Below are 142,994 nucleotides of genomic sequence, written 5' to 3'. Positions count from 1 at the left end.
ATAAAGGTGTGAGCCACCACATCTGATTTATCACCCTTTCTCCTTGAGTCTGAGCCCCAGGCTTTCAGGAATTACAGTGTTTCAGTAGAAGTTTAAGAATGGAAATTTATGGGGGCTGGGTGTATTTAGTCCCAGCTGTTGAGTGGCAGAGGCAGGAGGATCTCTGTGTTTCTACAGATCGAGTTCTGAGACAGGCAGGGCTACCCAGAGAAACCAACCCCCGCCCCCAAACAAACAGGGTTTATTTGTTAATAGTTTTTGTAGGCAGAATCTTTTGACAACTGTGCTCACAGAGGGAAGAGTGAGAGGAATTCCAAGTCAGACAAAATTAACTGTCATTTTTGAGGGTCCTCTGTTTCTAGGAGTGTAAAATCTTGCAAAGAAGATGGGTTTGGGGTGGTTAGGTTAGACATAGGGTTGTTATTAGATCATTTTTTTAAAGCCAGCACGTGAGAGCGTTCCATGTTCATGGGTGTTGTGACGCATACGTGCATCCTGTCGTTAAGCCTGTCCGGCTCCTCACCTTGTCAGCTCTCTTCGGTGAGAACATGAAGTCCATGGTGCAGTGTGGTCTGTGGCTGTCATAGTCTCCTTGGCTGCCTCTCCCCAGCCTTCCCTTCCCCAATTCTCTCCCAGGCCTTGGCACCCTTAACCATCTTTTTTCTCAGTTCAGCCAGACTGCCTCCCCTCCCCCCCCCAGCCCTCCTTTTCCTACTTCCTCCCCTTTCCCCTACTCCCCCCCCCCCATCTCCACCTTCCTTTCCCCTTTCCCTCCCATTCTCAAGCCTTCAGTCTTGAGAGCTTGTAGTTACTTGTCTTTAGAGCCTGGCTTATTTAATTTAACTTGGTAATTTCTGGTTACATCTAGTCACAGCGGATGGAATTTCTTTTTTTTTTTCTTTTTTCTTTTTTTTTTTTTTTTTTTGTTGTTGTTGTTGTTGTTTTTTCCGAGACAGGGTTTCTCTGTGAAACAGTCCTGGCTGTCCTGGAACCCACTCTGTAGACCAGGCTGTGAGTTCGAGGCTGGGATTAAAGGCATGCACCACCACTGCCCCGCTGGGATTTCAGTTTTTTTTATGACTGAATAGTATTCCAGTCTGTGTGTTGGGGCCGGGTAGGGTGCCTGAGTGAGCGCCCCCTGTTGGCCGCTTTAGATCGGTGCCTTTCTTCCTTGTGAGTAGTGCAGCAGCCCACTTTTGGAAATCTTCAGGGAGCAGCCATTGCTTTGTCTGAGGTTTAAATATTCATTTCTAAATTCCTTGTGGGAAGGTGCAAGCTGTGTGTGCTGACAGATGATGCTGACAGACCTTGCCCGCCCACCGGTGAAGCGCTCCTTTCTCTGCTCTAACTCTGACTTGCCTCTCATCTTAAATGCCAGAGCACAGCGGAATTAGCTGATAGCGGTTGCCCATGCATGCTTTCAGCTGGACTCATGAGTTAGACAGACCAGGGGGCCACTCTGAGCAGCATCTGCCACTGAAACGGACAGGCTCGGTCAGGTTGACACCTGAATCTGTCCCTGGAACCCACATGATGGATGGAGAGAGCTGACTTCCTAAAGTTGTCCTCTGACCTCCACACATCACACACACACACACACACACACACACACACACACACAAAAAAAATAGTTTTTAAAAAATGAAGAGGAGCCCACAGATGTGCCCAAGGCTCTCACCAGCCGAAGTGGCCTCCAACACAGTCCTGCTCAGGAGTTGCGGGTCTGCACCACCACATCCAGCTCAACTGTCACGGTTTCTTTTCATTTTAGGCGGAGCCTTGCAGTGTGGTCCTGGCTGGCTCACACTCACCGTCAGCCCCGGCTGCCCTGGCGATCTTGGCCATCCTTATCCTCTGGGTGTGCTGGGGTTACTAGTGTGTTCTGCTGCACCCGGCTTTAAATGCCAGTTACTGGTTTATTTGAGAAAGGCTCTCCTTTAGCCCAGACTGGCTTATTTTACAGTGTAGCAAAGGTTGGTCTTGACAGTAGTAGTCCTGCCTGCCTCAGGCCTTCTGAATGCCAGAATTGTAGGTGTGCATGACCACGCTCACTTTCAAATGTCATTTTCTTTTAAAAATTTTTAAAGTTTTATTTACTTGTTTTAGTTTTCCTGAGACAGGATCACACTATGTAGCCTTGGCAGTTATCCTTCAAACACTTTTTTTTCAAGGTTTATTTATCATGTATACAGTGTTCTGTCTGCATGTGTGCCTGCAGGCCAGAAGAGGGTGCCAGGTCTCATTACAGATGGTTGTGAGCCACCATGTGGGTGCTGGGAATTGAACTCAGGACCTCTGGAAGAACAGCCAGCGCTCTTAATCTCTGAGTCATCTCTCCAGCCCAAGCTCCCTTATTTTTTAAAAATATTATTTTTACATCTTTTGTGCTTATGTGTGTGCGTGCACACTTGCCATGCCCACCTTGTGGAGGTCAGACAACAACTTGGGCGTTGGTTTTCACGTGGGGCCCAGAGATGGGATCAGGTCCTCAGCCCTGGCAGCAGGTGCCAGCTTTCTGCTGAGCCATCTGCACCAGCCCTTACTTGGTACTGCTAACTTTATGTGTGTGGGTGTTGGTCTCCACCACGTGTGTACAGTGCCCGAAGAGGCCAGATCGGATTTCCTGGAAGTAGAATTACAGAAGGTTGTAAGCCACCATGTGGGTTCTGGGTTCGAACCGGGTCCTGGGGTTCTTAGCCACTGAACCATCTCTGAGGTATATTTTGAGACAAAGCTTTCTTATATTTTTGGTTGTAAGCCTAGCCTTTAACCGCTGAGCCATCTCTCCTGCCCGACAAAGCTTTCTTTATCAGTACAGTCCTGAATTCCTGGTCTTTCTGAGACTGCAGGTGCACACCATAATGCTTGGCCTGAGGTTCTTCTGTCTGTCTCTTAATGTAATAACTCCCCATCACTGAAGTGGGTTAGTTTTAGTCCTGCTGGTGAATTCAAGGTTAGCCTTTAGCTATATAGTGAGCTGCAAGCCAGCCTGAGGTGTATTGAGTGAGACCCTGTCTCACAAAGCCAAAGGTTGAGGGTGTAGGTCAATACTAGAGTTGTATAGCATGTGCAAAGGCCCTGGGTTCAATTTCCAGTGACTCAAAATTAATTAAAAGTAAGGTGGTAACCAATAGATCCAAACTCTGGGATGGGATTGATTCTTATGACTCATAACTGGTGGCCCAGTGTGCCCCATGCCCACTCTCAAGATGTTTAGAATGCTGGAGCCTGGAATTCCTTCTCTGGAAAACGTCTTTGTGGATATCCAAGCTTACAGAATGGATTAAGGTAGTCCCAAGTCACTTGAGGCATTGAGAAAAGGAGACCCAAGCCGTTTTCTTGACAGTTACCTCTGTAAGTGTCTAATCTCACCCACCAGCTGTTGTTTTTTGCTAGTTGGCCTTTCCTAGGGTGAGTCTGCCTCCAGAGTGGAGATGTGTGTGGTGGGTGCAGGAAAACCTTCGCCAGCCTTGCTCCCTGGGTCTCTGGTGAAGGAGGGCGGTCTCCTGTGAACTGTCTTTTCCCTTGTCCTCTGAGTATATTCTAGGCTCGGTAGTCCCGTGCTCGACCTACAAACAGGCTTGAGTTTCTTGGCAGCGCTAACTCTGGTGGTCCGTTGTCTCTACAGTGAACACAGAAAGTGAAACAGCCGTGGTCAACGTCACCTACTCTAACCGGGAGCAGACCAGGCAGTGAGTACCTCAGAAGTGGGACTGGGGGTCTCCAGAGGGGTGTTGGAGATGGGTTCTACTCAGACCCCTGTGGGTAGGTCCAGGCAGGCTGGAATCCTCAGCTGCCTTCTGGTGTTGGATCCCACAAAAGGCTTTTTCAGGGGCCATGTTTCCTTGATGTTTTGTTTCAGAAGTGAGAAATTTACCCATAAAAATGAATGGGGAGGGGGGTCGACTAGGAGAGGAGATTGTCTCTCGGTACCCAGGACTGCAGAGTCCTGTATGTGTCGATGGCGCCATCTATTGGTTATGAGGGGGACCTGCCTCGTTCAAAAAAAAAAAAACTCGAAGGTGGATCAAAAGTGTTTCCCCTTTGAGACAGACCATAGTGACCTCCAGTTCACTTGCATAGCCAAGGGCTACCCCAGACTCCTGATTTTCCTGCCCCCTATTTCCTAAACGTTGGGATTGTAGGTGTGGGTTGCGGCTCCTGGATCCAGTGTGTGATGCAGGATGGTTAGGAGCCCAGCTGCTGTCCCCACCTGTGAGTCCCCACCACCATCATCACAGGTCCCAGCTCCTTAGCCCTTAGGTTCAGCATTTACAATTCTCACTCCCTGGGTGGACAGACCACATGCTGTGTACACTGATTGTTTCTAGCCCTACCTGGTTGTCACCAGGGTTTTGCCACATTTTGGTTTTTTGTTTTCTTGCTTCAACATTTTCCAGTGGTCTTAAGTGGAAAAGCATGAGGCCTTGCTGTATTGATGACTTTTCCCTTAGTTTAGACTGGAAGATTCCCTAGAGATGGGGTGGCAGACCGGTGGTCAGCTCCCCATCTGCAGTGTGGTCCCAGCTGTAGCCCAGCCGGTGCTTTGTGGAAGGAGGCACTGGATGTGATTGTCATGGTTGGAGTGACCGCTGGACTTCTCTCTGTCCCCAGAGCTATTATGAAGCTCAATGGCCACCAGCTGGAGAACCATGCCCTGAAGGTCTCCTACATACCTGATGAGCAGATAGCCCAGGGTCCCGAGAACGGGCGCCGTGGAGGCTTTGGCTCTCGGGGCCAGCCCCGGCAAGGATCCCCTGTGGCATCGGGGGCTCCGGCCAAGCAGCAGCAAGTAGACATCCCCCTCCGGCTCTTGGTTCCCACGCAGTATGTAGGCGCTATCATCGGCAAGGAGGGTGCCACCATCCGCAACATCACAAAACAGACTCAATCCAAGTGAGTACTGGGAGAGGGAGGCTGGGTACAGGAAACAGATTGGGGCCCGGAGAGGCTCCTGGGAATTGTTGTTTGGGACGTGGTCACTGTTGCCATATTACCTTTGTGTGGAGGCTGGGCAAACGGGAGACAGAATGGGTCTCTGGGCCGTACACTGTCACCTACAGTTCCCATAATTCCTTGTATTAAGTTGCTCCAGGAAACCCAGTCCTGTGATTTGAGTCCCTCACTCCTCCGGTATTCTGTGATAAGTGGCCGCTTGATAGCCACAGCGTGGCTAAAGTCAGGGCCCTTTGCCACAAGTCATAATTATATCCCACCTCACACTGTAGTGTAGTCACCCGCTTCCCTTATCTTCATAGACGATCGATCGGTCGGTGCTTATGGGAAAGAAGAGCTTGGTTGTGTCCTTATTCATAGAAAATCGTTTATTTCCTTGTAGTTGGGACAGTGTCTCCCTGGTACAGTGTTTGAAGAAGGACACTAGAAGGGGAAAACAGCTTCATAGCCACACACACCTGGCAGTGTCCCTACCCAGCAGCTGTGAGGTGTTCGGCATTGTCCTCTCCAGCCACCTCCTGACAGGCTGGCAGAGCAGCACCCGCCATGGTTCCCTGGCCCTCTCTTTACTTCCCGGTTCTACACTTGACAGGCCCCATTCCAAGGAGAGTGGGTTCTGTGCTTTGACAAGAGGTGGGGCAGTGGTGTTACTGGAGACACGCTAATGGGCCTTGTCCTTGTGGTCCTCAGGATAGACGTGCACAGGAAGGAGAACGCGGGGGCTGCCGAGAAGGCCATCAGTGTGCACTCCACTCCTGAAGGCTGCTCCTCGGCATGTAAGATGATCTTGGAAATAATGCACAAGGAGGCGAAGGACACCAAAACGTAAGATCGGCTGCACTTCTGGGGACTGCTGCCCCCCACCCCACCCCACCCCACCCTTTTTTTTTTTGCTGTGCTATGAATCAAGCCTCAGGCTTCACACTTGCTTGGCTACTTGTAATTGCTAATAGCAACGATACAGAGATTAGGAGAGAGTCGCAAACGGCACAAAAACATAGAGTCTAAGATCTTTACTTGTATAATCATCTAGAAATTTTATGTGTTCAGTGTCTCCGTTTGTGTCCATATATATGGATGTGTGTATGTTTGAGTCCACATAGATGGAGTGTGTGTAGCAGAGTGTGCATGTGTCAGCACAGGGGGTCAGGCTGAAATGCTGCTCTATACCATTATAATTTTTTTGTGTGTGTCAACACATCTATCAGTAAATCTAAAGCCCCCACAGAGACAGAAGTGACGCAGGGCTTGAACTATAGCACAGTGACGTGGGGTAGATGCTTGCATACATGAGAACCTGGGTGTGGGCCCCACTAATGCAAAGAAGTACAGGGGATTCACTTCCAGTACCTTCGGAGTTGGGGTTCTTTGGTGTGGGTGGCAGTGTTTGAGGCTGGATCTCACTATAGCCGAAGATAACCTTGAACTCTCCTGTAATCCTGCCTCCCAAGTGCTGGGATTACAGTCAGTTTCTTTTTGTTTTCTTTGATTGGCTCTGGAGTTGGAGAGACGGCTCAGCCATTAAGAGTGGATAGTGTTCTATTAGAGGACCAGAATTCGGATCCCACCATTCATGTCGGGTAGCTCACAAACTTGAAACTCAAGCTCTAAGGGATCAGTGCCCCCTTCTGACATCCATGGGCGTCTTCACACATTCCCGCTGTCTCTCTGTCTCTGTGTGTGTGTGTCTCTCTCTCACACACATACTTAAAAGAGAGAGTCTTTCACAGTCCGGGTTAGGAACTTATGGTCGTCCTCCTGCCTACCCTGATAATAGGTGTACATCATCACACTATTTCGGGTGATTTTTGTTTGTTTGGCTTTTTTATTTGTTCTGTTGCTTTTCATGATAGGGTTTCTTGTCCTAGAACTCACTCTGTAGACCATATGTGCCTGCCTCTGCCTCCCAAGTGCTGGGATTAAATGCAGGCATTTCGTTTCGTTTCGGTTTTTTTTTTTTTTTTTTTTTTTTGAGACAAGGTTCTCTGTGTAAGTTCTGGGATTCACTCTGTAGACCAGGCTAGCTAGCCTCAAACTCAGATATACTCTGCCTCCTAAGTGCTAGATTAAAGGCATTTGCCACCCCCGTCCGGCTCAGTTGTTACTTTCTTGTTACAGCTTTATTGGGATTCAATTAGCACAAAAATGTTGTTTGTAGACATGTTGCCTAGATTGGCCTAGAATTCCTGGGCTCAGTGGATCCTCAGCCTAGAGTATCTGAGACTGTAGGCACATCCCACCATTTCTGGCTTAATTGTGTATTATTTCCCTTTCCTTTCTGCTCCCTCAACCCCTTTACCTTGGGAGTGGACAGCTCAGTTAAATTCCTGAGCTAAATTCTCAGACCCTATCGCACCCGCTTTTCCGGTGTCCTGTTTGGTGATTTTTCGAGTGTGCAGTTTGAGTTTCGATTTGTATATGGTAGTACCTGTTGAAACCATGATCACCGTTGAGAGAAAGTTTTGGCTCCCAGATTTCATCCTGCTTCCCACAGGCTATCCTCATCCACCATTTCTCTGTAAACCCCTGATCTGCTGGGTTTTGTAATCTTGTGATACTCGATTTGTGGTTTGTCCTGGGATTGTTTGTTGTGAGTGACCTCATGGTTGAGTCTTCGTTGGCATTACTGACTGTCCCCCTTTTTCCCCCCAGGGCAGATGAGGTTCCCCTGAAGATCCTGGCCCATAATAACTTTGTGGGGCGACTCATCGGCAAGGAAGGAAGGAACTTGAAGAAGGTGGAGCAGGACACGGAGACAAAGATCACCATCTCCTCGTAAGGCTCTCACTGGCTCCCTTTACTGGCGTGGCGAGCATGGGGCTGGGGTACCAGGGATTTCAGCGCTCAGCCTTAGTACCTGCCTCTTAAATTGGGCACTGCTTCCGTTGGCATAAGGCAAACAGGAGAAGTGATGAGATCATTTTCTACCTCTCGATAAGGGCTGGGACACCCCACCTCTTGGCACAGTCTACCTCTGCATCTCCAGGAAAGCCTGCAGCTAGGGTGTGGGCTTTAGGAATGTCTGCCACTGTGAGAGGTGCACAAACCTTGGTCCTTTTTAGCCTGGGCATGCTGGGATGCCTCAGAAGACCCAGTGAAAGGTACAAGTTAGCTATTTGTAAGCACCCTGCCTCTCCATTTCCTTAGAGACTGACCTGTTTGCAGGGTAACTTCTGTAAAACCGCCTGTAGCAATCCTGCACGTGTGGCCACCACACCTCTCACAGTAGGTTCTGTTCCCACAGAAGGGATTCCCGTGCTTGTCCTGTGCTCCTTGCCCTGGTCACCTGAGGCTGGAGATAACTTAGCCAGCCTTTAGAAACGCTGGCCCTGTAACTCAGCTGCTCTTTGACTTTGTCCCTGGCTGGGGCCTGGTCCAGTCCTTCCTTGTCCACTGCTTGACACTGCCCTGCTCTCCTGCCAGGCTCCAGGATCTCACTCTCTATAACCCCGAGAGGACCATCACCGTAAAGGGGGCCATTGAGAACTGCTGCAGGGCTGAGCAAGAGATCATGAAGAAAGTTCGAGAGGCCTACGAGAATGATGTGGCCGCCATGAGTGTGAGTGAAAGGTGGCATCCTCCTGTGTTTGTGTAGGGAGTTGAACCCAGGCCCTGGAGATAGGCAAAAGCTGTTCCCTGAACTACATCCCTAGCCCCTCAGCACCCTTCTCTGAACTTAGGGCAGGGCTCGTCATCTGGCTCCTGAGGTGGGGTTGGGGCATAATCTTGGGTTTCATGGGTTTTTATACTTTAGCCAGCGAAACCCAGCAATCCTGTCTCTGTCCTCCAAACCCCACTGGGCTTAGGGACATGGTATTGACACTCAGGTCCTCAGTGCTCTTACCCCCTGAACCATCTTCCCTGTTTCTACCACAGATTTTGCTTGTCACCATCTGGTCTTGTTTGAGACAGGGTCTCAGCATGTAGCCCAGGTTGGCTTGGAACTTGATAAATAGTGCCATCCTCTAACTCACAGAGATTGATCTGCCTCTGTCTCCCAATAATGGGATTCTGTTCTCCCCATGCCCTGTCCCATCTTGGACTTTGAATGGAAATTGGGGATAGGATATTCAACAGAAAGGGTCAGAACTACTTGGGCCCAAGGAATCAAAGGGAAAGTGGTCCCAGTTTCTCACAGAGGGGCATCACATTCAGATTATGAGCCTGTTTTGCTTCCATCAACGTGGCAGAAACAAATAGGAAGCCTGCTGGTTGCCTTCCTGCTCGGACATACCAGTTTAGTCCAGTGAGGACATCTCCATGGCTCAAGAGAACCCACAATGCCAGGCAGGTTTTGACAGAAGCAAATAACTCTTGTGGGGAGCTGACTTGCGCTGGGGGTGCCGGCTCCTGTGGGTTCTCCAGAGCCACACACCAGGGCCCAAGACCCCTCAGCAAGCTGAGCTCACAGACCAGGCTTACCAGGGCCTGTGGGCAAGCTGAGCTTATAGACCAGCCTCACCGGGGCCTGTGGGCAAGCTGAGCTTATAGACCAGCCTCACCGGGGCCTGTGGGCAAGCTGACCTGGACCTCCTGTCTCTCCTCCAGTTACAGTCTCACCTCATCCCCGGTCTCAACCTGGCCGCTGTAGGTCTATTCCCAGCTTCGTCCAGTGCGGTCCCACCACCTCCCAGCAGCGTCACTGGGGCTGCCCCCTATAGCTCCTTCATGGTAGGTGGAAGGTCTTATTATCAGGGACCCATGGAAGTGGGGGGAGGGGACATTGGCAGGATGGAGGGAAGAGAGACCTGCAGGCAGAATGCCGGCTCCAAGGAGAGCAGCCCGCCGAGGTAGCTCCTGTGGTGGCGGCAGCGGCAGCTTTGCACTGGATTTTGCTTCCCTTTAGCTCGAGGGGGGCTAAAAGGAACCCGTGGTGTCCTTCCATGGCCCAGGGTGCAGCTGGGTACCCGCATCTGTTTCTTTTGGAGGTTGTGAGGAAATAGGGTAGAGGGGCTCCTGGGTCTTGCCTCGCCCCACTCCCTGGTCCTTTAGTAAGGAGTCTCTTGTCCTGGCAGCAGGCTCCAGAGCAAGAGATGGTCCAGGTGTTCATCCCCGCCCAGGCTGTGGGCGCCATCATCGGCAAGAAAGGGCAGCACATCAAACAGCTGTCGCGGTTTGCCAGCGCCTCCATCAAGGTGACTTGCTTTGACATCTTCCAGGTCTAGTGTGAACTCCAGCTCCCTCACACTTTGGGGAATGAAAGCCCAGTCCCTTGTGGGTGTCTTAAGTACTTCCAGGTTTCCAGGCTATAGAAGAGACAGTATTACGCATACAGCAGGCTGAGATATTGCCCAAAATAGAATGGACCCAGTCCCGGCCCCTTTCTTTTTTTGGGGGGCGGGGGTTTCGAGACAGGGTTTCTCTGTGTAGCTTCGCGCCTTTCCTGGAACTCACTCTGTAGCCCAGGCTGGCCTTGAATTCACAGAGATCTGCCTGGCTCTGCCTCCCGAGTGCTGGGATTAAAGTCGGGCGCCGCCACCACCTCCCGGCCAGTCCCCAGCCCCTTTCTAAACCAATACCCCGACCCCTTGCTAGACTCCGTCAAGTCTCAGTGTCCTGGTGTGGGATGTAGGAAGCAGGCGGGGCTTAGCAGTGAGTACCATGTACTGGTTGTCTTAGCTCCCTGGATCCAGGAGCCATCACGAAACCAGTGCTGTTAATCTTACGGGTCCAGATTCATGGGTTTCATTCTATGGCATTTAAAGCTTTGTGATTCCCTCCCCGACCCCAAGAGGTGTAGCCACTACCTTCTCTATTTCGTAATTCCCTGCCTCTCGGCAGCCCCCTGCTAAAACCCTCAGATGGGGTGGTGGCGGGGAGCAGTCCTGCTGCGGAAGCATCACTGAGGCAGGTCCTTCTAGCAGGTCTCGTGTGCAGACAGGAACTTGGGTTTGAGGCTTTTTCTTCTCTTTATCTCAGAGTGGGCGATGGGAGGGAACTAGAGGGGATGGCGATGCCTCCGTCTCCCTTGGGAAGCAGCCCCCTCTGACCACCTGTGTGCTTTGTAGATTGCTCCACCAGAAACACCTGACTCCAAAGTTCGGATGGTTATCATTACTGGACCCCCAGAGGCTCAGTTCAAGGTTTGGTCTATGTTGCTTTTCCAGGGTGGGTACAGGGGAGGGGAGGTTGGTAACCTAACGTGCAGGGAAAGGGCTGGGACAGCTTCTGTTTGTCGTCAGATTCCTGTCACGGGTCCACAGCTGCAAAGCTGCTTTCAAAGTGCCGGCAAGCTTAATTTCTGTTCATTTCCACTCACTTCCTCACAGTCCACACAGGAATGTGAGAAAGAGGGGCATCCGAGGTGTTTGCATTTGATGCCGACACCCCTTCTTTTCATGTCTGCGCCCTTCACTTGATCTGTGAGGAGAGAGACTGAGTAGCTAGTTGTTGCCATTCATGGTTGTGATGCGTTGGTACTGCCACATCCCAGAACCTGTAAGTGGGGCATCCTTTGAAGTATTTACTCATTTTTTCTTTAGGAGGGAGGTGGGAAGAGATTAAGGCAGGGTCTCAGTATGTAACTCTAGCTGGCCCAGAACTAGTTCTGCAGACCAGGTTGGCTATGAACTTGTGGTGATCCTCCTGCCTCTGTAGTGCTGGGATACTGATTCACTCGTGGGTCATAGTCTGACGGTCTCCAGCATTACAGATAACCAGGGAACCATTGCAAGTCACCCCTAGGGATTTGCGACCACTCACCTCAGCTGTTGGTCCTCGGTAGGGTTCTGGCCACTTGGATGCTCTTAAGAGCCTGGACTGGAGCCTGGAGGCCACGTACCTGCCTTCCACCTGGATCCATGGCTGCTCTAACCATGACCTCCTCTCCCTAGGCTCAGGGAAGAATCTATGGCAAACTAAAAGAAGAGAATTTCTTTGGTCCCAAGGAGGAAGTAAAGCTGGAGACCCACATACGGGTACCAGCTTCAGCGGCTGGCCGGGTCATCGGCAAAGGCGGCAAAACGGTGAGCTCCGAGGGCTGACAGCGCCAGGCCTCGCTCGCTGACCCCGCACCTCGCTCGCTGACCCCCCCCCTCGCTCGCTGACCCCCCCTTTTGTCCAGCGCTTTCACTTTTACCCTCCTTTGTCCACTGACTTGACTCTAGTTCCCTGGCCCGGCGCCATTCACCCACCCCTCACCCTCCTCCGGGCCCACGGTGTCTGTTTTGTTTTTCTTTTTGTGGTGCTAAGTCTTGAACCCAGGACCTCATGCGCTGAACAAAGCATTCCACCATGAGTTGCCCTCCTCCTCTTCCTCCTCTTCCGTCGCTCTGAGCTTCTCTCTGGCTGCCCCGCCCCTAGGTGAACGAGCTGCAGAACCTTACGGCCGCCGAGGTGGTAGTGCCAAGAGACCAGACCCCGGACGAGAACGACCAAGTCATCGTTAAGATCATCGGGCATTTCTATGCCAGCCAGGTATGGACCATCTTCCCCCACCTCCAGAGGGCTCAGGAGCCAGGAGCAGAGACCCGAGGGCTCTCAAGGTTGTGACTTGCACGGGTCCTCTGGGAGCTCCCCATACCTGCCTGCTCTGGGCTGGTTGGTCTGGCTCAGGTTGCAGGAGTGAGTGTGAGAATGTTGTCCTCTTTACACTCTTCAGTGTCTCTAGGGGTGAAAGTGCTTATCACCAAACACAAACCCGAGTGCAGTCTCCAGTACCCGTGTGTTCGCAGAGAGAACCAGCTTCTGGACATTGTCTTCTGAACGAAGTGTGCAGATGCACACAATTCATACGTTAGCGGTTTCCAAGTATATTGTGTATGACACATAATGGTTGGATCTAGTATATATTCATAGTCTCCTTGGTTGTCCTGAACCCCGTCCGCACTGGATAGGAAGTTAGTATTCAGCTTTGTCCATGGAATGATAACAGTCAAACCCCGGGATTCTCTCCTGCTCCCTGTTCACCCTCTGGCCTACCATACAGATGAGGCCGCCCTGCCACTCTGAGTAATCCTGCTTCCGCCTCCTTAAAGCTGGGGTAGCAGGTAAGTCACCACACCTGGCTTTGTGTTGTCGCAACTCTTCATCACCCCCTTTCCCACTGTCACGGGTGCCTCCAAAGCCAGAAAGCAGTGCCAATCTCAGGTTCAAATCTGGTTGACCTTGAGCAGGGGGTGGAGAAGGTTGACTCTCCTCAACCCTCGGCACGTCCCGGTGTTACACAGCTTCAGCTTACCAGTGTGCTGTGGCCCTTGGGGGCTGTTTGAGCAGGTAGGGTCAGAACTTCCAGCCCAAGCCGCAGACCCTCTCTGCTGAGTTACCTGGTATTTTAAGATCTTTGAGAAACAGCGACAGCCTCGGGAATGATACCTAAGGTTTAGGATTATGCTGGACCCAGCCCTGTCTCACAGGCTTTGTCTATATTAACTCAGTTAAGCCTCACAAGAACTGTGTTATTCTAATGAGAGAAATGAGGCTGGTAAGGACGAATTCTTCCTGCTGCTGCTACGCAAAGCATCCTCATCGGCCTCCTCCTTGCCTGTTCTCAATGCAGATGGCGCAGCGCAAGATCCGAGACATCCTGGCTCAGGTGAAGCAGCAGCACCAGAAGGGACAGTGCAACCAGGCCCAGGCACGGAGGAAGTGACCGCCCCTTCCTGTCCCGTTGGCTCCAGATCAGCAGGCAGACCGCAGAACTGGAGGGCGGAGGGCCAGTGTGCTCTTCCCAGCAGGCCTGAGAATGAGTGGGAATCAGAGGCTTTTGGGTCTGGCTGGAGATCAGGTTTGCCCACTGTCTTGAGAAAAATGTTCCAGTGAGGAACCCTGATCTCTTGCCCCCAATTCAGTCAGGTGGCCACAACGGCCCCCCCTTGGAATGTCACTGTTGCAAATGTCGCTTGGGTTGCTTTTAAACGTGGATTATTTTGAGGAAGTTCTCCAGCCTCCATCAGAAAGATGGGTAAGCTCCCAGGGGGGAAGAGAAATAAAATTTCCTTCAGGTTTTATTAAACCTCAAAGGATGGTTTGTTTCTTGACCCCAGAATCTTTCTAACCTGACTCCTTGGTTAACTTGATGAAAATTCCTCCTATTTTCAATGCCTTGACCCAACACCTTAGCGCCTCCTGTATTCATGTACACTGTTTATCCTTGTTACTGTGGGGTGATGTTGGGGCTGGAACGCAACTTTGTTTACAATATTAACTGTGGAGAATACTTGTCATTGGTGCTTTCATTCTGATCCTTCCTCAACCAGCCAGTGGGAACAGCAAGATAGAAAGAAGAAGGAGAGAGAGGATAATTAAAATATCTACTGATCCACGTTTAAAAGGAGTCCTTGCGCTGAGGATAGAGCTCAGTGGTCAGAGTACTTGCCTGGCATGTTCAAGGCCCTGGGTTCCATCCTTGGCATCACAAAAAGAAAAAAAGATAGCGTACCCTTGTGGGTGAGCTATTGCAGATCGCCATCTAGAAAAATTGGCACAACAGAAATTTCTCCTGCTCAGCTGGGACTTCCCCACCAAGATTTCCCCACTCCTTTTATGGCCATCTAACCCTGTGGGTCCTGCATGGTGCCCTGGTACACATGGGTGGTACCACATGCTCAGCAGGGTGAGGGCTGACCACTGTCCCTGATTCCTATCATTCTCAGGCGGATTTTATATTTTTTTAAAGTCTATTTTAATGATTGGATATATGAGCTCTGGGAAAGGGGGTGTGAGCTCCCTTTGATAAAGTCTCAGTTCCATGGAGGAGTCGAGTGGTCCAAAGGTGCCCTCACTCCAACCCGTGTGCTCTTAGAAGGGCTGAGGCAGGCATTGCGGTGTATTTCCCGCCACGGCACACTGTTTCCTTGTGGTGGTGGGACCTACCACCCAGCCCTGAGCTTCCGAGAAAGCTTAAAGTCCATCATCTGGCAAACTTAGTCAACTGGAGATATTGTTTCTGTTGTTATTGTAGAGGGCTATTTAACTGACTGTTGTGCCTCCATGAACTGCCATTGTCGTTAGGAAAGGCATGCCTGAAAGCAAACTTCAGAATACCAGCAGCATTATGCACAAAGGGTGGACACACTTAATTTATTAATTTACCAGGCTCCATAAGATCCTGTTGGAAGTTTAGCCCTCATGGAGGACAGTGGCCATCGGTTAAGTGAGGCTAGGCCTCCCCTCCTAATACTGTACTGATTGTAATGCATTTCAGCCAGGTGATGCACTTTAGCTCCCCTGGACAGTACTACCATGCGTGCTGGGAAGAAAGGAAGGCCTCTCTGCATGTGGAAAGGCCCATGCACAGAGCTCCCTCTTCCTGGCATTGCAAGGACACAGTGACGAGCAACCATGATGTGTGGGCGGAGTCAGGCAGTGCTGTGCTAAGTGAACTACCTCAAGGTGTGAAGTTACCTCAGCAATGATTTCCTTTTGTTCCCTGAACCCTGGTTTTTCATTTTTTTATTTTCTTTTTTTTTTTTCTGATTTTTTTTTCTTTGCGGCTTGCTGATATTTTATATAAAAAAGAAAAGCAAAAGAGAAGCTGATAGTCTTGAATATTTTATTTTTTTAATGAAAAGAAAAAATGAGAAAGTTATGTTTCATAATTTCTTACAACATGAGCCAGTAACTTTAGGAGCTCTGTGGAGAACAGGCCCTGTGGGGAAAGGTGGGGGCTGGGGGCTGGATCCAGGGGAGGAGTGGGTAACCCCAAAGGTACCCAGGCCAAGGACCTTGCTGGGTTCTGATCTCTGACCTTGAAGTAGGATTTAAGATCTGGCAGAGCTTGGACCCTTGAGCACCAAACAGCAGTGTCCACAACCAGCTGGCCTGTGGGCATCCCTCCCTCCTCCTGTGGTGAAACAGGACCTTAGCTGGGTTTTCCTACCAGTGGTGCTGTTGTTATTTTAAGATATTGCCTCCGTTTTATCGAGGAGAGAAATAATAACTAAAAAATATAACCTTTTAAGAAAACATGTATTTCTTAAAAAAATATGGGAGCCAAGATTCCATTTATGGGAGAAAGACAAGGCTACCCTCTCGCCCCGCGGGAGGCCCACCTGGTTTCTTAGTGCGGTGCTTTCCGTGTCTATTTTTTGGTTATTGTTTCGTTTCCATCCGACCTCTTCTTAGTCTGTATCATTCATAAGACTGAAAGGCAGGCAGATCGTCATTGGCTGCCCTCCCCCATCTCCCTGTCTTCTCCAGGTTGATTTGGCTGATACTAAAAGTGGACCTGTTAGGTAGGACGTTCTTGATAGAGGGTGGTGGGTAGCCAAGAGGGAAGGGGAAATGGTAAACAGGACTGGGACAGGGCCTTAACTTTGGTATGCTCCCTGTGACAGCCCCCCATCGCCTCCAGACCATCTAGTCCAAAGAGAGAATGGTAGGGGTAGTAACAGGCCTGTCCCAGACACAAGGAAAGGGTCTCCCGACTTCCCAGCTGGCTCTACGTGCTTTGTCCCTAAACAAAGCTGACAATGTTCAGACATCGGCCATTTAGTGATTGAAAGTGGATTTCTTGCAGCAAGCATGCTTTGATACATGGTTCAAGTGATCATTGGGGGGGTGGGGGGATATCCAGAGTACCTGAAATGAGATTGTTGGAGTGCTCCATTCCTTGGGGGCCTGCTCCCTTCACACCTGCAGCCCGAGCCCTCCTCCTTTGGTTGATTGAGCTCCCAGAAGAGATCAGAGAGTGGCAAGGGACCTGGAAACTTACATGGACTGGGCAAAGTTCCACTGTGGCTGGACTTACCCAGCAGGAAGATTGTGAAGTTGGCTTACTAGAAAGCAAGAATACGGATTAGGGGTCAGAGGTCAGCAGGCAGGGAGAGACTGTCCTGTCTTGGGTTGTCCTGTGAACCGAAGGCCAGATCTTAGGGCAGCTCCTTGCCCTTCTGGTCACCTCTTTTTCCCCCATCCTAGTTAAGAAAGCAAACTATTACAAAAAGCACTTGGGAGATTTGGATGGTATTGAGAAAAGCAACTTTAAAAAAAAAAAATGCTTCCTGCCCTAAGGTGTATATATATAGAAAGAGGTGTATGTGTGTGCGCCACACATGTATTTTTATGAAAGGACCATCTCTTTAAGGATCTATTTTTTTTTCAATTCTTTGAAACACATAAGAAGCCAAATGGTTTGATTCACTGACTTACCTGCCGCTCACACCGCGCGGGCGGGCTTTAACCCCCTCTGGGGTCTGGTTGCCTTTTGCTGTTTGGGCTCTGTCCTCAGTTGTTGGAGTGGGGGTCTAGGCAGAAGAGAACCATAGCTGAGGACAGGAAAGTGCTGTGGCCCTTGACTCTTCTCTAGTCCTTTCTGTTTTCATTTTCTCCCTGAGCTCTCCACTTTTGGGGAAAACTCATGCCTCACTGTTGGCCGAAGAGACCCCATGTAAAAACCCAGAGGACGCTGGGGCAGGATGCTCCAGTGGGTTCTGTGTTTCTATTTTCCTTTGTGCCAAAGACAGACAGACAGACAGACAGAGGCTGAGAGGCTGTTCTAAGACAAAAGCAGTGGCCGGCCATCTTTCTACATCTCCTAGGCCTGTCTGCAAGGGGGAGGGGCCTGGAGACTGTACACTAAAGACAAGGACCCACTCTTCTTAAGCTCCTGGGGGATTTGGGAGTGGTGCTTGCCAAGGGCTAGGGAGCAGGAAAAAAGGGGGTCCTTGGGTTCCCAGTTGCACTTTGGGGAAGGAGGGACATTTCGGGCTCCTGGTGGACTGCTCTCCTCCCCTGTCCCCACTGCAGAGATGGCACCGTGGAGTTCCCTTCAGGCCTGGCAGACTGGCAGTGAGGAGGGGCCTCAGTTAGCTCTCAAGGGTGCCTTCCCCTCCTCCCTTCCCAGACACCCTCTGCCAAACTGGGAACCATCAGTGCTCCTAACTACCTCAGCCCCAGAGGGCGCCAAGCCTCGCTGAGCCCCAGGAGGAACTGGAGCCTTCAGGCACCTCTTCTCTTGGGGCAAGGTCTCCTTTCCTTTCCCGAAGTGTTGGTGGGGGGAGACCCTGGTGGCTTTGCCGTTCAAACCACACAACTGTTTTGCCTGTTTGTTGGAAACCAATAGAAGGAAAACATTTCCGCTTGACAGGACATTGTAGGAAGATTGAAGAGAAAGCCTCATCAACGCCAGGGGATGTAAAAGCCATTTTCCTTCCAGATTCTCGATGGTTTAGGTGCAGAGTGTTTCTCTCGTATTCAGACATAGAGTGTAAACCAGCCGAAACTTCTGTTTCTTTCCTTTGGGTACATCTTGGTGAGGGTACAGGATAGGGGAGAGGTCACACGCCCAAGGGGTCTAGTGGATGGGCCAAAGCCTCAGGCCTGCATGGTCTGATGGCATCATAGCTGATGACCTCAAAAGGTTGAATTTGGACTGACAGAGGAGAGCGCTTGTTCTTCTTAACTAGCAGGAAGCTCCTGGAGCGCGTGGTTTTTGTGATCACAGATGATGAATGCTATGAGTATAAATGGATGAACTACCTCAGTCCTTACAGTAAGATTGGAAATAAGGGCAGGGACTCATGCACGAGGGCACGAGTCCCTGCCGGAAGAGTTGAGGCTTAGGCCATAAAAGGTTTGTCTTGGGGATCGGGCAGGCCTGCCAGGATCCCCATTCCTATCGGTCGGGCTGGCAGGGTTCGTCACCTCGTCCCGTCCCCCCTTTTCTGCTTCCCCCACCCGAGCTTCACCCCCGTCCCCCATCTTGTCTTTCACCTGCAGGGTAGGAAAGGGGTGGGCTCTTCCCTTAGAGAGCTGGCTGAAGGGGGGTCCTGGGGCTGGCCTGGAACCCCTCGCTCAGCTCCCACGGCCCCAAGTCCTAGAACCAGGGCCTCTTCAACAGGGTTTCTTGAAGATTCTCTACCTCCACTGAGCCCCCTTCTCCAAGAGGGGGCAGTTGGCTCTGGGAGGAGAAGAGATGGAGCAGGATCCTGCCCTGGGGCCCGGCCCAGTCTATCAGGCTCACTCAGGCCATCTTCTTCCTAGTTGGGGAATTCCACTGGGTGACCTAGCCCCTCCCCACCCTCGAAAGGAACTTCTAGAAGCCCCATTTCACTTTTGTTTTATCTACCTCTTAGCAAAACAATATAGAGAAATTAGGTAGTGGCAACTCAACTTGCTTAGGTTAGGGGGGGAAAAAGGTTTCTTTTTCCAAAGGAAAAAAAATATTAGCTTAAAAAATACTTTCCAAAAAATATTAAAAAATTAAAAACCAAAAAAAAAATTTTTTTTCTTTTAAAGGAGGGAGACAATTTCTAGTAACCAATGGATTAATTTCCTAACCGGTTTCTTTTTTCCCCCCATACATAAGTTTCACTTTCTGGCAATCTTTCTCACTTAAGACAGTGTGATAGCTATGAACAGGTACAGTGTTCCAGTGTAGCCCTTGGCTTGTCATGCCCCACCCCACGGCTGCCAGCGAGCCTGGCACCTGTGCTTCCTGTCACTCCGCAGGAAGGAACACTGGGTTGGGGTGTGTCTGTCCTGATTTGGTGTTTCCGCTTGGCAGGGGGTTGGGGGACCACTGGTAACGACAGTTTTGTGTGGATCACTGCTAGTAAGGAAGCTCATTCGAAATGAATTGAAGCGATTATAAATTAGCATAATGAGTAAACATTGCTACCATTGGAGTCTCCCTTTAGAATCTTGATTCCAGTCCCCAAAACCAGTTAAGTCAAAAGAGCCCGCTCCCCTGAGGCAGAATGGATTGATAGGCAGTCCTAAGACATGACAGCTTCCAGTGAGGAATTAATTTTTCTGGGTGGAAATCTGGGAGGGATTGGAGGATTGCTGCTTGTGACTGTTATATTCTGTAATCACGATAACTTTGAAAATTGTACTTGACCGGAACTCTGCCAGCCGTCAAAACCCTGAATTTGTGCCCGCCTCCCCTCCTTGTCTGTTCTGGAAGGGAGCTGGGGGAGGTGGGTAACTGGCTGGGACTTGGCAAGTTTGTTCTTTGAATGGATGAGCACTCGGGTTCCTTCCCGGTGAAGGTTGTTTCAGCCACAAAGCAATTTCATTCCACTGTTTCAGTCTCAAAATAAAAGGAAACGTCTATTGAAACCCGAGTGTGTTTGTGTCTGTGAAGGGGTTCTGGAGTCTGGGAGGTGAGATGCTCAGAATGAGAGAGCATCCTTGGGTGTGCCTGAGGGGGTTCCCTGGGGACTGACTAGAGAGGAAGATCCCCCATTGTTGGCCTGGCTGGAAGGAATTAAAAGCAGGAAGCTCAGAGCCCAGGTTACCTCTGCTCCCTTGAGGGGCAGCTGTGCTCAGCTCTGCCGTTGATGACCTGAAAGAGCGAGTTAAAATACTTGGTTGTTTTGTCATGTAATAGAAATAAAAGTAACTAATAAACTTAATTCATCTAATGGGGGTAACTTTCTTCAAGCCCACTTTTTTTTTTTTTTTTTTTTGCTTTGCTTTGCTTTGCTTTTTTGAGGTACAGTCATACTGTGTAGCCCAGGCTGGCCTTAAACTCTTAATCACCTGCCATAATCTTGAGTGCTGGCATGCCAGGTATATGAATAACATCCCACCTGGCCAGGCCTCAGCTTCTGGTGGCTAAGGTCTGGAGAGGAGCGAATCCACCCATCAGCCACTTTCCTTTTACTTCAAACCTGGTCTGCGTTGTTGTTTCCTGAAAGGTGTTTTTCTCTTCGTTCTCTCTTGGCTGTACTGTCCCAGTTTGTCACTGAGTCTTTGATTCCTTCCCTTTGTTCTTATTACAGTTGCCTCTTTTGGCAAACCCCAACAGGAATGTGGCCATTCACAGAGTATAGCTCCAAATGGAGTTTGTTTCTACCGCCTGGGCTAGTTCCTGGACTCATCCATCATCTACCACATCAATTCAGTGGTTGCATGCCATTCACCCATGGGAGGGACTTGAGGCCACTGGAGAAGGGGAGAGTCCGTGACCTTGACCTGGAAACCATGGATTTGCCCCGGAAGCTGTGTTAAGCTGTTTCTGGGCTCCCTCTTTAAGATCTGCCGATTTGCTTCACACTGGACGCTTCCTGGCCCGTCTGTGGACCGCCTGCCGAGGGCAGGAGACTTGTCCATTGAAGGCTACAGGAATGCAGCCTGTCCTCAGTCTTTTCTCCCTCTTTGAGACAAGAGTCCCACTGAGTAGTCCTGGAACCTATGTAGGTCAGGCTGGTCTTGAGTTGGGATAGATCCTGCCTCTGCCTCTCAAGCCCTGGGATTACAGTTGTGCCCCACCACACCTAAGCTTACGAAGTGAAAAATGGTACTCGCACTTCTGGAGGGCAGAGTTCTCTCGTCAGCAACGCAGTGGTTCTCAACCTGTGGGTTGAGACCTTTTTGGGGGTCAAGCTCCACTTCCACAGGGGTCCCCTAAAGCCATCAGAAAACATTTACATTACAATTCGTAACAGTAGCAAAATTAGAGTTGTGAGGTAGTAATGAAGGTAGTTTTGTGTTTGGGGGTCACCACAACACGAGGAGCTGTACTAAAGGGTCCCAGCACGAGGAAGGGTGAGAACCGTTGGTTTAATACACCACAGAAAAGTCCTCCACTGACCCAAAGAAACCATATGAATAAGTGTTCCAAGAAAGGTGGGGGGGGGGGTACTGGAGTTGGGTTCATAAAGAGGCATTAACAGGAGTCAGTGGAGACTTGAACCCGGAACACAGGTTCAGTAGGATTTTCAGAGGCAGGAGATGAAGGAGACCAAAGGTCGTTCCAGGTGTGGAACATGTTGAGACTTCATAGACTGGCCATCCTTCAGAAGTTTCCTGCCTCAGAAAACAAGTTTATGAACTAGGCTGCTGGGCTGAGTTTTGAACACACAGGTGGGAAGACCCATGATTAGAATTTAGATATCATTTAAACAGTAGGCACCTGGAGTTCCCATAGCTCTTGAAGTGCTATTTATCTGTGTTAGTTACTGGGTTTTTTGTTTTGTTTTGTTTTGTTTTTTCTGTAAGGAGATACCATGACCAAAGCAACTTTAAAAAGCATGTAATTTTGGTACTTGCTTACTGTTTTACAGTGTTAGTCTAGCAGACAGGCATGGTACTGGAGCAGTAGCTGAGAGCTTTACATCCTGACCTGGGTGGCGGGGGGTGTGGGTGTGGGTGTGTGTGTGTGTGTGCAAGGGAAGGAGACGGGCAGAGGGAGAAGAGAGAATGGGTCTGGGTCTGGCCCAGGCTTTTGAAAGTTCAATCCCCACCCCCAGTGACACACTTCCTCCAACAAGGCCACACCCGCTAGCCCTAATAACCCTTCTTAAAGCAGTTCTGTGCTCTGGAGACAAAGCTTTCAAATATGTGAGCCTGTGGGGGTCTGTGCTAAAACTTTCTTCCGCTGTCCAACCTCATCTGTGGAACTGGTTCATGTCAAATACCTGGTTTGTAGTGCCGAGGGCTGTGGGAGTATACAGCAGGTGACAACTAGTATTTGACAAGCCGACCCACCAGACGTATAACTCCCTGACGGGGAGCCCCACCTGGCAAAGCTGTGGGGTCACTGGCTGTGGGGCCACTGGCTGTGGAAACTGGTTGTTTTCTGTCTGTAACTTTCTCGGGTGGCACTGCTATGCCTCCCTAGTAAGAACAGCTGTGGGGTGCTTTCCACAGCCCTGTGGTAGTGTGTTTTACATCTTTGGGCACACTTACAGTTGTGGATGGTCAGGTTATGATTTCTGTTTAAGCTGTATAATTCTGATGTATAGAAATAATACCAGAATATTATTCTTTACTGACACAGGAAAGTAACAGTATTCTCAATCTCAAAGACAGCCTTTTCCACACTTTGCAAAGACCTTAGAACGAGTCCGAAACAGACTAAACTGCCCCTGCAGAAAATACACAAAGACTAATTCCCAGCTGTTGTTTATTGTTAAATCAAGGCCAGGCTGTTCACACTGAGATTGGCTCCTTGCAGTAGCTCTCTTTCTGCATGTACCCTGACCGCTCAAGGTTCAGCCAATTGTTTAATGTCTGGGACCCCTCACCAGCTTAGAGCTGCGGGCATGGGTCCATGTGACATTATTAGCCTATGAGAAGCTGTGTGACTTATCTTGTGTTGACAGAATGGGTGGGGCCCTGAAACTGTAACGTAAGTAATTAGGAGTTCAGCTGTAGGGAGCAGCGGCTGTGTGGAGAGAGATAGCCGTGTGGAGCTATGTGAGAGCTGCTGCAGATTGTGAGTGAAGTGTGTGTGTGTGTGTGTGTGCGTGTGTGTGTGTGCGTGCGCGTGTGCCGAGTGAGAGATGAAGAAGAAGCATGAGAGAAGTGTGAGGAAGTGAGTGGGTTGAAAGAATGAGGAAAGAGTGAATAATGTAGAGATATGTGTGTGTGAGTGAGTGTGAGAGAGCTGTGTGAAGGAGCTGCTGCCACGTAGAGGAACTGTGCCTAGGAACTGTGGAAAGTGCTGCATGGGGAGAGAGCCATGTAAGGAGATGTTAAGCTGCGGCCGGGTGGAGATTCATAACTGTGGAGACAAGGAAGATGGAGCTGTATGGAAAAGAGATGCAGAAGAGAAATGTATGTCAAAGAAAGCTGTGTAGCCATGTGAAAATGTATGTATGTAAAGATATGTAGCTGTGTGGAGACACAAGGGGTCAGAGATCATTCTTAAGATGAAGTAAAAGAGAAAGTTAACATCAGAAAGCAGGTGTGTTTTCTTATTTCACCAGTCAAATAGATAGAAACTTATTTCTAAATACCCTCAGATAGAACAAGTTCCCTATCCCTCGCAGCTCGGAGGCATTCCTTTTATTACCCTAAGCTGATCGCTCCCACGGTCCGAGATATTCTGGTGCCTGAACAGGAACCAGTAAAAGGATAATCAGAAAATTATCAGAGGGAGAAGAGGTCATCCTCTCAGAGGTGAAGCCCCACCCAGGTGGCATCGTCTGGGAGTGTCCGAGAGAGACACTCCAATGGTCGGCCTCAGGTAGCCCTCACTGGAGGGTGCTGCAGATCCCTCGGTGATGGTACGTACGAAGAGACCGTCCTCTAACGGTCGCCACGGAGAGACTCTCACTCCTCTGGAGCGGCGGTCCCGCTGACTAGTGATTGGCAGTGAAGGAAGGGTGAGTAATCGTAGTTGTTGTTTTTTTTTTCCATTTTCCTGAGGTCCTTTCCTTAGTGTTGGTTTTTCCCTCAGAATGAGTCAAGCAGATTTGTTTGTACTCCCTCCACATTGTGGTACACGGCTTATTTTCTTTTCCCTGTTCTGGAGTTCAAACCTAGGGCTTTGGGCATGCTAGGCACACACACGTCTATCACTGACCTCTGTTTCCCAAAAAGGATTGATCTATCTACCTATCTACCTATCTATCTATCTACCTACCTGTCTGTCTGTCTATCTATCTATCTATCTATCTATCTATCTATCTATCTATCTATCTATCTATCTATCTTTATTTTGAGGCAGGGTTGCTCTGTTATGTAGCTCTGGTGCCCTTACCTGCTGGTCCATCTAACCAGCTCCTGTCAATGTCCTTCCTAAGACAGCTTTGATTACATGCCACAGAATGTTGACACAAAATATTTTCATTCCGTATGTTCAGTCATTGTTACTAATTAGCATAGTAAAGGTGAATTCAAGAAAGGAAGCTGGATGTGGTGGCACTCACCTTTAGTCTCAGCACTCTGGAGTCAGAGACATGTAGATCTCTGAGTTCGAGGCCAGCCTGGTTTACATGGTAAGTTCCAGGATAGCAAGAGCTATACAGAGAACTCTTGGGTTGGGGTGGGAGTTAAGGGGGGAGAAAAGGAAACAGGATTGGTCTCTGGCTCTCCTGGAACCCACATAAAAGTAGAAAGGGGATGGAGAGATTGTTCAGTGGTTAAGAGGTGTACTGCTCTTGCAGAGGACTGGAGTTCAGTTCTCTCAGCCATCCAGGGGCTCTGACGCCCTCTTCTGACCTCTACAGGTATTGCATGCACATAGTACCCAGTACATAGTATACATGCAGGCAAAACATCCATACACATAAAATAAAAACAAATAAAAAAATTAATCCTTTTGTTTTTATTTAGGAGAGAACTAACTACACAAAGTTGTCCTCTGACTTTAATACATTAGTGATGGCATGTATATGTGTGTGTACCCCTCTCATGCACATACACACAATTTATGAAAAAAATTATAGTGCTCGCTTCGCCAGCACATATACTAAAATCGGAATGATACAGAGAAGATTAGCATGGCCCCTGTGCAAGGATGACATGCAAATTTGTGAAGCGTTCTGTATTTTTCAAAAATAGAAAAGAAATTATATAAAAAAATTATACTTTTTTTGTTGTTGTGGTGGTGGGGGTTTATTTATTTATTTATTTATTTATTTATTTATTTATTTTCTTCTTTGGTTTTTCAAGACAGGGTTTTTCTGTGTAATAGTTCTGGCTGTCCTGGAACTCACTCTGTAGACCAGGCTAGCCTCAAACTTAAAGAGATCCTCCTGAGTGCTGGGATTAAAGGCATGAGCCACTACAGCCAGCATAACAGAAAAAGGTACATTTGTAGGCTTAAAATGTTTCTATATTTAGAAAACATCAATAACTGAGAATTCTGATACTCAATGTAATCACTTTGAGTCAGTTGACCTGAGGACATGAATTAATTCTATAAGAAATAAAAGTTGCTCAGCAATAGAGCACTCTCCTAGCACTCATGAAGCTCACAGGGATGCACAAAGTTTCTACATCCTTGGGTCTGGAGAGATGACTCTGTAGCTAGAGTTTTCCTGCCTGGCCCATGGTCAGGACAAATCTCTCTCACCTGCCAGTCCCTCAGCTGCTCAGACCCAACCAAGTAAACACACAGAGACTTACATTACTTATAAACTGTATGGCCGTGACAGGCTTCTTGTTATCTAGTTCTTATATCTTTTTTTTTTTTTGTTTTGTTTTTTGTTTTTTGTTTTTTGAGACATGGTTTCTCTATGTAGCTTTGCGCCTCTCCTGGAACTCACTTGGTAGCCCAGGCTGGCCTCGAACTCACAGAGATCCGCCTGGCTCTGCCTCCCGAGTGCTGGGATTAAAGGCGTGCGCCACCACCGCCCAGCTAGTTCTTATATCTTAAATTGACCCATATCTATTAGTCTATAAGTTGCCCCGTGGCTCGTGGCTTACCGGTACCTTACATCTTGCTTTTCATGGCGGCGGCTGGCATCGTCTCTCTGCCTCAGCCTTCCTGTTCCCAGAATTCTCCTCTCTCCTTGTCCTGCCTATACTGCCTGCCTGGCTACTGGCCAATCAGTATTTTATTTATTAACCAATCAGAGCTGTAGCATGAGTCTTAAAAGGTCTTATTAATTAAATCAAACCTGAGCCAAGTATTGGGGTGAATGCTGGAAGATCAGAGAAGCAGAACAAGCCACAGCCTCACCTCGCCAATTCTTCAGCTGATCCCATTTCCTCAGACTGGAAACCTGTCAGTCCTCATCCAGAATGGGTCTCAGCTGAACTGTAGCTTAAAAGCCTAAAAGCTTAACCAGCCAAATGCTGCTAGTTTTTGGTCCTCATGCCTTATATACCTTTCTGCTTTCTACCATCACTCCCTGGGATTAAAGGCTCGCTTTTTGGGATTAAAGGCGTGAGTCACCATGCTTGGCTGTATCCTTGAACACATGGATTTCTGCCTCTGGAATGCTAGGATTAAAGGTGTGTGCTACCACTGCCTATCCTCTATGTTTAATATTGTGGCTGTTCTGTCTCTGACCCCAGATAAGTTTATTAGGGTGCACAATATTTCGGGGAACACAATACCACACAGAGCAACACATTTAACATACAGAACATCCCACAGCATGACTCAATGGCTCAGAGAACTTGCTTCTCTTGCAGAGGGTCCAGGTTTGGTTCCCAGCACCCACATGGCCATGTGCAAACATCTGTAACTCCACTTCCAAGGGATCTGACACCCTCTTCTGAACTCCTGGGGTACTGCACACAGGTGGCACACATACACACAAAGTAAGCAAAAACATGCATACACATATAACACATGTTATCTTAAAAATATCAGGATACTAACAAACCGTAGTTATTAACTCAAGAATCAATGCTTTCAAAAGTCACAATAGGTCTGGAGAGATGGCTCAGTGGTTAAGAGCACTGATTGTTCTTCCAGAAGTCCTGAGTTCAATTCTCAGTACCCACATGGCAGCTCACAACTGTCTGTAACGCCAAGATCCAACACCCTCACACATGCAGGCAAAACACCAGTGCACATAAAATAAAAATAAATAAACTACTTTAAAAAAAAGTCACAATAATATTAGTGAGTTCTAGAAAGCTAATCACGACCTGGGAGAAGAGTCACAACCAAATTGAAGATATAGGAGGAGATCCAGGCTGGGCGGTGGTGGCGCACACCTTTAATCACAGCACTCCGGAGGCAGAGGCAGATCTCTGAATTCAAGACAAGACCAGCCAGGGCTACACAGAGAAACCTTGTCTCAAAAAGCCACCCCCACCCCCCACCCCCACCAAAAAGAGAAGAGACACACTGGTAGTTATTAAAGAGCTAAACTTGCAAAACTAGAACAAACATGTATTATTACAGACCTCCAGGGAAGCCAGGTAGACAGAAGGCTTTTTGGATGCTGCAGCAGGTGAATGTGCTTGTCCAGCGTGCACAGCCCCCTAGGTTCCACCCCCAGTACCACAAAGCCAAAGCTAAAGAAAAACCCAAGCATGTCACTTCACTATATTTTGAAGTTTATGGTCATGGCAATTCAGTAAGACATTAAGTTGGGCGGAGGGGGTGGGGAGGGGAAGCATGTGATATAGGAACGAAACCAGAGGCTGGGAACACAGCTCAATTGATAGCATGCACAAAGCCTGGATACCGGCCCCATCACCACATAAATCTGGCATAATGGTGTCCCCCTGTAATCTCAGCACTCAGGCAGGAGGATCAGGAGTTCAAGGCCATTCCCAGTTACAAAGAGAATTTGAGGCTAGCCTGGGTTACATGAGACCTTGTTTCAAAACATACACACACACACACACACACACACACACACACACACACACACAAACAAATAGGGGGTGAGGGCTGGAGAAGAGACGGCTCAGCAGTGAAGTACTTGCTGCTCTTCCAGAGGACCTGAGTCTGGCTCTCAGCACCCAGGTTGGGCATCCCACAATTGCCTGTAACTCCAGCTCCAGGAGATCAAAGGTGGAGGTGCCTGAGCTTTGCTGGGGTCCACTGAGGCAAGGCTACTTCCTCTCAGTTAAAGGAATAGAATCTGGGGCCAGGCACACATGGGATGCACATACATACAAGAAGGCAAACACTTACATATACATATATAAAGAATAAAAATCAATAGTTAATCCAAGTGAGTCAGTCACATAGCCAGGAGTCCACCCCTTCAAGAAATCTGAGTCACCTGAATACATGTTGGACTAATTAGTCTTGCTTTGACACACAAACTAGAGTTATCTGAAGGGAGAGAGCTTTAATTGAGAAGATGCCTCCTTTAGGTCTGGCTGTAAGGCATTTTCTTCACTAGTGATCAGTGGGGGAGGGCCCTGCCCATTGTGGTGCTGCCATCCCTGGGCTGGTGTCCTGGGTTCTATAAGAAAACAGGCTGAGCAAGCCATGGCAAGCAAGCCAGTAAGCTGTCCTCCTTCATGGCTTCTGCATCAGCTCCTGCCTCCAGCCAAGCTCCTGCCCTGTTTTGAGTTCCTGTCCTGACTTCCTTCAGTGAACAATATTATGGAAGTACAAGCCAAATAAACCCTTTCTTCTCTGGCTTGCTTTTAGTCATGGTATTTCATCATAGCAATAGTAACCCTAACTTGTAGGTAGAGATTTCCTGTCCTGACCACCAGTTCCCAAAAAACCAACACAGAGTCTTAATATTAATATAAATGCTCATGCAATAGCTCAGGCTTGTTACTAGCTAACTCTTACATTTAAATTAACCCATATTTTTTTTTTTAAAGATTTATTTATTATGTATACAGTATTCTGATTGTATGTGTCCCTGCAGGCCAGAAGAGGGCACCAGATCTCATTACAGGTGATTGTGAGCCACCATGTGGTTGCTGGGAATTAAACTCAGGACCTCTGGAAGAGCAGTTAGTGCTCTTAACCACTGAGCCATCTCTCCAGCCCCATATTTCTTATCTATGCTTTGCCACATGGCTCAGTATCTTTTCTCAGTATGGCATGCCCATCTCACTTCTGGCTCTGCCCTTCTTCTTCCTAGAATTCTCCTAGTCTGGCTCTCCCACTCAATCTCTTTCTGCCCAGCTATCGGCCAATCAGCTTTTTATTAACGGTGAGAGCAATGCATTTTCTTTTAATTTTTTTATTTTTATTTTATGCACATTGGTGTTTTGCCATGGTTGTTTGGTCCCCTGGAACTGGAATTACAGACAGTTGTGAGCTGCCATATGGGTGCTGGGAATTGAACTCGGGTCCTCTGGAAGAGCAGTCAGTGCTCTTAACCCCTGAGCCATCTCTCCAGCCCCTGAGAGCAACTCATTTTCATAGTGTACGGAAGCATTTACCCCTTTTTGTCTAAATAAAAAATGAATGTTTTAACTTTATCATAGTAAAATTTCATACAACAAAAACAATTATCAGTCCATTTGTATTTGGCAAAATTAGAGAAAATACTCTATTGTCTATCTTATCTTGGTGAGTCCGAAGTTTCACATCTAATTTACCTTTTATCATAACTAAGGAAAACTATAATTATAACTATCTAGTCTTCAACTCTATCAAAGACCCCAGAAGGATATATCGAGACAGGGTTTCTCCGTGTAGTTTTGGTGCCTGTCCTGGATCTCTCTCTATAGACCAGGCTGTTTGAGTGTATGTCCTGTGTGCGCAAGTGCCCAGAAGAGGGCGTCAGTGCTCTGGAACTAGAGTTACAGTTGGAAGGTATTTCTGAGCTGCCTGGCTGTGGGTGCTGGGAACCTGGGTCCTCTGCAAGAGCAGCAAATGCTCTTAATCACCACCTCTCTAGCTTGTGTTTCTAAATCCTTATCAACAAGACTGAGAACCCCAAAGAGGGACCCTCAGATTCCCCGATCACACTGCCTCAGTCACCCAGGGCTGGGAATACAGGATGAACCACCAAGCTTGGTTCTGCTTGGTAGTTTTAGAGAACACTAAGGAATGTGTGTTCTGTGTAGCTACCAAGCTTCTTAACTTCCTTCCTGTCTGAACGAAGTCAAGAGGTGGAGATTAGATTACATCATTAGTCCCCTTTCAGACCAGGTTGGGGCACTTTGCCAAACTAACTCTCAGAACTGAGCGTGTTCTCGGAATTTGATTCCAGACCATTTGATGGGCCAAAAGCCATGCCCACAGTTCTTTCATACTTTCCCCCTAGACGTAATATCAGATATAGGGCTTAACAAAAGGCCTATCAGGCTTTTGTGGGACCACACAGTTAATCGTGCTAGGAACCCTTTTGTCTGGCTGAACAGATCTACATTCACTGCTTTAATCCTTTCAAATTTGACTTTCAAAGGGTGTGATAACCACGCCTTTGATTTAGTCTTTGCCCTAAAACCACGTGGTAGACGGCAGAAATGGCCGCTGATGCCAATGGCCCTGCCTGCATGCCTCTTTGCATTAGATTTGTGACGGTGCTCATATGAGTGGGAGTCTGTTTCTCACTTTTCAGTGAGTGTAGCCAGGTGCCTTGTTCTCCATTAGCTAAACCATAAAAGACTTGAAAGGGCTTGTGGAGCTGGGCATGTAGTATGCTTGCCTAGCATGGTGGGGAGGCCTGGGTTCAAGCCCTAGCCCCGGGGTATGGAGTGCTCACTCCTGCTGACCTCTCAAACCCTTCTGTCTTTGTGAAGACACCTGCTGGAAGATGAGGGACTAGATGGAGCAGCCATTAATGATGCCAACCGAGGCTTCCTCAGACTGCTCTGCCATGAAAAGTGTGGATGAGACTTTTAGCTCGTTCAGCCTCAGCCCCAGCTAAATTAGTCCAAACCGAAAGTGTTGTACGATCACGAGACACAAACTTGTTCCAAGTCACTAAGTTTTAGGGTAGTTTGTTATGATGCGAAAACTAATCGACACAGTGAGGTGCTGTGGTTTAGGTACCAGTTAAGGGTGTGTACCCCAGGAGGGTTAAGGGTGTGTACCCCAGGAGTTACGTTGTGAGGTAGGCATTGTGGTACAAGGTAGATTATAGAATCCCAGTACTTGGTGCCAGGGGTTGTGGTGGGTGTTATGAATTTGCACAGGGGACCCCGAGGGTATCCCAAGCATGCAGGGAAACATGCTGGGCAGATGCAATGGCAGTCTGGGCAGATGGATGTCATGCACAGGGGCTGGAGAGATGGCTCAGTGGTTAAGAGTACTGGCTGCTCTTCCAGAGGACCCTGGTTCCATTCCCAGCCCCCGCTTGACTGCTCAAAAGTGAATGGCAAAAAGAAAAAGGAAAGGACATGGCTGCTCCTAGGTATGTTGGAGGAGAAAGTTTATTGTAGATAAAAGGGAGAGCATAGCCAGAGGCAGGGATGACTGGGAGAGTCCAGAGTGGACATGACCCTGAGCCAGGTGAGGAGAGGGGGAGGGGAGAAGGAAGAGCCAGACCAAGAGGCCGAGAAGGTAAAAGCAGACCAAAGAAGGGCAGGTAACCAAAATGGCTGGGAAGAGCCTCTGGGGGAAGGGCAGCCCAGACCCTGGGCTGGAGAGCTGGGAGGTTGGTACAGGGTGGGGTATGCCAGCCATACCCTATAACAGGTAGAGACTGAGGGATGCTGGGAGAACCTGGTGGCCAGCATCTGCTTTGATATGTTCAACAGGCCCCTCAGCCATTTGTCCCAGGGTTTGAGACTTAATAAAAACCATCAGTAACTCTAGATCCAGCGGGGCCCACACCCTCTTCTGGTCTTCGTGGACACCAGGCATCCATGGGTGCACAGACACACTTACAAGCAAAACACACGTGCGCAGAAAGTTAAGTTTTGGTTAGAATCTTTTTTTTCAATCATTGCAAAGGAAAGCAGGAAGGGATTGGCCTCTTCAGGTACTTCTGTCCTAAAAATGCAGCTGGGCCTCTGCCTTTTACTTGTGGAGAGGTTGAAACATTTGCATAAAAGTCTTACTAGGTGGAGGAGATGAGAAGATTTGAATTCTTTGTGGGAAATGCGAGTTTTATAGTATTGGCTAGAAAAAACTTATACAGTGTCTTAGAGACTCCATAGAAATTCCTTAGGTGAACTTGGAGCATGCCCTTTGGAGGGATCATAGAATCCTAATCTCTGGCTTCTTGTTTTGAGACATCATCTCTTGGTCCCACGTGGATACATCCTCCATCCAGATCCAGTTCTCCCCAGAAGCTGAACAAGGCTGCCCTGTCTTGGATTTTGAACCTCCAGAGCTATGAGGAAATTAATGTTCTTTTCTTTATAAAGTTGGCTCGCCTCAGGTATCTCAGTACAGTAACAACAACAAAAGTACTAATTCATTGAGTCTTTTGTTGTTGAGATAGGGTCTAATGTGTCCCAGTTGGCTTCAAACTCGTTATGTAACTAAGGGTGACTTTGAACCCCACCCCCACCCCTCTCATCCTCCTACCCCCACCCCTCACCCCCAACCCCACCCCAGACAGGGTTTCTCCTGTAGTCCTGGCTGTCCTGGAACTTCCTCTATAGACCAGGCTGGCCTCAAATTCAGAGATCGGCCTGCTTCTGTTTACTGAGTGCTGGGATTAAAGAAGTGCCGAACTTTGTTTTTTGGTTTGTTTGTTTCTTTTGAGATAGGGTCTCACTCTATAGCTCTGACCACTGCTCCTAAAACTACCCAAACAGCGCCACCAACTGGGGAATAAGTGTTCAAACACCTGAGCCTATGGAGGACATTCTCATTCAAACCACCACATGCCTAGGACTATATGGTAATGCTAAATTTGAGTTGTCTTATGGTATTGTATTTATGGAAACTGCTGCCATTATTTAAACTTAGTCTATGCTTCCAATTCCTTACTTAAGGAAGAGAGAATTTGGCTTTTCAACCCTGAAAATCTCCAGATCATTAACTTCTGTGGATCACAGTTGCAAGCAAGACCAGGTATACTTAACAACACACTTGGAATTCTCACTATGTTGCTCAGGCTGACCTTGAACTCTGGGGCTCAAGCAATCCTCCACTTCAACCTCCTGAAGAGCTGGGACTAAAGACGTATGGGCTCCTTTTACAGCTGATTTAAACCTCATCCTGATATTGATCAAGGTGCTTTGATGAGGCTTTTCCCAGACTGTGTGAGGTAGGTAGGTGCTCTGGTACCCTGAAGCCTTCCTGCCTATTTCCGAAGTGTCTGAGTCCCAGGAATCTCCCTTGGTTTGTGTTCTAAGATGGAACAGGGGAAAAGAAAGTTTTGATCATTCCCCCATTAAAGGAACTTAGGAGAGACAGAGTGGCCATCATAGTCTGTCATGCATCAAAGGGCCTTGGTCAATTAGAAACAGCCCCGGGCTGATGAAGGACTTTCTCTCTGACCCAGCATTCGATCCCTGACTTGTTCTAGTCTCTATCCATGGCCCCCATGGCCTCTTGGCCTGGCCTGGGTAAGTATGCCTGCTTCCTGTGATCTTACTCCTCACTGCATGGGTGGTTTGCAGACTGGACCATGGTCACATCTCAGGTCCATCAAGTGTGTTCTGTGGTGAACTTGCCCTTCATCAAGGAGCCGGACACTGAGGTGCTGCAGGATGACCCAGGAGTGACAGAATTCAAAGAGTGGCAGACTCTAGTGTCTCTTTCTCCAGCTTCCAGTAAGGGAAGGGGTGGGTGCTGAGGGAATAGGAGATTCCTCTATTACCCAGTAGTTCGTGCAAGCCCTTTGCTGTCATCTACGACCCTTCACCACAGGAAAGAGCAAGGAAGGAGACATCTTTGTGATGGATAACATTCACCATCCCTAACTGACTTCCATTGGCACGTTGTGAATTGACATTGCATTTGCATCAGCTGGATGGGTGTGGTGGTGCATGCCTTTAGCCCTGGCACTCCGGGGACAGAGGCAGGAGGATCTCTGTGAGTTCAAGGCTATCCTGGTCTACATAGTGAATTCTAGGACAGGCTGGACTACATAGAGAGACTCTGCCTTAAAAAAAAAAGTTCCATGAGAGGTTGCTCACACACATGTGAAAGTGTATGTTGGAGGTCAAAGGTTGATGTTAGATGTCTTCTCCTCCTCCTCCTCCTCCTCCTCCTCCTCCTCCTCCTCCTCCTCCTTCTCTACCTAATTTTTTTGGAGATGCAGTCCTCTCACTGAACCTGGAAGTCATTGATTTGGCAAGATGTGCTGTCCAGGGAACTCCAGGGATCCTCCTGTCTCCACTCCTCCAGAACTAGGCGTGTAAGTGCACACTCCACCTGGCTTTAGGAAGCTGCTGAGGATCTGAAGGCAAACACTGGCCGAGCTGTCTCCCCAGCTCCCACTTCTCTGTCTGATTTAGGCGGCCTTGCTCTGTCCCCATCTTCTCATATAGATAAACCTGAGCAATGGGCAGTTCGTTCCCCTGATGACTTTGCTGCTCCCAGACCTGGGCCCTCACAAAACTGCACCAGGTACCTAGCCATATCCTGTGCTGTCAGATATCCTAAGGCCTAGAGTGTTGTTTGTTTGGATGAAACACCCTGGGAGGGCCACAAATGTGTTCCATTCAGCCTCTGAATCAAACAGAGTTAACATACAACCGCATAGCATCCCCCAGAGGAGTCAGATTACAGTGCCATTAGGTGCCCTTTGGAGGGAGAAGTCACTCCCAGTGGCCCTAGAGAAATTGGGAGCCAGTGGGGATATTGTTATACGGTGGATAAATGGTTCTAAGCACAATAAAAGCTGCTTATGCAGTTTTGGTGAATTGTGGTGGATCCACCAAGCATCCTGTTGCCTGTGCTTAGAGCAGGATGCCAGGTCCAAATGATAAAACAAACGAACAAAAACAACAAAGAACAGGAAACAGCCCCAAACCCAAACCAGCCAAACAAAACAAATAAAAACCAGTATACCTAAATATCTCGGCTCTTTTCTTTCTATTTCTCCTACAGGGCAGAATAAAGCCACTTAAATGAGTCTTAGGAACCAATAGGGGGCTGACCACAACCCGCATCAGTGGGACTTGGACCACTGAGGATGCTTGGTTAGAATATGAAATGTCTGCTGCAATTTTGTGTGTTACATGCTTGGTCCCCAGCTCATGGTGCTGTTTTGGAAGATTCTGGAACCGTTAGGAGGTACAAGCTAGTTGTAGGAAATAAAGGGGTGAGGCTTTGAAGGCTATACCTGGTTCCCAGTCTCTTCCTTGATCTTCGCTTCCGATTTAGCATGGCATGAAGAATCTCTTCAATCACATGTTCCCACTACCATGATGTTCGAAAGTGCATGCGAGCCAAGCAAGGGTCATAGCCAAGTCCTGGTTTGTTGTGCTGTTCTGGGATTGAGCCCAGGCCCCTCTCTCTCTCTCTCTCTCTCTCTCTCTCCTCTCTCTCTCACACACACACACACACACACACACACACACACACACACACACGGCAAATGCATCACTGAGCTCCTGGCCACCTTGATTTTTTTTTTTTTTTTTTTTTTTTAGACAAAGTTTCATGTATCCCAGGCTGGCCTCAAACTTGCTATGTAGCTGAGGATAGCCTTAAACTTCTGATCCTCCTGCCTCCACCAGCAGAGTGCCGGAATTAGAGGAATGTGCCACCATGCCTGGTTTAAGACCCTCCCCATTTAAGTTTTTCTCCTTTTTTTTGTTTTTTTTCTTTCGTGTTTTGTTTTTTGTTTTTTGGAGACACGGTTTCTCTGTGTAGTTTTTGGTGCCTGTCCTGGATCTCACTCTGTAGCCCAGGCTGGCCTCGAACTCACAGAGAGCTGCCTGACTCTGCCTCCTGAGTGCTGGGATTAAAGGCATGCACCACCACCATCCAGTCCCCATTTAAGTTTAAAAAAAATTTAAAATTATATTTCCTTTGTTTGTGTGTAGGTGTATGTAAGTGTATGGGCACATGTGTTATGGTGCACAAAACGTCAGAGGACAACTTGCTTGAACTGGTTCTCTTCTTCTACCATGTGGGTCCCAAGGTCAAACTCAGACCATGAAGTTCAGTGGCAGGTGCACTTACCTGCTGAGCCATCTCACCAGCCCAGCCCAGCTCCCTGCCTTTGAAAAATTGTGTATGGGTATTTTGTCTGCATGTATGTCTGTGCACCACATGTATGCAGTGCCCTTGGAGGCCAGATGTGGGACTGGAATCCCTTGGGTCTGGAGTTACAGTTGTGAGCCACCATGTAATTGATGGGTACAGAACCCGAGTCCTCTGGAAAGCAGCCGATGCTCTTAACCAATTGAGCTCTCCAGCCCACCCCACCCCACCCCTGCCTTTTTTTTTTTTTTTTTTTTTTTTTGAGACAAAGTCTCCTCATTCCCAAAGTCCCTCAGGCTGCCCCTATAAAGGGTACAGCCAGCTTTTTCTCCTGGCAGACCCTTCAATTTTCCAAAGGAGAGAGGCTGCCTTCTGTGTCCACCGATAAACACAGTCCCATCTGCTCAAGGGCAGACGCTGGTCTCTCCTGCTGTCTCTTGACAGTGACTCAGAAATCCAGCCCTGCTCCTGGAACTCTGGGCTGCTGTCAGAAAAGCACATGTCTCAGAAACCAGAAACCATTGGACAGGTTTTCAGGATTCAATAATGATCATTTTATTGTTTGGGGGAGTCTGGGAAACTGTTAACATTCATAAATATCAATCACTAGGAATTTTTGGTTATAAATGCCAACCAAGAAGAAAAGGATTATTATTTCTAGAAAATGAAAACAAAATCCAGTTTCCTTAAGTTCCACATGGTGGTTCCTAGACTAAATGCTATGGGGTGTGCGTGTGTGTGTGTGTGTGTGTGTGTGTGTGAAAGAAAGAGAGAGTTGTGTATATACAGGTTCATGTGGGTGATTGTATGTGTGTACCAGTAAACATGTATGTGTGTGTATGTTTTCAAGTGGAGACTAAAGGTTGATGTCTGATGTCTCTGTACCATTTTCCAGCTTATTATTTGAGACAGGCTCCCTCACTGCATCTGGAGCTCACTAATTCGGCTAGGCTGGCTGGCCAGTGAGCTCCAGGGCCTGCCTGTCTTCACCTCCCAGAGTTGGGATTATAGCCACTTGCCTCTGCACCTGGCTTTTCCAGGGTACCGATGATCCAAAACTCAGATCCTCAGGCCTTCACAACAAGCCCCCGCCAACTGAGCTATCCTCCCAACACCCCCAAATGAGATTTTCACATTTATTATGACTTAAAAATGTGTATGTATGTGTGTGTGGATGTGCCATGTGTGGTGTGGATACCCTAGGGGCCAGAAGAGACCATGAGATTTCCTGGAGCCGGAGTGGTTATAAGCTGCCTGGTGTGCGTGCCAGGATCCAAACTTGGGTCCTCTGGAAGAGCAGTGCCTTTTCTGACATTTGAACCCTCACTTTAGCCCCACATTTGATTCAGAATGAACTGGACAGACCCTATTTGCTTTCCTGTTCAAAGTTCCTCCTGATGACTTTATGAGCCCAATTTACATGCTGCTCTAAATAGACCATTTCTAGTCACCCTAGAGACAGAGGGCAATGGCCAACCAGAGAAATGACTTCGCCCAAGCAAGGCTTGGTGAACTGGTGACTTTGGGGGAGGGGTAACTTACAGGAGCGTGAGCGTAGACTTATTTACAGGAGCAAGGGCGACCGTCAGCAGCTGGGTCATTGAGAAGAACCTGGGCAGTTTACCGACACCACTGAAGAGTCTTCTCTCCTCAGCTGTTGTTTGCTGAGCCAAAAGCATCTTGGGTGACAAGATTCATAGCTGAGCAGGGTCACTGGTGACGTTCTGCACTGTCTGGTGTTCTACAAGCTAGTGTCTTAGTTAGGGTTACTATTGCTGAGGAAACACCACGACCAAAGCAAGCTGGGGAGGAGAGGGTTTATTTGGCTTACATTTCCATATCACTATTCATCACTAAGGAAGTCAGGACAGGAACTCAAACAAGGCAGGAACCTGGAGGCTGGAGCTGGTGCAGAGGCCAGGGAGGGGAGCTACTTGCTGGCTTGCTTCCTGCAGCTTGCTCAGCCTGCTTTCTTATCGAACCCAGGACCCCCAGCCCAGGGATGGCACCCCCCACTGGCTGGGCCTTCCCGTATCAATCGTTAATGAAGAAAATGTCTTACAGTCTGATCTTATGGAGGCATTTTCTCAACTGAGGTTACCTCCTTTCAGAAAACTCTAGCTTGTATCAAGTTGACATAAAACTAGTCAGCACAGCTAGAGAGGTACCAGCTTGACTTCCCCATGCCCTGTACCAGAGCCTGTAATGTCTCCAGCAATAGTGACTTATCCTTGGTTTTTTGGCATGAACTGAGTGAGAGCAGTGGCAATAGCCTGTGTTATTCCGGGGGCCTCAAGAACCTCCCTGACCAACACCTCATAGGTATCGTTCCTAATACTAGGATTTCCATTGACCCAGCAATTGTACAGCTCCTGGGAATACTTTCTCGATACATAACACAAGGTACCTGCACTTAAACTCTGTTGTTTTTACTGTTTTTAGCTTTTTAATTTTCAGAGCTTTTCCAAATCTAGAAGACGCTTGAGGATTATTCCTAGATCTATTAGATGCTAGAATCTTTTTTTTTTTTTTTTTTTTTTTTGAGACAAGATTAACCTTGTCTGTCCTGGAACTTGCTATGTAGACCAGACTAGCCTTGAACTCACAGAGATCTTGTTGCCTCTGCCTCCTGAGTGCTGGGATGAAAGGTGTGTGTTGCCATGCCTCCCTTAGATGCTAGACTCTTTTTAGTGAGGGTAGACAGAATCCCAAGCTCTACCACTGTACTCCAAGCAAACAGTGGTAGCCGAGGGGGTTTACTAAACAAGAAGAACAAAAATGTTACCGAAGACCAATGCAGTGTGTGGACAAACCCATCTCTGCATTGGTTTTTCATCCAAACTTCTTGCTGAATTAACTCTGCTGTGAACTTAGTCCTGCAGGGTCTGGTGAACCTTCTTTCAGATTCCCTCATGACCAGGATTCCCTGGTCTTCTGTTGTATTCCAGTCCATGACATTCAAGGGGGCTCATCCAGTGATTACCATATATCCCTACTGGCTCATAGAAGCCAGTCCATCAGGGATTCTGATCATGCAGACTCCATCTCAAGAAGCAGCGAATTGCCAGACTCATGCCTTTAATCCCAGCAGAGGCAGAGGCAGGCAGATCACTGAGTTCAAGACCAGCCTGGTCTACAGAGCTAGTTCCAGGACAGCCAGGACCACACAGAGAAACCCTGTCTATAGTTAAATCACTGAGTTTCTCTACTTCCGTAGCATTCAGAATCACCCTGTCTGGCCCCACAATTCCACGAGTTCACGAGTCAGACTTGAGAAGCTGTTTAAAATTTCTTGTTTAAAAGCGTTTTCCAGGGGCTGGAGGGATGGCTCAATGGTTAAGAATGCTCTTGTAGAGGACCTGAGGCCACAGGGAAATGCCAAGTGTGGTGGGTGCACGCTTGTAATCCCAGTGCTGGAGAAACGGAGACAGGGGGATTGATCCCTGAGGCTTGCTGGCCAGTCTCACCTAATCAGTGAGCTCCAGTCCGACAGAAGACCCTGTCTCAATGGAAGAGGATGACTTTCCTGGGGATGACAGGCAAGGTTGTTCTCTAGCCTCTAAATACACACACACACACACACACACACACACACACACACCCCTATAGGAACATGCGTGCACGCACGCGCGCGCGCACACACACACACACACCCCTACAGGAACATGTGTGCATGCACGCGCACGCGCACGCACGCGCGCGCACACACACACACACACACACACACACACATCACAAATAGACTTCTCAGGAAAAATGACGAAATACCACAACCTGGTAGTAATGTAGTCACAGGCAAATACCCTGGTCACTGTGGAGCCAATCCCGAAGGGCTTGCAAGCAAGCAGATCAGGCACTTGGTCCAGGGCTTTTCACTGGCGAGGTGGCTATGGAGGGGCCTGGATGAGAAGCGTTGCTACAGGAGGGTCTCTGTGAGTTCGAGGCCAGCCTGGACTACAAAGAGCATTCCGGGACAGCCAGGGCTACATAGAGAAACCCTGTCTGGAAAACAAACAAACAAAAAGAACACCAACTTCGGTTGGGCCTGAAAATTTTCAGCATGTTAAAATCTTGTTGTATGGCTGTCTCTGTCTTCCATCTGTCTTTGCTCCTCAGGTTACCTTGAGTGCACAAACAATAAAGTTCTTAAGACAATAAACGTCCTGTGACAAAAGTTGAATCTACCCCCAGAGAGTATTGACTTGTTTATTCTGACAAGGCCTCGCCTGAAGAATCCTTAATGTTCAACCAGACCTGTTTGCTTAAGACTAATGCCTTGTACTCCTTGTCCTTTGCGTCTGTCCCTTTGACATATAATCTAGGCACTCACGTCATGTCAGTGCCTCCCAAAGACAGACCTGCTCAAAAAAGACGCTCACCCTCTGCCTTCCCAATATAGGCATACAGATGGTAGGGGTAAGACAGTGGCTGTTTCCATAGATGAGAAGAGGGGTTAAAAAAAAGAAGGAAGCCAGTTGGTGGTGGTGTGTAGTGGTATTGTGTTCCCCAAAATATTGTGTATCCTAATAAACTTATCTGGGGTCAGAGAACAGAAAAGCCACAATATTAAACATAGAGGTTAGGCAGTGGTAGCACACGCCTTTAATCCTAGCATTCCAGAGACAGAAATTCCTCTGGATCTCTGTGAGTTCAAGGCCACATTGGAAACAGCCAGGCATGGTGACTCATGCCTTTAATCCCAGAAAGCAGCCTTTAATCCCAGGGAGTGGTGGTAGAAAGCAGAAAGGTTTATAAGGCGTTGAGGACCAGAAACTAGAAGCATTTGGTTGGTTAAGCATTGGTTAAGCATTCAGGCTTCTAGTAGCAGTTCAGCTGAGAGCCATTGGGATGAGGATACAGAAGCTTCCAGTCTGAGGAAACAAGACCAGCTGAGGATCAGGCAAGGTGAGGTGGCTGTGGCTTGTTCTGTCTCTCTGATCTTTCAGTATTCACCCCAATAACTGGCCTCGGGTTTGATCTTATTAATAGGAACTATTAAGATTCATGCTACAGTGGTGCACGACTTTAATCTCAGCACTCGGGAGGCAGAGGCAGGCAGATCTCTGTGTTCGAGACCAGAGTTCCGAGACAGCCAGGGCTACACAGAGAACTCCATTCTCGAAAAACCAAACCAAACCAAACCAAAAACAAACAAACAAACAAACAAACAAACAAACAAATCAGAGAGATGCTGGAGTTGTTCCTCAGGTGACAGAGTGCTTTTTTGGCATACAAGAAGCAGCCAAGGTACCATTGTTATGTAAAACTGGTCTTGTGGTGCATGATCAAGCTGGTTCCTTTCTATGGATGCAAAGGTAGTTCAACACACACATACAAGTAAGTCAATAGGTGTCATATGCCAGGCAGTGGAGGCCCACGCCTTTAATCCCAGCACCTGAGAGGCAGAGGCAGGTGGATCTCTGTGAGATCAAGGCCAGCCTGACAGGCAGGGCTATTAAATAGAGAAACCGCCCCCCCCCAAAAAAAAATAGAAAGAGCCTCCAGGTTCATGCATTAGCAGAATTATTATTGTGTAAATTCAAATCTCTATGACAATTCCAATAATATTCTCCACAGAAGTAGAGAAGGAAACCCTACAGTTCATCTTGTGAAAGCACAAACAGCCACAGCAACCCTGACAAAAAGCCACGCCAGAATCGTCACAATGCCAGATTTCAAATTATACTTCAGAGCCATAACAGAACAGCATGATGTTGACACATAGGCGGAAAGAATCAAATGCAGAGTGTCCGATCTGTGGCCTTGGGGCTTCCTATCAACATGTTTGTACAGGCTACAGTGTCACGTGTCAATGTCAAAAGACATCCCAGAAATAAACCCACACAGAGACAGCGACTTAAACCTTAACGGAGTTGCCAGACAGCATATATTGGAGGAAATAAACCTTTCAACAAATGGGGCTTGGAAAACTGGGCATTCCCAGGCCCAAGAATGAAACTAGATGTCTATCTCTCAGCTGGCACACACAAAAATCAGTGCAATGGGCTGGAGAGATAGCTCAGTGGTTGAGAGCACTGGCTGCTCTTCCAGAGGACCCTGGTTCAATTCCCAGCACCCACATGGTGGCTCACAACCATCTATAATGGGATCCAATGTCCTCCTCTGGCATGCAGAGACCATGCAGACAGAGCGCTCATATACATAATTTTTTTTTTTTTGCTTTTTAGAAACAGGGTTTCTCTGTATAGCCCTTGTTGTCCTGGAACTTGCTCTGTAGACCAGGCTGGTCTTGCCTCTGCCTCCTGAGTGCTGGGTATAAAAATAAATCTTTAAAAAAAAAAATCAGCCGGGCGCTGGTGGCACTTTAATCCCAGCACTCGGGAGGCAGAGGCAGGCGGATCTCTGTGAGTTCAAGGCCAGCCTGGTCTACAGAGCAAGATCCAGGACAGGCACCAAAACTACACAGAGAAACCCTGTCTCGAAAAACAAACAAACAAACAAAAATCAATGCAAAATGTATCAAAGACTTCAGTGGAAGACCTGAAACTTTGAAGCTGCTTGAGGAAAAACAGAAAAACAAACAAACAAACAAAAAACCCACTAGAGGATGTAGGCAGGGGATGTAACTTTCCGAAAAGTACTGCAATAGCCCAGGAAGTAATCACATGAATGAATGAATAAATTGGAATTTATAAGATTAAAAATATTCTTCACAGCAGGGGCTGGAGACATGGCTCAGAGGTTAAGAGCACTGACTGCTCTTCCAGAGGTCCTGAGTTCAATTCCCAGCAACCACATGGTGGCTCACAACCATCTGTAATGAGATCTGGTGCCCTCTTCTGGACTGAAGTCATACATGCTGTATACATAATAAATAAATAAATCTTAAAAAAAAATATTCTGCACAGCAAAGGAAAACAGAATGAAAAGAAAGATTACAGACTAGATAGAGATTATTTCTGCTCTCCATCCACCTGACAAGGATCAATAGGGTACATAAAGGACTCAGAAAAAATTAATGTCAAAAAAAAGCTTCAATCAATAAATGAATGAGTTGGGGGCTGGAGAAATAGCTCAGCAGTTAAAGCATGTGCTGTTCTTGAGGATGGTTCCCAGCATCCATAATGGACAGCTCCACAACTGCCTCTAACTGCAGTTCCAGGGGGTCCAATGCCCTCTTCTGGCCTCTGGGGGTACCAGACATGCATTTGGCAGACATATAGACAGAAACTAGGTGTGAAGGCACATGTCTGTAATCCCAGGGCTTGCCGAAGTAGAGGTGTGAGGATCTGGGGTTCCGGGTTATCATCAGTTACACAGAGAGTTCCAGGAAGTCAGGGCTACATAGTGAGACCGTCTCAAAGCTACGAATACATGTATCAGAGACACAGGGGGTGGGACAGGGGGTGATGGGAGTGTGGGTCCACCTTCCAGGACCCCCAAGCCTGCTAATATTGGGCTAGCTACCTTCCAGAGTTACCCAGAGGAACTGTGTCTCGAAAAAAACAAAACAAAACAAAACAAAACAAAAACCCCATCATGTTAATAGCAAAGGCTTGAAGAATAAATTTTCCATAACCTGGCAATAAGCTAAAGAGATTATAAAATACTGTCCTAATTGTTCTTTGTATAATCAAGTTCCTTTACCTTCAGGAAGTAATCCTAAGGGCACTCAAAGGAATGAAATTTGGCAAATGAATGTATTTCACTTAGCGGAATTTGGAAAATTAAAATATGTTCATCATATTACTGAGGCATACTCTGGATTTCAATGGACGTTTGCCTTATGTTCTGAAAAGGCTGATTCTGTCATTGCACATTCATCAGAGACAATGTCTTACATGGCTATAGCAGTACAAATTAAAACTGATAATGCTCCTGCTTATATTTCCAGTGTAATCAAACAATTTTTTTTGCACATTATAACATAAAACATATTACAGGAATACCATATAATCCTACAGGACAAGCAGTTGTTGAAAGATCTAGTCACACTCTTTATAAAAGAGATGCTTATAAGACAAGAGGGGGTTATGAGAACTCCCAGAGATAGATTAGATAATACTTTACTAACTTTAAATATTTTAAATGTTAATGAAACAGGGACAACAGCGGCTGTAAGGCATTGGACCATAGAAAAAACTGCTGAATTAAATCAGCCCGTGTACTACAAGGATGTCTTGACATCAGTATGGAAAATGCAGAAGGTGTTACGATGGGGTTGAGGTTATGCTTATGCTTCTGCAGGGGACAAGAAGTTGTGGATACCATCAAAATTAATAAAACTTAGACATGAGCAAGAGAAGTCTCCCAGATGCCTTGGCTGCTGATATGGATAATACAGCTCTGGGGAGAAAAAGATACAGAAAACCTTTGAAGCAGACAGCTGATCCTCCTACATGGGGACAACTTAAGAAATTGACTGAAGAAGGAGAAGCAATAGTTGGTCTGGCCAAGAAACCTTTGAATGCTACAACTTTGTCCCTTGCTATGCTGTCTGGGGTACAGGTGACAGGGACTGATCATATTTACTGGGCGTATGTTCCCAATCCTCCGATTAACAAAGGAGTAAGTTGGGGAGATATGGATATTCCTGTTGTGGTCAATGAATCCTCTTGGCTACCTGGCCCTTATGACCACAGAGGACCTGCTAAGCCTGAGGAAGAGGGTAAGGAAATTGCAAGCTCTGCTGTGGGAGTGCAAGGAATTCCTATTCGTACGAGTAATAGAACTCACTGTCGAAATATAACTTTTCAATTTCGGCTGTCTTTAGTTAATCACAGTACTGCCCAGAATTTTCATGACAAATTTGATATGTTTCATACATCTGGCTTTAGAGGACAGAAAATTAATGCTCCTGGTTCCATAAATCTACCTGGGTTACCAACAAGGAATCTGACTGGGTACATTGGCAGCATTGTAAAGGTGAGAAACCTCGAGTGCTAATTAATATCTCCCAGGGAGACGTCATTGACTGGAGCCATACAGCTTCCCTTGAGGAAAATATTCTCATTCAGAGGTAAGATGGCAGCAGTATAGTCTGAATGGAACTTTACAAATTAGCTCCACTGTTGAACCTATCCAATGACAAGGAGTTGGAATGTCAGGTTCTATGTTACGATTTGGCAATTCAGTTCAGACTAATTTCTGGAAATGGGTAAGTGCCTTATGACCTCTTAAACTTTGGAAAGGAAAGTTAAGTGTTAATGATGGTACTTATACTTTGTCCTTTAGATTGAATCAAAGTCACACTTTTGTAGCATATGTACCATTACCATATAAATTATTGAAAGGGCCTACACAATGGCACCCTAATAATGATAGTATCATTTGTCAACGTTGTATTCTCCATACCATGTATTAATGCCAGTATGCTATTGGATGTCACGTCTGTAAAGTTTATATATTCTTAGAATATTTATATATTCTGTAAAGTTTATATATTCAAGTCCAGCAATCTGGATACCAGTGAAGTTGTTGAGACCATGGCAAGACTCACCTGTGCTGACTCTAGTCCAGAAACTCGCTGAGAGAGTATTAAAAGGAACACGTGGGATGACTGGACTGATTATTGTTGTAGTTATGGGAGTTATTGCATTGACTGTTATTGCTGCAGTAGCAGGAGTGGCCCTTCAGAGAGAAATTCCGACTGCTGAGTCTCTTAGAGACTGGCATCAGCGTTCTGCAGAACTTCGGGCTTAACAGAGTAAGATAGATAGTGAGATAATTAATGAAGTAGCTGACTTGAGGCAAGCTGTGTTACTTTTGGGAGATCAGTTAGACTATAAAGGAGCAAATTAAGTTAAAATGTGATTGGAATGTTACAACTTATTGTAACACACCTTTAAAGTTTAATGAAAGCAAGTATGACTGGGAAAAGGTTGAAATGCATCTGTTGAGTCACCCTGAGGCTTCCCAAATGATTTATGATTTACAACAAGAAATTAAGGAAACCTTTTTAGTTAAGTTACCTGATGTATCTGGAATGGATGTCATGGAAAGCCTTGCAGATATGGAAAGCCCTCATTTAATCCTATGAATCATTTTGATAAGTTTCTTATTCTAACAATGGTTATACTTGTTTTTGTTATAATAATTTTACTGGCTTTCAAATGTATTCTGACTTATGTACATAAGACTTCCATAAGCACGGAAGAGGAAAGGCTGTCCTCACTGTGGCTGCCTAATCTTCAACAGAGTTAAATTACCTTAAACAAAGGGGGAAATGTTGTAGGAATTTAGCAGAATCAGTGTACTGGGGTAGATATTAGAACGAACAGCTATTTTTTTTAGAAGCACCTTCAAGAATCCTTGTGGAAAACTGTGATTGTTTCCCATGATCTGTAGAACTGTTTTGTGGAAGAGGCTTTGCAGCCATCCCATGACTTTGGTCACAGGACGCCTCAGGCATACCTGAGGTTCTTGTATCATTGAGTAATGTACATGGTACATAATAAAGGACCAGAGTCATGGAGGCCTGTGATGCTCTCCTTCCGTAAGACATGTAAATTAAGATTAGGGACCTTGGTATGAGGAAATACTTTGTGTGACTTTCAATAAATATGCCTTTGTGCGGCTGCTCAGGATTCAGTCCATCAGAAAGGCTGGACCTTGCTGCTGCCACATAGCCCTTAAAATTTCGTCTTGGAGCGCCTTCTTTCTTCAATCGACCTGTGTTATATGGTGCACCCCGACAGACAGGGTTTCTTTGTGTAGCCTTGGCTGTTTGAGAACTAATCCTGTAGACCAGTCTGGCCTTGAACTCACAGAGATCCACCTGCTTCTGCCTCCTGAGTGCTGGGATTAAAGGTGTGTGCCACCACAACTGACAATTTATTTATTTACTTTTGTCACAGGAATTTTAAGTAAGAATAAATGTATATATGTGTATGTATGAGTGTGTGTGTTTATGTAGTTCCCTAGGAAAGAGTGTGGATGAAGTCCCTCACTATCATAAATTATGCAGTGGAGTTTCCCACATTTGGGGAAATCGCAGGAGCCAGTACGTGTGTGTAGAATAGACAATCCTCTGCCTGGAATCTCCCCTGTCAGGTAAATATTAAAAAGAATGTTAAATAGCAGTGACAGGAGGCAGAGGCAGGTGGACCTCAGTGAGTTCAAAGCCAGCCTGGTCTACATAACAAGTTCCAGGACAGTCAGCACTATGTAATGAAACCCTACCCTTTAATTCCAGCACTTAGGAGGCAGAGGCAAGTGGATCTCTATGATTTTGGAACGAGCTTGGTCTACATAGCAAGTTACAGGCCAACCGGAACTACACAGTGAGAGCCTATCTAAAAGGAAGGAAACAAGGAAGGAAGGAAGGAAGGAAGGAAGGAAGGAAGGTAGGAAGGAAGGAAGGTAGGAAGGAAGGAAGGAAGGCAAGCATTAAAAATAAGTTTTCCCTTTGGGGCAGGGGATTGGATAGTAAGTGCTTGCCATACAAGCATAAGAACCTAAGTTTGAATCTTCAGCACTCGGGCATGGAGGAAGGTATGTGTCTGTAGCCCCAGTGCTGAAGGGGTGGAAACAGGCAGATCCCTGGAGCTCACTAGCTAGCCAGTCTAGACTAATAGGTAAGCTCCAGATTCAGAGAGAGACCCTGCCTCCAAAACTAAGGTGGAGAATGATGAAGGAAGATAAGAATCCTGGCTTATCCTCACCTGGCTCTCCTCACCTGAGGAGAGGTGTCCAAAGAAAAGAACTCCTCAGGCAGTAGCCTGGAACTGTGTCTCTGGGCCACATCCCACTGCTGTTGACATTATCATCCGTTCTCAGACAAGCAGGGGGAAGATCAGCGTTTCTATGACCCCCTGAGAGCCAATCACAAATCACAACCCTGCGGATGCGCAGGAGTCATGACTGAATGAACCCTTTCCCGCTCTAGTCTCCAGAAAGGCTGTGAAGGTGAAGATCTTTCCTGTTTAGATAGGGTGTGGGGGAAGGGAGGCAGGAGGGCCAGCACTTGCTTTAGAGGTAGAATTTGTGTATGCAAGCAAGTCCTGGCTCATGACTACCACAACAGTCTGACCTAGCCGTGCTACAGGAGTGGAGGTCCGGGTCTGTGGCCTGGCACCCTGGCAAGTCAGGCATGGCACATGCACATGGCACATTCTCAGTCAGCCAGTTAAAGAGCAAAACTCATGGTGAAAAGGTGGAAAAGGGGATTTACTCAACATGGTCACCTTGAGGAGAGGGACAAAGAGATCAAGTGACTCCTCCCTGTCCATCCCAGGGGTACAGACATGAGGTTTAGATTTAAGTAAAAGATCAGAGTTATTCGTAGCTAATAAGTCCCTAGTCAAGGTGTGTTCTGTCCACCATCGTCTGTCTCCAGTCTCTCTGCAAGGTGGTCTGACAAACTGCAAATCCCTTTCTGGAGACAAGTTCCCCCTCAGGCTGCCTTGGTTTTAGCCTCTTTCTTGCAGCATAAAACTCCTGAGCCAATTCCAGTGTCTTGGGTCCATTGTTTCAACACTCTGATAGCCAAAGCAGGGAACACAAGTTTCTTGTAAAATATCCTTCTGCCTGGCAGACTGGTTACAGCCGTACAACCAGTCACAGACTCAGGATAAATATAAATATACTAATTTTATACGTACATGTCATATATATGTAGCCTGCCTGTATACCTATGTATTACATGCATACTGAGCACTTTCAGAGATCATAAAACGGCATCAGGCCGGGCGGTGGTGGTGCACGTCTTTAATCCCAGCACTCGGGAGGCAGAGGCAGTCGGATCTCTGTGAGTTCAAGGCCAGCCTGTTCTGCAGAGCAAGATCCAGGACAGGCACCAAAGCTACATAAAGAAATCCTGTCTCTAAAAACCAACAAAACAAAACAAAACAAAAATCAAAAAAACCCAAAACAAAAAGGCATCAGATTTCCTGCAGCTGGAGTAACAGTATGTGAGCCACCATGTGGGTGCTAGGAACGGAATCTGGTTCTCTGCAGGAGCAGCAAGTGCTCTTCCCTTTGGTGCCATCTCTCCAGCCCCCAGCCTCAGTCTTTTCCAGCCTGACAGGAAAGATTGAAAGAGGCGGTAACTACTCCTGAGAAAGCGCTAGTACTCCTTTCCTTCCTACTCGGTCACGGTCAGGGCTACACTTAACTGGTTGGTCTTGTCAAAGACCGTGCAACATCCATCTTCCCATTTGGAGTAGAAAAGTTATATGCTACTTGAGGACCCCCTCTGGTTGACACCTTCTGTTGGCTGAGAACTTGGCATTCACTGAAACCGAGGCTGTAGACCACTTTGACTATTCTTGTTTGTTTTAAAATTATTTTCTTTCCTATTTCAATTAGCTTTCTAAGTAGCCCGTTTCCTTATGTCTTTTTTTTTTTTTTTTTTTAAAGATTTAGCTATTTATTATAAGCGCCAGAGATAGTTGTGAGCCACCATGTGGTTGCTGGGAATTGAACTCAGGACCTCTGGAAGAACAGTCAGTGCTCTTAACCACTGAGCCGTCTCTCCAGCTCTCCTTATGGCATTTTTATACATACTTAGCTTTAGCTGACTCTCCCCGTACCCCATCCTCTCTCCCATCTCTCTAGCTCCTGTCTCACTTAAGTCTTTCCACTCCGGTATTACCATTACCACTTTCACTTTCATATCACATGTGTTCTACTACCCTCCTGTCCTAGTTAGGGTTACTATTGCTATGATGAAATGCTATGACCAAAGAAACTTGGGGAGATGTGGTGGTTTGAAAGAAAATGGCCCACAAAGGGAGTGGCACTATTAGGAGGTGTGGCCCTGTTGGAGTAGGTATGGTTTTGTTGGAGGAAGTGTGTCACTGTGGAGGTGGGCTTTGAGGTCTCATATATGCTCAAGATACCGCCCAGTATCTCAGACCACTTCCTGTTGCCTGCAAGATGTAGAACTACTTCTCCAGCACCATGTCTGCCTGCGTGACACCATGTCCCACCATGATGATAATGGACTGAACCTCTGAACTGTGAGTGAGTCACCCCAACTAAATGTTTACCTTTATAAGAGTTGCCATGGTCATGGTATCTCTTCACAGCAATAGAAACCCTAACTAAGAAAGGGTTTATTTCAGTTTACACTTCTGGATAGCAGTCGTCGCTGAGGGAAGTCAACGAAGGAACTCATAAACAGGGCAGGAACTGGAGACAGGAGCTGATGCAGAGGCCATAGAGGAATGCTTCCTAACGGCTTGCTCTCCATGGCTTGTTCAGTCTGCTTTCTTATAGAACCCAGGACCACCAACCCATGGCCACAATGGGCGGGGCCCTCCCCCATTGATCACTAATAAAGAAAGTGCTCTATATGCCTGCCTACAGCCCAGTCCTATGGAGGCATTTTCTTTTTTTTTTTTTTTTTGTTTTGTTTTTTTCGAGACAGGGTTTCTCTGTGTAGCTTTGCGCCTTTCCTGGAACTCAGGCTGTAGCCCAGGCTGGCCTTGAACTCACAAAGATTCACCTGCCTCTGCCTCCCAAGTGCTGGGATTAAAGGCATGCGCCACCACCGCCCGGCGGCATTTTCTTATTTGGGAGTCCCGTCTCTCAAATGACTCTAACTTGCAGAGTTGATGTAAATCTAGTCAGCACATCTTACCCTCTCAGGAGCCTTCCTCTCTTTTTTTTTTTTTTTTTTTTTTTTTGGCCTCTACACTCACTCCCACAGAAATACACATATATGAAAATGAGAAGTTAGCATTCTCATTGGACACATTTATCTTTTGGGTCTAGGTCACCTCACTTAGCATAATTATTTTCCAGTTCTATCCACTTAACTAAAAATTTCATGATGTCATTTTTCTTTATAGCTTAATAAAATCCCATTGTATGCCGGGCGGTGGTAGCACATGCCTTTAATCCCAGCACTCTGCCTTTAATCCCAGCACTCGGGAGGCAGAGGCAGATGAATCTCTGTGAGTTCGAAGCCAGCCTGGTCTACATAGTGAGTTTCAGGACAGGCTCCAAAAGCTACACAGAGAAACCCTGTCTCAAAAAACAAAACAAAAAATCCCATTGTATATATGTTCCATATTCTCACTGTCTATTCATCAGTGGATGGACACTTGGGCTGGTTCCATTTCCTAGCTATTGTGAATAGAATGGCAATGAACATGGATGTATAAGCGTCTCTGTGGTGGGATAGAGAGTCCTTTGGGCATGTGCTCAGGAGTGGTACAGTTGGGTCAAACAGAAATCTATTTCTAGCTCTCTCTCTCTTTTATTTTATTTTTTAAGACCAGGTCTCACTGTATATCACTGGCTGGCCTGGAACGTGGTATGTAAACCAGACTAGCCTCCATCTCACAGAGTGCCACCTGTTTCTGCCTCTCCAGCCTGGCCTCCATCTCACAGAGTGCCACCTGCCTCTGCCTCTCCAGCCTGGCCTCCATCTCACAGAGTGCCACCTGCCTCTGCCTCTCCAATGCTGGGATTAAAGGCGTGTGTCACCATGCTCTGCTGTTTCTCATTTTCAGGAACTTTCACACTGATTTCCATGGCTGCAGTTTACACACCCAGCACCAGTGTGTCAGGATTCCTTACACCCACTTCTTGGCCAGCGTTTATTGTCATTGATTTTTTGATGATAGCCGGTCCAGCTGCGGTGAGACAGAACCTCAAGGTAATTTGCATTTCCCTGATGGCTAGGGATGTTCAATACTTTTAAAAAAAATAGTTATCGAGGGCCAGTGAAGTGACTCAGCAGGTTAAGGTTCTTTATACAACCTGACAACCTGAATTCGGCCCTAGAGCCCCCGAAAACTGGAAGGAGAGACCCAACTCCGAAAAGTTGTCCTTCAATACCTCTCCCATACACACATCATGTGAACATGCATACACAGATAAGAAGAAAATAAAATGCAGAAAAACTCTATTGGTCATTTGTATCTCTTTTGAGAACCCTATTCAGTTTCTGGTATGACTCAGTTTATCCAATAGCTAAAGCTTAACAAAGTTAGCAAAGACCAAGAGGTTAGACATATATCTTCAAGTTGGATTTTGTGAGCTTGAACAGATCTTATAAACTGTGTTTATCAAACATACCTTATTTATCAAACATACGTAGTCACTAAACTTTTCTAGAAGCCTGGTGTTGAACAGTTAGCAAAGACAGATGTGGTTAGACATACATCTCTAAGTCAGTGTGGTGGTTTCAATGAGAACGGCCCCCATAGGCTCACAGATTTGAATGCTTGGTCACCAGGGAGTGGCACTATTTGGAGTAGGTGTGGCCTTGTTGGAGGAAGTGTGTCACTGTGAGTGGGCTTTGAGGGTTCAGAAGCCCAAGCCAGGTCCAGTGGCTCTCTCTTTCTCTCCTGCGGCCTGTAGATCCAGATTTAGAGCTCTCAGGCCCTTCTCCAGCACCTTGTCTGCCCGCATGCTGCCATGCTTCCCACCATGATGATAATGGATTAAACCTCTGAACCTGTAAGGCACTTTTTCTTTTTTTTAAACAGTTTTTTTTAATTTATTTATTTATTATGTATACAGCATATATGCCTGCAGGCCAGAAGAGGGCACCAGATCTCATTACAGATGGTTGTGAGCCACCATGTGGTTGCTGGGAATTGAACTCAGGACCTCTGGAAGAACAGCCAGTGCTCTTAACCTCTGAGCCATCTCTCCAGCCCTCAATGTTTTTCTTTATAAGAGTTGTCGTGGTCGTGGTGTCTCTTCATAGCAACAGCATGATGACTAAGACAGTCAGCTTTTGCTACTCTGAGTAGGCCTTTATAACCTTAGGAATTTATAAGCCGTATTTATCAAAAAACCTTATCCATCAAACATATGCTGTTCCTTATCTAAAATTTTTACTCTAAGGACAAAAATCATCATACAAAATCCATCCTAATCCAAAACCTTGGAGACCCGCTGTCTCCTTAGTCTAAAAGGAGAGGCAAGGATAAGCAGAGGGCTCGGAAGGACTACGAAATGTTATGAGTGCTGCTTTAGTTGGTTTCTACCTTGTGGTCATCTTAGTCAAGATGGTGGTGGAGTTACATGGTATGTTCTCTCTTTTAGCTTTAGTAAAGGTGGCTGGCAGCCATATGGTTGCTTCCACTATGAAGAGGTCGTCAGCCAAGATGGAGGCAAGCCCCACGGTTGCTATTTAAAAACATCTATTTTCCGAAACAAGAATTGAATCCAAGCTATATATAGTTTGTTGTAGTAAATTAAGATTACCTTATATAGAGATTTGTTAACTATCAACCTTTTGTTACTTTTTTTTGAGGCAGGGTTCCTCTTTGTAGTCTTGGCTGTTCTGGAACTCACTTTGCACACCAGGCTGACCGCTGACTTAGAGATCTGCCTGCCTCTGCCTCCCTGAAGGCATGGACCACTGTGCCTGCAGGCTTGTTACAACTTTTTTGTTTGTTTTTTGAGACAGGTTTCTCATGTAATAGCCCTGGCCATCCTGGTACTAGCTCTGCAGGATGGCCTCGAACTCACAGAGATCCACTTGCCTCTGTCTCCCAAGTGCTGGGATTAAAGGCGTGCGCCCAGTTTGTTATAACTTTTAAGTTAACTTTTGTTACAGATTTTACAGATCTTTAAACCATACCCAGTGAATTTACAAATCCTGAGATAAAGAGTTTACACAATAGCCTTACGAGATTTCTTTCTGGGAGCAGAGAGCAAAGAAAGTATAGAGATAAAAGGTTTTTTAAGAGTTTAAGTACATGGGGTAGTGGCCCATGCTTTTAATCCCAGCACTTGGGAAGCAGAGACAGTCTGGTGTCTCTGAGTTCAAGGCCAGCCTGGTCTACAGAGTGAGTTCCAGGACAGCCAGGGCTACACAGAGAAACCCTGTCTTGAAAAACAAGAAAGAAAGAAAGAAAGAAAGAAAGAAAGGAAGGAAGGAAGGAAGGAAGGAAGGAAGGAAGAAGAAAGGAAGAGGGAGGGAGGGAAGGAGGGAGGGAGGGAGGTGAGGGAGGGGGAAGTAGAAAAAGCTGAGCACTGGAGACTTTTGGGATCATTTGCTTGTGCAGTGGGCAGAAGCTGTTGATCTGTAGAATTTGAAAACTGGGTGTGTCATTTTGCGGCCATGGATCTGTATGGAGTTCGAGCCATTAGTGGTAAGACATTGTGGCTTTAATGTAATCACCGAGTCCGAGGATGAAAAGAGAAAGGTTTGCACACGGAACTCCTCCAGAGGGAAGGCTCCAATTCCAAAGGGAGCTGAGACACAAGAGGGACAAGGGTCACAAACAGGAATTTCACCAGAGGGAGAATTCCAATACTGTAGAGGTCCAGGTGGGCGCAAGGAAGAGACAGGGCAAGCAGGCCTAGGGGAAGGAAGGAAGCCCCAGGGTGGAGCTGAGTCCCGGTGGGGAGTAGAAGAGGGGGAGGGGGAGAGAGAAGTGTCCTGGTGATAGGAATTTCAATTTGGGGCATCCTCAAGCAGGCTGAGAGACTTGCCAGATAGAAACGTCCCAAATCACAGAGGAGAGGGGACCCTTTCTACTCGATGCGGGACCAGGAGGGTGAAAGGAGCATCCTAACACACCTGTGTGGCTTTTGCAATAAGAGCAGGGCTCCCACAAGCCAACAGAGACCAAGCAGGCAGCTCCAGGGTGACACCCAGGAGCCCAGGAGAGAGCTGGTGGAGGGAGTGACAGAATCTTTCCACGTGACAGGTTCCCAGGGCAGGAGAGGGGCGTAGCAGGGCTCCTGGAGACAGAGACTGAGAGTTGATGCCCGGAATCGCTGCCCAGAAGGTAGCAGGCAGATAGCGGTCCAAGAGGCGCACTCTAGAATTTGGAGTCAAACACAGTGGATGACAGAAGCCAGCAGAAACAAATGGTCCATATTTACTTTAGGCGAGTCAAATCAGCTGCCGGTTAGGTTAGGAGGCCCGGCCGCTCGGCAAGAGGTTTATTTATGCCCCCGCCGCCGGGAGGTTTGGGCATCAGATATATAAAGTGAGGACAAGCTCTCTCTCTCCAAGGTAGGGTTGAGGGGAGGGAGCGTACAGCCAGAGGCACTTGGAAGAGTCCAGAGCACCGAGAGCAAGTATGGCCAGCCGGCCAGCAGACTGGCCTCGGTGGGTGAGTGAGGGCCACGGAGAGAAAGGAGAAATAGAGAAGGGGCCAAGAGAGGAAGACAAAAAGAGAAAAACCAAGAGTGTGCGTAGCCAAAACGGCAGGGTTATAAGGAACTGAGAAGGTAGGGGAGGGAAGCCCATGCACTACCTACGCACAGGAGAAGTTTAGAGTAGGGGGTGGAGTGAGAAAAACTGAAAAGAACCACAGGCAGTTGTGAAACTGAGGAAGCCTGGGGGCCAGCATGCACTTTTGGCTTGCTAACAGGCACCACACACAGCCGATTGTCCTGGCCTGATACCTGCCCTGTCCATAGCCAGACAGTTGAATTCATATCCACCACGAAAAGGGGCAAACAACCAAAAAAGCCAAAACCTATGATGGAGTTGGAACTAGGGGGAAAATGACTTCGTTCGTTTTTTGAGTTATTTGTATATTCTACGGGAATCCCCTGTCAGGTGTACAGCTGGCATACACACACACACACCCCTCCCCTCCCCACTCTGTAGGTTGTATATTCACATGTAACTAAGAGTGACCTTGAATTCTGATCCTCCTGCCTCTACAGTCCAAGCGCTGGGGTTACAAGTTATGCTCCACCACAGGCACCTGTTTTTGCGTATTTATAACTGTATTGTTCCTAACTGGTTGCGTATTTGGGATTACTTTGTTTTTAACCTTACTTCCTTTTTGCGACGCAGCATGGTATGATGAAATGCATACACACCGCGTGTTCACAGGGGATCCCACGCGATCCTGTCTAAGTGAAACTAGCCTTTGGCATGCAATTTGGCTGGGTCAGAACAAAACAGTACAATCCCATTCGAGAAGGGCCCCTCGAAAACCACCCCCAACGCCTTTCGAAAAGGCTTTCACAAATGCAAATGCGGAACAATTTCGTGTGAAATTCTTTTTTTTTTTTTTTTTAAACCAAGCACAAAGGCATATTGTGGCGAGTTAAGTCCTTGTCAGGGGGATTGGACTAGGTTGCAGCTTTACTTTCCTGGGTCTTGTCAGGGGAAGGTGGAGGTAAGGCAAAGGTCGAGTTAGGGAGAACTGTGGAAGGACAGGTAGGGGCGGAGGTTACAGGGAGATCTAGGAGTGGGGCAGAGTGGACAGAAATGCTTGATGACCCAGGGAGGCGGAGAAAAAGGACCAATTTCGAGAGAAGCGGGAGCCGCGTTGCGCAACTATCGACCCGTGTGCACCCAGGTTAACCACTCTGTGCGAGAACCCGCCCCGCATCCGGGAGGACGACCCTGGAGCGAGAACACAAGACTAGGGACGCCTTTTGCTTCTAGGGAAAAGCACTGGGGCTTCGCCCAACTTCACCCCGTTCTAGTCTATCCTGGAGTTTGGGGGAAATGCCGAATCCATTTAATTTCCCTCAGAAAGACGTGCCCACCAAGGAGGTGCCGTGGACTGGCCTGCGGGTAGAGCAGAGGTGGCTTGCATTCTTAGCACTGAACCCCAGGGAAATAAAATACACCCAAAGTGGGTTAAGGCCGGGTAACTCTACTTACAGTTTGGTTACCCCCACCTTGCCTCAATATCTTCATCTGAAAAGCGAGCCTCAGAACTGTCTTTGGGGATGTCGGAGTTTATGAGGAGCTGAGCTCGCAACTCTTCTAGTAGGAAAGGCTGGGGCGGTGGTGGCCGCAGGGACCACCGCAGTTCCCGGGGCTGAGACCCTGGCGCGCACAGTCACAATGGACCAACCCGAACAATGACTAAATTATTGGAGCGCAGCGTGGACGCCAGGCAAGATCCAGCTCCTGGGCGGGGGCTGTGGGATGTGGGCGGGCACGGTCCCCGCAGCTCTCGGGTTGGGACACAACCAGCTGTGCAGTCGGCAGAGAGGTGGCCAGAGCAATCCGCGATGACTTCCAGCTAGTAAGTGTCCCCGGCCTGAGAAACAGGAGCGCACGATGCTGGGGAGCAACCGGTGCGGGGGCGGCAGTGCGCCGGCAGAGGGCAGGTGGCGGGCGGAGCCCCGGGAGTCCTCGCGTGGGTGGCAGCAGCCTCCGCGGTTACTGAGCGTGCAACCTTGGATGGAGACCCCCGCACTCACCCCTGTCTCTGCTGCTGCTCCGGTGCAAACAGGGGACCGGGTTTCCCGTGGGAAAACCCGACCTGGAGGCTGTTCCACGGTCAAAAACACGCCGAGGGCAGGTCTGAGCGTGGGGTGGTGCCTTGGGGGTGCCGGGCGCACAGCTGGAAGCCCTGAAGCCCTGAGCAGAGACTAGGCGCCTATCTGACTGAGTTCTGGGATCTAGGGTCGGATGCGGGCTCAGGCAAGTTCAGGAGCCTTGGTCCCTGAGTCCTTTTCAGAGAGTTCCATTGCCACCTTCGCAGACGCAAGGGTTTCAGAATGTTGGGGTCTGGAGTGAGGTGCTCAGCTGTACCTCAGTGAGCCTGCACCACAGCACCGCACGCCGAAGATGCTGGAAGGTTGACTTAATAATGAACGCGGGAAAAAATGTCCTTGGACGTGTTCGATTCGTTTTTACAAATTACATAGAAGGATTAGAAAGAGTGTTGTGGCCGGGCGATGGTGGCACGCGCCTTAATCCCAACACTGGGGAGGCAGGGGGAAGCGCATTTCTATAAATTCAGGTCCAAGGTTATTTTCTCCGTTTTTTTTTTCCAAATGCAAATGCAGTTAAGGGAGATGAAGCTCAGTTGGTTGTGGGCTGCCTGACACTCCAGAAGCCTTGGGCTCAGTCCCAACTACCTGGGAGGCTAGATGGGGAGACCCTGTCTCACAACTTTAAAATGGGCTGAGGAGGTGTTGCTCAGTGGTATGGCCCTTGCCTACTATGCACATACCGGGATTTTTTTTTTTTTTTTTAAGCACAGGTTCCACAAAAGATGCAGGAAGTGAGGGGAAGGCAGATCTCTCGTGTACCTTTGCCCACTGCTGAGGACTTCAGGGGGAAGGCAGAAGCTGGGGTCATTTAACGGGCTCAATCAACATGAATGATGCCAATGAATTTAAGGCTGGCAGATGTTTGGCAAACTTCGTTTTTCCTTCATTTATGAAAAGCTAGAGTTTTGCTTCTAGATCTACCATCTTAATCCATGCTGTGTGCTATTTTCCTGTTTCTACTGCTTGGTGCTGGCCAGTGTGGTCCTGGGGAAACCAACATCTATCTCTTCTAGCCCCTGAAAAGCGATAGCTCCCCTCAACATACCCTACCAACTCAGAGAGACATTATTGTCCCATAAACTGCACTGAATACATGTTAATTTCTACATGCATTTCAAAAACCAGTGTGGCGGTGTGTGTCTGTAGTAATTCCAGCAGGTCAGGTCATTTTTGCTGAATTGTGAGTTTGAGGCCAGCTACGTGAGATCCTGTCTGCAAACAGTCAGGAGCAGGCTCTGTAAGTGGTCAGAAAAGCCTGGTGACAGGGAAGGATCAGGAGACGAGCATTTACTTAGGGTGAGTCAGCTGTGCTCCTGACAAGACCCATGAAGAAGGAAGTGCTGGTATCTCTCTCCATTTTACATTGGAGACTGAGGGAGAAAGTGTCCCAGGACCATGCTGGAAGGAGCTGACTGGAGTTTACCTCCATCCTGTGGATTTTGGTTATTTGGGACATTTCATTTGACAATTGTTGGGGGATGGAGAGATGGGTCAGTAGTTAAAAACACACAATGCTCTTGCAGAGGCACTGTGTTCGAGTCCCAGCACTAATTAATGTCTAGCAGGCCCTAAGCACCTGTGACTCCAGCTCCAAGAGGATCTGAAACACACACACACACACACACACACACACACACACACACTTAAACAAAGAGCATAAAAAAACAAAAACCAAAGCCAGATGTTGGATGCTCCCTACTATGTGCTGGGTGTCCTACTAGGTCCTGGAAATACTCAAGTCCCAACTTCTTGGAGAAGTGGTTAACTGTAGTGTATTTGACATCAACATCAAATCAGATGTCCTGGGCAAGACTTTCATTCCAACATTACATTTTCCTCCCTTGGAACTTGAACAACACATTTCTTTATTTGAGGTGGGTTGGGGAGCATGAGGTTTCTCTGTGTAGCCCTGGAACTAGCTGTGTAGACAAGGCTGTCCTTGAACTCACAGAGATCCACCTGACTCTGCCTCCATGTGCTAGGATTAAAGGTGGCCTCCTCTCCTGCCGAGGCCACTGCCACCCCACCACCCCAGCTACATTCAGCTTTTTATGTGGGTTCTGGGGTTAAACTCGAGTCGTCAGGGTCCCGCAGCAGGGGCTTCTACCAGCTAAGCCATCTTCCCAGTTTTTCTTTGGTTTCAGGGCAACTGAGAAGGTCTGCTTTTGGAAGTTTTTCAAATTGTATGGAATCCGTAGGAAGTAAAGGATTAACAAAGGCCAGGGATGTAGCTCGGTGGTAGAATGCTTGTAGTTTGCATGAGGACCTGAGTTCATGCTCTATTTTAGGAAAGGGGAGGGACTTGGTAAGCTAAATGCTTAGTTCATACTTGATACAGTATTACACTTTCCAAGCAGTGTTTGGTGGTGCTGGGTATTGGCCCCAGCTCCTTAGGAATATTAAGTGTGTGCCCTACTGCTGAGCTACAGCGTCATCCCACACCTAAAACAAAATCCAAAACAAAAACCTACCACCAAGAAACACACATGCTATATTATACTTGGCAGTTGGCTCTGTTTCAACATTTTAAGTTTTTGTTTGTTTGTTTGTTTGTTTTTTGTTGTTGCTTGTGTTTTTGAGACAGGGCCTCTCTGTGTTTCCCTGGCTGTCCTGGAACTCACTCTGTAGACCTGGCTGGCCTCAAACTCAGAGATCTGCTTGCCTCTTCCTGGGATTAAAGCTGTGTGGCACCACCATCTGGCTTATTTTTTTGTTCTTTGAGACACGGTTTATGTAGCTCTGTTTGGGATTTCAAACTCTCTTTGTAGCCCAGGCTGGCCCGGTCCTTCTGCCTCATGGTGTTTTGAATTTTAAGCATCAATTAAAACCTCAAGTAGTGGGGGCTGGAGAGATGGCTCAGAGGTTAAGAGCACTGGCTCCTCTTCCAGAGGTCCTGAGTTCAATTCCCAGTAACCACATGGTGGCTCACAACCATCTGTAATGAGATCAGGTGCCCTCTTCTGGCCTGCAGGGATATATGCAGACAAAGCACTGTAAACATAATTAAAAGACATGGTATACATAATAAATAAATTTACTGTCATGAAAAGCCTAGGATATTAAACATATTAAATGCCAAATTTTATATGTTTTTGGAGTTTTTGAAGCCTATTTAACCTATCTAAATATATCTATGTATGACCTTGAAAACATACCTGACTATAATTTTTAACTATTATAGATGAGTGCTAATCTGTAATTTCTTTATAATACATTACATTTTTATTTATTTATTCACTTTTTTAAAGATGCATTTGTTTATTATGTACAGTGTTCTGCCTGCATGTGTCCCTGCAGGCCAGAAGAGGGCACCAGATCTCATCACAGATGGTTGTGAGCCACTATGTGGTTGCTGGGAATTGAACTCAGGACCTCTGAAAGAGCAGCCAGTGATCTTAACCTTTGAGCCATCTCTCCAGCCCCCACATTACATTTTTTTTTTTTTTTTTTTGTTTTGTCTTTTTCGAGACAGGGTTTCTCTGTGTAGCTTTGCGCCTTTCCTGGAACTCACTTGGTAGCCCAGGCCGGCCTCGAACTCACAGAGATCCGCCTGGCTCTGCCTCCCGAGTGCTGGGATTAAAGGCGTGCGCCACCACCGCCCGGCCCCACATTACATTTTTAAATGAGCTGCATAAACACAATACCCCAAACAAAAATAGAAACATACATACAGTATAACAGAAATAACTTTAAATTTGTATCAATAAAGTAAAATCCATACCAATGTAAAATAGTTTGAGATTAATAGCTATTTTTGGATTAGCTTCAATAATCTACCCTTCTTTCCTGTTATTCCATATATAGCATATGCCCCCTTTTTTCTTTTAGAAAGAGATCTCTGAATTTAACTCTTTTGTTTATCTTTTTTTTTTTTTAAACTATAACCAATAACATCTTGTAACCAGCCTCCCTTAAATGATAGTAAATATCCATAACCCATCTTTTGGGAATGTGGGAGTCGTTCTCTATACTATTTCCTGTTGTTTGGGGGCACTGGTAATCTTTAGATAAACCTTATGAAAAATCTAAGTAATTGTTAGGTCTTCGATGGAGTATTCTGTGAGGCTGGGTCATCTCAGTCAGCAGCCTTGAAACTGTTCTGGATGCTGGATCACATGGGCCATCCATTTTTGTTGATGTCTGGTCTCCTTGCTCTGAAAACACATAAACTCTTTTTTTTTTTTTTTTTTTTTTTTCGAGACAGGGTTTCTCTGTGTAGCTTTGCACCTTTCCTGGAACTCACTTGGTAGCCCAGGCTGGCCTCGAACTCACAGAGATCCGCCTGGCTCTGCCTCCTAAGTGCTGGGATTAAAGGCGTGCGCCACCACCGCCCAGCTAAAAAACACATAAACTCTTTAAGGTAATGTATATATTTGTATTAATACAAGAATAGACTGTGCATTGTACGCAAGTCAGTCAAAGATGATTTTTGTTATGTGCTTGAACAGGTAAAATATATATCACATGTCTTGTAGTTCTTTTAGGTTTATTTCTTTTTTTTTCATTTATTTATTTATTTAATTTTTTTCTGTTATCAGCTTGATACAGTACAAATTCTTATCCTAGCAGTGAAATGTTTCACTGAGGCTTGCCCAGTGATTGAGTAAAACCAAAACTTATTATAAGCCACAGTCATCCTAGGGTCCCCCCTGCTAGGTAGCCTCCCTGGTTCTGTGGGTTGCAGTCTGATTGTTCTTTGCTTTATATCTAGTATCTAGTTATGAGTGAGTACATACCATGTTTGTCCTTCTGGATTTGGGTTACCTCACTCAGGATGATATTTTCTAGTTCCATCCATTTGCCTGCAAATTTCATGCTGTCATTGTTTTTCTCTGCTGAGTAGTACTCCATTGTGTATATGTACCACATTTTCTTAATCCATTCTTCAGTTGACGGGCATCTAGGTTGTTTCCAGGTTCTGGCTATTACGAATAATGCTGCTATGAACATAGTTGAGCATGTATCCTTGTGGTATGATTGAGCATTCCTTGGGTATATGCCTAAGAGTGGTATGGCTGGGTCTTGAGGTAGATCGACTCCCAATTTCCTGAGAAACCACCATTCTGATTTCCACAGTGGTTGTACAAGTTTGCACTCCCACCAACAGTGGAGGAGTGTTCCCTTTGCTCCGAATCCTCTCCAACATAGACTGTCATTAGTGTTTTTGATCATAGACATTTTGACAGGTGTAAGGTGGTATCTCAGAGTCGTTTTGATTTGCATTTCTCTGATGACTAAGGATGTTGAGCATTTCTTTAAATGTGTTTCAGCCATTTGAGATTCTTCTTTTGAGAATTATCTGTTTAGCGCTTTAGCCCATTTTTTAATTGGATTGTTCAGTATTTTGATGTCTAGTTTCTTGAGTTCTTTATATAATTTGGAGATCAGTCCTCTGTCAGATGTGTGGTTGGTGAAGGTCTTTTCCCATTCTGTAGGCTGTCTTTTTGTCTTATTGTCCATGTCTTTTGCCCTACCAAAGCTTCTCAGTTTCAAGAGGTCCCATTTATTAATTGTTGTTCTCAGTGTCTGTGCTGCTGGTGTTATATTTAGGAAGTGATCTCCTGTGCCAATGCGTTCAAGAGTACTTTCTGGCCGGGTGGTTGTGGGGCATTTACCCAACTACCCCCACAGTTCCCCAGAGTTTTCTTGAGTGCGAGCAGCAGGAAATATTAGATAGAAGGATTTATTGCGGAGAATATAATATCGCGGAGATAAACAGATAGAAAATAAAGGATAGCCTCGAGAGGGCCTGGAACCTATTCCAACGGGCCCTGACTGTCTCTGCCCCAGGGTTTTTATAGAGACGCCAAGGGGTGAAGCAAAAGACCTCCTCCCCCAGCACAGCCAAGTGCAGACCATCCCACACACCTCCACTTAGGCCCGTGGTCTAATCATCCTCTTTGCGGACCTGCTGGGTAAAGCCACGAGGAACCCTAGAACGGGCTCCCACAGGTCCCCCTTTCTTAATATATATAAAAAAAAAATAACTATTAATGGCTTACAGCAATCTCCATAGCTGTTACACCTCCCAGTATGGGAGTAGAGGATGATATAGATGGCATTTCTCTTTTGAATTAGGTCCAAGGTGACTACAGCAGTCTTAGCTGACTCAAGCCCTTTCTAAGCCAAAACCTCTTAAGGCGACTACAAACTTAAAGAATCCCTTAGCTTCATCATTACCATTAACAGGTTAACATAAATATTGCTATACATAGTCACAATTCTCTCAATCTTACAACTCAAAGCAAACTCTTAACAGAACCATTTGAATTAGCATATATGGTGCTATATATAGTTAACAATTTTCTCCGTCTTACAACTTTAACTCTTAATCATTTGAATTTTCTTGCTAACAGAACATAGGAAAAACTTCGATGTATTCACATCAAACTTAAATATTCCTTAACTCCACAAAACCAGGGTGCATTAATATCAATAGGGTAAATATAATTTCTGCAAACATAATTCAACCTCGTAACTCCTTTTCTTTATAATTTTTTAAACAAAATCTAAAACCTAGTTAGAAGAACTCAAACTCATACAATTCCTACAAACCCATATTGAAAAGCAATCTTCTCAATCAAAACTTAGCAAAACATCCAAAAGCAGTTTCTTTTCTTTTTTTTTTTTTTAAGAGACTTATTTATTTATTATGTGTACAACATTCTGCCTCCATGTATGCCTGCATGCCAGGAGAGGGCACTAGATCTTGTTACAAATGGTTGTGAGCCGGGCGGTGGTGGCGCACGCCTTTAATCCCAGCACTCGGGAGGCAGAGACAGGCGGATCTCTGTGAGTTCGAGGCCAGCCTGGGCTACCAAGTGAGTTCCAGGAAAGGCGCAAAGCTACACAGAGAAACCCTGTCTCGAAAAACCAAAAAAAAAAAAAAAAAAAAATGGTTGTGAGCCACCATGTGGTTGCTGGGAATTGAACTCAGGACCTCTGGAAGAACAGCCAGTGTTCTTAACCTCTGAGCCATCTCTCCAGCCCCCCAAAAGCAGTTTCTTAATAAAACTCTTTACACTTTAAAAGTAGTCTCTTAATATACCCCATTTGCATTTCTTACTAACAAAAACATGACATTAATCCCTCAAACAACTTTTGAAATTAGATTAAGGAATATTAACTCTCCCCCTTTTCTTTATAATTTAAGCAAAATCTCAAGCCTAGTTAGAAAACCCAAACTTTTCAATTTAAACAGTTCCATTTGTAACACAAAACCAGTTCTGTATGTAATTCCATTTTTACATAAACAGTTCCACAAAACAATTGCATTTTTAACACAGAATGCATGAATCACCAGCATATACACATACACAAAACTGCATCTTGATTCTAGGTAGAAACAATAAATTTCTTCATTTAAACAGTTCCATTTTTAACCCAATTCCAGAAAACAGTTCCTACGTCATTACTATAAGTAAACTCAAAATTGTCCCATTGCAATGAAATCTCTATTGTTTATTTCATTTCTTAAGTCCCAAAATTCAAATGATAAATTCTGGTACGAACCTTCCAAATATGAAGAAATCCATAACCAAAATCTTTTTGTAGTTTTATCTCATTTTAAGTTCAAAAAGTTCAAACAAATAAATTCTGGTATTAGGCTTTCACTTCCAAATATGAAGAGACGTTTTTCAACCAAAACTTTTTGCAGTTAACAATTTTTGTTCAAACAAGCGTCTCTGAACTTATTCTCAAGCCAGAGACCTTTTTAGGTACAGTAGTATTCTAAACCGCACCGTTTTTGATGTTAGCTCAGGTTTTTCTGTGTTGCGTCGATTTTCCACGGATCTCAGCTGCGGATGCCTTGTTGTGCTGGCTCTGGCGTCTGCCCTTCTTGCTTCTTAGTGGCTTCTGGAACTTTTGAAAACTGCTCAGACTGCCTACTTTGCAGTCTGCTAGGACACTACCTTCTGTGTCTCAGGTTCTTTCACCATATACATTAATAGACTCACACTTAACATTTACACTTTTTCACAAACTCACATATAACATTTTTTGCCTTGCAAAGCATTTAGACTCACATTCAACATTTACACTTTTTTACAAACTCACATACAACGTATTAATATCTACTTATTTATACTCCTTAAGGAAACTATAGAACTACTTTAGCAAATATATTTCTTATTACTTCTTATGTATTTTTTATGTTCATTCCATCTTATTTCTTATTTAAACTTACATTTACAACTAGCATCTTTACTTCTTACAAGCTTATTACTACATATCTTAGGACTACCTTAGATTCTTCTTGCAAGCTTATATTCTTAAAGGAACTCTATAGATCTATTTTACAAACTTATTTAGGGCTACCATTAGCATATATTTAACTTAGCAAACACCTAAAGATTTCTTAACAGAGATCTAACAAGAGAATTTTTACAAACTCACATATCTTATTTTCATCTTTTTCTACTTCGTACTCTTAATTATTATCACTATCTCTATTAGAAAGATTCTCTTAACTAGACAGAAAGTACGTACATCATTTCTAAAGTTTGGAGTTTATAGTTAGCTTTGCTATAAAGCACTGGGATTTAGCGAGTGTTGTTATAGAATTGTGATAGTTGTTGCTAGGGGACTGTAACATTCTCGGGACGAAGCCACACTCCAAAGTTGCCAGTTCTCTCAGCCGTTCCGGAACCGGCAGAGATGCACTGTCAGCGGTAACCGGTTTTTAACTAGAGGCTGTCACTTCACCCAAATTCATAATAGTCCCCTAAGTGCTTCAATTCAGACAAACATTTCTATTACAGCAGTACTTTTGGTTTGTTCTACCGAAAATCTTCACTTCACGCTGAGGGTAAAATTATCGTCTTTAGCTGCTGTAAAGCTCTTCGCCAAATACTGCACAGCTATTAGGTGATATAAAGTATTTTTCTAAAGGAGCTAGTAAAGCCACAAGTGGCACAGCTCCGAATTGTATTTAGTATTTTCACTTTATTAGCTTTAACTCCTGATGTTATTAGCAGCTGTAATATTTAGCATTGATCTTTTATAAGGAACTTTCAGCAACTCTCTTGTAAAACAGCTAGATTTTTGAAGTTTGTTTCCCATCTATAAAGCAGTCATTTCTTTTTGAATGCCTGTTTCTTATCCCCTTAATTAGATTTGCAAAGGAATCACTCATTGCAGGCAGTTTGTTCAAAAGGCAAAGAACTTTTTTAATTTCAACATAAGTTTCTTCATATTTAAGACAATGTTCAGTGTATAAACTGCTTTCCCTTGTTTTCTTAAGGATTTTAAAGTGGCTTGTTTGCTCTTAAAGGTAGCTTCTTGTCATCCAACTACCGTACAAATTTGCACAGCTATTAGGGTAAATAAGGCATTTTACCAAGGGAGCCCCAAACCATGAAGCACCTAGTTCCATATCCTTTCAATTTTTCCAATGGAACTGACACTTAAACTCTTAGACGATTTTCCTCCTTATTTTTTTAAAAGCTGTATATTAAGTTTACCATGAACGCATTTTCGAGCTGACAAAAGTGTTTCAGGGCAATGTCACCATCTTTAGCAGAAAAACTACCTTTCCCAGAATGCATTTCTCTTATATCAGTCCATAATAATATCAGTCCCGTATATCATTTTCCTTATATAATTTCTCATCAGTCATTTCCCATAGTTCTTTTCGGGTCTGAGAGTCAACTGGTTCTCTTTTACCAGACTTGCTTACAAATTCTTGCCCGGGAGGTTTGAACAAAGTTTTTTGCTTTTGCAACGGGAGATTTGAACAAGCATTTTACATTTTCAATTATGGGACATTGGGAGGGTTCTGGTCTCTCCTCAGCTGGCTTTAACAGGTGTCTCTCCTTCATTTGACACTGGCCCCCAAATCAGAACTACACTTGCCTCATTAGCCAGCATTGAGGCTGGCATTTCTGACAGCAACTTTCCTAGGGGCTTGTGTTTGTCTTAGCCAGTCAGTGAAAAACAAGATCATGTACAACAGCTTTTCCATAGCTCTTTCAGAGAGATTTTCTCCCACTAATTTTATTCTCATTTTGCTTGTTCCTTCCCCCGCAGATGCAGAGCTTCAGGTATCTGTCTACGGATCTGTACCTCTGCTAGCTGCCTTTGGAAGTAGGGGCTTTTTTTCTCCCCCCAAATCTGCCTCAAATTCTAGCAGCTTTTCACAGGTCATGTATTTTCTGGGGAGGATTATGTCCCTTCTGTTTCTTCGGAGTCTTTTTCCCAGACAGTTTCCAGTTTGGTCTCAGTTTATCCCCTCTACCCCAGAAACAGTTTCCAACACTACAGTGGTGGCTTTCTCTGTTACTGAAGGTAGGGGCTTTTTGTCCTTTTGTTTTCGGGGTCTGTGTGGTTTGCGTACAGACTGAAAATCTAACAAGGGAGGTTTTTGCCATTTTTAAACTCCCATTAGAACAGGCGTTTTGTTTCATTAGGCTTTCACCTGGCCCAGTCCCCCAGTGGGTTGTGTTTGTCTGGGTGCTCAAGGACAGAGCTTATGCCAGAGGCAATCACCCCTCAGGGCTACACTCCCTCATCTCAGGGAGTTAGTTGAAACAGAGCTTTTCTCAAAGAGATGCTTTCTCTGACAGAAAAGAAAGCTTTACTCCTGGATAGTTCTGTTCTGCCCTGGCTAGGCTCTTTCCCCAGACAGCATTCTGACTCTGCAGCACAACTGCTTCAGACACAGTTCAGCTTTACTGTTTTCCCAGAAAGGTCCTTACTCTGATAGAAAAGCTTTTTTCTCAGATTTCTTTTTTTTTAGCTGTGGACCTGTCAACCCGGGACTTGTAGGAAAGCAGGCAACTGTGCTGTTCCCACTGGCTTTAGTTTTGTTTGTTCATTGGCAATCTTCCCCTGGGTCCTGCACCTTCCTGCCTCAGCTCTGTGCTCCAGGAAGTTTACCACTGCAGGAACCCTAGTATCCCCGAAATGCACTCCAACTCAGAGACGCTGGCCATTCGCCTCTGGGTTTTTGCTCAAAAGCGAGGATACAATGCTTCAGGGAATCTTTGCATTAGGACAATTAGGAGCACCCTTTCATTCTGAAATGCTCACTCAGAAACAAAACCCTTGATGCCTCAGCTCGGCTGTAACTGAAAAGCTTGGCTTTTTTGCTTTTCTCAGGTAAAGTTTCCTGCCCTTTTGGGCTCTCTGTAGCTCTTTACCCACACTCTCCCAAGCGTTTCCCTCAGGGGACTCTGACCCACTGTCTTTTACTGGCTTGAAGAGACAGAGCTTAGAAGAGGTTTTTAGGAACTTGTCCCTGCCTCCTGCATTGCAGGGAGGATTGTTAAAGCTTGAAAGAGAACTTAGAGAGGTTTTGCTGTCTTAAGAGGTTTGCTGTTTTCCCTTAGAGCTAATCACAGGTGGTCCCCATACTAATATCTTCAGGTGATTCTAATTCTTGCCCTTTTGAGAAAGTTAAAGGCTTTAGTTTTTAAGTTTTGAGAGCTTTTGAGAAAGATTAAAGCTTTTTAGAGAGATTTTTCCAAAATTTTCCAAGAAAAGTTTTATAGTTTGAGATTTTTTTCCCCAGGAGAAAGACCTACTTTTCCCAAAACTTCCCAACTTTAAACTTTGGTTTTTTACACCCCCATTTTTGCCTCAGGGAGAAATCACTTTCTCCTGCCGCTTGGACTTTGCATTTCAGCTGTCCCCAGGACAAAAGCTTCCTTAGGAAACTTTTTCTTCCCCATAAGCTCAAAGAGCTTTTTTACTACCCGTAAAGCCCAAAGAAAGTTTTCCCCCCAGTTTGCATTCATAGCCCCCAAAGTTAGAAAATTGAAGAGTTTTTCTGTCTAGTTGCCTTACTTATTTTTTCCTACACAATCTTACACTTCTAAGTTTTTCCTACACTATATTACTATCCTATGCCTTATACTTTTTCACAGATAGAAATTGAGAAAGGGATAGAAGATAGAAAATTTTGACAGAAGAGAATTTCGCTGCAGCATCGGACATCCTTCCAGTCCGCTTTCCTTTTCTCTCGAGGATAAAACCCCTGCCTCTCAATATATATAAAAAGTATATATATTCCATAACACCGGCATGCCTCATCCACTGGCAGGGCTCACTCAGCACTTTCGCCAAAAACTCTGCAATAAAACTATTATTTTCCTTTATCTTTAGTCCCTATTACTTTGTCTTTAGTCCCTGTTCATTTGTCTTTAGTCCCCCTTTTTTTAGTCCCCCCCTTTTTTTCTTTAGTCCCCTTTTTTTTCTTTTTTCTTTAGTCCCTGTTCGGGTGCCATTCTGTGGGGCATTTACCCAACCACCCCCACAGTTCCCCAGAGTTTTCTTGAGTGCGAGTAGCAGGAAATATTAGATAGAAGGATTTATTGCGGAGAATATAATATCACGGAGATAAACAGATAGAAAATAAAGGATAGCCTCGAGAGGGCCTGGAACCTATTCCAACGGGCCCTGACTGTCTCTGCCCCAGGGTTTCTATAGAGATGCCAAGGGGTGGAACAAAAGACCTCCTCCCCCAGCACAGCCAAGTGCAGACCATCCCACACACCTGCACTTAGGCCCGTGGTCTAATCATCCTCTATGAGGACCTGCTGGGTAAAGCCACGAGGAACCTGAGAACGGGCTCCCACAGGTGGTAATGGCACATGCCTTTAATCCCAGCACTTGGGAGGCAGAGCCAGGCGGATCTCTGTGAGTTCGAGGCCAGCCTGGGCTACAGAGTGAGTTCCAGGCCAGCCAGGGCTACACAGAGAAACCTTGTCTTGCAAAAACAAACCAAAAAAAAAAAAAAAAAAAAAAAAAAAAAAAAAAAAAAGGAGTACTTCCTACTTTCTCTTCTGTCAAGTTCAGTGTAACTGGATTTATGTTGAGGTCTTTGATCCACTTGGGCTTGAGTTTTGTGCATGGCAACAGATAGGGATCTATTTGCAATCTTCTGCATGTTGACATCCAGTTATGCCAGCACCATTTGTTAAAGATGCTTTCTTTTTTCCATGGTACAATTTTGTCTTCTTTGTCGAAAATCAGGTGTTCATATGTGCGTGGATTAATGTCAGGGTCTTAAATTCTATTCCATTGGTCTGTATGTCGGTTTTTTATGCCAGTACCAAGCTGTTTTTATTACTATAGCTCTATAGTAGAGCTTGAGGTCAGGGATGGTGATGCCTCCAGAGGTTGCTTTATCATACAGGATTCTTTTAGCTATCTTAGGTCTTTTGTTTTTCCATATGAAGTTGAGTATTGTTCTTTCCAAGTCTGTGAAGAATTGTGTTGGGATTTTGATGGGGATTGCATTGAATCTGTAGATTGCTTTTGGTAAGATTGCCGTTTTTACTTTTTAATCCTACCTATCCATGAGCATGGGAGATCCTTCCATTTTCTGATATCTTCTTCAATTTCTTTCTTTAGAGACTTAAAGTTCTTATCAAACAGGTCCTTCACTTGTTCAGTTAGTGTTATCCCAAGGTATTTTATATTATTTGTGGCTATTGTAAAGGGTGATGTTTCTCTGACTTCTTTCTCATCCCTTTTATCATTTGTATAATGGAGGGCTACTGATTTTTTTGCTCATATGAGTGGGGGTCTGTTTCTCACTTTTCAGTGAGTGTAGCCAGGTGCCTTGTTCTCCATTAGCTAAACCATAAAAGACTTGAAAGGGCTTGTGGAGCTGGGCATGTAGTATGCTTGCCTAGCATGGTGGGGAGGCCTAGGTTCAAGCCCTAGCCCTGGGGTATGGAGTGCTCTCTCCTGCTGATCTCTCAAACCCTTCTGTCTTTGTGAAGACACCTGCTGGAAGAGGAGAGACTAGATGGAGCAGCCATTAATGATGCCAACCGAGGCTTCCTCAGACTGCTCTGCCACGAAAAGTGTGGATGAGACTTTTAGCTCGTTCAGCCTCAGCCCCAGCTAAGTTAGTCCAAACCAAAAGCGTTGTACGATCACGAGACACAAACTTGTTCCAAGTCACTAAGTTTTAGGGTAGTTTGTTATGATGCAAAAACTAATTGACACAGTGAGGTGCTGTGGTTTAGGTACCGGTTAAGGGTGTGTACCCCAGGAGGGTTAAGAGTGTGTACCCCAGGAGTTACGTTGTGAGGTAGGCATTGTGGTACAAGGTAGATTATAGAATCCCTGTACTTGGTGCCAGGGGTTGTGGTGGGTGTTATGAATTTGCACAGGGCTGAGCGGCGGTGGTGCATGCCTTTAATCCCAGCACTCGGGAGGCAGAGGCAGGTGGATCTCTGTGAGTTTGAGGCCAGCCTGGTCTACAAAGGGAGTTCCAGAAAAGGCGCAAAGCTACACAGAGAAACCCTGTCTTGAAATACCAAAAAAAAAAAAAAAAAAAAAAAAAAAAAAGGGAACAGATAAATTGAAGCATTTAAAAGTCAGTCAGAAAAAATATAGATGGCCATATCAATCATACATTTCCATTCAGACATAGGAAATAGACTATGTCTATTAGACAGAGAAGTATCAGTGCAGCTGGGCAGGAGAAGAAAGGGACCAAGGGACCCACCCTGGGCTGTGGTATGGTGCAAGCAGCTCCAGGTGAGTGAACCCATGCCATGGGTCAGCAGCAGTGGTGGGGGCAGGAGGACCATAGGTGCATTTTTCCACAATGAGGTATAAGGCTCAGTGGACTGACCTCCAGCTTCCCCGACGGCCATAGAGAGCCAACGATAACAGCCAATGGACCGTTGTCACAAAGGCTATGGGTCATGGAATTGAGAGGACACAGGCCCTCTCCATATATCATCACATAGGGACAGGGGCTGAAGGTATGAGCCCAAAAGACCCGTGGTACCAGCAAGCGAAATGAGATGAGTCTGACTTCCAGCATCCCAGAGAGTCAGCAAGGACTAATGAACAGCTCAAGATAGTCAATGGACCGTTGTCACAAAGGCTATGGGCTATGGATTTGAGTGAGCATACGCAGAGAAACATGCTGGGCAGATGCATGCCATGTGGGTGTGGCAGCAGAGGCGGCCAGTGATTCACGACCCAGATGATGCAGCCACGTGGAGAGTTAGTTCATCATAATAGAGAAATGAAGGGAAAGCTAGGAAAGAGGGGAAAAGAGAGAGGGAGAGGGAGGGAGGGAGAGAGAGAGAGAGAGAGAGAGAGAGAGAGAGAGAGAGAGAGGTCAAGGGGGACACACCTCCGTGAAGGAAAAGCAGGAGAAAGGAAGGGGAGGAGTTTTTCCTTAGAATGAGGCTTTTATGTCAGGACGCAGGGTGGTGCCAAGGGGTGGGATTTCAAGGGGAGAATCAGAATATTAACAGTGGGGGCAGGGGAGTTTGTGGTGAACTGTGTGTTCAGGGTAGCCTGAGATACACAGTGAAACCCTGCCTAAAAAAAAAAGAAGAAGAAGAAGAAAAGAAAAGAAAAAGAAAGATGGCTGGAGAGACAGCTATGCAGTTTAGAGTACATGTTGCTGTTTTCCCCTCGGAAGCAGGCTTTCTTTGTAACTCTGACTGTCCTGAAACTGGCTCTGTAGACCAGGCTAGCCTCAAACTCAGAGATCCTCCTGCCTCTTTCTCCTGAGTGCTGGGCCACCATGTCCAGAGCACCTGTTCTTGCAGAGGACCCAGATTCAGTTCCCAGCACCCACGTGGTGGCTCACAACCATCCCTAATTCCAGTTCCAGGATATCTGATGCCCTCTTCTGACCTCCACGGGCACCAGGCACACATTTGTAAACATACATATGGGCAAAGTACTCAGATAAAATAAATCTAAACAAAAAAAAAAAAAGTAAAGAAAGAAAGTTCATTTGCTGTAAGGTTGGTGCTCGGTTTATTAATGTTAGGACTATAACCGGAGCTTTAGGGTAGAGGTGTTGGCTACAGGGTAGGCTTGATCGCTCCTGCAACACACTAATCAGGGGGACAAGCAAAGGGGGAACCTGAGGACGAGACTATGCAGGATGATGAGGAGCAGATGGGAAGGTCCAGTGGCTTCAAGTTTGCTGTGAGTTTTAGGTTTAGAGGAAGAGTTTGAGTGGAGGCAAGAGGTATGCAGAATTAAGCTGGGCCTGGTGAAGGATGTCTGTAATCCTAGCATTTGAGAGGCTGAGGCAGAGGAACACTGAGTTCAAGGCCAGCCTAGGTTACACAGTGAATGAAACAAGCAAACACCCCAGAAACAGAAAGCTGTCCTGATTAAGGTGTGCTCTGGTTCATCTTTATCTCAGTTCTGATCTTTCAAGGTGGTTAGATAAGAAGGATTTAAAGTTACTTTGTTTGTTTTATATTTATTTATCTTGTGAGCATTTGTGTAAATGCATGTCTAATGTGTTCATGCCACAGTGAATATCTGGAGCTCAAAGAACAACTTACGGGAGCTGTTTCTCTCTTGGCGGAGATCCTGTAGATCCCACTCAGGTTGTCAAGCTTGGCAGCAAGTGTAAGTGGTGCAGCTCTGAAGGGAAAGGTATCCTGGCATTCGGAAGCCAAGGTTTGCCTACAGCTCTGTTCCTCTAGGGGATAGTTTCCCCAGCAAAGTGTCACAGTCCTGGGTCCTGGAAAGGTTTCCCTATGCAAGTCTAATGACTCTGCTCCAGCAGAGAGTTTGAAACCCCAGTGAGGTTGTCACAGATCAGCTCTGCTCTGGAGAAATGTTACAGCTCTGCTTAGCTTCCCCAGAGGATAATAACACTTTGCTCCAGCAAAAGAAAGTTTCCCAGCCAAAGTGTTAAGAATTTTACTCTGCTCCTGCTCCATGCTGGTGAGAGCTGTTATAGCTCTGAGGAGTTTCATGGACAGAAATGTAGCAGTTCTGCTCAGATCTGACAAGAGCGTTACAGCTCTGCTCTACTTCAGCGAAAGTTATTACATCTTGGAGCTGGAGAGATGACTCAGAGGTTAAGAGCACCAGCTGCTCTTCCAGAGGTCCTGAGTTCAATTCCCAGCTATCACATGGTGGCTCACAACCATCTGTAATGAGATCTGGCGCGCTCTGCTGGCCAGCAGTGCAATCTATGCAGGCAGAACACTGTATACATGATAAATAAATAAAAAAGAAAGTTGTTACATCCCTGCTCAGCTCCAGAGAAAGAGAGTTGGTACCACAAACTTTAATCAAGAGATTTATCGGGAGGGAGGAATCTAAAAGAGTGGCTGCCTCTGCCAGGGTAGCAAAGGGGCAGCCCCAAAATGAACAAGTACAGGGCTTTGGAGATTTTTCAGGGTGGGCATTGGTAGGATTTCAATTCTTGACCTTGGGACAAGCTCAGAGATTGGATTTTGTGCTCAGGGATTGGCTGGTTTCATGCTCTGGGATTGGCTGGTTTTCAACTCCTGAATTGGTTAGGAGTAGGGTGTGTTTCTTTGGTTCTGGTCCCAGGGCCAGGGTTTTCTCTTACTGGCCCCTTTACCCTACAGCAGGAGCCTTAACCAGCTGAGTTACCTTGCTGGCATTGTTGATTTTTGTGTTTGTTATTTTGTTTTGAGACAGGGTCTCACTGCATAGCTCTAACTGACTCACTGTGTATACCACGGTGGCTTTGCACTGGAGGAGACCTACCTACCTCTGCCCCCAGAGTGCTGGGATCGGAGGTGTGGACCACGTGGTGGGCTTTAGGCTGTGTTGCAGATCAAACCCAGGGCTTCCAGTAGAATAGGCAAATACTCTGTGAGTTGAGCTTTCCCCCCAGCTCTCAATAAGGAGCTGTAATGGGCTGGGAGAGAGCTCAGTCAATAAAACTCACAAGCATAGGAATCTGTTTGACCTCAAACCAGGTACAAAGTTGAGTGTGGTGGCACACGCTTACAGTCCCAGCACTGGGGAGCGGAGACAGGAGGATCCCTGATCTTACTGACCGGCCAACCTAGCCTAATGGACAAGTTCCAGGTCAATGGACAAAAACCCTGCCTTTTCTCAAAAAACCACGTGGATGGCAGTGTTGTGGGAAATTTAATCACACTGTGAACCCCGAGTCTGCATTAATTAAATAAAACCTTGGGTCAAGAGGCAGAGCCAGCAAATGGTTGACAGGAAGTAGCCATAGAGAGTTAGAAGGAGTCCAGAAAATGCAAAGGAAGTAGTAGGGAGGGTCTTTTTTGGTTTGGGACGGCAGAAGAAAAGCTCTTTCTTGCTGGGTCACCAGCTAGGGAGGAAGGTCAGCTGGCTGCTTCTTGACCTCTCTGGTTGGATTTTCACCCCAATATCTGACTCCTTTCCCTTTATTGGTAAATAGAATGACAGAAACTTAGTTAAAAACTACATTTGGCTGAAGCAGCTGAGGCAGTTCTGGTGGCACTCAGAAGTGATTTCAGAGCTGTTGGCAGTCAGATTCAGGTACAGCTGCTGTTCCGGTGGTAAAATAACATGGCAATCTCCAGGAACACCCAGAAGTTGCTCAGTTGTAGAGTGATGCCTAGCATGCATGAGGCCCTGGGTTCAATACCTACCATTTCACAAAAGGTCACTGCTTCTGTTCCCTGAGGGGAGCAGTCCATCTGGTTCCTACCTGATGATCACTCCTGCTCTAGGGGGCAGCCTTGCCTTCATCTGGGGCTGGTCTGTTCTGTGGTGCTCTGTTGTTTCTGGAATCCAAAGTGATTGCAGTTTTAGGACAATACTGTCTCTTTTCCTTCAGCCTTGCAGGGCAGCGAGACAAGGCAGGTAGTCAGACACCCCTTCCTGCCTATCCTCCTGTGTAGAATCAAGCAGGAGCTGGAGCCAGAGTCAAGGAAGTGGCCACAAAATGCAGGCAGAAGTTGTTTAAGTTGGAGGCTCTGTTCCAGCCTCACTCTCCCCCATTCCAAACCTGCTCCCTCTCAGAAAGCCCGCCAAGCAGCGGCTCCTCCCCTGAGCTGCTCAAGACCACGACTATAGGGTATTTAAGTTCCGGTCCATAGACCTACCACGTGATTTCTTCTTCCCCCTGAGATCACCCAGGAATACTTTACTCATTAATCCTGGATTTTTAATTCGGCTTTATTTGATTATTGCATCGGCAGAGAAACCTAATACTGGGGATTCAAAATACTGATGAGAGGTGCTTGGCTTCCATGCTAATTATATAAAACCTTATGGGGTCAAGTTTGAGAACAAACAGCTTTTAAGTGCCTGTCACAGGAGGTGAGGGCCAGTTAGAAACAAGCTGGGGTGGAAAGGAAAGAGACCACAACCCAAACAGAAGTGTCTTGACAAAGGCAAAACTTGACCCTTGATGAGGGTGGATGGGCAGGATGGAGGGGGTGGTGCACTGCTCATCAAATTAGAAAAGCAAGCACACCGGGGCAGGAAGTGTACTTGGTTTTTATTCTTAGGAAAGTGCAAACTGTGTCTTTTCCTCATTGGCTGGGGTCTGACCTTACAGTCTTCTGCAACTGGCTAGTTTAAAAAGAATCAGTGCAAGGGCTGGAGAGATGGCTCAGTGGTTAAGAGTACCGGCTGCTCTTCCAGAGGACCCTGGTTTCATTCCCAGCCCCCGCATGACTGCTCAAACTGAATGAAAAGAAAGAAAAAGGAAAGGACATGGCTGCTCCTAGGTATGTTGGAGGAGAAAGTTTATTGTAGATAAAAGGGAGAGCATAGCCAGAGGCAGGGATGACTGGGAGAGTTCAGAGTGGACATGACCCTGAGCCAGGTGAGGAGAGGGGGAGGGGAGAAGGAAGAGCCAGACCAAGAGGCCCAGAAGGTAAAAGCAGACCAAAGAAAGGCAGGTAACCAAAATGGCTGGGAAGAGCCTCTGGGGGAAGGGCAGCCCAGACCCTGGGCTGGAGAGCTGGGAGGTTGGTACAGGGTGGGGTATGCCAGCCATACCCTATAACAGGTAGAGACTGAGGGATGCTGGGAGAACCTGGTGGCCAGCATCTGCTTTGATATGTGCAACAGGCCCCTCAGCCATTTGTCCCAGGGTTTGAGACTTAATAAAAAACCATCAGTAACTCTAGATCCAGCGGGGCCCACACCCTCTTCTGGTCTTCGTGGACACCAGGCATCCATGGGTGCACAGACACACTTACAAGCAAAACACACGTGTGCAGAAAGTTAAGTTTTGGTTAGAATCTTTTTTTTCAATCATTGCAAAGGAAAGCAGGAAGGGATTGGCCTCTTCAGGTACTTCTGTCCTAAAAATGCAGCATTTTTGAATTCTTTGTGGGAAATGCGAGTTTTATAGTATTGGCTAGAAAATTATTATGGTCCTGCCTTAATAATCTTCTTCCCAGGGGCTCAGAAGAGAAGCTACGAACCACGCAAATTAGTCCGTTTACTTATTCCTCTGGGATAAAAATCATCCCTACACAGCTTCAGTTCTGTTCTCGTGCCTAGCTCCTTTCTTCCCTAATTTCTCTCTATATTTATCTGCTGTTCCCTCTAAGTTCTATCTTAATTCTCTCATCTTAGTTCTGCCCCATCTTGGTCTTCCTCATCTCATCCTTCCCCATCTGGCTCTTCCTCATCTTCCATCTCATTCTTCTAGTTCTCCAATTAAAATCCTCTCTGTCTCTGAGGTTTACAGTTATAGACCCATGCAATAGCAGTGCTCTAGCTAAAGCAAGGTCACCAGGCTTGAATTCTTACAGGGTCATAAAGGCAGATAAGAGTTTTCCTCAGGCAGTGACCATCAGGCTTTCTTTTACAACCCAAAGGGGGAGTGGTAAAGGAGGAGGTCAATAGATAGCTAAAATCAGTTAATATATAATCAGAAAAAGAGAATTTATGTGCTCAGACTACATTCCTAGAGGTGGTGAGGTAAATGTTAGGAGTCTATAATGTTAGTATAAATACCACTAAGGCAGTATAAGAAAGGAGGGTCTGAGCTTTAATTTAATTCAGGAGATCGTTTGGCCTTGGATTTTGATAGGTATTTCAGATAAAATACACTGCTATGAGTTCTTGGAAGCATACACAGAATACAAGAAAATCATTGCAGGAATTGGCTAATATATATACAAAAGCTAATATATCACCAAGACTTTTTAAGCCATGGCTTGAACTTCAGAAAAGTCCTTGATCTTTCCAAGTACTAGCTTTTGTGATAGTAACTGAATTCCATTACATTTTTCTGCGGCTTGCAGCAGTATTGGATAGAAAAACACTTATACAGAATGTCTCAGACACTCAATAGAAACTCCTTAGGTGAACTTGGAGCATGCCCTTTGGAGGAATCATAGAATCCTAATCTCTGGCTTCTTGTTTTGAGACCTTATCTCTTAGTCCCACATGGAGATACATCCTCCATCCAGATCCAGTTCTCCCTAGAAGCTGAACAAGGCTGCCCTGTCTTGGACTTTGAACCTCCTGAGCTATGAGGAAATTAATGTTTGTTTGTTTGTTTGTTTGTTTGTTTTAAGTTGGCTCATTACAGTAACAACTACAAGAAAAATACTAATTCATTGCAACTTTTGTTACTGAGATGGGGTCTAATGTGTCACAGTTGGCTTCAAACTCATTATGTAACTAAAGGTGACTTTGAACTTTTTTTTCTTCTTCCAGACAGGGTTTCTCTGTGTAGCCCTGGCTGTCCTGGAACTTCCTGTATAGACCAGGCTGGCCTCAAATTCAGAGATCTGCCTGCCTCTGCTTACTGAGTGCTGGGGTTAAAGGGGTGCTCCCCATGCCCGACTTTTATTTATTTGTTTCTTTTGAGATAGGGTCTCACTCTATAGCTCTGACCACTGCTCCTAAAAATACCCAAAGAGCGCCACCAGCTGGGGAATAGGTGTTCAAACACCTGAGCCTTTGGAGGACATTCTCATTCAAACCACCACATGCCTAGGACTGTATGGTAATGCTAAATTTGAGTTGTCTTGTGGTATTGTATTTATGGTAACTGCTGCCATTATTTAAACTTAGTCTATGCTTCCAATTCCTTACTTAAGGAAGAGAGAATTTGGCTTTTCAACCCTGAAAGTCTCCAGATCGTTAACTTCTGCGGATCACAGTTGCAGGCAGGACCAGGTATACTTAACAACACACTTGGAATTCTCACTATGTTGCTCAGGCTGACCTTGAACTCTGGGGCTCAAGCAATCCTCCACTTCAACCTCCTGAAGAGCTGGGACTAAAGACGTATGGGCTCCTTTTACAGCTGATTTAAACCTCATCCTGATATTGATCAAGGTGCTTTGATGAGGCTTTTCCCAGACTGTGTGAGGTAGGTAGGTGCTCTGGTACCCTGAAGCCTTCCTGCCTATTTCCGAAGTGTCAGTCCCAGGAATCTCCCTTGGTTTGTGTTCTAAGATGGAACAGGGGAAAAGAAAGTTTTGATCATTCCCCCATTAAAGGAACTTAGGAGAGACAGAGTGGCCATCATAGTCTGTCATGCATCAAAGGGCCTTGGTCAATTAGAAACAGCCCCGGGCTGATGAAGGACTTTCTCTCTGACCCAGCATTCGATCCCTGACTTGTTCTAGTCTCTATCCATGGCCCCCATGGCCTCTTGGCCTGGCCTGGGTAAGTATGCCTGCTTCCTGTGATCTTACTCCTCACTGCATGGGTGGTTTGCAGACTGGACCATGGTCACATCTCAGGTCCATCAAGTGTGTTCTGTGGTGAACTTGCCCTTCATCAAGGAGCCGGACACTGAGGTGCTGCAGGATGACCCAGGAGTGACAGAATTCAAAGAGTGACAGACTCTAGTGTCTCTTTCTCCAGCTTCCAGTAAGGGAAGGGGTGGGTGCTGAGGGAATAGGAGATTCCTCTATTACCCAGTAGTTCGTGCAAGCCCTTTGCTGTCATCTACGACCCTTCACCACAGGAAAGAGCAAGGAAGGAGACATCTTTGTGATGGATAACATTCACCATCCCTAACTGACTTCCATTGGCACGTTGTGAATTGACATTGCATTTGCATCAGCTGGATGTGTGTGGTGGTGCATGCCTTTAGCCCTGGCACTCCGGGGACAGAGGAAGGAGGATCTCTGTGAGTTCAAGGCCAGCCTGGTCTACATAGTGAGTTTCAGGACAGCCTGGACTACATAGAGAGACTCTGCCTGAAAAGAAAAAAAAAGAAAACCAGAACAGGTTGCTCAAACATATTGTAGGGTCTGAGGAAATGCTGAAGGAAGACTCCTGACTCAAATAATATGCAAGAACAAAGAGTTTATTATGTGGGGTCGTTCACCTGTGCAAAATGGAAATGATCCTGAGAGGGACGTACAGTCTCCTTTTAAGCACAGCTAAGAGGAGTTTCAGAGTCAACTACATACATAATTGTTTAAACATGTAGTGGTTACATTAGAATATTTTTAATTTGCTGAGGTTTAATCTTATTGCTTTTGGAAACATCTGCATAAGCTTGGACATGACTCAGAAGGGGGCTGCTGGGTTTGTCCTTGAGATAACATGAGGCCAACTTAGACCCTCTGTTTGTTCTCTCCCTTGACCCTGAATGTGAGGGTCTTGTAAATAAATGGCCCTTTGTTGGAAAAGACACCTGTTTGCCCTTCTCAGAGAACTGGAACCTAAATTCAGTTGTGAATGTAGGAGATTTTAACCCCTTCATTCAGCCCCCCTCCCCAGCTTGGCTCCATTTCAAATCCTTGAGATGGAACTGGTCTAGGAGCTGATACTGTGATTTTAGCATTATCAGCTTAATGCTACCCAGACAAGAATTATCATTTAGTTAAGGCATCAATGATGTAAGAGCCAACAGGGCAATTAGCAGAAGCAGAAGGGCCAAAGGCCCCATGATGGTTGACAGAGTTCTTATCTAGAAGGAACCTGAAATGAGAATGGGAACCAGTTATTATTTTATCTCAGATCTCCTATGACAAGAAGTTTCCTTTTGATTTAACATTTCATTTTGGTGGGGAACAAGGAGTAATATATTCTCTTCTGTAATTACTTCCTGATCAAACTAAGGCATTGTTGTCAGGGTTCTGGAAGGCTAGAATGTTAGTCAATGTTGGTCTGACCAACAGGTAGGGCGAAGGCAGGACCAATCCAGCCAGTCTGTCCCTGGGGCTGAACTGGATGATGAGTGTCAGACAGCCCAGACTGGAGAGAAACACACTGAGCTGGGAGTTTTGTCAAAGCATGAACTCGCTTTATTACATCAGGAGTGAACTTATATAGGTTGGGGTAATTGGGGGGGATGGGGTGAGGATAGCGGGCCAATGAGATGATGCCATCTCAGCAGTTACTAGGCAGAGGTGATTCTAGGTAGAATAGTGCTGAGTTACTCGTATGCAGAAGTCATGTCCCAGGACAGGTCATCAAACTCCAGCTAGGCTCGGGAAGTTACACTGGGCCTCATGCCTGGGCCTTATGGGGCCCAACACCTCCCCCTTGTTTTTTGTAAAACATGGCCCCTGTCTTAGGTCATCTCACACTTGAAGATCTTACCTGTCATTGAGTACCATGTGTCTGTGAATGGGGGTGGGGTGGGGGTCGCTCCATGACCTGTCTTAGGTTGTCTCAGCTTGCCTGTCATTGGTCAAGTGGAGAGCAGAGGAAGGGCGCTCATAGGAGCATATCCAGCCATGGGAGGGACCAGACTCCTGAGTGGCCAATCTTTGGTAGTGTACCTCAACCTGATTTATCTTAATTGCCTCTAACCTCTGGTGGATAAATTGTGTGACCTTATTGAACACACAAGGCCCAATGGTGAGAAGGAGAATAAGGAGAGGGAAGGGATCATAGGAGGGGAAGTAGGAAGGGTAAAAATCCATGAAGGCGTGTCCACAGAGGATTGTCTTGAAACTCCCACCCTCTCCTCTCTAGGTCTTTCTGGAGCCTCTTTAACTTATCCTGGACAAACCCTGACTTGTTAGCATAGAAGCAGCATTTTTTCTGTAAAAACAAACAAAGACCCCCTTTTTCCACAGTTAACAGATCTAACCCCTTCCTATTTTGGAGGACTACCTCAGGCAGAGAGTCTAACTGACTCTGCAGGTCAAGAATGGTGCTGGGGATGGCCTTTACATCATCAATTAACTGAATGGATAATTTCCTACAAAGATGTGAGGACAGGCCTTTCCCCGCGGCTCCTGTGGCCATGCCTGCGGTTACTCCCAGGCCCACAAGGAGAGGCATCATTTGAACGGCCCTCTTAGACCTTCCTCCTGTGTAGTCCAAAGAGGGTCCTGGAAGAGCCTCATCACCAGGGAAGATATCCACGTCTGGTATCAGCATGGCAGGAGTGCAAAGGTCTGTCCATGTTCCAGGGAGAAAGTTAAAAGCCATCCTTCATCTGCACACAAAAACCATTCCTTGAAAAACAAAACAAAACAAAAAAATTAGCCGGGTGGAGGTGGCGCACGCCTTTAATCCCAGCACTCGGGAGGCAGAGCCAGGCAGATCTCTGTGAGTTCAAGGCCAGCCTGGTCTACAGAGCGAGATCCAGGAAAGGCACAAAGCTACACAGAGAAACCCTGTCTCGAAAAAACAAAACAAACAAACAAACAAAACAAAAACAAAAACAAAAACCATTCCCATGGGGGGGGACATACCTGCTTAAAGGGGGTGTGGCTAGTGCGGTTGCCAGCACAACAGAAAGAGGAGACCTGGCCCACATCAACAGCATCCATACCATTTTGTGGCAGAGCCCAGAGACAGGAATTAGTGGGCAAAACATGGAGGGGCTGCACCTTAATAGGCGGTGTAGGGAACAGCCCAGTGTGGGGGGGTGGTAGAGGAAACATCAATTTCAAAAAACATAAAGTTGGAATGGGAAACATTAACAGGCAATGTCAGTGGTCACAGTGCCCCCGGGCAGAGGCAGAGCCAACAATTCTCAGCAAGGGAGGGATTGGTATGAGTAAGTGTGGAGAGAGATGTCTCCAGGATGGCCTGGGTATCAGCATCGAGGTTAAGATCCCCTTTCTGATCAGGGAGGGCTAAAGGGTGGTAAAACAGCTCAGGGAACTCAGCTTTAAGCAGTTGTTCCACTCTCTTTTGGATCTGTAATTCCCACAACTGGTCCTGCACTCTGCCGCCATGAGTAACCGATGGGGGCCTCCAATTCCCAGCAAACGTGGTCACCAGAATGGCCAAAACAGGGTTCAGTTCCCCACTGGGTGCCTTCCATGGCAAAACCAAATACTCGAATGGCCAATGCCATTTCTGGTGGCAATCCAGTAGGTCTTATTATCAGTCTTTCTAATGCATTCATGTACCACAGTGTAGCAGGTGGCATGCATGGATCAGTAAAAGGAGGTGCAGGGGCAGGGCCCAGGTTTGCCATTTACCATGGGTATGATTTTAGGCTTTGTACACATACCCACTTGTTGGACCCAGAAACCTGGGACCCAGAGGTATCAATGAAATTATAGGCAATTTTAGCACCACAATCTGACTGACTGATGGGAGACCTGCTTATGTATGAAATCTCAGATGTTCTCCCATTGTAGTCACAGGACTTCCCTATCATCTGTTCAGGATGGCTCTGACATCATGTGGGTTACCAAATCTCCATCATTGGGCTGGACAATTAACATCAGCATCAGAGCATACAACAGCATCCACATCTTCAGTGGTTTCTGAGGAAGAAGCAAAAAGACTATCCTCTGGGGTGGAAAACTTGCTGGAGCCATCATTATCATTGTCCCCTTGTTGGGGTAAATATTTGAGGTCTCTGGCCGGTACCCAGAAGGGTCTCTTTTCATTTTGAGGAAAGACACATCCAAACCCTCATTCTGCAGTGAGGAGTGGGTCTGGCCCCCTCCAGGCCCCAGTTAAGGGGTCCCTCCACTTGACCCAAATGGTACTGTAGGTAACTGATGAGGACCAATGTTTTTGAAAAGGAGACAGATATTTATCTTCCTTAGACAAATTTAAAATATTTAAGGTTAATAATGCCTTTCTTAGTTGATCATGTGGGGATAGACACTCCCCTTTTGTTTTTGTAATTGGGACTTAAGTGTTTGGTTGAATCTTTCTATGATGGCCTGACCCCTAGGATTATAGGGGATGCCAGTAGAATGAAAAAATTTCCAGGTGTGTAGGAAATTTATAAAGGCTTTGCCAGTAAAGCATGGGCCATTATCTGTTTTGATTTGGCTGGGTAAACCAAGGGTGGCAAAGCATTGAAGCATATGGCTAATAGCATGTTTGGATTTTTCCCCGGCATGAGCTGATGCCCAACAGGCATGGGAGAAAAGCATCTGTGGAAAGAAAAACATATTTAAGTTTTCCAAATGGAGAATAATGTGTGACATCAATCTGCTAGAGATGAGTGGGGCAAAGACCTTGGGGATTGCTCCCCAAGGAGAGGGATGTGAAGGAAGGGCTGACAAGATTTACAGGTCCGGACAATTTTTTTGAGATCTTTAACCGGTACCTGAGGAAACTTACATTTTAGGCCTCTCCAGTTAACATGGGTAAGTAGGTGGAAATCTGTGACCTCATTAACAGTATTACATTGAGGCATAGAAGCCAGATGGTCAGCCAGCTTTTTCCTTTGGAAAGAAATCCCGGCAAATTTTGGTGGCCTCTAATATGTTATAAATAAGTGGGATTGAGTCTCTGTTTAAGTAAGGAGCGAGTCTGAATCATAAGAGGAGAAATGGGGTTGGAATCTAATTTAATATGGGCTTCAACCAGGTTGGGCAGAAGATTTACAACATGAAGGCTATCAGAGAATAGATTAAATGACTCTGATATGGAATCTAATGCCATAACAACAGCAAACAGTTCCTTAAACTGTGTAGAACCCTCCACCTCGCGGGAGATTGTTTTTATAGGTATAGGTTCCTCTCCTCACCCAAGGGGTGGGAACATAACTAGGGAGGCCCCCAAATGTCCCCCATCGGTAAACACCATAGGAAAATTGGAGTTTGGGTGGGGCAGAAAAATTCTAGGGGGCCTCCACTCCAGACAGGAGAAAGAACTCATCCATTTATGAAGGCCATAATGGCAATCAACCTTCCCCGGAAACCCCTCAAAGGCTATGGCAATCCTGCTATTATTTCTTTGAAGCCAGGTAAAGTCAGTAATTTTAAATGGAACAATAACAGAATGAGGTTCTGTGTCAAACATCCTGACAGAAATATCCCTGCCCTTAATAATGCAATTAGCTACCTGGTTAGTCAGAGAGTAAACCTGGGGGGCTCCACCCACCGAGAAGTGAACCCAATGAATGGACTCCCCCTCTTGTATTAACAGCACAGTGCATAAGGTTTCCACAGGAAAAATACACAGGGAGACAGGCAGGTCAGGGTCAAATCTCCTTAAGGCCTGTATCAATGGCTTGTTGAACCTGTTGCAAGATTTGTAAATGATGGGGGTATAAGGTAATCTGGGATGAAAGGTCAAGGCCCTTAAGGAGTTCATTTACAGGGGTTAACTGTTCTGTGGGCACGGAGATCCATGGCCTCAGCAATCTACCTCTCCCAGAATCTTTTGAAGCTGAGTTAAGAAGGTATAGGTCTCTTGAATAAGCAACTGGGGTTTAGCTGAGGAAACTGAGACAGGAGAGTGCCCAGAATTTTAAAGGGGGGAATGGACTGTACTTTATCTGGAGCCACCCTAAAATTATGATCTTTCAAGATGGTAAGGCAATTAGTGGTGAGGTCCTGAAGGCCCATCAAAGTGGGGCTTCCAAGAATAATATCATCCATGTAAATATAAAATAAAATGTTGGAGCATCCCATTAGGGAGGAAAAAATATGTGACATAAAGTACTGACACATAGGGGGCTGTTAGCCATCCCCTGGGGCAAAACTGTCCACTCGAACCTTAAGTCTGGGCCCCAGAAACTGGTAGAGGGCAGGGAGAATGCAAACTTCTCCATATCATCTGGATGTAATGGAATGGAGAAAAAAAACAATCCTTAATATCAATAATAGTCAGATAATAGGTATTAGGGATGGCAGGTATCCAGGGAAGTCCCCTTTGGGGGGTCCCAAATGGGATCATTTCATGTAGGAATCTCCAAAAACCATTAGCCAGGAGAGTTCCAGGGGCTGGTGGACGGCCGCACATGCCCCAAGGACAATTGTTGTTTAACGAGAGCATCAAGCTGTTGTAATTTTTTGGGGCGGGCGGGGGTGAATGCTGGAAGATCAGAGAAGCAGAACAAGCCACAGCCACCTCATCTTGCAAGCTGTTGTAATTTAAAGGATGGTAGACGCCTCTGCTCAACCCAAACAGGTTCCCCAGGTGTCCACTGAATCTTTGGCACCAGGGGGCGAGTAGTGGCCTTTAGAATTGGGGGTGAACCCAGGAAAAGTCTCATCTGAGCTTCTCAAAATAAGGATCATCCCTATAATTGGGGTGTGTTTCCTGCCCCTCCTCAAACTGCTGTTGGTACTCTTTAGTGTCAAGCATGTCCTGATAAGGGGCCTTATGGTCTGTGGTGATAAAGGCCTCAGCTTCCCCAAGGATGTCCTGGCCAATAAGGTTGTCAGTTATACCAGGAACCACAAGGGGACACACCTCCCTGTGATTTCCGTCTGGGTCGGTCCAGGACAACCAATTAGCTGTCTCCCATGACATAGAATGTCTCCCCATGCCAAGCACGTGGGTCTGGGAACCAACCACCAGGAGGAGGGGACTTCCTCCTTTTGGATGACCGGATGATCGTGCAGTCAGCCCCAGTGTCTATGATAAAATTAAAGGTTTTTCCTTCAATGGTTAGGGTCATCTTGGGCCTTAATCCAGGCACCAAGGGTACGGTCCAGTGGGCTTTGACCACCTCTTTCCCCTTATTTAACGGGGCTGGGGATCACCCCTGGGGGAGTTTAAAGGCGTCCCTTGGAGGTTGCCTTTAAATTTAGATCTACAGTCTTTTGCCCAGTGGAACCCCTTCTTATACCTGGGGCATGGGGTGTGGGGCAGGCCTGATTGGGGAGGAGCCATGGAGGCACCCTTAGCATGGTTAGGACATTCTCTTTTAAAATGGCCTTCCTCCCCACACCCGGAGCAGGACCATTTTTCCCCCATGGAGACTTGCTGGAGGGCATTGACTAAAGGTGTCATCTGTTCCCTATTAGCCACCTGCATGGCTATGGCCATGGTTGGGGCCTGGTGAGAAGTAGAGCCAACATCTCGGGAGGGAGGTCACAATCCATTTGCTAATTTCCTGATCCCTTAATCCAGCAAAGGCAAGCTTACGATCAGTGTTCATGCCGTCCCACACCAACATTTTAACAAATTTATCCCTCAGCTCCCCGAGAGGAAACTTTCTCTGGAGACTCTTATTGACCCTTTCAACAAAGGTCACTAAGTCCTCACCTGATCTCTGATGGACCCTGGGTACAGGAGCCTCCGTGGGGCCTTCATCCATTTTTTCCAAGCAGCTATCCCAAGTGCCCTAACTTGATCTTGACAGGGGGCAGGGATGGCGGCCTGCTGGAGGCCAGTCAAGTACTGGTCGGAGGTACCGGACAGCATCCCAAAGGTGATAGGGATTTGAGGTTTGGCCGCTTGATTTTTCTCTGCCTGGACCCTGCATTTCTCTAGATAGAAGGCATCCCATTTCAAGTAGAGAGGTCCAGAGAGGACTGCTTTGGAGAGGGCCTTCCAATCCCCAGTGGTCAAGGCTTGATGAACCAGACCCAGAAGGATAGTCTCAGCCCAAGGGAATTTGGCCTGTCCTCTGAAACGGCCTTTTTAAGGTCCTTAAGGTCCTGAGCCTCCCAGGGATACCAGGCAAGTGGGTGATTGCCACTGGGGTTAATATTAACAGGAAAGAGGCCAGTCACATATCCTGGGGCCACGCCCCACCCAGAGTAGGGCGGAGATGCAGGCGGATGGGGGGGATGGGATTCGGGACAGAGGGGGTGAGGAATGGATTGGTAGGAAGAGTGGATGTTGAGGGGCCCTTTGAAGGCCAGGGAGTGGCATCAAAGGGATCAAGAGATGGGTACAATGAGGCAGATGAGCCAGGATGACTCAGGGGTTTTGGTTTGGGTGTGGCTTGAATTTTTTTTTTTTTTTTTTTGAGCTGAGGATCGAACCTAGGACCTTGCACTTGCTAGGCAAGTGCTCTACCACTGAGCTAAATCCCCAACCCATGGCTTGAATTTTTATGTCTCTTTCCTCCCTGGGCTCCGTCTCCTCTCCTTGAGGTCTCTCTACAGGCCCCTTCTCCTTGTAGGGCTCTGGACTTATATCTCCCCTCTTAAGAGTTTTCCGAAGTATCCACTGACTGTTTCTCCTTAATGGGCCTTGGTGGAAAGCAGCCTTTTAAGGCTGTAACAATGGGATAGCTCCCAGAGGAGGAATCTCTCCTCTGTCAACCTGGGCCCTGTGAATCAGGGTTTCTATTCTATCCCAGGTGTCCCATTGGAAAAGATGGCCATCAGGCAACGATGGGGCGATCTTAATGAGGTAAGTCCATCAGAGAGGTTGAGACCCCTGCTCTTTAGCAGTGTTTGCAGGGATTCCAAGGCAGGATTTAGTTTAGAAGAAGACTGCTCCATCTCTTATGGGGGTACATTCACCCATAGACCGATTGGCTCGTCAGTGTTCTTCTATTCCTCACATGGGGTACAAGTCTGTCGGTCTGACAGACAGGTAGGGCAAAGGCAGGACCAATCCAGCCGGTCTGTCCCTGGGGCTGAGCTGGATGATGAGTGTCAGACATCCCAGACCAGAGAGAAACAAACTGGGAGTCTTGTCGAAGCATGAACTCGCTTTATTGCATCAGGAGTGAACTTATATAGGTTGGAGTGATGGGGGGGATGGGGTGAGGATAACGGGCCAATGAGATGATGCCATCTCAGCAGTTACTAGGCAGAGGCGATTCTAGGTTGGGTAGTGCTGAGTCACTCATATGCAGAAGTCATGTCCCAGGACAGGTCGCCAAACTCGAGCTAGGCTCGGGAAGTTACACTGGGCCTCATGCCCAGGCCTTATGAGGCCCAACAAGTCAAAGGCAAGGAGAGAATTTAAAAGCATCTGGTTCAGCTGGGCGGTGGTGGCGCATGCCTTTAATCCCAGCACTCGGGAGGCAGAGCCAGGCGGATCTCTGTGAGTTCGAGGCCAGCCTGGGCTACCAAGTGAGTTCCAGGAAAAGGCGCAAAGCTACACAGAGAAACACTGTCTCAAAAAACCAAAAAAAAAAAAAAGCATCTGGTTCATTGACCAGCTGAAGAGACACCATTTACATTGACTTCATTGGTCAATATCAGTTTGTAGCCAGTCCTGCCCAGGCTGGCAGCCACTCAGACTCAAATAAACACACAGACGCTTATATTATTTAAACTGTTTGGCCTAATGGCTCAGGCTTCTTGCTATCTAGTTCTTATATCTTAAATTAACCCATTTCTATTAATCTATAAGTTGCCTCGTGGCTTGTGGTTTACCGGTGCTTCACATCTCACTTCTCATGGTGGCAGCTGGCAGCGTCTCCTAACTCAGCTTTCCACTTCCCAGACTTCTCTCTTTGTCCCGCCTATACTTCCTGCCTGGCTACTGGCCAATCAGCACTTTATTTACCAATCAGAGCAACACATTCGGAGCATACAGAACATCCCACAGCATCAGCTCTCAGCAAGTTCAGGGCTCATGGCCATTTGGAATAGGGTGTAGTCAGCAGCTGATGCTTGGATGTGTCTGTCAGCCAAGTGGAAATCTGCTGAGAAAGATATAGACTAGAGACAGAAGTCATAATTAGGAACTTAAAAAAAAAACTTATATTTGAAATTTTTTATTTAACCTATGACAGGTGGATCTAAGCCTTATGATTTGGGTTAAAGAGCATTTACATTTTTTTTTTTTGTCCAGAGAGTCAGATGTAGATTGGACAGAGATGTCTTTGGCCTGATGAGAAAGAAGTATCTTTAAATCTATATTTAGAAAACAACCAAAAGAAATCTAAAATTTTGAGCTTGTGACTTAAACAGTAAGCAGTCATTGCTCTACTAGCTTATCAGAATTCTATTAATGTTAAACTCTGAATTTTGAAATCTTAATATAACAATATCATAGAAGGGGTAAGAAATCTGAAGCATTGTCTATACCTTAAATCATTTATTTATACCTTTGTAACTTGTATTTATGTCTTAAATCATTTTTGAGGCCCTCAGAATTTATTTAAGCTTTCATATTTTCAGACTTTTATAAATCTCAGATCATCAGAATATATATAGACTTCTGTTTTTTTAATTTAATTATTTATCAGAGACATAAGTAATTATTGAGAACAGTCATTTTAAATCACGTTCCTTTAGTAGAAGGTTACATTTGAAACCTGTTTATTTTTTCTCTATAGGAAACCTAGTAGCTTTAGAAAAAGCAAGGCTTGATTTTTACATATAAAATGAGCTAACAAGCTACCTATTTACCTTGTAGAATAATCTGGTTGTCTGATGCTGATAAGCTGACAAAGTTATAGTTAGCCTAGCCATCAATACCATCAGAGATCTGAGAAGGATAAATTATACCTGAGTAAGCAGAAGGACAGACCAAGAAGCTTCCAAATTATTAAAAATGACATACTGGTCCATTATCTAGGCAGCCATCCCGGGCTCCTGTAGTCTCTATAATGTTGGAGGCAGAGATACCAGAACTGCATCAGTCTTCAGCTCCAGATCTATAACGTGAGAGTTTTTCCTATGGAAGAGGAACCTGGGGAAGACTGATCTTGTTTTCTCTGTCTTGTTTGTCTATAGTTTGGGCCAGGTCTTGGCAGCAGGTATTACAATGGGGCATCTTTCCCAGTGGTCAGTGTTATCATCAACAATCCAGGTGACATCATCCTGTTGTTCCATATCTTCTTTGGAAACCTTGGGAGTCGTTAGGAGCTGCGAGTCTCTGTCTGTTGCAGTAAGATTTTTATTAAATAATTTAAATACCATATTCATCAGATCTTTGATAGATCTGAGGACCAGTATCTATTAAATATATCTGAGCTAAACAAACCTAGGCTTAATCTTGAAAATATACCTAAGTTTGGTAACAACAATCAGGCCATCATGTTACCTTGTAGATGTATTAGTCAAAAGGACCTCTCAGGTCCTGTTTTGCTTTTATCTTATAACTATTTTTTAATTGGTAGACATAAGTATATCCTTAGACATTACAGGAGCAGCTAGACTGTAGTTTTTATAGACCATTGATGAGATATTAACAATTTTTAAGGAACATATTTGAGCCTGGCGGTGGTGGCACACTCCTTTAATCCCAGCACTTGGGAGGCAGAGGCATGGGGGTCTCAGTTAGTTCAAGGCCAGCCTGGTCTACAAAGTGAATTCCAGTACAGCCAGGACTCTTATACAGAGAAATCCTGCCTCAAAAAAGTAAATAAATAAACAAACAAAAAAGAAACATGTTTGGACTTCTCAATGAAATTTTCAATAGCTAAGAGCTTTAGCCCTGCCATTTCATAGAAGGCCAATCATATAGAACCCTGTAACTCAGAGGGCTGTAATATAATGATTGATTATTAACTTGAATTTTTAATTATATATTATATTTTTAAATAAATCTGACATGGGACCTCAGTTCTCTTCTCCCCTTTAAAGAACATGATCCCATTTCTAACATAAACATTTTGTAGTGAAGAATCACCAGCATTTTTTTTTTATAACATGAAACCTTTTATCAAAGTCTTTTTTGTTTTTTTTTTAGTAGTTTAGAATATTGTATAGGTACAGTATCTTAAGCAAGAGTAGAAACAAATATTATAACAAAAACAACTTTAAATCGGAGGCAGAAGCAGGTAAAATCGATGAGTTCAAGGCCAATCTGGTCTACAGAATGAGTTCCAGGACAGCCAAGGCTACACAGAGAAGCCTTGTCTTAAAACAAACAAACAAAAACCCAAAAATCAGAAATCAGAGAGAATGCAGGAAGGGAGGCAGAGGCAGAAGATGGATCTCTGTGAGTTCAAGGCCAGCCTCGTACACAAAGTAAGTTCCAGGACAGCCAAAACTACACACAGAACTCCCCTCTTTAAAAAAACCAATTCCCCACCTCCCCCGCCCTCCCCCAAAAAATCAGAGAGATGCTGGAGTTGTACCTCAGTTGACAGAGTGCTTTTTTGGCATACATGAAGAAGCCCTGGGTTCAGTTATTGGTTTTTAATAACTAAATGATGACAAATATTTATAACCCACTGAGTCTGAATGACCAAAAACCATATATTTTTCTTTCCTGTGAAAACACAAGCATAATTTTTCTAGACATATTTTTTGACTTTTATTTTAAGTCAAGACTTTTTAAACTATATAAGCTGGTTTAATTAAGCAGTTTCTTAGGCTGTGGCAGGACAGGAAACGGTTAAGGTGGGAGAGTAGGCAGTGGCAAGGACCTCACAAGGCTATAAATTGTATCAACAGTTAAGAATTTGGCTTAGGAAGGAAGGGGGAAGCAGTGGCTATGAAGAATAAATCTAATTAATCTTATCAGTAAAAATCAAGAGTCAGATATAGGGGTAAAACCAGAAAGATCAGAGAAGCAGGAGAGCACTCACAGTCACTTCCTTCTTCTTCTGTTCCCCTAGTCCAAAATCACTTCTTCCTCTCTGTACAGACCTCCAGACCTCTATGGTTAACTAGTGACTAGCTCCGCCCTCTGACTCCAAGCAAGCTTTATTTGCCAGAACACAAACAAAATATCATACAACATGGCTATACGGGCAGTCAGTATTACTGGAAAAGATCGTTAGTTTCCCGCACTGCGAATTAATTCCAGACTCTCGATTCAATGCACCAAATGTTGAAAATCCTTGAAATGTGACCTAACCAGGTCCAGGGGCATGAAGCTCATTGCCTGCCCCATGAGTATTTTTCAAGAACATAAAAGAGGAAGAATAGAACATAGACATGCTGGGCGGTGGTGGCGCACGCCTTTAATCCCAGCACTCGGGAGGCAGAGCCAGGCGGATCTCTGTGAGTTCGAGGCCAGCCTGGTCTACAGAGTGAGATCCAGGAAAGGCGCAAAGCTACACAGAGAAACCTGTCTTGGAAAAAAAAAAAATAGAACATAGACACAAGGTCATCCAACCAGTACCAATTTTCCTTGTCCAGTCACCAAACCAGGACAAAGACAGTTGACAGCCTCTATTTCCATCTGTCTTCTTTGCTCCTCAGGTTACCTTGAGTGCATAAACAATAAAGTTCTTAAGACAATAAATGTCCGGTGTCAAAAGTTGAACCTACTCCTAGAGAGTGTTGACTTCTTTATTCTGACGAGGCCTCACCTGAAGAATCCTTAACGTTCAAACAAACCTGTTTGCTTAAGACTAATACCTCATACTCCTTGTCCTTTGCTTCTGTCCTTCACGTCATGTCAGTACCTCCCAAAGACAGACCTGTTCAAAAAAGACATTCGTCCTCTGCCTTCCCAATATAGGCATACAGACGGTGGGGGTAAGACAGTGGGTGAGGGGCTGTTTCCATAGATGAGTCAGGGTTAAAAAAAAAAAGGGGGGGGGGAAGGAAGCCGGACAGTGGCACGCGCCTTTAATCCTGCACTCGGGAGGCAGAGCCAGGCGGATCTCTGTGAGTTCAAGGCCAGCCTGGGCTACAGAGTCAGTTCCAGGACAGCCAGGGCTACACAGAGAAGCCTTGCCTTAAAACAAACAAACAAACAAAAACCAAAAATTAGAAATCAGAGAGAATGCAGGAAGGGAGGCAGAAGCAGATGGATCTCTGTGAGTTCAAGGCCAGCCTGGTACACAAAGTAAGTTCCAGGACAGCCAAACGTACACATAGAATTCCACTCTTGAAAAACCAACCCCCCCCCCAAAAAAAAAATTAGAGAGATGCTGGAGTTGTAGGTCAGTTGACAGAGTGCTTTTTTGGCATACAAGAAGAAGCCCTGGGTTCAGTTACCATTGTTATGTAAAACTGGTCTTGTGGTGCATAATCAAGCTGGTTCCATTCTATGGATGCAAAGGTAGTTCAACACACATCAGTCAATAGGTGTCATACGCCAGGCAGTGGTGTACGCCTTTAATCCCAGCACCTGAGAGGCAGAGGCAGGTGGATCTCTGTGAGATCAAGGCCAGTCTGGTCTACAGAGCTAATTCCAAAACAGCCAAGGCTACACAGAGAAACCCTGTCTATAGTTAAATCACTGAGTTTCTCTACTTCCGTAGTATTCAGAATCACCTTGTCTGCCCCCACAATTCCAAGAGTTCACGCGTCAGACTTGAGAAGCTGTTTAAAATTTCTTGTTTAAAAGCGTTTTCCAGGGGCTGGAGGGATGGCTCAATGTTAAGAATGCTCTTGTAGAGGACCTGAGTCCACAGGGAAATGCCAAGTGTGGTGGGTGCACGCTTGTAATCCCAGTGCTGGAGAAAAGGAGACAGGAGGACAGGTCCCTGTGACCTTGAATTCTCTGATCCTCCTGCCTCTACCGTCCACGCGCTGGGGTTACAGGTGTACTCCAGACACCTGTTTTTGCGTATTTATAACTGTATTGTTCCTAACTGGTTGCGTATTTGGGATTACTTTTTTTTTTTTAACCTTACTTCCTTTTTGCGACGCAGCAAGATATGATGAAATGCATACACACCGCGTGTTCACAGGGGATCCCATGCGATCCTGTCTAAGTGAAACTAGCCTTTGGCATGCAATTTGGCTGGGTCAGAATAAAACAGTACAGTCTCATTCGAGAAGGGCCCCTCGAAAACCACCCCCAACGCCTTTCGAAAAGGCTTTCACAAATGCAAATACGGAACAATTTCGTGTGAAATTCTTTTTTTTTTTTTTTTTTTTTTTTTTGTTACCAAGCACAAAGGCATCTTGAGGCAGGGTAGGTCCTTGTCAGGGGGATTGGACTAGGTTGCAGCTTTACTTTCCTGGGTCTTGTCACGACGATTTTCAGTGGAGTCAGGGGAAGATGGAGGTAAGGCAAGTTAGAAGGAACTGAAATTTGAGCTGTGGAAGGGCAGGTAGGGGCGGAGGGGTCAGGAAGATGTAGGTGGACAGAAAAGACTGTAGCGTGGACAGAAAAGATTGATGATCCAGGGAGGCGTTGCGCAACTATCGAGCGGAGTGCACCCAGGTTAACCACTCGGTGCGAGGACCCGCCCCGCATCCGGGAGGACGACCCTGGAGCGAGAACACAAGTACGCTGACGCCTTTGCTTCTGAAGGGGAAAGCCCTGGGACTTTGCCCAACTTCACCCCGTTCTAGTCTATCCTGGAGTTTGGGGGAAATGCCGAATCCATTCAATTTCCCTCAGAAAGACGTGCCCACCAAGGAAATGCGGTGGACTGGCCTGCGGGTAGAGCAGAGGTGGCTTGCATTCTTACCACTGAACCCCAGGGAAATAAAATACACCCAAAGTGGGTTAAGGCCGGGTAACTCTACTTACAGTTTGGTTACCCCCACCTTGCCTCAATATCTTCATCTGAAAAGCGAGCCTCAGAACTGTCCTTGGGGATGTCGTAGTTTATGAAGACCTGAGCTCGCAACTCTTCTAGTAGGAAAGGCTGGGGCGGTGGTGGCCGCAGGGACCACCGCAGTTCGCGGGGCTGAGACCCCGGCGCGCACAGTCACAATGGACCAACCCGAACAATGACTAAACTATTGGAGCGCAGCGTGGACGCCAGGCAAGATCCAGCTCCTGGGCGGGGGCGTGGGATGTGGGCGGGCACGGTCCCCGCAGCTCTCGGGTTGGGACACAAACAGCTGTGCAGTCGGCAGAGAGGTGGCTGGAGCAATCCGCGATGACTTCCAGCTAGTAAGTGTCCCCGGCCCGAGAAACAGGAGTGCGCGATGCTGGGGAGAAACCGGTGCGGGGGCGGCAGTGCGCCGGCAGAGGGCAGGTGGCGGGCGGAGCCCCGGGAGTCCTCGCGTGGGTGGCAGCAGCCTCCGGGTACGGTGCGTGCAACCTTGGATGGAGACCCCCGCACGCCCCCTGTCTCCGCTGCTGCTCCGGTGCAAACAGGGGACCGGGTTTCCCGTGGGAAAATCCGACCTGGAGGCTGTTCCACGGTCAAAAACACGCCGAGGGCAGGTCTGAGCGTGGGGTGGTGCCTTGGGGGTGCCGGGCGCACAGCTGGAAGCCCTGAAGCCCTGAGCAGAGACTAGGCGCCTATCTGACTGAGTTCTGGTATTTAGCGGTCGGATGCGGGCTCAGGCAAGTTCAGGAGCCTTGGTCCCTGAGTCCTTTTCAGAGAGTTCCATTGCCACCTTCGCAGACGCAAGGGTTTCAGAATGTTGGGGTCTGGAGTGAGGTGCTCAGCTGTACCTCAGTGAGCCTGCACCACAGCACCGCACGCTGAAGATGCTGGAAGGTTGACTTAATAATGAACGCAGGAAAAAATGTCCTTGGACGTGTTCGATTCGTTTTTTACAAATTACATAGAAGGATTAGAAAGAGTGTTGTGGCCGGGCGATGGTGGCACGCGCCTTAATCCCAACACTCGGGAGGCAGGGGGAAGCGCATTTCTATAAATTCAGGTCCAAGGTTATTTTCTCCGTTTTTTTTTTCCAAATGCAAATGCAGTTAAGGGAGATGTAGCTCGGTTGTTGGAGGGCTGCCTGACACTCCAGAAGCCTTGGGCTCAGTCCCAACTACCTGGGAGGCTAGATGGGGAGATCCTGTCTCACAACTTTAAAATGGGCTGAGGAGGTGTTGCTCAGTGGTATGGCCCTTGCCTACTATGCACATGCCGGGATATTTTTTTTTTTTTTTTTTTTTTAAAGCACAGGTTCCACAAAAGATGCAGGAAGTGGGGGGAAGGCAGATCTCTCGTGTACCTTTGCCCACTGCTGAGGACTTCAGGGGGAAGGCAGAAGCTGGGGTCATTTAACGGGCTCAGTCAACATGAATGATGCCAATGAATTTAAGGCTGGCAGATGTTTGGCAAACTTCGTTTTTCCTTCATTTATGAAAAGCTAGAATTTTGCTTCTAGATCTACAATCTTTTTGTTTGTTTGTTTTGTTTTTGTTTTTTGTTTTTTTTTTTTTTTTTTGGTTTTTCGAGACAGGGTTTCTCTGTGTAGCTTTGCGCCTTTCCTGGAACTCACTTGGTAGTCCAGGCTGGCCTCGAACTCACAGAGATCCGCCTGGCTCTGCCTCCCGAGTGCTGGGATTAAAGGCGTGCGCCACCACCGCCCGGCTTTGTTTTGTTTTTTTGAGACAGGGTTTATCTGTGTAGTTTTGGAGCCTATCCTGGAACTCACTCTGTAGCCCAGGCTGGCCTCGAACTCACAGAGATCAGCCTGCTTCTGCCTCCCAGTGCTGGGATTAAAGGCCTGCACCACCACCGCCCAGCTAGATCTACCATCTTAATTCATGCTGTGTGCTATTTTCCTGTTTCTACTGCTTGGTGCTGGCCAGTGTGGTCCTGGGGAAACCAACATCTATCTCTTCTAGCCCCTGAAAAGCGGTAGCTCCCCTCAACATACCCTACCAACTCAAAGAGACATTATTGTCCCATAAACTGCACTGAATACATGTTAATTTTTACATGCATTTCAAAAACCAGTGTGGCGGTGTATGTCTGTAGTAATTCCAGCAGTTCAATGTCATTTTTTTTGCTGCACTGTGAGTTTGAGGCCAGCTACGTGAGATCCTGTCTGCAAAGGGGGTTAAAAGTTCAATTCATTCTATACCCCATAGAACACTCAGGAGCTGGCTCTGTAAGTGGACAGAAAAGCCTGATGATGAGGGAAGCATCAGGAGACCAGCATGGAGAGATCCATTTCTTCCCTATGCGGCATTTACTTAGGGTGAGTCAGCTGTGCTCCTGACAAGGCCCATGGAGAAGGAAGTGCTGATATCTCTCTCCATTTTACATTGGAGACTGAGGGAGAAAGTGTCCCCGGACCATGCTGGAAGGAGTTGACTGGAGTTTACCTCCATCCTGTGGATTTTGGTTATTTGGGACATTTCATTTGACAATTGTTGGGGGATGGAGAGATGGGTCAGTAGTTAAAAACACACAATGCTCTTGCAGAGGCACTGTGTTCGAGTCCCAGCACTAATGTCTAGCAGGCCCTAAGCACCTGTGACTCCAGCTCCAAGAGGATCTGAAACACACACACACACACACACACACACACACACACACACACACACAGACTTAAAAAAAGATAAAAAACAAAAGCCAAAGCCAGATGTTGGATGCTCCCTACTATGTGCTGGGTGTCCTACTAGGTCCTGGAAATACTCAAGTCCCAACATCTTGGAGAAGTGGTTAACTGTAGTGTATTTGACATCAACATCAAATCAGATGTCCTGGGCAAGACTTTCATTCCAACATTACATTTTCCTCCCTTGGAACTTGAACAACACATTTCTTTATTTGAGGTGGGTTGGGGAGCATGAGGTTTCTCTGTGTAGCCCTGGAACTAGCTGTGTAGACAAGGCTGTCCTTGAACTCACAGAGATCCACCTGACTCTGCCTCCATGTGCTAGGATTAAAGGTGGCCTCCTCTCCTGCCGAGACCACTGCCACCCCACCACCCCAGCTACATTCAGCTTTTTATGTGGGTTCTGGGGTCAAACTCGGTTGTCAGGGTCCCGCAGCAGGGGCTTCTACCATCTGCTGAGCATCCTCCCAGTTTTTCTTTGGTTTCAGGGCAACTGAGAAGGTATGCTTTTGGAAGTTTTTCAAATTGTATGGAATCTGTAGGAAGTAAAGGATTAACAAAGGCCAGGGATGTAGCTCGGTGGTAGAATGCTTGTAGTTTGCATGAGGACCTGAGTTCATGCTCTATTTTAGGAAAGGGGAGGGACTTGGTAAGCTAAATGCTTAGTTCATACTTGATACAGTATTACACTTTCCAGCCGGGGGGTGGTGGCGCATGCCTTTAATCCCAGCACTCGGGAGGCAGAGCCAGGCGGATCTCTGTGAGTTCGAGGCCAGCCTGGGCTACCAAGTGAGTTCCAGGAGAGGCGCAAAAAGCTATACAGAGAAACCCTGTCTCGAAAAAAACAAAAAAAAAAACAAAAAAAAAAAAACAAAAATTACACTTTCCAAGCAGTGTTTGGTGGTGCTGGGTATTGGCTCCAGCTCCTTAGGAATATTAAGTGTGTGCCCTACTGCTGAGCTACAGCGTCATCCCACACCTAAAACAAAATCCAAAACAAAAACCTACCACCAAGAAACACACATGCCATATTATACTTGGCAGTTGGCTCTGTTTCAACATTTTAAGTTTTTGTTTGTTTGTTTGTTTGTTTTTTGTTGTTGCTTGTGTTTTTTGAGACAGGGTTTCTCTGTGTAGCCCTGGCTGTCCTGGAACTCACTCTGTAGACCTGGCTGGCCTCAAACTCAGAGATCTGCTTGCCTCTTCCTGGGATTAAAGCTGTGTGGCACCACCACCTGGCTTCTATTCGTTTGTTCTTTGAGACACTGTTTATGTAGCTTTGTCTGGGATTTCACACTCACTTGTAGCCCAGGCTGGCCCGGTCCTTCTGCCTCATGGTGTTTTAAATTTTAAGCATCAATTAAAACCTCAAGTAGCAGTCAGGTGGTGGTGGCGCATGGCTTTAATCCCAGAACTCGGGAGGTAGAGGCAGGCGTATCCTTGTGAGTTCAAGTCTAGCCTGGTCTTCTGAGTGAGTTCCCAAACAATCAAAGATACACAGAGAAACCCTGTCTTGAAAAACCAAAAAGAAAAAAAAAATTCCTCAGATAGAATGAAACTCAGGTTTCATCTTCAAAATCGTGGTTTTAGTGCATGTTTCACACCAGCTTGGAGGGAAGCAGACTCACAGGGAAGGGGTGTCACAAGTTCCTGAGGAAGGTTGGTTGAGCTCATTTCTGGATGTATGGACAGCCTGAGACCTAACACTGAACCTCCCACGACCTAGCATCCCAGGTGGATGCTGGGAGTCAAGTACCCAACTGAGTTCCGCAGATTAAATTCCACGTTAGAGAAGTTCTTAAAGATACAGTGCTCACCTGAAGATGAGCAGTAGGCACTCGCCCAGAAAGTCCTACCTTTCTGGGATAAATGACTCCTTGTGCAAAAATGAAAATTCCCCAAATTAAAGGGCCTGTGAGCTGGCTCAGTGGATGAAGGCACTTGTACCACAAGCCTGAGGGGCCTGGGTTTGAACCCTGGAACCACGTAAAGGTGAGAGGAGAGAACTAACTGCGTGAAGTTGTCCTCTGATCTCCCCACTTGCACGTGTGCCCCACCCCATCATGCCTGTGCACCTGTGCGTGCATGCACACACACACAGACACAGACACACACACACACACACACACACACACAGAGACACACACACACACACACACACACACACACACACATACACACACACTCTCTTCTTTAATTCCAGCACTGGGGAGGCAGAGACAGATGGATCTCTGTGAGTTTAAGGCCAGCCTGGCCTACATAGAGAGTTTTAGGACAGCCAGAGCTACATAGGGGGACCCTGTCTCAAACCAAACATGAAAAAGACATAGGAAGCAATAATAACAAACCCCCCAAAGCCATGGTTCACTTGGGGTATATTACTGCTACATGACAAGTTGTGAATTAAAGCTGAGACCGTTTAAAGATGCTTAAGAATTCACCAAAAGTGACAGGGCTGAGTGTGGGGGTTTGAGTTCTAGTACCACAATCAATATAATCAATCAACCAATCAATCATAAACCTAAATGTTATCACAATTTCATTTATTTATTTTAAAGACGTGTTATATAGCCTAGGCTGGTCTCAAACTCTCCTTCCTCAGCCTCTTGAGTTCTGGGATTACAGGTATGCCCTGACACGCTCAGATTTAAACATATTTTAATGAAAATATTGAGTATGATTAGTCTAAAGCTCGAATAAGGCTCCAGTGTCCACTTCCTAGCTCATTGCTGTGGCTAGAGGCTGCAGACCTTCTTCAGGTGGGACTCTGCCAATTCACTGTATGGAAGCTAGCTTCTGAAGGAAAAGAAGAAATTAAAAAGGAAGGACATGACTGCTCCTAGACATGGTGGAGGAGAAAGTTTACTCTAGATAAAAGAGAGAGCATCACCAGAGGCAGAGATACCGGGCAGAGTCCAGAGTGAATATGACCAGACTGAGCCATATGAGGAGAGGTGTAGGCAGAGTTTTGCTGTCCTGACTGCCTGCTCCCAAATAACTGACTTGGGGACTTAATATAAGTGCTTGGCTAATAGCTCAGGCTTGTTATAACTGGATCTTACAACTAACTCATTTCTATTAATCTATGTGAAGTCATAAGGCTTGTGGCTTTTACCTCTAACCCATTTAGTGTGTCCGACTTGTTCTCCATCTGGCTGGTGACTCCACTGACTCCGCCCTTCCTCATCCCATCATCCTTAGTTTGGCTTTCCTGCCTAACTTTATCCTGTTCAGCTATTGGCCAGTCAGCTTGTGTATTAGACCAATCATAGCGACATATATTCACACAGTGTACAGAAGGGTTATTCCACAGCATTTCCCCTTTTTGTCTAATTAAAAAGGAAGGTTTTAACTTTAACATAGTAAAATTATATACTACAAAACAGTTATCAAGGGGCTGGAGAGATGGCTCAGTGGTTAAGAGCACTGACTGCTCTTCCACAGAACCCAGGTTCAATTCCCAGCACCCACGTGGCAGCTCACAATTGTCTGTAACTCCAGTTCCAGGGGACCTGACACCCTCACACAGACATACATGCAGGCAAAACACCAATGCACATAATATAAAAACAAATTAAAAATCAAAACACCCCAAAAAACCAGTTATTAAGTATGAATTACAGTTACAATATCCAGTCTATTTTTTATTTGCAAAATTAGAGAAAATACTCTATTATCTATCTTATCTTGATGAGTCTAAAGTTTTATACCTAATTTGATTTCTATCATAACTAAGGAAAACTATAAGTTTAACAATTTAGTTTTTAACTCTATCAAATATCCTAGAAGGATGAAATGTTACCTAATGGCAGGAACATCAGGCTGCCCAAATTTCCTCTGCAATGTTGGAGCATCCAACTCTGGCCTACAGGCCTAGCATATCTGACAGACTTTCCTGTCAAGCAGAGAACTGTAAAGGACTGTCCTACCTTGTCTTGGCAAAGCTCAGCAGTCACCTTTCTTGCATCCTGCTGGTTCAGTTTGGACAGTATATTGTCAGAAGTTGAGGTAAGGGCATATTTTTTCCAAAATGGCTAGCTTTTGCCATAAAGAAAGCAAACTCCATACAGAGGTTCTTTGATGCCCATCATCTTCTCTGAAGTAGATATTAAATGCCATATTCTGTAGGTTTTTGATGTGTTTGAAGACCATTTATCTATCTAAATATATCCATGTATGACTTTGAAAACATACCTAACATGACTATTAAGTTTGACTATTATAGATGGCTATTAATCTGTATTTCTTAATTACATATTACATTTTTAAATGAGCTCCATAAACACAGTACCTTCAACAAGTAGAAATATTTATACAGTATAACAAAATTAACTTTAAATTTATATCAATAAGCCAAAATCCATACCAATGTATATATTTAAGACTAATAGTTGTACCGGGTGGCGGTGGCGCACACCTTTAATCCCAACACTCGGGAGGTGGAGGCAGGCAGATCTCTGTGAGTTCAAGGCCAGCCTGGTCTACAAAGCAAGTTTCAGGATGGGCTCCAAAGCTACACAAAGAAACCCTGTCTCCAAAAAAAAAAAAAAAATAGACTAATAGTTGCTTTTTTGGTTTAAAAGTAGATTCAGTAATCTAACCTTTTATCCCATCATTTCTATAGTCCCTTCTTTTTCTTTTTAGAATGAGATCTTTGAATCTAATCTCCTTTGTTCAGCTTTTTTCCTGACCATTACCAATAGCAACTTGTAACCAACTCCCCTTAAATGATAATAAACGTCTATAACCTATTTTGGGGGAATGTGGATGTAGTTCTCCAGACTACTTCCTGTTGATTGGGGGCTCTGGTAATCTTTGGGGGACCCTGATAAAATTCAAGGTTATGGTCAAGTCCTGACTGGAGTATTCTGTGAGGCTCTATCCTCTCAACCAGCAGCCTTGAAGCTGTTCTGGATGCAGAATTTTGAGGAGACTGTAACAGAGGCATTTTGAAATGCTGGATCACTTGGGCCATCCATTTTTATTGGTGTTTGGTCCCCTTGCTCTGAAAATATATAAACTTTTAAAGATACATATCTGCATTAGTACAAGTATAGTCTGTGCATTGTATGTAAGTCAGCCAAAGGTGATTTTTTTTGTTTTATGTTTGAGCAGGTAAAATATACATTATGTGTCTTGTAGTTCTAGGTTTATTTCTTTATGTTTGTAGTCAGATTTTTTAAGGGGTCTTCCTCAATCAAGCCTGATTTTCCTTAACCTGGAATGGATCCATAGACTCTCATTTCCTGTGGAAACAAAAGCATAATCTTTCCCTCAAAGTAACATATCTTTTGACTTAAATTTTGAAGTTAAGATATTTTTAAAATATATAGGTTGGTTTATTCTAGCAGTTTTTATAATTCAGTGTCTCCTAGCAGCCAAAAAATTCAGACAACACAATAACATACAGGATCCAGACTCTCTGTGTATTTCCCATCTTTATGAGGCTTATTATATTTTTTATTACTCTACTTCTCCTCCCTGCCCCAGCTGAGGACCGAACCCAGGGCCTTTCGCTTGCTAGGCAAGTCTCTACCACTGAGCTAAATCCCCAACCCCCCCCCCATTTCTTTTTTAAGGACTTTCTCTACCCTTTTATTTTCTCTCCTAAGCCTGCATATATTTTTAAACACGATGTAACCCATTTAGAGGTTTCTTCTGTCTGAATCTGTCTTTACTGTGTATCTGTAACCTTTTCCGTCTACATGAGCAAAATCCCCAAACCTCCACATGCAGCATGCTGGTGGAGCTTGCAGCTTAAGCCCACAGGCAGTGGCTGGAGACGCCTCTTTGCACCACTGCTTCTTGCCTTGAGCTTTGCCCTGTAGTTTTTAACTTCTCTCATTTTTCCACAGTTCAGCTAGCTCATAAGTCATCACTCTACCTTAATCTCTAACAACGCTGTTGCTTACCCAAATCTATTACCAGCAGGTTGTCTAGGAGGCATATTAACTGAGAACACTGTCTTTCTGGCCTTTCTCATGTGAGAGACTTCGGGAACCTGCCATGTGGCTTAGCTCATGGCGTGGTACTGGCAGCTGCCAGGAGATGCGTCTCTGTACTGTGGCTGGCATGAGAGACACAAGACTAGGAAGTCAAGTTTAGCTCTGTTTTTGTGTGTTTAGAACCTTTTTAAAAGCTTTTACAAGTCTTGTGTTGATCTGTACCAGATGGTGGGTGCCATTTGTAAGGTGGAAATTTCCTGTCCCAACCTGCCTGTTCCCAAATAACCAGCAGCTGCTTCCCAAATAACTGATTTGGAGACTTAATATAAAATTATAAATGCTTGGTCAAAAGCTCAGGTCTGTTATTAACTAGGTCTTACGACTTAACTCATTTCTATTAATCTATGTGCTGCCTGAGGCTCGTGGCTTTTACCTCTAACCCATTTAGTGTGTCCGATTTGTTCTCCATTTGGCTGGCAACTCCACTGACTCTGCCCTTTCTCATCCCATCATTCTCGGTTTGGCTTTCCTGTCTAACTTTATTCTGTTCGGCAACTGGCCAGTCAGCTTGTTTATTAAACCAATCATAGCGACATGTATTCACACAGTGTACAGAAGGATTCTTCCACAGCAGAGGGGAGGAAAGAGGGGAGAGGAGCCAGACCAAGAGGCCAGAAGGGTAAAGGGTAGATGAAAGGATAACCAAAATGGTTTATATATGGATTATACAGGGAAGGGCAGCTGAGGGAAGGGCAGCCCAACCCCTGGACTGGAGAAATTTAGAGTAGGGGACAAGGTGTGCCAGCCAGGAGGGCCAGACTAAGGGATGCTAGGAGAACCTGGCAGCCAGAGTCTGCTTTGATGTGTTAAGCAGGCACCTCAGTCTCAGTTTGAGACCTAATGACTTCCTCCTCAGAGCAAATCATCTGAGACAGGCACCAAGGCCAAAGCCACATGGCTTTTCTTACCTAGTTGCAGAAACTGATAAGATTATGTGCGTGCTTGCTGATCACAAAAGCCAGTGTGAGAAAGGGCTACACAAAACTGTGGCTAACTCGAGGTGGAGACCAAAGACACCTCGGAGACCAGTTACACAGTGAGCCGAGGACTCAGGTTGCCTTTGATGCGCCCACTTGATAACCACAGCTGACTGCATCCTGCTTCCTGGAAAAACCATAGGCAGACTGCTGACGGTGTCGACTGACGGTCCCTTCCTGCCTTGTAAAGCCCTTTTCTAAACCCCAAACAACCGGACAAAGGCAACCAAGACCTGAGACTCTTTGTGCCCAGCAGCTCCAACCCCGACCCAGGTCCCGGAGGCTTTGCATTCTGCTCAGGGTCCTTTCACGTCTCTGTTTCTGTCTCTCTGTCCCTTGCTGTTCAACAGACTTCTTTCACTTTCCCACTCACCTGCTGTCTGTAAACTAGTGAGACATGCATGACCCAGTGTTGACCTCTGGTGTGCGGAGCTCTGGTGACTTGGTTACCTGACAGCCTTACACCAATACCAATACTAGCCAGACTCCCTTGAGCTCAGGGCAAAACGCTCCCTTCTCCACAGGACTGAAAATTTTTATTTATTAGTTGTGTGAGTGTGCGTGCATGTGCACACAGGCCTGCATGCTCCAGGGTGTGCACATGCGGTCTCTGGACAGCTTTCAGGAATCGGTTCTCAGTGTCCACTTTGTTTTTGAGGCAGGAGTTCTCCTTCTGCTCAGGTTCTGTTGCTGCACAGAACGCTCCAGGTCAGCTGGCCCTTAAGCCTTCGGCTGGTTCCCGGTCTGCACTTCCCATCCTGCTTTAGAAGCTCTGGGATCCCAGATGTGCGCCACAGCATGTGGATTTTTGCATGGGTTACAGCATTGAACTCAAGTTGTTGGGCGTTTTTACTTGGGACCCTATAGGACTTAATTTTCAAAGCAGAGATGGATTTTATTAGGGAAGCATCTTAACATAGATTTAAGCATACAATGAAAATAAGGGTCCTCAGGGAGAAGGTTAGATACCCTCAAAGGTCATATGGACTTCCTCAGAGGGAATTACCCCAAAGGATTTTTGCATCTTTTATGGTTTGAAAGGCAGGTTGTTCGTTTGTTTTTACGTTTTACTTTATGCTACCTTTAATCCCACATCATAAGTTCTCATTTCTCTGAGGTCATCTTTTCCCCCTGTGTAATACCTTCTTCTGGCTTAGGACGGTAAGGATCAACTGTATGAGGCAGGGGAGCTCCTGTATGGGTCAGTCTGCCTATGAGCTGTCAGTAGGTCACACAGTTTGAGCACTCCGTTCACCTGGATGAGTTCACTGTCCAGAGAATCTGTACCCAACTTGAAGTGCAGTGGTATTGTTTGTGTTTTGTTTGTTTGTTTCTGTTTTTTGTTTTTTTAGACAGGGTTTCACTGTGTGGCCCCAGCTTTCCTGGAACTCGCTCTGTAGATCAGGCTGGCCTTGAACTCACAAAGATCCACCTGCCTCTGCCTCTCAAGTGCTGGGATTAAAGGTGTGCACCACCACGCCTGGCTTTGTCTGTGTTCTTAAAGATTTATTTATGCTCATGTGTATGGGTGGTTTTTTTCTGCCTGCAGGTATGTATGTGTGTGTACCCCATGTGCACCTGGTGGCAGTGGAGGCCAGAAGACTCCCATGGAAATGGAGTCATGGACAGTTATGAGCCACCAAATGGGTACCGGGAAATGAACACAGGTCCTCTGTGAGAAGAAGTGCTCTAACCATGAAGCAATCTTTTTTTTTTTTTTTTTTTTTTTTTTGGTTTTTCGAGACAGGGTTTCTCTGTGTAGCTTTGCGCCTTTTCCTGGAACTCACTTGGTAGCCCAGGCTGGCCTCGAACTCACAGAGATCCGCCTGGCTCTGCCTCCCGAGTGCTGGGATTAAAGGCGTGTGCCACCACCGCCCGGCTCCATGAAGCAATCTTAACAGCTTCTGGAATCTTCCTTTTTTAATCTTAATTTTTAAAAATTATTTATATATATATATATATATTTTGTGTGTGTGTGTGTGTGTGTGTGTGTGTGTGTGTGTGTGTCTAGATGTGTGCATATGAGTGCAGGTATGTAAGACAAATTACTAAATGGTCTTAGTAATAAAAAACCTGGAGCCAGATAGTGGGGTTAAAACTGAGAGATCACAGAAGCAGAAAGAAGCCAGCCACATTCTTACCCTCAGAACTCCTCAGCCAAGGGAGACCTACTTCCTGTATACCCAACGCCTATATGCCTTTCTGTCCCTGCCATCTTACTTCCTCTCTCCACCCAGCTACAGCTACATCACTTCCTCTTTCTGCCCAGCTCTGTCACTTCCTGTCTGTCTGTCCAGACCTCCAGAACTCTATGGTTACTGCTGGGATTAAAGGTGTGTGCCACCACGCCTGGCTCTGTTCCCAGTGTGGCCTTGAACTCACAGAGATCTGCATGGATCCCTGCCTCCCAAATGCTAGGATTAAAGGCATGTGCTACCATTGCCTGACTTCTATGTTTACTATAGTGGCTGGCTCTTTCCTCTGATCCTCAGATAAGCTTTATTGGGGTGCACAGATAAAATATCACCATACAGGTACCCATGGAGTCCAGAGGAGGCGTTAAATCTTTTGGAGCTGGAGTCCAGGTGGTTGGGTGCAGGGAGTCAGCCTTAGGTCCTCTGCAGAGCTGTGTGAGCTCTTGACCTGAGCCAGCTCTTCCCACCCGACCTGGGTTCTTTTGTTTGTTTTGTGTTTTGACACAGGGTTTCTCTGTGTAGCCCTGGCTGTCCTAGAACTTGCTCTGTAGACCAGGCTGGCCTCCACCTCATAGATCTGACTGCCTCTGCCTCCCAAGTGCTAGGATTAAAGGCGTCCGTTACCAGGGCCTGGCCCATCTGTTCTTAAATATCTGCTGTAACCAGGGAACTGGAGTCCCTTTTCGTAGGTTCTTGTTCTTGCTAATAAAGGAATTTTAAAATCTACTCTGAAGGAAACTAAAAGCTGTTTTATTAGCGTTTGAGAGAAAATCAGCAGAGCAGGGAAGTTATAGATCTTAGTGGCTGCCAGGAAGAGAGCAGTGGGCAGAAAGTGAGAAGCTTATGTGTTTGGATGTAGGATCCAAGAAAGCAGGCATGTTTAGCAATAGAGGTCGGTAAGCAGCTTCTGTGGGCTGGAGGATGTTCAGAGAAAGTTCAGGTGCATCAGGACAGGAAGGTTTAGGTTATGGCTGGTATCCAAAGAGATAGAAGGAGCAAAAGGAAAAGCTAAGACTTAAAAGAGGGACCAGCAAGATGGCTCAGTGGGTAAAGGCACTTGTCCTGAGCCTGACATCCTGAGTTCAGTCTCTGGAACCCACATGGTGGAAGGAGAGACCTGACTCTTCTTCCCCACTCCCCCAGAGCTGAGGACTGAACCCAGGGCCTTGCACTTGCTAGGCAAGCGCTCTACCACTGAGCTAAAGCCCCAACCCCGAGAGCTGACTCTTGAAAGTTGTCCTCTGACCTCCACACATAGACTGAGGCATGCATGTTGGCGACCCTTCCTTACGCAAAACAAACAAACAAAAACTGAGTAGGGAAAGCTCAAAGACTTAGCTGTGCCGATCTACATCTGCGTTGGGGGAAGGGCTCCTGGACATAACAGTACATGATCTCCTAAAGGGGATAATTATTCCTTCCATTTCCTGAACATGTCTTCAAGTGAATCAGCTTTTGCGGGGGAGGGGAGTCTCCTAGCCAGGTGATCGATAGGCCCGGTTGTATTAATAATTACGGAAGGGAACAATGGTATCTAATGTTCTGATCTTTGGGGTAGGTCAGAATTCCAGCTTTCTAGCCAAGGCCAAATAGAATTCATATTTCATTCTTTTTGACTAGGAGGAAGTAACTTAATGGGACTCAGTGGAACCTTGATACCCACCCCCTCCCCCATTTGGCTGTTTAAACCCTAAGGAGGGGCAAAGGTGATTCTTCCCTTTCGAGAGTTGCCATTGAAACGGGAGGTGGATCCAGAGCTGAGAGGAGGGTCCATCTTCACTGACCTCCAAGCCCGTCAGTGCCTGTCCAGCCCACTGCAGTAGCGCTCAGCACTCATTTTGGACCCTATGTCTAGCCGCCATTCGGCCTGTCGCATCTACTGCCCATGCTTCCGCTTTAACTCTGGAATGGCTGTCGATGCCTGTTTCGGATACTTGGTGGTTTTGTGAGTATACGTGTTTGTTCACTTCTGGGAAGATGTGAACAAGTGTCTGTTCACTCCGGGTTCAGCACCAAAGACAGATGGGAGTATGATTCCACCAAGGCACAACCAAACGAACCAATGAGTTTGGGGGACTTACAGACAGGGCATGAATGAGGGGTTACTTATAGGAGCATGGGTGACCTCAACTGCATTAGTGCAAAATTGCACCCCATTGTGGATGATGACCCGATGGGAGCCACACTGTGGAGCCCCATTTCCAGTCCATCATCTATCTCCTATGTATTCTAGCATCTCCCAAGCTTACTTGCCGCTGAGAGAGAGCAGGATGTAATGGCTGCCATAGCAACAGCCGGTCCTGTGATCATGCCTTGGCTGCTTCTACTTAAAACTATCAACAGCATCACTACCAACCAAAGAATCTCTGCTCCAAAATATGCCCGGAGGAAGAGAGTCATATTACAATATCCTTGAAGGTGGAAACAGTTTTACAGACAGGTACTCTGAGAGGTGACATACATCTTTAATGCTGGCACTCTGGGAGGCAGAAGCAGGCCAATCTCTGTGAATTTGAGGCTAGCCATGATTTACATAGAGAGTTCCAGGCCAGCCAGGGCTACATAGAAAGTCATTGTCTCAAAAAAAAAAAAAAAAAAAAGTAGTGATTTTCTCTCTGTCTCTCTCTCTTTTCCCCTTTCTTTCTTTCTTTTTCTTTTCTTTTCTTTTCTTTTTTTTTTTTTTTTTTTTTTTGAGCTGAGGATCGAACCCAGGGCCTTGCACTTGCTAGGCAAGCGCTCTACCACTGAGCTAAATCCCCAACCCTCTTTCTTTCTTTTAATTTTTGAGGTGGGGGTCTCACTAATTCAGCTTTGTTGGCCAGGAACTCACCGAGATCTTTCTGCCTCTGCTTAGGGAATGCTGGGATTAAATTCGTGAACCGTCACACCTGGCAGGACAATAATGAACTATTTTCACAGGTTACCTCAGACTGCTTCCAGGGAGAGCTGCTCTTATTATTATTATTGCTCATTATTTTTCCCATTGTCTTAGTGCCCTCTGATATCTCGACACGGATTTTGTGTGGGAGTGGGAGAGGAGAGGATCCAGCTTTTGAAACTGCCGTCTATGGTATGATGGTGTGCACCGTCTGGTCCTCTGTGATTGGAGGAGGAGGAGGAGGGTCCCAATTCCACCTTAGGCTTTTAGATGAACCACGGGAAAAATGTGAGTCCCAAGAGACTGTCTTTACACTGTGCGGCCATCGCTGGGGGGGGCACACTAGTTACTGTGTGGCCATCGCTGAGGGGGGCACACTAGTTACTGTGTGGCCATCACTGGGGGGGCACATCACTGGGGGGGCACACTAGTTACTGTGCGGCCATCGCTGTGGGGGGGCACACTAGTTACTGTGCGGACATCGCTGTGGGGGAGGCACACTAGTTACTGTGCGGCCATCACTGGGGGGCACACTAGTTACTGTGCGGCCATCGCTGGGGGGGGCACACTAGTTACTGTGCGGCCATCGCTGGGGGGGCACACTAGTTACTGTGCGGCCATCACTGGGGGGACACACTAGTTACTGTGTGGCCATCACTGGGGGGGCACACTAGTTACTGTGCGGCCATCGCTATGGGGGGCACACTAGTTACTGTGTGGCCATCACTGGGGGGGCACACTAGTTACTGTGTGGCCATCACTGGGGGGGCACACTAGTTACTGTGCAGACATCGCTGTGGGGGGGGCACACTAGTTACTGTGCAGACATCGCTGTGGGGGGGGCACACTAGTTACTGTGCGGCCATCACTGGGGGGCACACTAGTTACTGTGTGGCCATCACTGGGGGGGCACACTAGTTACTGTGCTGCCATCGCTGTGGGGGGGGGACAACAGTTACTGTTCTCATTGTGACAAAAGCACCTGAGAAATGGCTTCTGCTCAGGACTTGAGGGAACATCCATCGTGGGAAAGACTGGTGGCAGGAGGGTGAGGCAGTTGGTCACCTTGTACCTGCAGTCAGGAAGCAGAGAGAGAATGCCATTACTTAAACCTCCTCTTCCTCTTTTTTGTCTTCTTCTTCTTCATCTTCTTCTTCTTTTTTGAGACAGGGTTTATCTGCGAGGACTTGGCTGTCCTGGATCTCAGTCTGTAGATCTGGCCTCAGACTCAGCAATCCACCTGCCTCAGCCTCTCGAGTGCTGGGATTAAAGGCATGCGCCACCACCGCCCAGCCCTCCTCTTCTTTTTAAGTTCACTTCTAAAGATTTACTTCATTGAATTTTTAAAATTTGTATGTGCACTGGTGTTGTTACCTGCATGTGTGTCTGTGTGAAGGTGTCGGAACTCCTGGAATTGCAGTTTTACAGGCAGTGGAGAGCTCCGTGTGGCTGCTGGGAATTGAACTCAGGTCCTCTGGAAGAGCAGTCAGTGCCCTTAACCACTGAGCCATCTCTCCAACCCCCCTTTCTTCTTTTTAATTTAATGTAAAAATCTCTCTGTTTGTGTGAAGTGTGTGTGTGTGTGTGTGTGTGTGTGTGTGCATGTGAAGGTTCAAGGTCGATGTCAACAACTGTCCTCTTGTGCACTACACATCTTTTAGCCAGGCAGTGGTGGTGCACACTTTTGATCCCAGCACTTGGGAGGCAGAGGCAGACAGATTTCTGAGTTTGAGGCTAGCCTGGTCTACAGAGCGAGTTCCAGGACAGCCAGGGCTACTCAGAGAACTCCTGTCTTGTGTGTGTGTGTGTGGGGGGGGGATCAGGCTGTAGGAAAGCCTGTAAGGCATTTTCTTAATGACTGATGTTGGAGGGCCCAGTCCATTGTGGGTGGGGCCATCCCTGGGTAGGTGGTCCTAGGTTCTATAAAAAAGCAGGCTGAGCAAGCCATGTGGAGCAAGCCATTAAGCAGCATCCCTCCATGGCCTCTGCGTCAGCTCCTGCCTCCAGGCTCCTGTTCTGTTTGGTTCCTGTCCTGACTTTCTTGGAAGATGAACAGAGATATGGGACTGTGAGCCGGACAAACCCTTTCCTCCCCAGCTTGCTTTTGGTTTTATCATAGCAATAGTAACCCTGACTAAGACACCAGCTTTACGTCAGAAATGTTTTTCACTATGCAGGATTTTTTTAAAGTTCTGTTACATATGTAAATATCCCATCTCTTCTACTAAAGGTGTTTCTGTACAGTCATGACTCAGGAGAGGATGGTGGTGACAAGGTGCCCAAAAATAATGTTAGGGCTGGAGAGATGGCTCAGCGATTAAGAACCCATGCTACTGTGTAGAAGATCTGGGTTCAGTTCCCAGTAACCATGGTGGGTGGCTCACAACTGCCTGGAACTCCAGCTCCAGGGGATCCAATGCCCTTATCTGGACTCCATGGGCACTCACACACACACACACACACACACACAGGCATACACATGCACACGCAATTAAAAAATAAATCTTAAGAGTGAGTTTCTAAAGCAAGAGACACAGGATGACATTGACTGACAGCTGGAGGGAGATTAGAGAAGGAGAATTACAGTGATCAGAATGCTCTTTGTGCATGCATGAACTTGTCAAAGAAAAATGCAATAAAGGTTATAAAAAGTTGAAAAACATCATCATCATCATAATAATATTACCTTCCTGTGTGGGAACAAGAGGAAGCGCTATCCAGGGCTCAGGCTTCAGCTGTTCTCAGTTTCTGCTCATTCAAAAGCAAACTGTGTCAGTGGCATAGGAACCGGAGGGACACAATGTCAACCACCAACCCGCCCAGGGTCTTTATTTTGATATTGACTTTATAAGTTGCATTCTGGACCTTTCTTGGACATTTCTTAAATACATCCAACCCAAACAACAGACTCATTATTTCAACCACCTGGCATGGAAACACAGGCTGGCCTGTTTTAGAAGGACAAACTTTGCACTTACCCGGTAAAAATTAAACCTTTATTAGTAATCTCCTGCTAGAACAATCTCTGTTAATTATTATACCTCAGGACGTTTCCTTAGCTCGAGTCAGATCTGGGGAATCAGAAGTCTAAGAACTTGGGAGTGAAAGTGTAACTCAGTGGTAAAATGTTTGCCAGACAAACACAAAGCCTGGAGATCTGATCCATCCATAGCATTACCAAAACTACACATCCGGGAATTTAAATTTAAAGCAGTGTTGTACACCTGTAGTTCCAGCACTTGGGCGAGGGGGTGGGGGCCGAAGGACAAGAAATTAAGATCGTCGTTGGCTAGACAGTGAGTTTGAGGTCGGCCTGTTTCTGTTTTTTAAAGGAAAACTCCAAGTGTCATGAACATGGCTCCACATGTAAAGGTTCTTGCTACCCAGAGAGACAAACTGAGTCCCACCTCCGAGTCCCACACGGTAGAAAAAGAGAACTCACCCCCAAAAATTGTCTCCTGACTTCCACATATGTGTCATAGCACATGCACACTAATGAAACCCCCTTACAAAATAAATAATAATTTTTAAGAAGCTAAGAAATCGCCGGGCGGTGGTGGCGCACGCCTTTAGTCCCAGCACTTGGGAGGCAGAGGCAGGCGGATCTCTGTGAGTTCGAGGCCAGCCTGGTCTCCAAAGCGAGTTCCAGGAAAAGCGCAAAACTACACAGAGAAACCCTGTCTCGGAAAACCAAAAAAAAAAAAAAAAAAAAAAAAAAAAAAGAAGCTAAGAAATCGATGAAGAGCTGGGCGTGGTGGTGCACACCTTTAATCCCAGTACCCGGGAGGTAAAAGCAGGCAGATTTCTGTGAGTTCAGGACTAGCCTGGTCTACAGAGAGAGTTCTGGGACAACCAGTGCTACATAGACCCTGTCTCAAAATAAGCAAAATATAAAAAAATTAAAGAATGTTCCCCTATAGGCTCATGTATTTGAATACTTGGTCACCAGGGAGTGGCACTATATTTTAAAGGGTTGGGAGGTGTGGCCTTGCTGGAGGAAGTGTGTCACTGGGGGTGGGCTTTGAGGTTTCAAGAGCCCATGCCAAGCCCAGAGTCTCTTGGCCAGCAAATCAGGATGTAGTTCTCAGCTACGTCTCCAGCACCACGTCTGCCCGCACGCCACCATGCCTTCTGCTGTGGTGATAATGGACTGACCTCTGAAACTGTACGCGGGTCCCAGTGAAACGCTTTCTCTTAGAAGAGCTACCTCAGTCATGGTGTCTCTTCACAGCCACAGAACAGAGACAAAGACAAGATGGAGGTCTCATAAGGAAGGAGTCCCAGCAGGTGTCATACCTCAGAGATGAGAACGAAAAACCTGGTGCGGACTGACTTGTCAGCCTGGATCAGACTTCGGGGAGGCTAATGCCAGGAGGTTCGTTGTTCAGCATACTGAAAACACAGTACAATTTGGGAAAGGTTTTCAGACAACAACCAGTCCAATTCCAGGTGCACAATAAAGCTTAAGGTGGGACTACATAGAGACTCTTTTACAAATTAAATGTTTTCTTTTATAAGAGTTGCTGTGGTCATGGCATCTATTCACAGCAACAAAACCCTGCCTGAGCCAGGCTGTGTGGTGGCTCACACTTTTAATCCCAGCACTCGGGAGGCAGAGGCAGGCTGATCTCTGAGTTCGAGGCCAGCCTGGGCTACAGAGTGAGTTCCAGGACAACCAGGGCTACACAGAGAAACCCTGTCTTGGAAAACTACACACACACACACACACACACACACACACACACACACACACACACACAAATAAAAACCATACACAAAGCCCTAACTAAGATAGTCGGTGAAGCTATTTCCAGAGAGGATTTAAGGCTCAGGAAGTTCTGAGTTAAAACATCCCCTCCAGAAAGGTGGGCGGCGCACTCAAAAAATAAACAACTCAAGTCTCAAGAGTTCCTAAAAACAAAAGCAAACAAACAAACAAAGCAACAGAACAAGATGGCTTTCTGAGGCGCCTTCCTACTCGTGTGGTCTTGTGACTTCCACCATGGCGTACCGTGGCCAGAGCCAGAAGGTGCAGAAGGTGGTGGTGCAGCTCTTCAACCTCATCTTCAGATACTTGCAAAATAGGTCTTGGATTCAGGTCTGACTGTATGAGCAAATGAATATGGGGATAGGGGATTGTATTATTGGCTTTGATGAGTACATGGACCTCGTATTAGATGATGCAGGAGAAAGTCACGCTAAAACAGAGTCAAGGAAACATCTGGGTCGGATCGTACTGAAAGGAGACAGTATTACTCTGCTCCAAAGTGTTTCCAACTAGAAACTGGCAAGCATTGAGAAGTTGAGGAAGAAGTACAGTAAAGGTGTCTTCTGTTGGGAGCACAGTCCGAAACATTTATTCATATTGTTTTATGTTATTATCATGTGACAATAAATGCTGTGAGATTGTTTTTATTACCCTCCCCCCCTCAAAAAAAAAAAAAACCCACAAGATATTCAGGGCCCTCCCAAGACTATGAAGGCAGCAAGCAGCTGCTGGGGGAGGGGCTTTTCCACCAGCTTCGGAGCTGGCTGGAGGAGACGCTCAGACCCGGAGAGCTGCCGTCAAGTTCTACAGAGAGCTCCAGGGTTGTAACTTTCATGAGTTTTGACCCATGTTGGGGTCCACTCTTTGGTGATACAGCTCCCTTCGGTTGTCTCTTCTCCTGTGAGAAACCTCTCACTCATTTTCCCGATAGAGTCGTTGATTCGCCAGGTTGGACTTCGGTGTGATCCTTACGCTGGTCTGTTGTTATTTTCCATTTAGAGTGAACAGGTGTTTGCTCTAGTCTCCCTAGGAAGAGGGTCCCAGCACAAACAAAGACCTACTCTGATGTAGGTGGTACTGTCCCTTGGGCCTGGGGCAACAAGTTAAAAAAAAATAAAAAGGGGCCCGGCGGTGGTGGCGCACGCCTTTAATCCCAGCACTCGGGAGGCAGAGCCAGGCGGATCTCTGTGAGTTCAAGGCCAGCCTGGACTACCAAGTGAGTTCCAGGAAAGGCACAAAACTACACAGAGAAACCCTGTCTCGAAAAACCAAAAAAATAAAATAAAATAAAATAAAAATAAAAATAAATAAAAAAAAATAAAAAGACAAACCCAGAGTTCTAGATTTCCCCTTTCCCAACTTCGTGTTGTGCTGTGGTGTGAGGAACCCCCTTGGGGCTGCCTCTGCAATGACTGGCTGAACTTCTGAAACCGGGGGGCCAAGAGAGCCCACTTCAGATGCTTTCTGCAAATCTTTTAATCGACTTGACACAGAAGTGGCCAATACATGAGCTTCTGTGCACCCCCCCCCCATTCTGAGATTGTTTTGCCCATCCCTTAATCTCCCCAAGTCCTTTGTTATTCCTTCCTTCTCTGTTTTTGAGTTGTCCTTAGAAATCCCTTTCACCTTCCTTAAGAGAGCCTCTCACTGGCCTGGAACTCACCATTAGGCGAGACTGGCTGGCCAGTGAGGCCCCAAGACCCTCCATTGTTATCCTGAGTATCTTGGGATTGCAAGCACGTACCAACGTACCCAACTTTTAAAAGTTAATTATTAATCCAAGAGTGGTGGCGTACCCCTTTAGTCCCAGCATGAGAGACAGAGGCGGGCAGATCTCTATGAATTCAAGGCCAGAATGATCTACACAGTTAACTCCAGGCCAGCCAGGGTTATATGATGAGACCCTGTCTCAAACAAAACAAATTAGATGATTATTATTGAATGTGCATGTGAATGTATATGTGCAGATGCCATGGCTGAGGTGTGGATGTCAGAGGACAGTTTGTGGGAGCTGGTCCAGTCCTCCCACTGTGGGTCCTGGCAATCAAGTCCTCTTTTACCCACGGAGCCCTCTACCAGTCCGTACCCAGCTTTTTATGTGGGTGCCAGAGACTGAACTCAGGTCCTCGTGTGCAGCGTCTCTGACTATCGTCCCAGCTCCTTGAGGTCAAACATTTTTAATGCAGTTTGCTTTTTCTCTGTGTGTTCTGCCAGCTCCAGATTTCTGTGGCTCCTCAAGATCTCACTCATGATGATCCTAGGACTTGCTGTTCTTCTGTTTATATCCAAAAGTGTGTCCTTTCAAGCAGTGCACAGCAGCTTCAAGCCAGAGTTCCCGAAGCCTGGGCCGGGTGGCTCAGTGCTGAAGCTTCTACCTGAGAAGCACTTGAGGAACCTCTTTACCTACGAAGGCATCTGGTGAGACTCTGGGTCTCTTCCCTGCTTCTCCCTGGGGCCCTAGGCCTTATGGGCAGTTCTGAACAGATACTGATTACTAAAGTGACTCTCAGAGACCAGGCATGGTCTGTGGAATGCAGTCTCTGTCCTCCACAGCACCCAGAAACCATACAACCTCAGGGGGAAGATGTTGCCTCTTGGCGTCTGCCCTACTGGGACTTACTGCCAACTGAAGTGCCCATGGCTCTGGGGTTTAAAGAAGCTAGGTGGAGGAGATAATTCAAGAGAGGGCTCTTGGGCATGGTGGTACACTCAAGACTGAGGTAGGGTGTTTGCCATGGGTTTGAGGCCAGTCTGTGCCACATAGACAAGAGCTCGTCTCTAAGGGGGAAGGGAAAAGAAAGAAAAGAGAGAGGAGGCTCTTCAGTCCTTCCCTTCACCCTCCCTCCTGCCTGCCTCCAGCTGTCTCTGTGAGCCCTCCACCCCCAAAGTTAGGAGAGCCACGTAGGAAAAGAGACTTTCAGGGTGAGTGTCACACAAGATTAGGGCTAAGGTCCCCTCACTCCCTTCAACCATCCACGTGTATCTGTGTCTCTTGTATGTTTTAGGCTCTTTCCTAAAAACCAGTGCGACTGTGACTCTGGCCAGCTGCGAAGAAAATACAATTTTCAGGGTGCTTATAGCCAGAATGACCTCCCAGCTGTGACTGCCAGGAGACAGGCGGAATTTGAACACTTTCAGAGGAGGTGATGCAGGCTCTGGGGGCTCTCGGGGTCACCAGGGAGAACGAACACCCACTCCAAGTGCTTAAGGGAGTGAGGACCCCTAAAAAAAAAGTCTGGACCTCCCCCTCCTTCGGGGCCCCTGGGAGGAACCATCGGGAATACAGAGAGGAAGACAGTAGAGAATAGAGTCCTCCAAGGGAGATCTGGAGGGTTTTGTGCACATAAAACATTTCAATAAAATCAGTAGAGAAAAAGGAAGACCGAGCTCAACACCGCTCGCTCAGTCATGGTGGTGGCGCAGCCGCGAGGTGCCCAGCCCAGCACAGAAGGTGATGATGCTGGGAACATACCGTCTGCCAGGTCTGAGTAGAGTGTCACTTTTTTTTTTTTTCTTTTGGTTTTTCGAGACAGGGTTTCTCTGTGTAGCTTTGCACCTTTCCTGGGACTCACTTGGTATCCCAGGCTGGCCTCGAACTCACAGAGATCCGCCTGGCTCTGCCTCCCGAGTGCTGGGATTAAAGGCATGCCACCACCGCCCGGCGAGTGTCACTTTTTATTTATGAGTGCTCTGTATGTCTACCAACATACTAGAAGAGGGCATCAGATCCCACTATAGATGGTTGTGTGAGCCACCATGTGGTTGCTGGGAATGGAACTCAGGACCTCTGGAAGAGCAGCCAGTGCTCTTAACCGCTGAGCCATCTCTCCAGCCTGACTGGGTCACTTTTTATCTTTTGATGGTGCTGGACACTGAACCTAGGGCCTCTTATAAGCTAGGCAAGCACTGCATGCCCCACCTCCAGTTCTTTCCCGTGGTGCTGGAAATCAAACCCAGATCCTTGCATGTGCCAGGCAAACGCTCTGCCACAGCCCCAGTCCTTCCTTTTCAGACACAAAGGATGGACACCAAGACTGTTGGTTGAATTAAAATAAGTTCTGGCTGGTTTTTCTTAAAGGGGATTTTGTACATGCTGGGCAGGGTAGTACTTACCTGTAATCCCAAAATGTGGGAAGCCGAGAACAGGTGGATTATAAGTTTAAGAATAACCTAGGCTTCATGGCAAGACTTGTCTCAGAACAATAAGATGGAGTCACTTGTGACAGCCCCTTTAAAGGTAACTAAAAGCAGAGAGGTTTTAGAGAAATACTTCTTATGCAGTGCTAGTTGGTTGTAACTGAACGTGAACCTTGATCCCTGCTTGCATTGAAGTCTATGATACTTGTTTCTGGCATAGACATATTCCACCTCAGGAAGCAGGCAAATGTAACTGGTCTGTCAGGGATGCAGATATTCTTTCATCAAGATTTACTTTTTATTATTTTAAATTGTATGTATGTGCAGGTGATAATTTCACTTGTTCTTGCTGATGATGATGGTGATTTTTAAAATGTGTTTTGTTGTACACTGACTCATTCTTGCTATCTCCCGAAGAAAAGGGCTGCCTCGCCCACCACCTCTGCTGGCTCCACCCAATCTCCCCTTTGGATACCCAGTCCATGGAGTGGAGGTGATTCCCCTGCACACAATTCTCATCCCAGGTAGGTACACCTGTGTCCTAAAAGGCTGCAGCCAGTCATTCACTGGGTGTCCTTGAGCACTTGGCACAACGCAGGAAGCTTGTGGGACTTTGTGGGAGTCCGTGGGAAACCAGCTCCCACCTTTCGAAGGGTTCTTGTGGGGAGGAGAGAGGAATGAGGAAGTATTAGATAGAAAGATAAAAGGAGACAATAAGAGAGAGACACAGGATAGCTTCGGGAGGGCCCTGGGTCAATACCTACTCGCCTTGAGGTTTATTCCAAAGGGCTTTTTTTTTTTTTGGTTTTTCGAGACAGGGTTTCTCTGTGTAGCTTTGCGCCTCTCCTGGAACTCACTCGGTAGCCCAGGCTGGCCTCGAACTCACAGAGATCCGCCTGGCTCTGCCTCCCGAGTGCTGGGATTAAAGGCGTGCGCCACCACCGCCTGGCTCCAAAGGGCTTTTTATACAATGCCAAGGGGTGAGGCAAAAGACCTCCCCCTTTCAAGATCAAAGCACAACATACAGCCAAGTGTAGACCCTTCAGAACACCTGGTAACCACGCCTGTGGCCAAATCATCCCATTATGCAGCCCTGCTGGGTAAAGCAAGCCCAGATTCTCTGACCCTGAGTAAGGTCTCACTAGAGAACCTCTGTGGGCCCTCACAGGATTTCATTCTGTTAGACTCCCTGATTACACAACCTGGAATCTCTCTTTGTAGCTGCAGATTCCCTGTGGCTCTAAGGTAACATGGAAGTTGGAGTTCTGTGGGCCTCTGGGGGGGATCTTAAGGAATAATTGGCTTTCAAAGGTCCTCTAGCACCAAGAGCGAATTGATGAGCCTATCTCCAGGGAGGATGTTCTGAAAAGAATACTTATGTTGGTTCAACTCCCTCGTAGGGCAGGAAGAGGGAGTGGTTCGGCAGGGCAAGGTGCCCGTGCCAGGGCTGCCACCTGAGGTCCATACTCAGGACCCACATGGTAGAAAGCCAGCTTCCTCAGGCTCCTAACCTGCCCACATGAACCATGGCATGCATGTACCCCTCCACACACACACACACACTCCCTATGCACAAAATAAAAAAATTTAAAATGTAAACTGAAATAACAATTAAATTCCTTTCCAAGCTCAGGGTGGCAGCACACACCAGTACTCACACATCAGGAGACTGAGGCAGGAGGATCAGGAATTTGAGGCTACACAGTTTTAGCCCCACACCTCCATACCAAGCACCCCAAATTAAAGCAAATAAGATTAAACAATAAAGACAAAACAAAAAGAAAACTAGCCCTTCATGGGGTCTTTATGCATCCCCCTGCCTCTCCATCGCCTGCTTTTTCAAAGCCAAGTGCAGCAAGGCCAGGAGACACCGCAAGCAATATGCGCATTTTCCCCGCAGAAGTGGTGGGTGGGCTCCGGACCATCTGGTGAATGCCTTCCTTGCTATGGGCTCTTGGCATCCAGAGGCAAACAGCCCCTGCCATGAGCCATGGAAAAGACCTGAGTTGAGCTGGGTGACAGTGGCACACGGGATCCAGCGAGTCTCCGTGAGCGAGACCCAAATTATCCAAACTCACACTGCTAACAGGTGGAGATGAGAGTGAGTGCCCGGGACAGAAGGCAGGCAGGTACCAGATCTGTGGCCGAGCCTTCCCGACGGAACAAGGGGAAGGAGAAGCAGCCCCCTTGGCCCAGTGACAGCTAAACCTCCTCCTCTACTGCTTGCCAGCCTTCCCTTCAAGCTGAAGTCACACTTAATTACATCCTGTGAGATAACTAATAAATCTTGCCCGGAGGGAGAGCACTGTTGGTTGAACCCAAGGCTTTCTAGACAAGTACCATGCCAGTGAGTTATACCCTTAACCCTGGTAATGATTTTGTGTAGCCATTTACAAATGATTTTACATTTTGGGTAACTCGTTTATAAAACAAACAAACAAACAAAAAAACATCGCTGGGTGGCGGCAGTGGCACACACCTTTAATCCCAGCACTCAGGAGGCAGAGCCAGGCGGATCTCTGTAAGTTTGAGGCCAGCCTGGGCTACAGAGTGAGATCCAGGACAGGCACCAAAACTACACAGAGAAACCCTGTCTCAAGAAACAAAACAAAACAAACAAACAAAAACAAAACCACACAGACACACATTTGCTTGATTTTTGTTTATCTAAAAATACTTAGTATTTATGCATCTCTGTGTGTCTGTGTGAGTATATATGTACATGAATACATGTAGATGTGTATGGAGGCCAGAAGACCGTGTTAGTGATGCCTTCTGTTACCTCTGCCTTTTCCTTTTGAGGCAGGTTTTCTGGAGTTCATAATTCTCTGCTAGGCTGGAAGTCAGCAAGTGCCAGCAATCCTCCTGTCTCTGCACCCCTCAGATCTAAGATAACAGGCATTTGTGGGACCTGAACTCAGATCCTTATGATTGTGTAGCGAGCACTCCTAACTGCTGAGCCATCTCTCCGGTTTGTTTGTTGTGTGTGTGTGGTTTTTTTTTTTTTTTTGGTTTTTCGAGACAGGGTTTCTCTGTGTGGCTTTGCGCCTTTCCTGGGACTCACTTGGTAGCCCAGGCTGGCCTCGAACTCACAGAGATCCGCCTGGCTCTGCCTCCCGAGTGCTGGGATTAAAGGCGTGCGCCACCACTGCCCGGCTTTGTTGTGTGTTTTTTATTTTGAATGAAATAGTATTAAATTGCTTAACCCGCTTAGTAGTTTCAAGGAGCACTGTCACAAATAATTTGAGAGCCTTGGAGGGTCATTTTGTTGTTTGTCTGTTTCCTGTTATGTAGATAAAATATTCTGACAAGCCAGGCGGTGGTGGCGCACCCCTTTAATCCCAGCACTCAGAAGACAGAACCAGGTGGATCTGTGTGAGTTTGAGGCCAGCCTGGTCTACAGAGCGAGATCCAGGACAGGCACCAAAACTACACAGAGAACCCTGTCTCGAAAAAGCAAAACCAAAACCCTGCACATACATACATGTAGGCAAAATACACTCATACATATGAAATAAAAAAATTAATTATAAAATTAAAAATAAATAAATATGACCCAATGAGTTTATTAGGATTGCTTGCAAGAGTATGGTGTGCTTGTAGGATTGGTGTCACGTACTACTATTCGAGCAGCTATACCACTGAAGAAACTATCTCCCCTTGTCCAACCATTAACTGCGGATAGCTTCTCACAGATGGGTGTGGCCTCATGAGCTCTTCCTCCATCCTTGATGGGCTGGGTCTTGTGCAGGTAACCACAGCTGCTGTGAGTCCGTGACAAAAAAGGCCACATCCTATCCCGAAGACGGCATTGTACAGAACTGCTCTCCACCTTCTGACTCTCAGGCTTTCCCCCCTCCTCTTCTGTGAGGTTTCCTGATCCTCAGAGGGGATGGTGTAGAGATGTCTCCTTTAGAACAGAGCACTCAACGGTCACTTTGCTCAGATACATACTTGTTTTTGCCTGGCCTCCAAATCCACATGTCACTATGTAAGATAATGGCCTTGAACTTATGACCCTCCCTCCTCTACTACCTGAGTACTGGGAATGCATGCTTGCACAGCCATGCCCAGGGTTTTGTGGTGCCGGGGATCAAACTCAAGGCATTGTGCATGCTAGGCAAGCACTCTACTGCAATGTGTACTCTACACACACACTGAAACGTTATAATCATTTACCAATAACTCCCTTGTCTTAATTTTGCTTTGATAAACACCCTGACAAAAAAAGCAATTCAGGGGAGAAAGGTTTATTTTACCTGGTAGTTCCAGTTTACAGACTGTCATGGTGGGGAAATCAAGGCGTCAGGAGCCTGAAGCAGCTAGTCATATTATGTGTGTGGCCAGTCAGTAGAAGAGGGCAACAGACAGGTGCAGGCAGGTCAGTGTTCAGCTTATTTTATCCATTCACACAGTCCAGAATCCCCTGCCTAGGGAATGGTGCCGCCTAACAGTGGGTGGGTCTTCTCGTTACCTTACAGACATGCCCAGATGTCCTTCTCCCAGGTGATTCTAGATTCTGCCAGGTTGATAATTAGCTTTAGCCATCACATCCCCTCTCCCACCTCCTGGCAAGTTATACTTCTTCTTCTGAGAGTATGACTCTCCCCAGATTCGTCTAAGGGTCATTCATTATGTCTCCATTGTGGTGATATTTTGTTTGTGCTCTAACAAATAAAACTTGCCTGGAGATCAGAGAAATAAAGGAGCCAGCCACTAGAAAGACTTCTTAGCTCTAGGAATCCTCAGCCTGAAAAGCCGGAGCTCCTGTCTCCACCCAGCCATATCACTTCCTGTTTCCTCCTCCCAGGTGCTGGGCTTAAAGGCGTGTGCCACCAGCGCCCGGCACAAGCTTTACTTTTTAGAGCACAAACAAAACATCACCATACTCCATTGTTGCTTTCCCTTCAGTAGCAGGGCCATCTGGAAGGGACTGTGTGAGTTCACAGAACCCAAAGCTGAGGGTGAGCACAGGAAGCCTTAGGTCCGTGTGGGTTTGAGACCATGGAGCCATCCCACAGCCCTGGGAATGGGGACTGGGGTAGGTCAACTGTCTGATAGAAAATGACACTTGGTGGGCTCTCCAGATGTATGTGGGAGTCGGGTAGGGAAGTGTACTAGGGGGTGTCAGTGTTCTCTCAGACTTGTTTTTTGGGTCCCTCCTGTGTCTTTCAGGCCTCCGGTATGAAGGGCCGGATGCCCCAGTCTATGAGGTAAGAGTCCCCAGCCCAGCGCTTTTGGCACTGCCCCACAGCTATGGCTGATCTCAGCCTTCAGCCAAGCCCTATTGATTAGCCATAATCACACATGGATTTGCAGTCACTGGCGTGGCTGCAGGGAGTACTTCCAAAGCTACCCAGAGCTCACAGCCATCACCGTGGTTGTTTTGCTTTAGGCAGAAGCGGCCGCCGCCTCCACGGCTGCTGCCTGTGTGGCCTCTGACAACAAAAGTATAGGGTGCTCCGCCTTCCCCGGGGTGCTCTGCCTCGCCCCCTCCCAGCGCAGCTCTGGGTTGAGGTCTTAGGGTGGGATGTCTGATGGGTGAGGTATAGTCTCATCCAGGACCTGCAAAAGGGCCCTGGGAAATGAGGCTGGGAGTGTGTGTGCAGATGTACGTACACAGGGAAGAGTGTGGAGGCCGGAGAAGCTGTCCTCCCCTATAGGGTCTCCACCCTGCTCCCTTGAGACTCTGGGGAGCTCACTGTGTTTTGGCGAGACTGACAGCTAGCCAGCCCCCACGACCCTCCAGCCTCATTATTTATTTTCTTCGGTTTTGGGGGTTGCCTGACTTTTTTATGTGGGAACTGGGCACTCAAATCCAGGTTCTGATACTTACACAAGTGTTCTTACCCGCTGTGCCGTCTCGGCTCTAAGTGGGATCTGCATCCTTCATCCCCAGAGACTGATTGGAGGGTGGAGCGGGGGTGAATGAGTTGCTCTGTGTCCTCAGAGGCCTCCTCTGTCCCCCACACAAGCCCTCCCATCCTATCCCCATCATTTTTCTCATAACTGTGATTCATGTATTTGTGAGTGTGCTGGGGATGAAATCTAAACCCTCACACATGCAGGGCAAATGCTCTACCACTGAGCCATGCCTCTAGCCCCTTCTATTATGTGCTTGTCTGTGCCTGGTTATGGTGTGGGTGTGGCTGAATGCTTCTTACCCTCATGGTCTATGAACTTGCTTCTCAGAGAATTATCCGTTGAGTGGCCCGAGTTTTCGGCAGGAGCAGTGGTACCACCCAGCCAGTCGGTTTCCCACAAAGATGCCTGGCTATTGCAGACACCAGAGAAAAGAGTGGAGGGAGCCCTTAGGGTTGTGGGGAGGAGAGAAGCTTGCTTCCAGCTGCAGCATCGTTAGGTAGAACTAATGGGCAGAACTTGCTCCCATGTGGGCTGCCGGTGTAGCCGAGCAAGAAGGGCCACTCTTGGCTGGTGGTGGTGGCCCACACCTTTTTAATCCAGCACTCCGAGTTCCAGGACAGCCAACCCTGTCTTAAAAAAAAAAAAAAAAAGCCACTCTTTGGGCACCTGAGAGCTGGAATGGAAGCAAGTGCCTTCTACACTGGGTGAGAGGGGGTGATGGGCTTACAACAGCGGTTTCTATTAGTAATGAAATGATTTAGCACATTTTGTTTGTTTGTTTGTTTGTTCGGTTGTTTATTTATTTTTTGGTACTGAGAACTGAACTCAGGTCATCATGCCTGGCTAATACTGTGTGTGTGTGTGTGTGTGTGTGTGTGTGTGTGTGTGTCTGTGTCTGTGTCTGTGTGTGTCTGTGTGTGTCTGTGTGTGTGTGTGTGTCTGTGTCTGTGTGTGTGTGTGTCTGTGTGTGTGTGTCTGTGTGTGTGTGTGTGTGTCTGTGTCTGTGTGTGTGTGTCTGTGTGTGTGTGTGTGTGTGTGTGTGTGTGTGTGTGTCTGTGTCTGTGTGTGTCTGTGTGTCTGTGTGTGTGTCTGTGTGTCTGTGTGTGCGTGCATGTACATATGCACGGAGGCCGGAAAAGCCATGTGATCTCTCAGAGCTGGAGTTACAGGCTTTCACAGAATGCCCACCTTGTCATGTGGGTCCCGGGCCTCATATTCTGTTTCCCATGATTGTACAGCTGACCCACCTCTCCAGCCCAGTGGTTTAGTTTTTAATATACTACGTTTGAGTTGCATGCGAGCCTTCCTGGCAGGGTGTCTTGGTTAGGGTTTCTATTGCTGTGCTAAACACCACATCCAAAAGCATCTTGGGGAGAAAAGAGCTTATTTCCGATATGGTTCCACATCACAGTGCATCGTCAAAAGTCAAGGCAGGAGCAGAAAGCAGAAGCCGTGGAAGGACACTGCTCACTGGCTTGCTCTTTTTCTCTTCAAACTGTACATTTTTTTTTATTTTTTATTTTTTTGCCTTACTTGCTCTGTATTTGTTTTTGTTTTTGTTTTTGGGGTTTTTTTTTGTTTTTTTGTTTTATTTTTTTCCTTTTTGTTTTTTTGAGACAGGGTCATTTTGTAGACCAGGCTGTCCTCGAACTCACAGAGATCCGCCTGGCTCTGCCTCCCAAGTGCTGGGATTAAAGGCGTGTGCCACCACTGCCTGGCGGTAGGAGACTTTTGAAGTCTCAAAGCCTTGCCTCCAGCAAGACCACACCTCCTAATCCTTCCCGAACAGTTCCACCAACTGGGGACCAAATATGCAAACCTATGAGCCTTTGGGAGCTGTTCTCATTCAAGCCACCACCCAGGGTGAAGGCAGGGGGATGAGCCAGGGACAAACATTTTGTCTCGCTATTTTTTTCTGAGGCAAGGTCTCTCATTACCTCATCCTGACTGCCGGGAATTCGCTATGTAGACCAGGCTAGCTTCAGTCTCACAGATCAGAGTGCTGGGACTGAAGACATGTGCCACCAAGCTGTGCTGAGATAAACATTTTGAAACCACTTGAAAATGGATGATGGATAAAAATCCTCTGGCTACAATAAGAGAAAAAGACCCAGAACCAAGTCCTGGGAAACTCGTATTGAATGTCGGAGGGAAGAGGAGGCAGAGTGATTGACAAACAGTAATCAATAGTGGCAAAAGTGGCCCCATCTGTGACCCCATCTGTGACCCCAGCTACTAGGGAGGTAGTGGCAGGAGGCAGGGAGATCTTTTGAGCCCTGGAGTTCAAGGATGGTCTGAGCAACACAGTAAGACCTCAGAGGGAGGGGGTGGGGCATGAGGAGGAGGAAGATGAAGAGGAGGAGGAAGGAGGAGAAAGAGGAGAATAATTTAAAAGTCTTGAACAGTGTCCCATAAACCCAAAGATAAAGATGTTTGCAGAAATGAGTCCTTTAAATCCATGAGTCTCTAGGTCTTGGAGGTGAGGGAGAGGGCCATAGCTGAAGAAGCATCTACTCCCTTTACAACCAGCCTTATCCTGTCCCAGCTCTTGATGGGTCTCTCCCATCTGGGTGCTCTGCCCCCTGCTGGTCATCCTCGGTACTTGCCTTTCCTGTGAATGGCTTTTTCTCCATCCCCAGCGCTTAGAATCGGGGTTTGGAGGTTGGGAGACTATAACGTTTCATTGGATAGGACAAAGAACCTCTAGAGATGGATGGGGGTAACTGGCAGCCACACAATAATATGAGTACTCTTAATGCTACCCCCAGGTCACCCTGAGAGCTTCTCTGGGGACACTAAACACCCTTGCTGATGTCCCAGACAGTGTGGTGCAGGGCAGAGGCCAGAAGCAGCTGACCATTTCCACCAGTGACCAGAAGCTCCTGAATTTCATCCTTCAGCATGTGACATACACCAGCAAGGTGTACCAGCTTCACAAGGTGGACATGGGTGAGAATCTGTCTTCCGACTGCAAAATGCTGAGGGGGCTGGAACAAAGCACCAAATCCCTCTCAAAACCTTCCTCCTCCGTGAAGCCAGCCTGCTCCAAAGATTCTTCCTGTGTGCCAGATTCTAAGCCTAGACATTTACTTTCCTATTTATAGCCCCCAATAGTGTCCCCTGTTGCTACTGACCCCATGGAGTGACTTGAGAAAGGTCATTGACACTGCTCGCCTTGCGTATGGCAGACACCAAGTCATTGTCCTGTCACTAGCTAATACTTGGGATCACACAGAGAAGGAAAGAGTTCCTCTGGCTCACAGGTTTGGAGGCTCCAGTCCATGGTAAGCTGGCCCTTTTGCTATTGGCTAGTGGCGCGGCAGCATAGTACGGTAGAGCTGTATGATAAAATATCGCCTCTTATCTCAAGCTGGGAAGCAGACAGGAACAGAAGAGATGGGAAGTGGACCCTGCTGTTACCTTAAAGGCATGCCCACGGGGACCTGAACATTTCCCATCAGACTGTAGTTCCTAAGGGCTCCAGCCCCCAGTGTCACCACAGTGGCCTATACCTATACTATGTGGACCTTTGGGGACACTGATCCGAACCTTAGCACCATCCGATTCTTTCTATAGTTGATGGAATTTTGTTTTGCTTGATAGAGGGTCTCAGAGATCCCAGGCTGACATCGAACTCTGAGCTTGTGCCCCTTCCGTTTCCACCTCCTGTGTGCTGGCATGATAGACAGGCACCTCCAATAAGATTTATGCAATGCTGGGAATCAAAGCCAGGATGTCCTGTGTGGTACACAAGCACTTTACCAACTGAGTTACACCCCTAGCCTAGTTGTTTCTTGAGACAGGCTCTCATGTAGCCCAGGATATCCCAAACTCTCTTATGTAGTTGTGGCTGGCTGGTCTTGAACTCCAGGTCTTCGTGTCCTCATTTCTCAAGTTTGGGGATTGTAGGTGTGTACCACCACACTCAGCTTATTTTTGTTTGTTTGTTTACTTGTCTGTTCATTTGTTGCAGCAGGATCTTGTTGTGTATCCTGAGCTGGCCTCAAATAATCAGTTCCTATACCTCAGCCTCCATAATGCTGGATTATAGGCGTACATCCCTATGCTTGGCCAACTTTACCTAGTTCTGTTAGCCATTCTCTGTAACTTTTATATTTATTTGTCTTTATTTAAATTCCATTCAGTTGTTTATTGGGGGGCATGGACATGCCACAGCGGGCATATGGATGTTGGACAACACCTTGTAAAGGTTGGTTCTCTCCTTCTACTGTGTGAGAAGGAGAGATCCAGGGACCAAACTCAGGTCACCGGATTTGGCAGCAAGCACCTTTACCTGCTTTGATGACCTCTCTGCAGCTTCTAAAGCTGCCTCAGCTTCCGTTGAGAAGGCAACCAGCCCGACCAGCCTGTGCATCAATACCTTGTCCTGAGCACTCCTGGAAAGAGAGGATGTTCCCAGTTCCCCTTGGGACCTTGTCTCTCTCCACACCCCCATTAGAGAAACTCCTGGGAGAACAAATCTCGTCACCCTCAGGACAGCCTCAGTTCCTATCTACATCAGTTGAAAGTATCCTCGTCTTTCTTTCTTTTTTCTTTTCTTTTCTGAGTAGCTGGCATAGCACAGTAACAGGGGGAAAATGCAATATGAGCAAATAACAATTTAGCTTAGTTGGTAGAGGATTTGCCTAGCATACACAGAGCCCTTGGTTCGAGCCCCAGCACTACTTAAAACTGGGCATGGGGGTGCTATGCCTAAAACCCTAACATGTGGGAGGTGGACTCAGGAGGATTGGATGTCTCAGATTATTTCCATAGTTATAGTGCGCATCCTCCACCCTTCAGAAAATGACCCTTGTGACAAGGTGCAGTGGACAATGCTGTCTTGGTCTTGTCATTGGAGAAACTGAGGGAGGGACTTATTTCAGATAGCTCTTGGCAGAATCAAACTTAATCCAGATCCTTGAATCTCCAGCCCATTCCAGCAGCATGTCCTTATTGCCCCAGGAATGCACAGGCAGGAGCCAGGATGCCCAGCCTGCTGCATGGGTCCTCAGTCTCCTCCCAACTGGGACTCTCCCTGCAGCTGCTGGCTTCATTGGCTTCCTCAGGGCAGCAGGGTCTCATCAGAAGTCACACTACCTGGGCTCTTACCTTTCTTTTCCTTCCAGTGAGTTTGGAGTCCATGTCCTCAGTGGCCAAGTTTCCAGTGACCATCAACCAACCTATTGTACCCAAGTTGTATGACCCTGGACCTGGTAAGCTTCTTGTCCTTGGGACTCAAGGATTTCATCAGGCTGGGTGAAGGTCAGAGGGTGTGGTGCTTTGAATAACAAGGGCTCCCATAGACTCACATATTTGAATGCTTGGTCCCTAGTTGGTGGAACTGTTTTGGGAAGGATTAGCAGGTGTGGCTTTGTTGGAGGAAGTGTGTCACTGGGAGTGGGCTTTGAGGCTTCAAATGTGCATGTCAGACCTAGTCTCATTTTCTTTCTGCTTCCACTTGTGAATACAATGGTCTGGAGAGATGGCTCAAGGTTAACAGCACTGGCTGCTCTTCCAGAGGACCTGGGTTCAATTCCCAGCACCCACATGGCAGCTCACAACTGTCTGTAACTCTAGTTCCAGGGGATCCAACAACCTCACATAGACACATGCAAACAAAATACCAATGCACATAAAATTAAATAAATCTTTAAAAAAATATGTAAGCTCTCAGCTACTTCTAAAGTGCCATGCCTGCCTGCTTGCTGTCTTGCTCCCAGTCATGATGGTCATTGCCTTAGTTAGGGTTTCTATTGTTATGAAGAGACACCATGACCACAGCAACTCTTATAAAGGAAAACATTTAATTGGGTGACTTACAGTTCAGAGGTTCAGTCCATTATCAGCATGGTGGGACATGGTGGCATGCAGGCAGACATGAAGCTGGAGAGGTAGCTGAGAGTCATGCATCTTATGCAGGCAATAGGAAGTGAACTGAGATACTGGATGTGGCTTGAGCATATATGAGACCTCAAAGCTCACCTCCACAGTGACACACTTCCTCCTACAAGGTCATACCTACTCCAAAAAAGCCACACCTCCCAATAGTGCCACTCGCTATGAGCTTATGGGGGCCAATTACATTCAAACTACCACAGTCATGGATTCACCTTCTGAAACTGTAAGCAAGCCCCTAGGTAAATGATTTATGTATAAGCTGCTCTGGTCATGGTGTCTCTTCACAGCACTTGAAAAATAACTAAGACAGAGGGATCATTTTTTCTTTATAATTCATGTTTATTATTTTTAATTGTGTGTGTGCACACACGTGTATGGGTGCCCACAAAGGCCAGAGGTTGGATCTCCTTAGAGCTGGCGGTATAGGTGGTTGTGAGCCACCTGATGTGGATGCTGGGAACCAAACTCTGGTCCTCTGCATGCTCTTACCTGCTAAGACATCTCTCCAATCACCTCAGCCCTTTTTTGAGACAAGATCTCATTGTGGCCCAGGGTGATCTCAAACTATGTATAGAGTTGGGAATGAGAATACTATTGAACTTCTGAGCTTCCTGCCTCACTTCCCCAAGCGCTGGAATTTTACGCATGCACCAACATGCGCAGTGACTAGGGATCAAACCTAGAAATATGGGTGTGTTAGGCAGGCACTCTACCAACAGAGTCACGTTTTCATCCCTTCTTCCATATTCCAGACCAGCCTGGTAATCCTCTGGACTCAACCTTGTTAGTGGTGAGATTACAGGCAATTAGTGATTGTGTACACACACACACACACACACACACACACACACACACACACACGCATGCACACACAGCCAAGCCAGAGTGGGAATATGAAGTTCAGAGGACAATCTCAGGTGTGATCCTTGCCTTCCACCTTATTTGAAGCTGTGTCTTATTTTTGTTTGCTATCCTCCTGTCTCCACCTCCCATCTCACCTTGGGAGCACTGGAATTACAGGTATGGCCACTGAGCACAGCTTGACATGGATTCTGGGGATTTGAACTCACAACCTCATGTTTGTGCAACAGGTGCTTTGCTTCGTCCACCAAGCCGTCACCCCGGTCCCGAGTGACTTTTTTTTTTTTAATGTTGAGTCTGTAAACATTTGTTCTTTTAGTGATTTTGCTCTTTGTTTTGTGAGATTGGGTATTGGTACACAGTCTAGGCTGGTCTTGACCTCACCATCCTCCAGCCTCTGCCTCCCAAGTGCTGGGATTGCAGGTGTGGGCCACAATTCCTAGTGCTTGATATCTCTCTCTCTCCCTCCCCCCACTCAAAAGGAAGGAAAGATTTATTTTGGCTAATGGCTTTAAAGGTCATTTTTCTCATTGCTGTTACAAAATACAACAGCAGCTTAAGGGAGAAAGGGTTCATTTGGCTCATAGGTTGAGCGTTCAGTCCGTCCCAGCAAGGAAGGTATGTGTAGGAGTGCGAGGCAGTCAGTCACCTGTGCCTGCACTAGAGGAGCAGAAAGGAGTAAACACCAGTGTCCACCTTCTTTCTGCTTCTCATGCAGTCCAGGGCCACAGCCTATGGAATAGTGACACTCGTTCAGGGTGGATTTTCCTACCGCAGTTAAACTTGTCTGGAAACACCTAGATGTTTTCAAATTCTATCAACTTGACAATCACACTTAACGATCTCAGAAGGATTCATGGTGGTGGGAGCATGCCACAGTTTGGTGAGGTGTGTGTGTGGCGGGAATGAATCTCAGCTCATTTCTCAGTGACTTTTGAAACATGCATCCTCCTTAGACAAACGATGAGGAGGATCATCTCTTCCCAATTTTTACAATTGTTTCTTTCTCTTGGTGTGCTGGTTTAAATGAGAATGGCCTCCATAGGCTCATGTATTTGAGTGTTTGGTCCCTAGTTGGTGGAACTGTTTAGGAAGGATTACGAGGTGTGGCCTTGGAGGAGGTGTGTCACTGGGGTTGGACTTTGAGTTTTCAAAAGCCTGTGCCAAGCCCAGTCTCAGAGCTCTCTCTCTCTCTCTCTCTGCCTGCAACTTGTGGGTCAGGATGTAAGTTCTCAGCTACTGCTCCAGTACCATGCCTGCCTGCCTGCTGCCATGCTCCCTGCCATGATGGTCGTGAACTAACCCTCTGAAACTATAAGCAAGCCTCCGAATTAAATGCTTTTTTTTATAAGTTGCCTTGGTCATGGTGTCACTTCACAGCAATGTCATGTTATATTTGGCTACAGTCTCCACCATGATGTTGAATAATAGTAGCAGGCAGTTTTCCTGGCTTTAGGAACATTCTAGCATTGTGCCATTCATGTTGCTGTGTGGCAGGTGTTTCGGGGTAAGAACCCTCACTTCTTCCTTCTGTTTCCATTATTATTTACCTTTCTGCTTTCAATTTTCCATTTCCATGCTAAGAATTTTTATTATGAATGAATATTGAATCTCCCCCCCCCCCAGACAAGGTTTCTCTTTGTAGCCCTGGCTATCTTGGAACTTGCTCTGTAGACCAGGCTGCCTTCAAACTCAAAGACCCACCTACCTACCTTTGCCTCCCAAGTGCTGGGGTTAGAGGTGTGCACCACCACCACTACCCGGCAGATCTTTTGTTTTAAATGTATTTGTGTGTGTGTGTGTGTGTGTGTGTGTGTGTGTGTGTGTGTGTGTGTTTGCTTACATATATGTATGTGCACCATGTGCTCAGTTAGTGCCCATGGAGGCCAGAAGAGGGCAGTTACAAGTGGTTGTGAGGCACCAGGTAGGTACTGTGAACTGAACCTGGTGCTCACTGCTCCAGCTGTTTGTATCTTTTCCGTGGAAAAACTGACTCTTTTCTCTTTGCCAAGCTTTTTGCTTTTTTCCTTTTTCCATTTTTATGTGTACATATGTTGTACTTGTGTGTGTACATGTGTACATGTGTGTCAGCACAGATGTGTATAGGTGGCTCACATGAACATGTGTACACGAGCATGTGATGTGCGTGCGGAGATCCAAGGTTAATGTCTGGAATCATCCTCCACGACTGTCCCACCTCATTTATTGAAAGAGGGTCTGTCTGTCAAAGCCACTCTCTCCCTGGCCAGCTTACTCTGGGATTGCCTGAATCCATCTTCTGAGGCTGGATTTACAGGCATGTCACCACACTCCACCAGCATATATGAGGGTTCTGTGGATATGAACTTGGGGGGACTTCACATTTGAGTGGCAAGTGTTTCAACCACTGAACATCTCCCCAGCCTCTCCAAGCTGTGTGGGTTTTTTAATTTGTTTATTTTTATGAATCACATGTTTTAAAGTGACCAACCTGTTCCAGGTCCTCTGGTCTTCAGGTAGACTTCTTTCTAACTGTGCCTTCCTGAGACAGAGGCCAGGGGACTTCTCCTAGGGAGCTCTTCCTAGAAGTGATGGCAAGGGTAGGTCTTGAGTCCTTTAGACCGCTTCTTCTCTTCCTAGGCTTGAGAACCTTTCCTCTGGAACCCCTTAAGTGACTTCTAGTATTTAGATGGAAGCAGGACACAAGGGGTTGCTAACAGAGAAACAGAAAATGAAGAATCAGACAGCAGGAAATTGGCATGGTAAAGCCAAGCAGGGGTGAAAAGATTTCACCCAGTTGGGTAACCTTGTACTGTTGTGGGATAGTCGAATACACTGTGTGAATATGTGTCTCTGTTCTACCTCACCTACATAAGACATCTTCTGATTGGTTTAATAAATAGCTGAATGTCCAATAGCCAAACAAGAGAGGATAGGTGGAACTTCTGGGGAGAGAGAGGAACTTAGGGGGAAGAATCTGAGTGTGTGGGGGTGGGGTGGGGGTGGGGGGAAGATTTGCCAGCTTGATGCGGAGGAAGTCAGCCTTACAGTACTGAAGAGAGGTAACAAGCCATATGGCAGAATGTAGATTAATAGAAACAGATTAATTTAAGTTATAGGAGCTAGTTGGGCCAGGCGGTGGTGGCGCACAGCCTTTAATCCCAGCACTTGGGAGGCAGAGCCAGGCGGATCTCTGTGAGTTCGATACACAGAGAAACCCTGTCTTGAAAAACCAAAAAAAAAAAAAAAAAAAAAAAAGAGCTAGTTGGAAGCAAGCCTAAGCTAAGGCCAAGCTTTCATTATTTTTGTTGTTGTTTTGTTTGCTTGTTTCTTTTGTCTCTTTTTTTTTTTTTTTTTTGAGACAGGGTTTCTCTGTATTGTTTTGGTGCCTGTCCGAGATCTTGCTCTGTAGACCAGGCTGGCCTCAAACTCACAGAGATCCGCCTGCCTCTGCCTCCTGAGTGCTGGGATCAAAGGTGTGGGCCATCAATGACTGGCAAGCTTTCATAATTAATAAAAAGTCTCTGTGTCATTATATGGGAGCTGGTGGTCCAAAGAAAGACCACCATTGTACATTATAATGTCTTTATTTCCCAGTGCAGCTGACAAACTCTAATTAAGCACTTCCTGTGTACAGAAGGCCTGAGGTCCCCAACGCTGACCGGGTCAGAGGAGAAAGAAGCCATCAGTGTAGCTCAGTTGTTAAATGCTTGCTTAGCATGCATGAGACCCTAGGTTCAGTCCCTGGCCTGGCAGAAAACAAAGCAAAGCAAAACCCATCTGAACAGAGCAAATCCAGAGTCCAGTTCCAGCATCCACTTTTAAATTTTTCTCTAGAGAGGAAGCTCAGGAACCTGGTGACCATTGCCACCAAGACTTTCCTCCGTCCCCACAAGCTTAAGATCCTGCTGCAGAGTATTCGAAAATATTACCCAGACTTAACGGTGATTGTGGCCGATGACAGCAAGGAGCCCCTGGAAATTAAAGATGACTACGTGGAGTATTACTCCATGCCCTTCGGGAAGGTACGTTCCCTCAGCCTGGGGACACCTAGCTTCCAAAACAGGAGAGCCCCAGCTTCAGCTGCATTCATAGTCTCCTCTAGGGAGCAGCGTCCTGTGGTAAGAGGGGCCGGGCTTCTCTGTTCACATGCAGAGGGAAATGGTATCAATCTCACGTTTCCACATTAACTAAGTGTTAGTTTACTCCATCTTCACCCGTTTGGTGTGGAAATTGATGGGGTTCTTATAAGTGACTTACGGGAGCTGACATCTGATTGTGGTGTGCAGGGGTAACAACAGACTTCTGTTCCCTGTGACTGCGCCAAGCTACCCTCCCCGTTAAGGCCTCTTTCTTCTCCTCCCTCTTTCCTTCCCATCTTCCCCCAAGGATAGAAAAGGGAAAGTTATCCTTGGTAACAGATGTTCCCCAAACCAACATCTCCCAGGAGGAAGAAGGGGCTCCAGTCTGTTCCCAGAGGCCACTGGACCAAAGAGGGACTTCCCACCCTTTGTCTCAGTCTCTGAATCAGTGGTCTGTCATGACCTCAGAAGGTCACTGTCCCTGCCATGTTTCCCTGAGGCACCGACTTCTTTGACCCAGCAGTTGTTGGCCTGTCTGAACTATGGAATCCTCACCGATTCCAGCATCCCCCATGATAGGAGGCAGCCTGGCCACTGAGAACTCAGGAAACCCTACCCCCAGATGACAATTGCTGATTCAACCCATGCCACCTGCAGGGCTGGTTTGCTGGTAGGAACCTGGCCATCTCACAGGTGAACACTAAATATGTCCTCTGGGTGGATGATGACTTTCTCTTCGACAACAAAACCAAGATTGAGGTACTGGTGGATGTCCTGGAGAAAACGGAACTGGATGTGGTAAGGGACAATGGCCAAGCTCAGCCAGCTGCAGTCTGTAGTGATGAGGAGAGATGGAGAAAATAGGAATGATGGGGTGATATCACTCTGTATGCTGTAAATGTGTTGCTCTGATTGGTTGATAAATAAAATGCTGATTGGCCAGTAGCCAGGCAGGAAGGATAGGTGGGATAAGCAGACAAAGAGAATTCTGGGAAGAGGAAGGCTGAGTGAGGAGATGCCAGCCCACTGTCCAGGAACAGCATGTAATGGCACACAGGTAAAGCCACGGAACACGTGGCAACATATAGATTAACAGAAATGGGCTGAGTTTAAGTGTAAGAGATAGTTAGTAGTAAGCCTGAGCTAATGGCCAAGCAATTATAAACAATATTAAGCCTCTGTGTGATTATTTTATAAGCAGGCCATGGGACCGCAGGGCCCAGGCAGGACTGGAGAATCTTCTAGCTACGTAGGAATGTCAGTGTCTGAGGGAGGAGCAGAGGGGAAAGATGAGGCAGGAGAGGGGTTCACAGCTCGCCTCGAGAGCACGTGAGTTCTGCTTTTGACCCCTTGATTGCTCTCTTTGAGCAAGTTTTGTACCCCACGCTAAAAAGTTCACAATTGTTCTGTTTTTAAAACAGCATGTTGGGGCTGGAGAGATGGCTCAGAGGCTAAGAACACTGGCTGTTCTTCCAGAGGTCCTGAGTTCAATTCTCAGCACCCATATGGTGGATCACAACCATCTGTAATGAGATCTGGCTCCCTCTACTGGCCTGCAGGCATACATGCAGACAGAGCACTGTATACATAATAAATAAATACATCTTTAAAAAAAAAAACCAGCATGTTTATATGTCGTTTCTAATTCTTTTCTGGACTATATGAAGTTTAAGAGAACTGTGTTCTTGTTCAGTCATAACATTTAAAAATATTCTTTTGCCGGGCGGTGGTGGCGCACGCCTTTAATCCCAGCACTCGGGAGGCAGAGCCAGGCGGATCTCTGTGAGTTTGAGGCCAGCCTGGGCTACCAAGTGAGTTCCAGGAAAAGGCGCAAAGCTACACAGAGAAACCCTGTCTTGAAAAACCAAAAAAAATAAAAAAATAAAAAAATAAAAAAATTGAGAAAAAAATTCTTTTTAGATTTATTTTTATTTTATGTGTAGAGTTGTTTTGCCTGCATCTATATCTGTTCACCATGAATGTGCCTGGTACTCACAAAGGCCAAAAGTGGGTGTTGGATCCCCTAGAACTGGAGTTACAGATGGGTGTGAGCTGCCCTGTGGGTGCTGGCTAGGAACATAACTCAGGTCCTCGGCAAGAACAAGTGCTCTTAACCTCTGAGACATCTCTACATCCTCCACAACATTTGTTTTAAATATAAAAATACAAATGGAGCCGGGCGGTGGTGGTGCACGCCTTTAATCCCAGCACTCGGGAGGCAGAGCCAGGCGGATCTCTGTGAGTTTGAGGCCAGCCTGGTCTACAGAATAAGACCTTATCTCAAAGACAACAATAACAACAAACCCTAAAGATACAAATATTAGCTGTGTGTGGTGGTGCATGCCTGCGATCCCAGCACTTGGGAGGTGGAAGCAGAACTTGGGAGTTCAAGGCCAGCCTGAGCTACAAAGCAAGTATGTACATATGTGTATACACATTTGTATGTGCTTGTGGAGATGGAGATTCAATGATCCAAAGGACCCAGCAGCAGTATGAGAAGAGCTGTGGCCACATGGCAGAGCCACCGAGGGTCCTTTGGAGGCTAGATCCACAGACTGCAACTTCTACTGGAGGCAGTCCAGTGAGGCTTCCTAGAAGGATCACTTCTGACCCTGCTCAGGCCCCGGTTTCTGTTTGCTGACTAGGTTGGTGGCAGCGTGCAGGGAAATGCATTCCAGTTCAGGCTGTTGTTGGAGCAGAGCGAGCAAGGGGGCTGTCTTCACCAGAGGTGGGGAGGGTTCCAGGCCCTCGATGGCTTCCCCAGATGCGTGGTGACCAGCGGTGTCGTAAACTTCTTCTTGGCTCACACAGAACAACTCCGAAGAGTTGGTTTCGATCCTCGCCTACAACGAGTGGCTCACTCAGGTGCGAGGTTTGGAGGGGTGAGGCAGGGAGTGGGGAGGGGCCCTCCTCGGAAACCCCTTCTCACTACACCAGGGATCTCCTTCCCCTTCCGCCCCCAGACTATGGAGCTCATGGTCCCTCTTGCCGCCCTCACCTCTCTGTGTCTCCCCTAGGCTGCCTCTGCCCATTGGAGACACCCCACTTCCTTTCCCCAAGCTCTGTCCTTTACTCTTCGTGACCCTGCTTCACATTCTTCTCTCAGAAAGTCTCCGCCACCTAAAACTGCACCTGGTGACTTACCCCCCCCCTCCCGCTTCCACTCCAGAACTCACAGTACCATTTAATGGAACCCGTTGGAACCTCTGCTCACACTCCTAATGGGGAAACGAGGTTATCTGTTTCTTCCCTTCCAACTCCAGGACTCTCTGGAGCCAAGTGTGCGGCTCCACAAGATGCCGGCCTTCCCTGTGGTTAGGAACCAGGTGCTCCCTCAAGCGTGGCTGTGGAAGCCTGGCTGACTGCAGCTCCCTTTGTCTCCCGTTCCTCCTCTCTTTGCAGAGTTCTTTGTTGATGGGCTGGGGAGCCTGTTGGTGGGCTCGTGCCCAGAGGTGACTGTACAGCACCAGCCACCGGAACCACAGAAGGATCCAGAGATGGCTGCCATGGAGAAGTCTTATAACACATACCGGGCCAACACCAATGCTCAGGTCCAATTCAAGCTAGCTCTCCACTACTTCAAGAACTATCTGCAGTGTTCCACTTAGAAGTTTGAGGAACAGGAAACCCAATAAACAAAACAGATTGGCTGTGGGCAACACAAACTGTAGGACTGGCCATTAGGGATACCAAAGACAGACTCCTCTAACGAGAGGAGCAGGGAGCAAACCAGCTGGTAGCTGGAGCAAGGGATATGGATAGCTCAGTTACTGAGTTATTCAGTTAGAAGACCTTAGAAATGGGCTACTGTGGAACAATCTTTGTATACTGTAAATATGTATTGTTTTCATTGTTAATAAAAAGCTGATTGGCTGATAGCTGGGCAGGAAGAAATTAGGTGAGACAGCCTGACACAGAGAGAATCCTGGGAGAGGAAGGGCAGAGTCAGAGGAGTCACCAGCCAGATGCAGAGAGGAGTCACCAGCCAGATGCAGAGGGAGCAGGAGATGAACGTGCCATGCTAATAAAGGTACCGCCACGTGACAGAGTGTAAATAAGGAATATGGGTTAACTTAAAATGTAAGAGCTAGTTAGTAATAAGCCTGAGCTATTGGCCGATCATTTGTAATTAATATAAGCCTCAGTGTGTTTATTTTCAAGCGACTCCAGGAAAGGAAAACTCCTACAATGGGCCAATCCCTGATCAGGGCAGGGGAGATGACATAACAGTTATTAAGCACGGAATCCCCACCCCATTTATGAAGCATCTGCACAGAGAGCAACTCACTCACTCATCTGAGCTGATGATAAGGAAGATGTTGACTGGTACCCTCCTCCATCACGAGAATGGTTGCTGGAGGCATCGAGGTGGCTCTGGGTAAAGCCCTTGCTGCCAAGCCTGACAACCCCAAGTTTGATCCCTTGAGACCCACATGGTGGGAGGGGAGCAGTGACTCTCATAATTGTCCTCTGACCTCCATGAGCACGTGGCCCCCCTTCCCATATACATGTGAAAATAAAAGTAGATAATGGCACACGCCTTTAATCCCAGCACTCGGGGGCAGGGGCAGGCAGATCTCTGTGAGTTCAAGGCCAGCCTGGTCTACATGATGAGTTCCAGGACAGCCAGGGCTATGCAGAGAGACCTTGTCTCAAACACACACACAAAGATGAAATGATGTGATCAGAACATCATTTCTAGTATCACCATCGTCCACACATTTTTGTTCGGTTCTGTTGTGTAGAGTCAATTAACATGAATAGCCAGTGTCCTTGCCTGGAGAAGTTACAGCCTGGTTCAGACTACAGTGTGGCTGGTAGTTAGGGCTGCTGGAAGCTGAGTTCTAGTCAGATGAGCATCAGTACTGCAGCTGGTAGGGGAGGGTGGGGAGGGGACTGAGCACACAGCAGGGCTGGACCGGTCCTACAATGAAGTGTGAGATAACTTCTTCACTCACTGTGTGGACATTGAATGCTATTTAAGCAAGATTAAAAGAATACTGACCTGATCATGGTGCTATCACAGCTGGGGTCTGTGACCCGTGGTGCTGCCAAAGTCCATGCCAATCTGAGTGGCCTGTAATGCTGCCTGGGGCCATGGTAACATCTGGGCCGGGCTGCTACCAAGGACCGTGTCTGAGTCTGTGGTCCTACCACAGCCAGGATCTGTGCTGATGTCTGTGACCCATGGTAACACTAAGGGCCACACGGATGCCCAGGGGCTAGGCTGCAACCTGTGACCATGTTGTTGTCTGAGGGCTAGTCCACCACCAGGGCCATGCCGATCTGGGTGGCCTGCACTACCAGAAGGGGCCATGGTGTTGTTGGGGCACCGGGTGCTGCGTAGGGCCATGTCTGGGTCCGTGGCCCAGCAGCAGCCAGGGGCTGAGTTGATGTCTGTGGCTCCTGTTACCGTCAAGGGTTGTGTGGATGCCCAGGGTCTGGATAGCAACCTGAAACCATATTGGAGTCTCAGGGCCTGTGCTGCCACTGGGGCCATGGTGACATCTGGGCCCGAGCTGCAAGGACCGTGTCTGGGTCCATTTTCCTGCTGTAGCTGGGGTCTGTGATGATGTCCATGGTCCGTGTTGCCACAAGGAGTCATAGGAACCATGCGTGTTGAAATCCTCACTGGCCCTGGGATAGATAGGTAGCTTTGCCCCTGGCTGGACACTGCAGCAGGAGAGCTGGCCCCACCCCACCCTTCCCCATGTGCGTGGGAGAGCTGGCCCCACCCCACCCTTCCCCATGTGCGTGGGAGAGCTGGCCCCGATGGCATAGGCCTAGGAGAGCTGGCTCTGTCCCTTGACTGAGGGGGGCAGTCCCAGTGGCCCAGACCAACCAGCTCAGCGCTCATCCAGACCCACATCCTGGGCCTCGGGTTGGCCCACCCTAACATCTACCCGTCTATGTCACTGGAGTGAGTGCAGGGACTGGTCCTTCGCAATAACCGCAGGATCTCCATGACTCGGGGCAACAGCAGGGTATCTGAGAGGAGTTTCGGTGAGGGTCCAGTGATGATGGCGTGCCAGAGGCAATGAACATTTTGTGAGTGGGGCTGACTGGACAAAAGGGTATACTGCGGGACACACCGAAGGACCCACTGGGGTGAATGAAGAAATGTTGGAAAAACGGAGGAGCAGGGTGGGTTTCTTGTTTGTCTTCTTTTGTTTTTAATTGATTTTGGGGGGGTTGGTTTTCTTGGGGGGGAATGTTACAGGGGTGGGGAAGGATATGGAGGGGTTGGGAGGTGAGTGGGATTGGGGTGCATGATGTGAAATTCCCAAAGAATCAATAATTATGTTGTGTGTATATAACATATATATATAACATAATTATATAAAGAATACTGACCTGGCTGGGCGGTGGTGGCGCACGCCTTTAATCCCAGCACTCGCAAGGCAGAGCCAGGCGGATCTCTGTGAGTTCAAGGCCAGCCTGGTCTACAGAGTGAGTTCCAGGACAGGCACCAAAACTACACAGAGAAACCCTGTCTCAAAAAAACAAAAAAAAAGAATACTGACCTGAAAATTCTTCAGCAAATCAACTGGAAATAAAGGTAGATAGCCATATGCTTGCTTCAGCTAATCATAAGCGGCTAACTAGCATGATGGTGGGAATCATTCCATATATAAATAAACTTTACACTGTCATTGTGCCCCAGCCTTCGGTTTCATAACGCTAAAATTGCAATCATTTCATTTTTCACCAAGTCGAATTACAACAATGTTATTCAAAGCCAGATGTTACGATGCACACAGCTGTAATCCCAGAACTCAAGCAGGGGAGATAAGAGCGCTAAGGCCAGCCTGGGCTATGAGAAAGCCTGTGTTTAAGTGAATGGATGGGGGCTGGAGAGATAGTTCAGTGCTTAAGAGTGATTACTGCTTTTGCAGAGAACCTACGTTCAGTTCCCAGCACCCACAGGATGAGTCACGACCGTCTATAACTCCAGTAACTCCAGTTCTAGGGGGCTGGAAACCTCTTCTGACCTCCAAGGCTCCTGCATACATGGGGTGCATACACACACTCAGGCACACATGTGCACAAAAATAAATTTAAAATAAATAAATGATTGGATGACTGAATGGGTAAATGTGAACCAGAATAACTCTGATCTTATTTTGTTGAGATGGCCTGGCCTAGAACTCACTTTGTAGATCAGGCTGGCCTCAAACTCATGGCAATCCTCCTGCCTCCACCTCTCAGGGCTGCAATATCAGGTGTGAGCCACCATTTCTGGCTTGATTTTAAGCTTTGAAACATTGACTTTAAAATATACTTGTTTATTATAATTTTTGTATAATTAATGTGTAATATAAAATAAATATTAAATATTATAGAA

General features: G+C 46.6%; 2 protein-coding genes, 1 non-coding gene and 1 pseudogene across 3 annotated transcripts in view; all 4 read left to right on the top strand.

Annotated features, from left to right (window-relative positions):
• Igf2bp1 (insulin like growth factor 2 mRNA binding protein 1) overlaps positions 1-15,582 on the top strand; it is a 16,328-nt gene extending 746 nt beyond the window's left edge. Inside the window, exons 3-13 of the mRNA XM_059271604.1 lie at positions 3,629-3,692; positions 4,615-4,896; positions 5,647-5,781; positions 7,609-7,731; positions 8,380-8,515; positions 9,505-9,627; positions 9,900-10,091; positions 10,965-11,039; positions 11,790-11,921; positions 12,259-12,372; positions 13,454-15,582. Coding sequence (XP_059127587.1) covers positions 4,622-4,896; positions 5,647-5,781; positions 7,609-7,731; positions 8,380-8,515; positions 9,505-9,627; positions 9,900-10,091; positions 10,965-11,039; positions 11,790-11,921; positions 12,259-12,372; positions 13,454-13,546 — 1,398 coding nt within the window. The 5' untranslated portion in view covers positions 3,629-3,692; positions 4,615-4,621 and the 3' untranslated portion in view covers positions 13,547-15,582. The remainder of the gene's footprint in view (positions 1-3,628; positions 3,693-4,614; positions 4,897-5,646; positions 5,782-7,608; positions 7,732-8,379; positions 8,516-9,504; positions 9,628-9,899; positions 10,092-10,964; positions 11,040-11,789; positions 11,922-12,258; positions 12,373-13,453) is intronic.
• A 9,436-nt stretch (positions 15,583-25,018) lies between these two features.
• On the top strand, positions 25,019-25,125 carry LOC131918203 (U6 spliceosomal RNA). The gene has a single exon (XR_009380928.1). It is a non-coding gene; the product is annotated as a U6 spliceosomal RNA (small nuclear RNA).
• A 31,691-nt stretch (positions 25,126-56,816) lies between these two features.
• B4galnt2 (beta-1,4-N-acetyl-galactosaminyltransferase 2) lies at positions 56,817-139,619 on the top strand. The gene is made up of 11 exons (XM_059271603.1): positions 56,817-56,901; positions 117,039-117,242; positions 117,830-117,967; positions 119,379-119,485; positions 124,137-124,174; positions 127,595-127,775; positions 129,956-130,042; positions 135,405-135,592; positions 136,307-136,447; positions 138,295-138,514; positions 139,052-139,619. The coding sequence occupies exons 1-11, from the start codon at positions 56,888-56,890 to the stop codon at positions 139,255-139,257; spliced, it is 1,524 nt and encodes a 507-aa protein (XP_059127586.1). The 5' UTR covers positions 56,817-56,887; the 3' UTR covers positions 139,258-139,619.
• On the top strand, positions 115,059-115,337 carry LOC131917627 (small nuclear ribonucleoprotein E-like; annotated as a pseudogene).
• Positions 139,620-142,994: the final 3,375 nt, after the last annotated feature.

This window comes from Peromyscus eremicus, chromosome 8a, assembly GCF_949786415.1.
Source record: "Peromyscus eremicus chromosome 8a, PerEre_H2_v1, whole genome shotgun sequence".
NCBI classification, from domain to species: Eukaryota; Metazoa; Chordata; class Mammalia; order Rodentia; family Cricetidae; genus Peromyscus; species Peromyscus eremicus.
The sequence above is the reverse complement of the archived record's forward strand: the minus strand, read 5'-3'. Positions and strand labels throughout refer to the sequence as shown.

What these genes read in the sequence shown, in the direction of transcription:
- B4galnt2 (XM_059271603.1), top strand. An exon ending in TTTACCTACGAAGGCATCTG is followed by an intron (nt 117,243 to 117,829) that starts GTGAGACTCTGG and finishes TGTATGTTTTAG; the next exon opens with GCTCTTTCCTAAAAACCAGT. An exon ending in AGAAAACGGAACTGGATGTG is followed by an intron (nt 136,448 to 138,294) that starts GTAAGGGACAAT and finishes TTTGCTGACTAG; the next exon opens with GTTGGTGGCAGCGTGCAGGG.